Below are 127,912 nucleotides of genomic sequence, written 5' to 3' on the forward strand. Positions count from 1 at the left end.
AGTTTGACCCAATATAAAAGGTCGAAAAAGAGAGAAACCATGCAGACTAATACGATTTTTACTCGATAAACCGTTGCATGAATCCACTGCGAACGTAGTCATTTCGAACACGTTAACTGTTGAAAGAAATGTTAAGTTTCTGTTTTATCAGATTGAATGAAGCTTGGAAATATAAATTAATAATGTTACATATAAACATACATTGGATAAATTGAATATTCAATCTACCACATTAAGTGAGTATATTGCATGGCTTCGTATTAAGGTTAGAATGAGATGTCAATACTTGAAAGAGACATCATGTGCTCACTCTTCCCCCTTCCCCCCCCCCCCCTCCCGCTCCCGCTCATTCTCTCTCTCTGCAATTCAAAGTTTTTGGTAGTTCCAAAATTGAAGAAAAAGCCTGTACCAATCTGAAGAGCAGTATTCAATAGAAAATTGTCTAATATTTCTTTATGTTCATACAGTTATCCCATCACTATGCATCATTGTATATCAGACTACCACTAGATATAGTCTACGTGCTTCTGAGTTTCCTTTACCCCCTCCCCCACCCCATCCCTACCACCCCCATCCATAACTCCTTCATGTGTACTGAATACAAGGAAGTCGCAATTATAAATTTAAGCGGATACTCTCTTTGTTTTCCCCGTCCATTGTTCCATCACGGGGTTTAAAAGAATTGCAAAGTTTAAAGCTTATAGCCTATACAGGAAATAGAGGATCGCATGGATCAATTATGTATTTTTTTCCTCTCTCTCTCTTGCCCTCTCTCTTGTTTTAAGGAAAATGAGATGTTCGTGAGTGAAACATTATCATAGACTTGTAGTTATCGATTCAGTAAACATAGCGTGAGTGATGCTTGTCACAGCACAATGCAAGCTATATCTGAGTACAAATATATTTCAAAGTTACGTATTGTGCAGAAACGTGTGACCCTTAAACCGTACACAAAACAAAATTAGAAGTGCCTCTTAAATACAGATCGATCGAAATTGATTGTTTGTTGTTAACAACAGCTTAAAAGGTATTGAATTAATTGATGGCGGAAATACAAGTATCGTGGTACCTTTCATAAGATCAATAGAGAGAGAGAGGGGCTTTGCCACTGGGTTCGATGTAGCTGTTTTAGTATATGTAGAGTTAGAGAGAGAGCTAAATATATAAATAAATAAACAAATAAAAATGTATGCCCCGCCTTCTCATGTCAAATCAACCAATCCGAATTACTTTTAGCCTGCGAGGGCGGGATTATACTGGTGAATGAGTTGCTATCGTTTGATTGACGCAGAAGAATTCCCGCCTTCGAGCATCACTGAACCACAACAATCGGTTTGTATACATATTGTTTGGAAAGGCGATGAACTATTTAATGCAACAAGGGATACTATAGGTTGGCAGACGACAAAACACTATTCTGACACAAGCTCCCGGTATCTCTCTCTCTCTCTCTCTCCGAGCTGCTATAAAGTATTCTGGTTACGACAAGCGTCTCAATTCTAGGACGTGATTTTCAGCTCTTAAAGTTTCTTTTCCTCAGAAGTCTTTTCTCGGATCACTACAGATCAAAAATAAAAGAAAGAAAAAATGCGGTGTTGTTGGAATATATCGTGGATGTTATTATTGGTTCATGTTATTGATCACGTGTCTTACTGTGTTGGCGTTTACGTGGACCATGACAGAAGTAACGACTGGAGGACCGAAACAGCTGACGATGGAGACCAGCCGTTGCCATTCTCTACCCAGCCCAATACAAACCGCTACGTAGTAGAAACAGAGGAAGAACCCGATGACCCCGATAACGATCAAGGAACCGACTCGGGGTCAGCCTATAATCCTGGTAAGGAAAAAAAGTTTAATTTTCAAATTCGAAAAGTTAACATCGCTAACATTTTTTGTGTGGTTTTGTCCTAATTAATTGAAGTACATATGCATGACCTTTGACATTTCAAACTTATCCTGTGTTTAACACAGGTGTCAGTGACTCTTAAAAGTTTTCGTTTCATCGTGTTTTTTCGTATTATTCTTGATAAGGACTTCTTTCGTCTTCTGGTCCTTTTGGGCGGGGGAGAGGAGGGGGAGGAGAGGGGTGGGGGTCTGTTTGTATTCGTCCAATGTTATGTTAGCAATACCGGAGTATAATCAGGACCGAAGCCAGAAATTCTTAGATGGTGGGCACCAGCAACTTAACGGAGCGGCACCAACAATTTAAGTTTAGGGGCAAGAGTCTGATGTCACTTGCGAAGTTTTGGTAGGCCTACACATGTTGGTGGCAAAGATTGGGGGGGGGGGAGTTGACACAGATGGGGAACATTACTTATGAGGAGGCACAACCCCCCTGTACGCCGGTTCGACTACGGACATGTGTATAAACTGTCGATAAACTTTAAAACATATGGTCTAACTACAATGAATGTACATACACTGACTGTTTATGCTGATATGAATTGATTTATATTACATCTAGGGTTTTCTCAAGCATTGCAAACGAACTATCAAATTGCACCTTTTCTATTTTTGTCCTACGCCTCCCACACACTAAACAATTCAACATGACAATGCTATCGCCCATCCTTCTATAGTTTAGTAAGCTCACACGTTGATCCGTCACCCCTGACCCAGAAACGGGTAACGGTACACCCTGTCAGCTTCAGTCCTAGTATATAAATTAGCACACATATATAGACTCATTCTTCGTAAGCATGAACCCAAATCATGGAGGTGTTAACTTATCACAACTTCAGAGAACATAATTCACCGGTATGCGCGTTGCAAACCCATCCTTCTCATTCTCTCCTTAACACTTCTAGGTGACCGGTTAAATCCTTCCACAACCCCCGACCCACCCCGTCATACTAATCAGTCAAACACACAACCCCACCAGTCCCCCAACACTCATCCGTTTTTATTCTCATCAGTTCTTTTGTTACCTTCCCCAACACGTATCCCCTATCTCCCCAAAATTATCCACGAACCCCCCCCCCCCCCCACACACACCCTCTCCATTTACTCTTATTCGTTACCCTCATAACATATATCTGTTATCCATTAGCTTCCCCCAACTGTTACCCTTTGCTCTTCCCCGAAGCTTATCGAATGTCCACCGCCTCACCGCCTATCCGTTAGCCTCCCTCAAGTCACTGTATAAAGAGATGTCAAGAGATGCCCGTTTTAAAGTGGATATTAGCGTACTTATATTTAGATATCAGACTATATGTTCACACCAGCGGGGACTAGACTGGCACATGACTCACTGCATGGTTAATAGTCTAATCAATTACAAATCGATCTGAGATTACAGGGTTCCAAAGGTGAAAAGTAACGTAATCTATTACGATGAAGTTGCTATTGGGGAAGCATTGTAGCATTGATTCATTACAAATCCATGCATTTGTGATAATTTGTGTGTAAGAACAGAATTTACCCCCACCCTTTGAGCGAGCATTTGTAAGTGAATAATAAGAGGTAGGCGTGTGTACAGTTCCCCATTGATACCGTACATCTGAGAACACCAATTGGACTTATCATATAAAGGTGTAACTCCAATACCTGGCTTCACCTAAATTCTATTTGTAACCTGTTTAACCTGATGGGTGGGGAGTGATTTTATTATCTATCTTCGTCCTTAAAATTGTCTATGGCTTCAAAATCGCATTGCTCAAAAAGTGAAAAACAGTAACGAACTGACATGACCTATACAATTTACCAAAGAGGATTTAAATTGAAAGAACATTATCATTTTTCTCGGTGTTTTTATATATAGCTGATCAAAGTACATGCATGTAATCACCCTTGCTCATATGTATAGCCACAGACGAAGTCTGAAACTAACCTGCAATATTTATATTCATTCATGAATATGCATATCATATGCATATTTAGTCACTTTTTTTGTGTGCACATGAAACAAGGCAATCTGGCTTCACGAGCCTTCCTATTGAGGTATGAATTTGCTTCGTTACATCAAAGTTTCAACAGGTCATAAAAAACAAGTATTTTTGAATTGACTTCCTTCTATAAAGTTTTCAATGCCTTTCAGTATTACAATATAACAATAATGTGGTTCGTTACCTTGATCAGAGAAGCTTTTATTCAAATAATGAAGTGGCAGGGGAATATTTCCCATGGCTTTTGACATGTCGTTAATCTTCACATAGTAAATAGTGTCTGGGCGACGAAATATGGAGAACTGAATGCAATCATTAATAACTTACAAATTAAGCTATTTTGGTAAGGAAATCCCTAGCAAGAAAATGGATCAATTGTGCAACACGATTAATATTTCATAGTTTTGCAAAGAGCGGCGTCAACTAAACAAAGAGGGGGATAGCCTTGTTAAATGCAACATATCTCATATTCATTACCAATGAACTCATGTTATTAACACGGGATCGTTCATGTTTGTTGTTTTGTTTGCAGATGACCTTCAAATGGGATGCACAGAGCTTAGATCCAAGAGGTACATATCAGACGGCTTCTGTACCAGTGTGCGACCAATCACCGAAGTCGTCTGCGCCGGTGAATGTCTCCCGCTACAGTATCTTCCAAACTACGCTGCCTATCAGAAAACTTGGTCGCGTGAAAAAACCCGCGAATGGAGATGTGTTGATGACGTCATCAGATACAGAAATGTCAACCTGTTATGTCAAAATGGCGAACAAAGGAAATACAGGATTCCCACTGTGAAAGGTTGTAAGTGTAAACGGTACAACAGACGACACAACGAGTCAGATTTACCGCCAAATGACAGTCGACAGGCGATTTCGAGACCGGAACCGGTGTCCGACGATAGACGGGCGGACAGACGAGCGAGCAAAAGAAGAAACAGAAACCAGTGAGAAGAAACACAACAACTAACAACTCCCGAGGAGCTGAATTGTAACCAAGGTCTCCAGCAATGAGATCTTAAAGAAGACGCCTTGATCTGTGATAGTTTTTTATCATCCGTTTTTGCCTATTCGGTCCGTTATTTATACCATCTCATGCACAGGGCAGTTTTGACAGCATCTCATATCCTTATCGGTAAGGGATTCGCGTTTTTAGATCTATATAGGCCTAGTTGATATCTTCATGCGTGTGTGTGTGTCTGTTATTTGTATGAAGGAGGGTTCTTGTATATGACGTCATCGTTGGTTTGGCGTCAAAGGGAATCTCCCGACGACGATCTGTTCGATCGAACAAGTAGTCTAGAAAAGCCAGCATGAAAGACTGGGTCAACTCATAAAAGGGAAAAAGGTATGAAGAATGTCATTCTTGGCGTTCCATAAGACGTATTCCACGCCATTTTTTAATCTAGGGTCTTTGACGAAAATGTTGACCTAGGGTAGTGTTTTCTCCAACGAATTTAGCAAATTAGTTTATGTTTCTTTCGCACTATGCAACCGTGACTGGGGACATTTTCGACATGAACGTCAGATAGAGAACGTTCCTTAATTTTACATTATTTTTATGACAACCCACTACTTCAGGTAGGACTGATCTGTCGCACAAAATATGTCATCATTTTTATCTTGCAAAATTTATTACTTCTAACGGTGGCAGTTCTTTGCCGAACAAAATATTTCTATTATTTCTCGTCGCACAAATTTTCAACGTTTAAAGTCATATATAGAGAGAGAAGCATGTAATAGGTCCGTTTCGTATTTGTCAATTGCCTTTTAAATATAAATACAGTATACAACTTAAAGGAAAGTCCAGGTGATAACCTTGCTTTTGCCTGAAGTAAGACCTTCTGAGCATCCTAATGGAAACTGCATTCAATTCCCGCATACCGTGTTGAGAAAGCAAACATTTAAAAGTTGTCACGGATTGTACCAAATTTGAACTTTGAAGCAAACAGCTGTGCTGTCATAGGAAGCGCACTAACAAATTTGTTGCATATTTCTCCAATTTATATTTAATTACAAATTTACTTCCAACCTTTTCAAAACTTTGATAGATCAACACAAGAATACACTGCCTCCAATTGATTTATTCTTTACTTCACATCTCATTAGTTTAATATGGAAACCTATCCAAGCCAAGGTAAAAAAATAATAAGTGTAAGCAAGAGCAAAACCAAACCGTTTGCTGCGTGTCTGCAACTAACACATCACACTTGTTTGCTCCAAGTTCACTTTTGGTACAAACTGTGATACTATCAATCATCGATATCTCACAACACATTGTGTAGGTAATATACATGCAAAGTTCACCAGACTGTGTGTTAATCATTCATTAGTCAAAAAGAAATTTGTATATGGACTATACATTGAACACAATGTTATAGTCTCTACTCCTGTTTACAGAGAGATGTTAAGGCACATTACTGCAGTGCAGTATTATATACTAAAATCTACGGTGCATATTGTACGTGCATACTTACAATTTGTCCATGTGTGAAACAATTTTTACTTCGACCTTTACACACTTGTCCTCCAAAGAAGGAGAATTTACTTCGGAAATTGCCCACACACAACACAGTTGTGGAAATGTTCGACATGCATCTCCCGAACGACTTATGTTAATGTAGTATTGATCACTTGCCTTTTCACGACTAAGATAATACTTTCAAAAATTCCCCAAAAGTGAGAATTTGAGAGTGTGGGGGGGGGGGTGGGAGAGCAACATGTGAGCAATCACAATCCATTCGAGCTATTAATTTTCACTTCTTATTTCTGGAATGGAATCTTCCACTATTATTTTCATTTACATAATAAATTTCAAATTGTATTTCATTTAGAGCTTTTCTTGCATGAAGTCAACTATTTTGTTATATAAAATAAAATTTTACTCTTCGGTCGTAATCATGCACAGTCTAGACAAAAAAAGTCCTCGTTTTATGGAATTAAAAGTATAGACCTTCAGAAAAGGGCATGAATGGTTTCTCCCTGTTCCGCATCAGTATTCCCACATTTTATATATATATAATCAAAGAAGAGTCTTCATCATAAGATACAAAACAAAACAATTTTTTTTATTGTTTTTTTTTTATTTCTGTATTCTAACTATTATTTTTACTTCATTACGAAGATAATATTTAAAACATCGTTACAAAACAAAAAGTATATTTCTTGTATATAAAATAAAATCTGAAATTTCTGTGCAGATAACCATTTCTTTTGTCTCTATTGTACAAAATAAAATGTACAGACCTTTAAGGATTCAGAAGAATAATATTTTTCAATATTATTTGTGGGTGTGTGTGTGTGTTTTTAAGGAGATCTTTCTTCTGTAAAAAGTGATATTTTTGTTTGTATAAATTTAACATTACACGGTGAATTCTTTTCCTCATTTCCAAGTAGTAAGAAATAATGTTCAGCCAACACGTTGATCGTGACAGTATTATTGTCAGACTAAGTGGACACTCGTTTTTCAAGTATTTTCTAAGTTTCTTCAAGTTACTCAGAGTTTCTCTCAGTTACTCAGAGTTTCTCTCAGTTACTCAGAGTTTCTCCCAGTTACTCAGAGTTTCCACAGAGTTTCACCAAGTTTACGTATCTATTCTTTAGCTCAGCTATACATCAAGAGAGACTTATGTGCGAGAGATTACACTCGCCTGTCACTTGGTTATATCAATGTCTACAAGCAATTGATTCGAAATGAACTAAACCACTTTGTCTTGTTATTATGTATAGCTCCAGTAAGTTACATTCGCTGCGCTTTTCTAAATTGTTCTTCGCTGTCTGTTCGTCTGTATGTCTGTACTGAATGTCGATGAATACAATAACCAAATATTGTAAAGAAAAGAGTTGTTAGTCCTAATTATGTTGGCCAGCTGGGTAAATCTGAAAGCTCGTTGAACTTGCACTGTAATTCAAATAGAAGTTTGACCAAAGACCTAATTTTGTAGGTACAGAAAATACCACTAAATTGCGTACACTTTTTTTTATCTCCAAATATGTACAACTTGTGCGATTGTCGTGGGTTTCATATTTATCGATATTTGATTGATAAGGAAACAGAACAAAAAACAATGCTTTTAATAATGGAAAAATGATGTTTACAAACTATTAAAATAACTCATAAGATCGTAAGAATTGCGTGAAAACGTATCTCAGTTATGAAGTAAGGTATTCAAACTGAGGTTGAACAAGGTTCATACAATATTTGTAAAATGTGAGAACCGATCCAAACTCTATGACATTTTCACCGTGTAGAAATTGTAGTTAGTTGGAAAGACACTTTGAAGTTCTCGAGGCCACACTTTTTCAGAGCCTTCCTTGTGATTTAGGGGTGGGGTATATGAGGTATAATAGCCAAGCTTAATATATTGCCATGCATTGTATACGCATTGATGTCGTCAGCTTGATGTATATGCAGGTACAAACCTTTTAGAATTGGGCATGAAGTACCGGTAATCACTAAATGGGATAGTATATAGCCTGCCACAGAACCGTGTTATTATTTAAATGATTCAAGTTAACACCAACTCAGCTTATAGTACATATAGAAATTAATTATATATATATATATATATATATATATATATATATATATATATATATATATATATATATATATACACACACACACATCTAGCGTGCCGAGTTTTCAATACATAAATATAAACTAAAAGAGTTCATTTCGGTGACAAAAGGTTTTCACCAAGTTATAGCGTGACAGGGCTTCAATCGATGACGTCACATAGAGTAGGGTTTACCCTGATGTGACTAAGCCCTGTTGAAGATCCCATCCAGGGTATGAAGTATATTGGTCTTTACCTTGGAATCGTTCCAAAGAACCATTCAAACAATATTAATCGTTAAAATTGATGGAGTACCGAGTAAATATTGCTTTTAAATAGTCTTTTTTGATTTCTTTCACACGGTCGTGATTTTGATATAGTCAAAAGGGCTAAAGGGTAGTCCTACTTGTGGATGGGTGGGTGGGTATATAGTGTAAAGAATATACTTATAGGGACCTATTGAAAAGGATGTGAAAACGAGACAAGTGCGGTAAAAGGTGCGTGTTCGTTTACGCATCATTGATAGTTATGTTTAAGCCATGTAAACATTACCAAATCCACTGTTGTGTGGTTTGCTAGGTTTATTTCATTAACAACTGATTAAAAATTTGATATAAAAAAAATAGTAGTGATTGGTAAATTTTGTACTTTTACATATAACACTTCTTTATTTCATTAGCTGGGCTAGTCAAGTTTTCATCCAAAAAAAATGAAACCCCGTGAAAGTTGAAAGTTTTCAATTGCGTTTGGTTTGTGATTAATACTGACATAAATAAATGTCTGGGAGATTAAATTTTGTTTTCAAAAAAGTAAAAAATTAATTTAACTACTTACTCATTATTAATCTGCACTTGGTGCGGAAGTTCCCTGAGAGTGTTTTAGTTTAATTCATTACAATTGAGTTTTGAGTTTGTTTAACGACTGTTTGATGATTCACTTTCATATAAGAAAACTTCATATAAACAACTTGTTCAATTAGACAAAAAGGAAACAAAACGCATATGTTTTTAAATCTAGTTTATAAGTCACTTATTCCAGACAACGAATCCAGTCTTAAGGATGGAACTATATTTTCATTAAAATGAAATTAAAAAATACGATTTGTTCTTTGACCACGATGCAATCTTGGAATGTAGTTAGAACGTGAAAAATGGTATTGAAATCTTTCCCTATATGCTTCTGTTTCAATTCACTGAAAATAATTTTAAAATGAACTAGGAGAATGGAGAGGTTAATTGAAAAGCAATTATTGTTTTTACAGTGTGGGTTTTATTCTTTAGATGAATTGAGAGGATCGAAATGTTCAAGAAAGGGCTCATCCAAGTTACTTTACTTTGTTATAGAAATTCAGATGCACATATAACGTTGTTTTGTTTTTGGCTAATGCGACTTTTTTTCTTGGTGTATCGGGTAGGGTGAGGGACGAGGGGCTGGGGGGGGGGTGTTAATGAAAGGAAAAAATCCTACATTGCTTCATCTTGAACGGTAGATTGAGTCATAAGAAATGATCCACTAGGTGGCATTGTATATAACTATTTCTGTAGGTCTATATATATATACAGATTACGTAAATTGGATTCTGTTGCTTAATATTACGTAATAGTTAAACTTCGATATAAAAATAATATAATGTACTATTCTATTCTATTCATCCATTTATTTAAGAGCGTGACTTATTGATAGCTTTATTTGTCAATAATTTTGTAATGTAATATTAACATATAAATACATATAAGTAGTCAAGGGGTTTATGTGAAAATCAATATCCGTTACCTGTTTTCTATGCCGATGTCGGTTAACCGACATATCCAATATTCTCAACTTATGCTGCCCTTAACCCAGTCTATCAAACTGGCTTCACTGCATTTTGGCATAGGATCATGTTTAGTATGATGTTATGTCAAGACGTAACAAGTCTGCATGGATATAAGCGGACTGGGCCTGAGAGTGGACATTCAGCTTAGTTGGGTTTTCGCGGCAAGGCTCTATCTTGCTGAATTTTCTGAAAAACTATCAAACTCAGTTTCAAATTCAGTTTGAAAATAACAGACACATGTATTTTCCAGTTCCCATCTTTGTCACTTAAAAGAGCTTCAATTAATTTAAATAGTTGAGAAATAATAAAGAATTACTTTCTTACCCAACTAAAGTAAAAGTAAGACAAAAATATTTAAAACTTTGTTGTAAATTTGAAAGAGGCTTATGTATGTGCCAGAGCACAGTTTATGTACTATTAAAATATATTTCGCGCATTCCATTACTACGATCTATCCTTGTTTGTTATATATTGACGGTTTTTCGGTGTCGATTTTCCTTTGTAAATTATATTATGTTGTATCTATTGCGAAGAAAATACGCAATTAATGTAACGGTAACAACAAAAGGGTACATTGTGCGTGTGTGTGTGGGGGGGGGGTGATGAATGTAACTTAAAGGACATGGGGAATTCCCTGGATTTGGGGCGGATGGTGTACCCCTCCACTCATCTTCCGTATAGCTACTCGCCGCTATGTAAGTTTTAAAGGGGTCCAAGTCCCCCCCCCCAATGATTCGCACAGCAAGGATTTTCATGCGATCGTGATGCCAACACTGGGGTAATTTCAACACCCCTCAACATGGCTATTAACCCTCTCTCCTTCGCGAAATCTCAAACCTCTGTCAGGGTCCCCACCTTATTACCATAGTTTGGATATACCGTATAGAAAGCGCATATCCATGAACAAGAAAACACACTTCCCACGCATATATCCTTTCAAAATTAAGAACATTTTGCTACTGATAATCCCTAGGGAGGGCGTGGATAATTGGCTCATAGTATCAGCCCACAGACTGACAAAAATGGATGATATTTTGTAACAATCTGATTCAAGGTGATTCCCATAATCTCCCTTCCCACAACGTCCAATCTCCTCTCACACGTCAATTTATGTACTTCTATCTCAAACATAATTCGCACATGAAATTCCCCCTGCAAGTACTCCTCCCTCCCATTGACGTAAACCCCTGTATGCACCCTCCTCCATCTTGTCGTTGTCCTTGTGTATACGTCCGGCATTCCACCTACCAACTCACCTTTATCAATCAACTTTTTACCATCTCTTTCACTTGATTTGTAGGACACATCGCACCCCTTCACTTTTTCCTTAAACGTAGTAGATGCCTACCCTTTGCATAAGGCCGCACCAATTCGGAGGTTGTGGTTTATAGGGCACACATCATCCCCTTGTATTTTCCTTACTTTTACACATTTACTTTCCTCTTGTATAAGGCCCCATCAATTTGGATGAGAGGCATTGGGTTTTAGGACACACCTTATCCCCTTCAACTTTTGCCTTACATACCATAGTTGCCTTATATACCCTTCCACAGGGCCCCATCGATTTCGAAACCCTGATTTGTGGGATACGACAAGGGAAATTAGAAGAGAAAATATCGATCAGGGAAAATGTCACTTTTGACACGGTTTCAAAGAATCGCAAGTATATAGTACCGTATATAGCTTTATAATGTCTTTTTAACGAATCGCACAGTGATTGATTATCGCTGTTCGAGTGTCCAGTGTTTCCCAAAGTACACGCTACATGCGCTTATCGTGTACCGGATGATATGGCTTTCTGACCATGGCTTTGTTGGGGTCAGCTCTTGTAAAAAGGGGAATTTAAACCCCTTTTCTCCTTACTGCTTAGTGGCTAATTCCACTTTTTTGGTTTCTTAAGTAAAACGTTTTTTTTTTTTAAACCCATCAGTGACGGGAATGACTATTCTTTAAGTCTTAGGCCTCTCCAGATTACTAGACAGAAACGGATACGTGATTTAAAGAGTGGCACGTTCTAAAAGACATATTCGGGCCGGATTACAATCTTCACCCTTTTCAGTTTTGAAAAGCAAAGGTAAGCTTAAATTAAAGAGATCATTCAACCACCACTCTTGTATAGCGAGTCTATAGTATTTGTATGTACTTACAATGTGCGGTCGATATATACAGATGAGATGGGCCGTTTTGGCCAAAAGTACAGTCAACTCAGGATAAATAATTTAAAGGATGACACTGAGGAAACAAAATTATTTTGGGTATTTTGTGCACTGTCGAAAACACTGCTAACAGGCCAGATAGCATTACTTTACCATTGTTTGTTGTTGATATATATATATATATATAATATATATATATATATATATATATATATATATAGGAATAACCCTTTAATTAAGCATCTGGGCCTCATCAATTAAAGTGGCTGACCTGCTTAGTCTAATACACAGACCTTTAATTAGGTCACTCCTTAGAAGCAACACAAAACGCACAAGGGAAAAACGTAAGATTAACATTAACATCATCATTTAAGCTTGGACCTTTAGAATCCTACGTCTTCATCAATTTAACCTTAAAGGAGCATTATTTAGATTAAGCATATTTTAAAGCTAAACTGGAAAAACCAGAATATCTGTAGAAATATTCCCAACACTCATTTTTTCTCTCTTTTTGTTTCTTGGGCTCAATGAGACATATCAAGTCCAAATTTTTCCTGAAGTCACCCTTTAATGAATGTTGATGGAGAAGCAGAGGTAGAAATTGAATGGGGTGGATGGGAGGGAGGGGTGTTTGCTCAGTATTAATTTGTAGGTAATTTTCAATGCGACGTCCATAGTTCTTCTGGAAAGTTTTAAATACTATATCACAGCAAATGCGTATCCTTTAAACCCATTCTGCATACTGAAAGAAAGAAGACACCGTTTACTAAAGTACCACAGAACTTAATCACATAGAAGCTTGTCCCGGGTTGTCGCTTGCAGCAATTTGAAAACCAACAGCTCATCCAAAAGCGTCAACCTACACTGCTATCTCACGTAGAGTCTTAACGTTAGGCAATGAAGTGCCAAATTAATTTTACAGATTGTAAGAATTCTTAAATAAAGAAATACACATAACTGTGAGCTTAGCTTATATGTATGTGGGATGGAAAGCGTAAGGAATCTTAAGCATGTTTTTATAATAAATAAACTTGCTTCCACTAAACAGTTTATTGCTGCTCGATCTGTACTGCTCACACATAACAACACTTAACAGTACTTTCTACGGACACATACTGCACGTACGACGTTTTCAAGGTGCCAAGAAATTGAAATGTGGCCTTTAACTGCACACACATACAACTCGTAGGATGTATCCGAAGTTTCATCTATCCGGCATGAGATTACCGCTAGACTGCGTCTGTCCTTTGGTATTTCAATGGCAGTGACACAGACGGGCGATAGCCTATGGCTTGCCTAGCCTAGCTACAAGTTAACTAGTATAAGTTTAGTTATAAAGTTATCGTTGTTACTTAATATCAAAGCTGACAGTAGTAACTAGGCTTAGGCTATATCCAATTGTTAGAAGTGGAAAGATGGATTCAACTCAAGACATTGTGATAAGAAACGTAGTTGGGAATGAGCTGACCGTCTGCTCTTGCTGTTTGCATTTACCAACATTTACTTTCAATCCAACCTTGCTGCCTCATTCACCACTCTATAGTGTATATCAGTCTTTATCATTCACTGTTCATTTTTCTAGTGCGTCGTTTGAGTATTTACTCCTCCCCAGAGGTCCGATAGCCAGGCTAGGGGCACAGGGGGTGCCCCTTCCACTTTCAGACTAGTTTTTCCCAACCCCATCCCCAAATTTGTCCCACCATCATGTGAACAGAAACTTGACAAGTAATAGCACATGCATGAGTATTGCCCCCCCACTTTTCCTCAGGTTAAAAATGTGCCCTTTTTCTAAATAAAAAGTGTACTCTTGATCACCTTATTAGGTCAGCGATATTTCAGTACGAGATCTAATCCTAATTTAGAACTATTCATTAATTTCTGTGTGTATCGATTGCGTGTGCAGGGACTTGGACTTGTACTGCTTTCACCTCATTTTGTCTCGAAAGAAAACTTGTTCCTTGTTTCCCAATTTGCACATTGGACATTTCAGTGCTAGTATGCATTTTTTCGTTGAGGGCGGGGGGGGGGGGGAGGGCGTTGATGGAGTGATGTGTATACGCAAATAAGGAGTACCTGCTCCCCAGGGGCCCAAACATTTCTGTAAAGCCGTCTCCCCTACATTTAGGTCTCATCAAAATTAGCATGGTGAACAATATAGACGGCTGGGCTTTGTGTGTTAGGCCCTTTGTACGTTAGGCCCGTAACTAGTTAAGAGCCTAACGTAAGATTCTACAACATTTGGGAACATGCCAAGATCTTTTCTTCAAAAAGTAAGAACAAATGTGTAAGGCGCTGCTAAAACCCCGTAAGCTATAATTCATTTCAACTAGTACTTTTAACTATAGGCTAGCATATTTTTTTCCACAAGATTCGAGCTAATCTGGTGCATCAGATGTTTCAGTATTTCGTTGAAACCTCGTTACTATAACATAGGCACCCTTTGCGCGAGCGACCTTCAAAATCACCGCAAAGCGTAATGTTGTCAACAGGTGCGATATGGCCTCTATGTGGAAATTTCTGTGGAACAAACGCATTTTCCTATAAAAGTTCAATCAAAGTTACAAAGACCTATTGGAAACTATTTGTTTCACAGGTAGCGTAGACCTCCTATACCTATCACGTGGCTTGTATGTGAAATGAAATTAAACACAAGAAAAGAATAGAGAAAGACATACAGACTAAAAACTTCAAATCACTTTTAACATTTCTATTTCTTTGCAAATAGGTCGTACATGGATTTAACATATAGGTTAAATTCCAACCTATAAACTGTTTCACTTCGGTTCGTTAGCTCTACTCAGATGATAACAATTGGAGAAGACTCTTTCATTCAGGGCGATTTAACACTTTTTGTGCAAAGAAGTATGCACAGAACAGAAGCTTGGTATGTCTGTAATACTCAACGTGGCCTTTTGTCCGATTTTCAGGTTGTTTCATTCCAGGTTATAGAATAAAAACGTTGACGGTTAACAATGAATTCAAACAAGAAGAAAGCTTCCAACACACGACCTCCAATTCTAGAATTGTTAGCAAAAGATACACAATGTCGAATCGTTACTGATTTGTTCTGTACTGTTTCATTCATCCAGCAGAGGTGGAGAGAGTGGGAGAGGTGGAGAGAGAGGGATAGAAAAGAGAGGCCCGAAAGACGGTTGAAAGGTTTCTTTGTGAATTAATCGCAAATAATGACAGTTCCGGCAAAACGAGGGAAAGAGAAAATAGTGACGCAGATAAAGTTGAAACCTATTTGGGGAGATGTATCAATATCGTAGGTCCTGTACACAAAACTTGGCTCGAAGCGGAAGTCAATAGACCATTGTCATCTACTGTCTTCCGATAATGAAAGCGGCCGCGTGGTTAGCTGTTCTGACAAGCTTTAACCTTTGTACATGCATTTTAGTTTTGGCAATATCTCAACTTACAATGTGTGTTTTTTTGTCTCAACTTAAGTCCCTCCCCTCACCACCACACTCCAAGTGTTACATACATATATTGATTGGCAACCGCCCTCCACCCCTGCTCCCAACCGGTGGTAAATAATTTGACATTCTACACGCTAATGGTGGAATATTCCGATGACATTTAATTAATATGCTAGAAGTCAAATTATGGTCACCCATTCTCAAACTTCCACAAGCATTTGGAATTTGCAACTTTCAAAAATGCTTAAGCTCCTGTCATTGGCTCATTGAACATTCAGTGTGGGTGCGGGATCAGAAAGCAAAAGAAAAGTACAATAACAGTTTTTTTTTGCTCAAATATGATGGGCCTTAATTAAAAAAATACACAGAACGGCTGATACAAAAGTCTAATTAGGTTAAAGCGTTTCGTCCCTACAAGTTCTCAAGTTCCCAAAATCAGTTCTGCTTATTTTGTAAAGTCACGATATTATTATGGGAGTTGGTAAAAAGTACGTACCTGCATGGAAGCAGAGGAAGTGGAAGAGGGTTCAATCGACGGGGTGTGTGTGGGGGGGGGGTTGGTTCATGTGACTTTGGTTTGAGGGGGTATACCACAAAGATACCTTAAAACTTACTCAGTTCTGCTTATGTTGTATATGGTCAGTATATTATTGTGGGAGTTGGTAAAATTAAGTACCGGTATCTGGATTGGAGCAGAAGAGGCGGAAGAGGGTTCAATCGATGGGATAGGGGGAGGGGAGAGGGAGGTGGTACATGTGTCTTTGGTTTGAGGGGGTACCACAAAGTTAGCTTAAAGTTTCCGATGAAATGGATCGTCTGGGCAGTTTGTACCACAAATTGCAGCAGTTTTAATGTTTTCAACAAAATGCGTTTTTTAATTACACATTTTGCTTAATTCTTCAACAACAGGACACTTCTTAATTTAGAAATGGAAACTTTGTGACTACAAAAGTGGACAAAACTGCGTTTAATTACCAAAAATCCAAGTTAAAAAACAACTGCCTTTAGATTCACTCAATGATTTTTTGGGGGTTGGCTGTTTTTCATCAAAAAAGGTTTCCAGACGGTACTGACAGGTTTCCAGACAGACATTGAATGTAGTTTATAATTAGTACCAAAGATATACGTCAGAGGTCTAATTTCGCAAACATTGGTATAGACCGTTGGAATGTGTCATGATCTAAGATTTGAAGCGACTTTTACATTAACCTGCACATACCTTTACAAACCAAGTAATCTTAAAACTGATAGAGAACAAAAAGCATAGATTCGAATTTATCATCACTCGACAAGAAGTTTAGAATAAGATATTGACTTCTCAATTTCCTTCAAGGTGAAGTAAGAAAACGTGCATGATAACATTTTCCGATAACAACCTCTGTTTTCTCTTTCAAAAAAGGTAGCATAAACCCAACTATAGACTAGAACAATATATAAGCTCTTAATAATTACCCCCCACACCTACCCCAACCCCCCCCCCCCCCGCTCTCGTGGCAAAGAAAAAACACATCTTTACTTTTCTTTCTTCATCATTACTCAGACCAAGAGGTGAATTTTTAATTTTTCTTATATTTTATTATTTTTAATATTTCCTTCAGGAAAATGACAATAATGAGAATAACGAGTAGAAATACAAACACTAATGATTTCTTTAATGTTGGTTTTAGATTAGCTTAAGTCGTATTCGTGCATATATTCATATAGATGAATGTTATAAATAATATAAACTGCTTACAGCTGACATGTATAGGGCACATTTGCTCATCCTTACGTACATTTTATACCACAGTGGACAATGAATTATTCATAGATTTAATGTATCTTTTTTGGTTTTATGAATAGTATTAATGATATCTGGAACTGAGTTATAGCAAACACAAATATAAATTTAGACGGTTCTGAAATGAAACATTGCCGTAAGTTAAAAAGTGAGTTACCGTAATATTTTGGGCTTTCCATGGATTTTTTGGCGTTGCATTTGCTACGATCGGAGTTAGCACTATGCGTTAGGCTAGCATGCGCAGTAACAGGAAAGATGATTCCTTTACATGAGAACATAATATGCTACCTTGGACCAAAAAAAAAATCACATCAGAAAATCAGGACTTTGAGGACTATAAAACTCAAAGGTGTGAAATGAGACATTCCTTTCAATATATTTGGGGGCACAGCTTTACAAGTGAATTTCAAGAATCTGTAGGTTGATTATTCGATACCATCAGACAATATTGCGTGACAGGCCTCGTCAAGGTCACTAGAGCATAGCAACAAAAAATTTAAAACACAACCTCTCTTTTTTTTTATTGAAAAAGAGAATATATGTTATATATATCATATATATTTATTAAAACAAAAAGAGCGTTATATACCACGAGAGAGAGGTAGAGCGAGCGAGAAAAAAGAAAATCTTTTAAGCGGTTTTCATAACGTAAAAATTGTACATAAAGATAAAGCTATATATCTGTTAATAGGGAAGTTAGATTTTCTGTTAATTTGGACATTGTGTTTTAAAGCTTTGTTAAGAAAAACCACAAAGGTTTCAATAGATATAACCACAATCAAGGAAGAATAATAGTTATATTATTGGCATTGTTGATGAATTAATAACCCGCTTATATACTATCTCAAGTATGGGACAATGCATCATTATGACAATCTTTGATCATCTGTTCAAACTAAAATTATATCTTTTTCGGGGGTTAAATTGTTGTAACACAATACGCTTGTTGTAGCTCACTTGATATTGTCGCCGATAACGAAGTTCATTGATACAATTGGCAACCTGAAGGTGATCAGGAGTGGTGTTGTATATACCATTATCGTCACCATCACCCACACCACCCCCCCCCCCCCCGCTCTGTATAGCGGCATTAGACAGGCCTTCTTAGTTACCTGAACATCGTGGATTTTGTACAATGGTATTATTTCATGGAATATGGTATTCCGAACTGCATATACATATTAAGGTCCAATGTCTTCAATACGGAAGCTTCAAAGTGCCATCAACATAACAAAACTTTGCCCCAATAAATAAGCCAACATTTTTTTTCAGTAAATTGTTTAGATATCAAGAAAATATCTTATCAAAAATCAGAAAAATTTTGGATTGCTCAGTTGCTTTAACTGAGCAATTGAACATTTTTTTGCAAAATGTTTAATTGACAACTTATCATATCTCGTCAATTCAAAATTTTTCTGCAAAGTATGAAATTGTTCACTTCGTTCTAATTGAGCAATTAAACAATTTTCTGCCAATTTTATAATTGACAACTTAACGTATGTCGTCAACTCAGCATTTTCTGAAGAAACTGTTGTATTCATGCTGTTGTACTCACGGTACTCGTGCTGTTGTACTCACGGTACTCATGCTGTTGTACTCACGGTAATCATGCTGTTACTCACGGTACTCATGCTGTTGTACTCACGGTACCCATGCTGTTGTACTCATGGTACTCCTGCTGTTGTACTCACGGTACTCATGCTGTTGTACTTTCGGTACTCATGCTGTTGTATTCACGGTACTCATGCTGTTGTACTCACGGTACTCATGCTGTTGTACTAACGACACTCATGCTGTTGTACTCAGGGTACTCATGTGGTTGTACTCACGGTACTCATGCTGTTGTAACCACGGTACTCATGCTGTTGTACTCACGGTACCCATGCTGTTGTACTCACGGTACTCGTGCTGTTGTACTCACGGTACTCGTGCTGTTGTACTCACGGTACTCATGCTGTTGTACTCACGGTACTCATGCTGTTGTACTCACGGTACCCATGCTGTTGTACTCATGGTACTCATGCTGTTGTACTCACGGTACTCATGCTGTTGTACTTTCGGTACTCATGCTGTTGTATTCACGGTACTCATGCTGTTGTACTCACGGTACTCATGCTGTTGTACTAACGACACTCATGCTGTTGTACTCAGGGTACTCATGTGGTTGTACTCACGGTACTCATGCTGTTGTAACCACGGTACTCATGCTGTTGTACTCACGGTACTCATGCTGTTGTACTCACGGTACCCATGCTGTTGTACTCATGGTACTCATGCTGTTGTACTCAGTGTACTCATGCTGTTGTACTCACGGTACCCATGCTGTTGTACTCATGATATACTCATGCTGTTGTACTCATGGTACCCATGCTGTTGTACTCACGGTACCCATGATGTTGTACTCACGGTACTCATGTTGTTGTACTCACGGTACTCATGCTGTTGTACTCACGGTACTCATGCTGTTGTACTCAAGGTACTCATGCTGTTGTACTCGTCATACAAATTTGATATCCTTACAGCTTCGCGATGATAAGAGCGATTTATTTTTATCGTAATAACGATTATAACGATTTGATCAAAGCCTTTAGTTTGATTTCATAGCTATATGAGATACCGTCGAAGATTTGTTATGTAAGGCACCTGGAAAAGTGAGATATATTTATACATATTTGAAAAGGAAGATAATTGAAGGAGATCTGACTAAGCAAACGGAAAATTTCTCCAACACCTCTCATGCGTTAAATTTTACGATAAGCAGGATTAAACGATTCTTATGAAAGCTTAAGGTAACAATGTTGATATGTCCTGGTTAGTTTCAACGATTTGAGCCATTTTTGGTTAAGACTATATAGAGATTTGTATGGTGTCCGAACGTAACGTGGACACAAAACGGCTTTAACATTGTGTAGATTAACCTTTAGTGTGTATATCAGTATAGAGCTACATATGCATAACACTGCAGTAAGTGAAATTACGCTAGCCATGTTTCCAAATTCTGTTTTTTCTAAACATCATACAGTTGATACGGTTCAATTATGGAATATCGATACAACATCGAGATATTCAATTCCTCGTCAAAAATCAATATTCAATATTATCAATTAATCTGAGTTTACTGTTGCTTCTTTTAGATCGGGTTCGCGGGGAGGGTGTATGTTTGTGGGGAGGGGGTGAGTGTGGGGGGGTGCACATTACTGTATGGATGACTGTCATGTAAATAGACCAAATGGAACATTCATCGAAGAAAGCACTTGGTTCAAACCAGGACAATTTCAGGGGGGAAATATTTGTCTGTATCTCAGTACATGCAATAAATCTTTAATTACCACCAAAGACAACGATTGAAACCATGAAATTTGAAGGGACAAATAATTTAAACTTACTAAACCGGCAATAACTACCACGCCCCCAAAATAGTTGAAACCAAAAATATGTTGTAATTATTCGATTGACCGATCGTAGTGAACACACACAGACACCCAAAAATGTAAAATACCGCAGTTTTAAGAATATTCCGTTATACGTACAGAGCCGCCAGTCATGACGTTTTTTTGGTTTTTCGCAATATTTGCCATTTGATGGGCGTTCCTTTTGGTTTGGGCAGAGATAAGTTCACGGTGTCATCAACCTTTGATAATTTTTTTAACACCCCCTCCTATTGATTAAGTCAACGCGAATTTTTGGTTCGATGATAATCGTAACCTTTGTATAGTCAAGCAGGCGGATGAGTGTGTGTGTGACACATTGTTGTAAACACGATATCTCAAGAAGGGAAGTTTGGACCAATCTCATATTTCGTGTGTAGAAGTACCCACATTGAGTAAAAGAAGCTAATAAACAAGCTTCAACAAGTTGTAACCATTTTATTCCGAGTTTCGTGATAATAAAATTCATAACTTAATGACACAAGACCCCTTTCTTTCGAGTTGATCTGCAGAAAATAATCCACAATATACGATTATCTCTCATTTTGGTAAAACATTTTCGAACTGCCGAGTTGCTTAGGCTTCAATGTGCCATGCACTTACAACGGTAGGGTAAAACTGGGTTCGTTAACACAAAAACGTCATCAGTCATAATTCGCAAAATATACAACAATTAATGGAGTTTTGATACAAGTTTGCTGTTATTGCTGCTAGGTTTTTGGCAAAGATTTTCAGTCAACACCAGTTGCGAATGAAAGATAGATGCTCTTTCAACCGTAGATGATTGTTTATCGTGCCATAGTGTAATTGTACATCAAAATATTGGTTCGGGCATTTATATTGTAACAGCTATTTCTGGTTAACAAGCAGAAGTCTAGTGCAATGAAGTCATCGAAACCTCAATGCATTTTTGCATTCTGGTTTAATATTATTATTATTATTATTGCGAGGCGACAACTATGGTTTGAATATGAGGGCATGACAAGATCACCTTCTAAGTTTTTTTTCCGTGAAATTGTGACATTTTCACGATCGGGTGTAAAATTTGAGGGTAAGTAATTTTACTTGGTCTCACCGACAAACTTTATTCTAGTCACTTTATGATCGTCACCTTTTTTTATCTCTCTCTCCTCACGTCTTGTAACAGAAACTTTTGCCCTAAATCCTTGGAATTCAGGTGATACATTTAACAGAACATATGAAATATTCTATGCATACCTTAATATTAACTTATCAAAAAAGAAACCAACAGGGGGGGGGCCCTCCAATCTACACTTCACCAAGAGCCGTAAAATCTGAGGGTAAGTAATTTTACTTGGTCTCACCGACGAACTTTATTCTCATCACTTTATCATCGTCACGTTTGTTATCTCTCTCTCTCTCCTCACGTCTTGTAACAGAAACTTTCACCGCTCTAAACCCTTGGAATTCAGGTCATTTATTTAACAGAACTTATGAAATATTCTATACATACTCAAACTGTCCCTTATCAACAAAGAAACCAGCAGAGGGACCTCCAAACTACACTTCCCCTAGCACCCCACCCCCCCCCCACACCCTCACCCACCCCCACTCGAAAAGATAGAAAAGCAAAATATGGAACAGCTTACATTGTTTGAAAAGATAAATGGGAAGCAATAAGGCAAATACTCAATCAGGAGAAGAAAGGTTACTTAAACCAGGACGCATCAACGACCGAAACTTGTTCTTGATTGTTGGTGCGCAAATATTTTAAAACTCACCGTCGACCCGAACACAATTGTGACTGGTTTACAGGGGATGGAACGAAATGGTATGGATATTAAAACATGAAAAATATCAGATTCTCAGAATATGACGATTTTTGCACTAAAGGCCTTTTTTTTTACTAGATGTTCAAGATTTCTCTTTACCGTCCTTGTCTGTATTTACAGAAGGTCACGTGTTGATTGACATATATCAATATACACTGTAGGTGAAGTTAACGGTCGATCCATTTCTTTGAAGGTGTCGTCGCATTCACCGTATGTGTCAGCTAAGTCGTTTGGGGTTTGCAAACAGTTCTCGTAAACGCCCAGCCAACACAATGGCGCCCTGGCGCGTTATCTGACAGCTGGTCATGAAGTAAGTTTATACTTGTCCTCGTGGGTTCGGCAAGACGAATATTTACAAATCGCACGAACACGGTATATTGTCAGTCATGCGCGAGATAGCTTAAAATCTTGCCTTTTTCAATTGTGTACTCAACTGTGACAACGGAGTATATACCTTATCTTACCTTATGTACTTTTGAAACCCACACGAGTAATACTGTTTTGAAATAACTCTCTTTAGGTTCACATGCACTCCAATGTAAACGAAGTCCAGTTCTCGCAACAAAAAAAGTCGAAATGCGTGCCATTATAAGTGTATGCAACTATAGGCCTACATGATATAACCCTTTTTACGCAAAGGTGATAGACAGGCCACTTATTGGATCCACGCTACCACACCCAAACCCCATTTGTCATACATACGTTGTCAACGTCTGCATAGGTATTATCACTTATTCTAGTTACATGGTACCTCCGTCCCAGCCCCCCCCCCCCACACCTCTCCTTGAAGGTGAACTATTTGTAAACTATTGATGTTGATTTTTCAACTCGATTGCTCTGAACTTATGCCTCCTCTTTCCTCTCAACTTACAGTCCTGGAGTCGCATTGCTTGGGGGATTTCGACCCAGCGTATACATAGTAGGGATTATCTGACAAATATTACAGGTACCGCACCACAATTAGAGTAGTGTTCATCCGCTCGAAAGGTTAACCATTGTCAGAGAAAAGAGGTAAAAGTACCTAAGGTAATGCTTGTTTAAGCATGTTATCAGTTATGGTCATCGTTTGTATTGCCTTTATATAAAAGAGCATAATTTAAAGTACAGATGGTGTGAAAAGAGGGAGGATCGAAGGTGATATAAACCGTTTTAGAAATCTTTGGTTAAATCTTGATAATACTCCGAGCGAGCAGATGGAAGGGTGGGGGTTCAGTATGCTAAACTTGCTCATCTTCTAACTCAAAATCTAAACGGTCATGATATAGAAGTTTGCAAGTGTCATGATAGGCCAAGATCTCAGCTATCATTATAGTGGGTAGGATATACCAGTTGAAAACTTCTATCTATGCTTTGGCAGGTCTTGAATGTGACGAGTTTAGTGTGTAAGTCAATGGAACAATTAATTGTGGTGCGAGACCTACATTGCATTGTTGGAAAGCAACATCTAGGGTTGGACCCCGTAAGGCTTTGATCCCACGGTATGCTATATTATCTCAGCTCTATATAGCTCCTTCGCATATAACAAGGAAGTTCTTATATTTGAAATACGGTAGTGTTATAGCTGATATGTTTTTTTTTTCTGTTTTTTTTTATGTAATTAACACTGATTACAACGTAAAGGAATTTTTACTTTTATTGCTGAGTAATAATTTACAAAAACAAACATTAGGATGTATTATTCAATTGCAATACCCTGTATACATTTATTTTTATCGAAACAAATATGGCAATGCGATTTACCATCAAACGAAATTCACTATATACAGATGTGACTTTACCGGCAGAATTAACTTGTTCCTTATAGCCTTAGCGAATATTAGGCTGACTTTGAGAACTGTGTTTTACAACAAAACTCCTTATTCAGACGGGCTTTCTGATCAATAGAGTGTGATTGATTGATTGAAGTTACAGAACTGTACTTTTTTAAGGGTCATATGGTTGTATTGTCACGTGGCCAAACCTCAACAGCGTTCAACTCTTAATGGGTTATTGTGATAAGACACTACACAGGTATCATCGAGTCCGTCTAATAACGTTTTTTTGTCTTCAAACAATAACGCCTATCAATTCTTTTGTAGTGTAGTCGCCGGGGCATGTTAGAAGCCAGCTATACCTGAACTATTCAGCTGCTAAGTGAAGAGACACGATCGTTGTTTTACGCTATAACGTATACATAATAAAACCAGGCAGCTGAAAAGCGCACCTTTCATGCTTTAACCTATAGACGTGTGATAACATCTTTAACACAGTACAGGTAGCTTAGTTTACGAAACACTAACTTTACCCGTCCTTATATATACTTGATATCACACTTATCGAAGGCCAGACTGAACATTCCCCTCCCCACCCCCCTCCCCTTAGCAAAAAGAAATTATGTATACCACGCCGTGATACCCACGCTGCCCCTATCCCATGTATGAATCTTCATCGCGGGTAAACTGTGTGCTTATGTCAGTTCTTAACAATTATTTACGTATAGTTGATGAAATTGAAATGATATAAAGTGCCCCCCTCCCTTCCCCTCTGCAAGGCAAATGGATCGTGATAGTTGAACTCACTAAATGGAATTGAATTGCCTTCTCTTCTGTTGTCTGTAAAGGAGGAGATTTTCGTTAGGCTATTGGAATGGGTACATCCTGTGACGTCTCGCACTCACCCGAGTATTAGTATAGAATGCCTTTAACCGCATCGGGTCTGGGACATAAATTGATATTGGCCCAGGGATCCAACCGGGCGGCGCTGTGGACTTCAACCAAAAGGGACATTCGCCACCTAGGACGAATCTACCACCTTACGTGATCACGAGGAAATCGATTCCTTTGGCACATTAACCCAGCAGCGTATTATATAGGCGCATCGGCGCATCGGCGGACCCAATCCACTGGCCTTAAAAAATATCGCGGTGTATACATAACATCGTCAGAACATCGGGTATAGGCTTTTAGCAAGGAACGGGCTTTTATTCCAAATTTAGAATGACATAGCAGTTTTCTGCATTATTCGTTACATATATCGTAACAATAAATGTATGGTGTCTTGCATTTGACCCCAGAGATCTTTTGTAAGAGGTGTCAAGATACGACTATATTGTACTCTATTTACTATCAATTGGTGTTTCAGTGTACATATAGAGTATTGCATGAATATCGTGACGAAAAGCAATTCAACTTACACGGTTTGCTTATTTTCAATGTAAATAAAAAGAAATGCGCTTTTCATTGAGACTCGTAGTATTCCTGTTTGTTACTATTTTCGTATCTTGTGCTATATACTTATAACGTGATTCCCGAAGCTGAAGGAAACCCACTTTCAACCCACTCTCTTACATATAACCGTTTACCCACTCTACTACATAAGTATAGGCAGTTCAATAGTATTTGATATTTGTGGTTTCGAACCTCTGGACATACAAGCAGTGTCCATCGCCTTGTTGGTTAGGGTGTCTTTGTATGTATGTATGTCCAGAAGGTCGAAACCACAAATATCTTCATAGTAGGCTTTTTCCACCTGTATCGGACGATGCTAGTTCTCTTTTTGGTGACATATTTGCCTTGCTCTAGAGATCATTCATGCTACTAACCAACTAGAAATCATTTGTGAATCCTAAGACCGGATCTCGAAAGAGATACTTTAAGCCAGGGTTGTCCAACCTACGGCCCGCGGGCCACAGTCCGGCCCGCCGCAGGGTTGCGTCCGGCCCGCCAGAGATGCTGTACGGTGCGAAATTTTAGTGAGCAGATTTATTGATAACAATTTGAAGCTATATAATCAATCATTCGAAACTTCTGGGTAAAAAAAAATGCATACAGGTCAGTTTGTGTGACACTCTCAGCGGACGGGGGCGGCTAGACTTTATTCATCTGTTTTATCAGGAAGGAAAATAAATCAGTGCGCTACGCGCGCAATGTTCATATTTTGTTGCCTTGGGCTTCGGGCAAAAAATCGAAAAATCGAGCGTAGGGTTCATGCAGCCCCCTCCTTCATCATAATCATTCCATGTGGCCCTCCTCTGCAAAAGGTTGGACAACCCTGCTTTAAACAGACCGTTTTAAATGAAAATGGAAATATACGACCAAGGCAAATCCTGTTTGATACCGAACCTATTACTTGTTCACAGTGGGTTAAACAAGACTTCGGTCGAACTGAAGAGATATAGAGGGGGAGAAAGCGGGGGGGGGGGAGGGGGTGTAGGGTGGGGATGCAGGGTGGAGATGGACACAACCCGTCTTGTATATTACTACAGTTCATTTTATATATTTAATTTCAGGCTGCCAACCTATGGTTCCTTTTTTCTCTGAATTATCTAGAATGATGAACTGACTACTGTGTTGATGCATGTCTGTTTTGTTTTTATTGTGAATTCATTTTGGGACATTTATGACGCTGTTATTTTACTAAAACCAGCAAACCTTTTAGAATCAGTCATATGAACCGACTAATGCCTGGTTCACTATATATATATGACAAGAAATTGTTTCCTCTATAAAAAGGTGATACATGCATGTAGTTTATATTGTTTTTTAATTAAAACAAATATGTAGAGAAAGAATTGTTTTTAAATTCTTGTTCTCTTACAGAACGTATTTGAATCTTTCTTATAAACTAAGTTATATTTTTTAATTTTAATTTTTTTTAAATTATTAACTTCTTATATTTACATTTGAACCCTACTTTTGAACCCTACATTTTGAGCCCTAATATTCTTCATTTTCGTTTTTACTCTATACTAAAGGTACTAAGAAATCGTTTTTTATTAGTGGTTGGTGGCTGATATGCAAATATCGACGTATTATTTTCTCCGAGTCAAATATAAGCTATGTGAAGGCCTAAGTCCACCTCCCCGCCCCGCCCCCTCCCCCCGCCCCCCCCCCATTTTTTGATGAATTAAAACCAAACTTACAATTTGAGTTTAAATGTAGTTCATCATGATAATAATTCTTTTTCTTTTAATAAAGATCGAAACTTGTTTTGTTTTTTATCAACTAGGGTAAAAGAACAGATTGGTGTCATACCAGGTGAAACACCACGATAACATTTACAAGTGAACCCACTCATTCCATTTTCATATCTGTTTACTTTGCGTATATACGGTAAACCTATTGTCTGCGTAATAGCAATGTTGTTCCTGCGCTTTAGCTTACCGCTGTGCTCTTCATTATTCCTTAATGTATTTGATCTTCTTTCTTTATACCGAGCTAATTTAGTAAATGAATTGACATTATAAACATAAACTATATATGTGCGTGCTACAATCGTTTTCTTTCTAGTAACGGTGGGAAATCTTTTCGGTTTAACTGCCATTGTAAATTTCTAACCGGTCTTATTGTTGCTGTCTTTAGAAAAGATTTAACTTTGGTAAAATAAATTAATTATTACCATGCACCCTCCGGCTATAATAGCTACACCTGACAAAGTACCGAACACGTTACCACGGTAACATCAGAAATCACATGTATATGTCGCCTAGGGGTACTCTTAATGCCAACAAAGCATTTTAGAGTGATGGCTCTGCCATACGCCTTTTGAAGATGTGCATTGGCACTTTGAACTGTAGCGAAACATACAATAGGTGGTAAAGGCGCTTAGGCTACTCCCAATTGTACAATAGACTATAGCACCGAATATAGAAGTAATAAATACATTGATTATCAATGGGATATGCATAACGACCCTAGGGTCAACACACGACTGTCACATTGTAAAACTTGAAATGTAGGCTACCCTGGAGAGTAAACAGTAGCGTGGGAATAGCACGATAGGCTACCATCTGAGAATCATAAACGACCTTCATAGTAACATTCTAAGAAACCTTCGCTAGTTGTATACAAGTCATACACACAGTTTTAAGCCACTGGGAGGGAGGCAGTGATGGTAATGATGCTTAAAGGGACATATTATTTGCTGATAACACGGCGATGATACACATAAAACTTGACACATACAATATACAGGGGCGTCGGAAGCTATTTGGGATTGGTACGGCAGATCAATGTGTGGCCATCTATCATATTTATCGGGGGGACGTTTGGTAGGTCAAACTACGCTACGCGCCACCATGGTTGGCGCGTAGCGTAATGAAGAAAATTTGGAAAAAATGCCTCCCAGATTGCAGGAAAAGGCACTTCCAGAGCTTGAAAACAAGACCCCTGCCATGACAGAGTAGTCACATTTAGCCCGATTAAACTTCTGAAACACATTTTTGAAGTATGTTTCATTTTGGTTCTTTATTTGTTGCCATTTTTTTCTTAGTCCTACCTTTTTTTGCGCCGTGAATATTGGTCCGACGCCCCTGATATAGGCAGTGAGTAACTGAAATCAGGCATTCGAAAACCGATTCTTTAAGACTTTATCCTCATGATGTTTGTTAGCTTTAACAACCGCCGTTAAAAAAGTACTCGACAAGATTTCAGTGGACTAGTGCAACCCAAATTCTCATCGTATACGTAGAAGCTGCAGTTGCAGCACGCAGACATGTTTAGCAAGGAGAATGAACCCGGTTATGAATCACGTATATGCCTATTACACACCTTGTTATGATACGTTGCCCTACGACGATTTCTGAATATATAGTCGTATAGTAATAAAGTTAAAATTATTTGTCGCTATTTTCTTAGTCATTCGGTGAACTCTTTTTTGTACCCTCACCACGGGGGATTCCACTAGCTACCTGTTCTACCACACGGGGTAGGTTTTCACTTTTGTCCTATAAATTTTACCCCATACCTCCTCCCCCTCTTACATTTAATTCTATGATAATCATGCATTCGCAAGTTCCGTCAAAATCCCGATTCCAAATACCCGATTATCCGTCTGATCGTGACCTCTTTGCTCCTGTCATGCATATTCGGATAAATCGATTTAACTGTATAGCCTGTTTTATTTTGTTGCTGTAATTTAATTGCTTTCCTTTCTCCGTGTAACAGCTAGATGTCTATGATCGATATAAACATTATAAACCAATAACGTCAAAGCTGTTGCAGCTAGATTCGTCGATGCCAGGACAGGCCCATGGGACAAATTACGTCATCGGGCCCCTTTGCACTATTCAATTTTCCTTAATTACCACATGAAAAATGAGACTTTAGTCTCTACACATATTTTCCATGGCTCTCTCGATATTTTACCTGACCCCTTATTAACCTAGGTCCGTCGGGTTGTACCCCCCCCCCCCGGGTAACTAAAGCATTGTTGACATTTGAGAACGCAAGGAGGATCTGACCCCGTAACGGGCGCTTAAAATTGTTGTGTGCACGCTCGGGATCAGACGCCGGAATCATGATCGCCCTTTCGGGGAGCTTCCTGGCCCCTCGGGGGGAGGGGGGTCAAGCGACCCAATATATTCCGTTACTTGCCCTCTTCACTTATCCAAATGTAATATACGAACATGTAGACCAAAGCCCTAAACTGGGCATTGTAAACAATCATCGGGATATTTACGTGCGATTGCGTAATGTTCTTTCGTTCGTCGTTGATCCATCTGGCATGCAGGGCGCGTTCTCGAATGTTAACGCATCCCGGGTCAACGTTATACCCCTCCGGAGAAAAACAGGATCTTGACCCTCCTTACGTTCCCAAATGTGAACTAGGACTAAGACGAAAGCACCCAACCCCCCTATTTTGATTGTCTCTTCTCCCAGGGTGAAAAATTAATGTCTACAATTGGCTGGTTTATATAGAAATTCACGCGCTAACTCGAAAGCGCTCTTTTTCATTACACCTGTTGGCATACTGACAATATCAGGTTACGGATAGCTCTATCTTATCTGTTGAGCTTGGTAATAGTGTACCAAATTTGACTGGAATGTTGAAACAAAATTCGTTTCTTAAAATAAGCCGGTTTCAGGTGACAAGGTAGTATACGAAAGGCACGTACTGTCTTATACACGTACGTAGCTTCAAGTGGTCGATGCATGATTACACGTATGATACAGGGGACGGTCTGCTACGTAGCGGCTCATTGATCCCAAAATGGTGGCGCTGGTGCCTTGCAACAGGCGTTTTATTTTGCAGCTCGGACGAAAGAAGCACATTTCGTCGGTATATATAGGCCCATCCACCCCTGTGCATGTACCGGTATGACATGGGCGGCCCGTTTAACTGTTTAATACGTGAGTCTGTAATAAATCATTTATATGATGCTAATGATTGTGTATAATGTATTCTACAATTAGAAAAAAACGTCATGCGATTGCCGAAATAAGAATTTATGATTGTTGATATTAAACTATTAGACTTTTGGTTGAAATTTATGTGTGGCTATAGTACTAATTACGAAAAGTGTCCAGGCAATGGAAATGTTTGGCATCGAATAGAAACATGAATCACTCAACACTTCATGTTGTTTTTATTGATGAACACGTTTTAGGAGGGTGTCTCGATTTGATAAATTGCCAGGGGCAGATGCAGGATTTGAAAAAGGAGGGGTGTGGCTCTTGGGTCGTTGAAGCGAACCCCCCCCCCAAATCCTCAGAAAAATAAATGTTGCATTCCGAGGCATATTCAGTCTATAAATTGGGTGTGCACGCAAGGCTGTCCCAACAACTGCTTTGAAATATTTCTGTGGAGTCGAATAAGGGGATGTATACCACACCCCAACCCCCATCCATTTACCCACGCCCACCCTAACCACCACTGGATCCTAGTCTGATTGATCATCGTATTTTAATAGTCCTCGGTCAGATGATGTAAAATTCGTGACCAAACTGACAAAACGGATGATTTTTTTTAAGTTCAACCATAAGTAAGAACCGAGTTTGTCCCTGGTTCAATTACGTTGATGTCTGTGTGCATGACGCGTAAAGTTTGTTGGCGTGTATAACTACATTGGTGGCGTCAGTGGTCAGCAATCGCACCGTCTAACGCATTCCACAAATCGCCAGCCTGTCTGGATTGATACCGAAAGGCTGATCTCTTACTACTGCTCGGGAGTCGTTCCCTTGACTGTTTCACCATTAATCCGCTTACAACTCTGATAAGTTATTTGTAGAGCTAACATGCGGTTCGTCTGAAGAGTTTACTCCGGTCTTTAAAAGAAAGAATATTGATCCCTTTAGCACCGGTTTAAGTGTTGACTGTCTCTCCATGGTTTAGTAAGCTGGTCACATCTCTATACACAAAAGTCAACAGTCATTATTCATTTCAGCTAGAGCTCAATAAAAATGACGCCTTATTAACATCTTTTACTCGGCGTTAAAATAACGGAAACGAAATTTTTGAAATTCCTCTGTCAATTTCCTTCTCAATGATCCATCCTCGTCGTTTCTTAGAAACAGTCATCTATATGCTTGGTCGCTTTTGGGGATCTTTCTCCAAATTTGGATTGTGGCCAAAAATAGCTCAATTTTTCTTTCATTTATACCGTAAATGGCGTAATGACGTAAAGTAAGCAAATATGTATCCTGATGTATAAATGGATGACGTAAGGTAACGAAAATCGTACTAAAATTTACAATTTGAAGAATAGAGATAGAGTAAGAAATGACAGTTATGTTTCTCTACCATGTGACTTTTCGAACATCGAAGGATCGTTGTCAGTCCGTGTGCAATGGTTTGGATATTAAATGTTGCAATGAAGTTGCATTGAGATGCAAAGAAACACCTATTAAGAACTGCATTATCATCATCTCCAACTACATGCCTCTTACACAGGTAACAAGAGAAAAGGGATGAAGAAAGGGGAGGGGTAAATCTGTGTCCGATCCAAAAATTTTCGAAAGAGTTAATTCGGGAGACTAGTATCGGTATCATGGTGCATAAAAAGAAAGTTAAAGGTTTAGTCTTGTTCAAGGCCAAGGCCCTCTCACACGACTTTACAACCTAATCCGTGGTCATTGGTAACTTGTCACACGTACCCACACACAATAGTGTGCACAATTCAATAAATCTATCTTAGGGCACCACATTGCACCAAATCCACGTGTCCCATGTAGGGGGACTTCCCATAGGGTGCAGCCACAAACCGGCGCACACTTACAACTGTATTTACAAGTTACCTCGCAAGTCCCCCCATTTATACACCTGGGTGAAGAGAGGCAGTGGAGATAAAGTGCCTTGCCCAAGGACACAAAACAATGATCTGGCCAGGACTCGAACGTGCAATCCATAGATCACAAGTCCATTTGCCTTCACCACTTGACCACAACGTCCCCAAACAAACATCAGTAAAAACTAATTGATCGTCAGAGCGCGAACCTTGCTAAATATTCTCACTACGTTCCTGGTTTGAACAAAGTTACTATTGTAGCAAAAAAAAAATTAAAAGCCGAAAACATTTTTGAAGGGGAGAAGTAGGCGGACCACCCTCTTCCTTGTAAATGCATAAACGTTAAGGATTCAACGTTTCGATCCTATGGCAGAGTGACCTAGCTTACAAGGAACATAAATACGATATAATGAGAGACGGATTAACACTTATAAATACACGTTTGTTCCCTAACTGCAAGAACTAGGCCTATGCCTTTATCAATATCAGGTTAAGTTATATGATGCATATCTTCTTCATATCCGTCACGGTATATCCGGCATATCCGTCTTTTCAGTCTGGTATCGGCCACCAGAGAAACCTTCATACGCCCATGCATTACTGCACCATGAATTTATGAAGACTTCAAAACGAGGGCCTTGACATATCTAATTGTTATATGGACCTGTCTATGTATTGTACGCTTTCTGCGACAGACAGAAAGTGTTCCATGCACAAGGGGCAACTCGAGTACCTGATGTATACGGTATTGTATAACAGTTCAGGTAAATAATGCCGCCATCATTTACGTCACGCACGACGTTGGCGTGAATGAGGGGAAGGGGTGGGGTGACAAAATGACGAGTTTACATGAAGCCTCTACACACAGAGAGAATGAGATGTGATGCAATGTATGGCATGATTCAATGTTTTATGCTGTTTATTGCTTTCCTGTTTGATTTGGATGGGTAGGCCTTGGGGTAAAATATGTAGAGAGTGAGATCCAACCGCATGCCCCCCCCCCCCCCACCTTGTGACTTACCTCGTCCTGACGTTATCACAAAGTCTAATGCCATATACCGACAAGTTTCACTTCGCCACGATAATAAGCTGTAACGTGACCGTCCAACAGCTGTCGACGATAGATTAACAAGAAATCTTGATAGTTCTCATTATAAGATCAGATTATATGGAATGGATCACGTGCTCCACGAAAGCCTAATTTTGAAAGCTGTGAGACCAATAATGATGACCTTTAAGCCACGTTGATCGGTTCAAAGAAGGGATCAGCAGTCCTAATCTCATTCTTAATCCGAAACTATGTGAGGAAACTATACGTCATCAGAACTTACGACATGTGACAAAATACCTATATAATGTAAGAATTGACAACAGGATCATCGGTGAACCTGTAAAAAATTGTCTTAATAAAGTATTAAATTATCTCCTTTAACGTATGTTATTTAATTGATATTCGATCTAGTAACAATATAGCCTGATATAGCACGACATGATATCTTTTTCATTCAAAAATAAAAAAAAGGAAACTTCCAAACATGTTTAACATAGTGCAATTTGCTTCCTATGTGCAATTCATACTAAAATCAAAACAAAAGGGTCTGGGCGACCAAATTCCGTATGGACGAGCTCCTTTTGGAATGTCGTAACTATTTCTGTCGGGGGCTAAGAAAGGAGTGTTATATAGGCGGTAGGCCCAAGTTTAAGCATCGAGAGAAAAAAACAATCATGACTATTTATAGAACTAAAGAAAGTAAGAACAGATTGGAATGCACTACTGGAATTTATCCTCAACTTTTACATATTAATATCTAAGGTCAAAAGAAAAAACCTTTAAATGAAATGATGAAATTGTTGTCTAACTTGTTCACGGTAAAAACGTGACTTCTCTTTCGTCGTGGACTGCCGTTCCTAATATGTTTACTAAAAAATCTCGAGTGAGATAGACTAATGGAAGCACGCCCTCTATTCGAATGTAACACTGCAATCAAAGCAGCGTGTGTCGTACAATCACAAATAATTACTCCATGGACGAAAAGGTGAAAACGTTAGCATAGAAAATCGAGCTTCCGTTATAATGCAATTTCTTCAACGAATTTCTAAAATGTTTAAAATTACATTCAATCCTCCTAACCTTTTTCTCACTAGTTTACAATAACTGCAAACATGCAAATTATCACTTCGGGAAGTTCCTGAAGGGAATTTCCCGACATTGATTTGATATTTTGACGAATGCTCATAAGTCATATTGCGGTATGTGGTATGTTAGAAAGGATTCGAGATTATAATTTGTCTTGAACAAGAGTTTATGTCAACAACTCATATTGTCATGAAATATCCTTTTTGGCTAAGATCATGTGTAAACATTACTTATATAGATCACTAATCAACCTTTAACATGGCCATGTGCAGTATTAATTCCCTTTCTACTCATGGACTCATAATATGCTCACTAGACGTTAAAGCTTCGTCAAGATAACACGGTTACAGTCTCGAAGTAAGGGGACTGAGGTCGAGAGTGGATCAAGTTATTTGACTCTATCTTGGGTGACTTTTCTTAAATAAAAATATCCATGAACTATCCAGTCACTTTGTAATGTCCGTAAACTTTATTATGGCAGTAAACATCCGGGCATCGTCCAATCGGCGGCAAGATCGGTGTCAAGATCGGCTATATATATATATATTTATATATATATATATATATATATATATATATATATATATATATATATATATATATACAGAGATCAAACATTATTTTGTTGGAAGAAAGAAATGTAATTGTTTTATTCCTCATTCTTTACACACCATGTATTCTATGGATTATGGTAAAGGTTTGAACGACTCATCCAGTGACAAGTATTTCGTCCAAGATAATAATAATCTAATGCCAAAAAGGGTTACCGAAAAATTTGTAATTATTCATCACTGATTACAACGTGATCTGTTTCGTGTGAATTACAGGCTATGAAATGATCTGGATTGCCTTTATCTGTGAGCCATAAATGATTTGTTTTTACCTGTATGGTTGTAAATAATCTACGAATGGGAGGCCAAGCAGGTTAAATTGACATTATTCAGGCCTCTTCCAAAATCGAGGATATTCTCGGGACAGTATGTCATCTCCGGGGACATATCTGGAAGCCCTTTAAATCCGGGGACTGTGCATGATATCCGGGCACTTTCCGCGGAAATCGAGACGTTTGCTCTATTACAATAGTGAGGACTTCATGCCGGATTTGATGTTATTGAAGTCCATGGCAATGTGTCTATTTTAACTAAATAGGGCTATACAATCCCGGTATCAGCAAAACAACACTTGTGTCAATAAAAGTGAGTGATGATCTGATGATTAAAGTGAAAACATAAAATTCATAGGCAATACAGTCGTATAGTGTCAGTTCAGAATTGTTCAAATGATCCCTTTGTTGTTTTGTTTTATACGCATAGACGTTTTTGTAACTTCCAACTGCAGATATAGTGTAATCAGCTGCCTAATGAATGAATAACTAACTTCACAAACCACTTAAAGACATGAATCTCCATTCTGAATGTTCGAAAAGTGCTTGGATGTTAAACACGTGATCGATTAATCGTGTATCTCACTCAAGTTAATTGGTCATAATTTACAAAGTTATACAGACTGAAAGGAACAGTGAGATCAATTTAGTTTGTGCGTGTGTGTGATTTAGTGACGAGGGGTAGACTGGATGTGCACAACCTGACCAAAACTCAATTAGGCTTAATGGCTATATACTAAGAAGATGTTCAAGGGAAACTCCGTAGTATTATGAGCAAATATGTGGATTCAAGCCTTACTCAGGCTAAAGTCACGACTAAGAGAATAGACACAATCGGCGACTCCGAGCAGCGGTGGTCACGTGACGTATAGTGGGTACAGAATCATAACAAACCATCGCGCGACATGTGCGCAGTGTTTAAGCACGGGGGATTGTTGTAGATGGTATACTCTATTCAGTACATGATAGTTATTGTGTTGAATACATGAATTAAACTTACAATAATACTGTTTGTTCGGTGTCAACCTGGTTTTCATTTATTTACTTTGTCAAATAAATACAACTGTAGTAGACATATATACAGCTTTCTTTTTTTTAAAGCACATTTTCACATAGATCTGATAAATGGAATGGATTAAACACAGAAATCAGATTGTTTTCCACTTTCTTTATGTTGACATAGATCTGATAAATGGAATGGATTAAACACAGAAATCAGATTGTTTTCCACTTTCTTTATGTTGACATAGATCTGATAAATGGAATGGATTAAACACAGAAATCAGATTGTTTTCCACTTTCTTTATGTTGACATAGATCTGATAAATGGAATGGATTAAACACAGAAATCAGATTGTTTTCCACTTTCTTTATGTTGACATAGATCTGATAAATGGAAGAGACTTAACGTAAAAATTGTTCAATTTACTTAACAAACTATTCCAATATTCTTCATCAAACAGTATCCTTTTTACTGTCATCTCATGTGAATCACTTAAATATACAACAAAGTCACACCATGATAACCCTGAGATTGCTATTTGTCCTTAGACCTGATCGTAATAGGATCATGAGGATGATTTTTCATGAGGGAATATATGTTAGTGTGGCCTTTCTTTAAATAGAAACCTTTAGAAGATACAGCTTCCTCGAGAGAAAGTTCTTTCTGAACAAGTGGACACTTTACCTCCTACAGTCCAAAGCAATCCTCTATGGATGGATCATACACTTTGCCATCTGGTGTTGCCCCAAGATGCGGCATATCTGGATTTACAAGAAGCCCACTCTCGAAAACTCTGAAATTCTTGATTTGTTTGGCACATTCCTTTGCATACACATTCCTCGCAGTTTTCTCATTGGCTTGCCCATGTGAAACCGACTGCTGCCTAAATTTCTGCTGCAAAATACTGCTTTGAAGAAAGACTCTGTTGGCTCTTTTACTCTCTTATTTACTTTCCCAAAATTGGATGCAGTTAAACGCAGCTTGCTCTGCTCACGCCACTCAACACATTGTGATTGTTGCACCGTTCTCTTCTCTAAGCTTATGGCTTCACATAAGCTGATTTGAAGCTTATCACGCAGACTCGTCTATATCAATAAATGACACATTCCTTTGCATAGCAATAGGTAGATCTGGGAAGCGTTTACATTCATGTGGTTGTTGAACCGTTGACCAATCACCACTAAAAAACAGCTTAACTTTGGGTCTGCCGTGATCTAATAGTTGATAGGAAAGGCATGAGCCTAATGGTACGGTTCCCAAAGGAGTGTCCACTGTCATGGTTTGTTCCTGGTCACTCAGCAAGTATGAGAATGGTGGTGCGTCGTCTACATCTCTTAAATAGGATGCTTCGTCTGTAACACCCATCTAGGATGCAACACATTTCATCATTGCTGGTCTTGGATCATAGAGCTTGCAAGAAACTGGGGCCTTTTTTACTCTCCCCAAGTTTCATTCGCTCTGTTTCTGGCTTTGCAAAGTGTGTTCCCATAACAGGCAAGGACTCCACTGACTCTTGTCTCGGAATGTGCCACTCCTGTGGCCTACTGGTTTTACTAACATCAATCGGAATTTGTTGCAAATCCACCATTTGATAAAGCAATGCAAAAATGTGGTTACAAATTCCTCCACAACCTGCAATGCAGGAGCAATGTGCTGTAATAACCCGTGCTCTCCCTTCAAATGATAGAACTTTCAAATTTAATGAATGAGGAGATTCGTTCTTCTTTATGCTGCGGTGGCATCTACCATACACAATGTGTTCTCCCCAGGCCGTGGCCTACTGACGAATTGCCTTCGTCCGGTAGCGACTCCAACACTGGAGCAACAAGCACATCGTGTACATACCTCTCCTTGAAAAACTTCCAGGATTTTGTGCCACTGTTTTTAGGAGCTTTGCCAAGCCATTCCGACAAAGTTTGGCCGTTGACACTGGGCACACTTCCGATGGATTTAGAATAGTTGAAATCGTGATGTAACCATCACATGCAACAAGAATCATGACCCTTACAACAGTGGCACTCGGCTGACGCCATGTTGTTGCCATACACCGCACTTGGTTTGTTTACATTGTATACCCACTATAGGTCACGTGACGCCAGTCGCCGATTCTGTCATCACTGAAACCGAGAGAGCTGTTATAGGCGGGGGGGTCCAACCGACCAGAAATGATCTTTCGTCTGGTTGGGCGACGGCTGTCCGCAAGGGCGGCGGAAGCACTTTCAATCTGGGGGGGGGGGGGCACCAACGTCGGAAGGCACTTAGCAGAAATTCGATTGGACTGATGCAGCCTGATATTTAGTACCCTTTATAACTCTTATTGTATTATCTTATTTGCGTATACACGTCACTCCATCAACGCCACCACCCCCCCCCCCTTCAAGGAAACATTGCATATTAGCACTGCAATATCTAATGTGCAAATTGGGAAACAAGGAAAAAGACAAAATGAGGTGAAATCATTATACAGTCCAAGTCCCTGCACACGCGATCGATACATGCATGAAAGCAAATGAAATATGTGAAAATACTGAAAGAAAAATAATTTTCTATGTGTTTTTCAATGGTTAAACTGACATTATTATGATCATTGTTATTGTAACGACTTTTTGAATAATTCTAACCAATTTGGAAGGATTATAACACGGCAAATGATTGTATGTTATTGGCATGCGATGTAATAACCAATGCATGCCTATATGATATGCACATTAACATGTTGAATGCGCGCGTAGCGCGCGAAAAATTTTGGTAATATTTTTCGGGCAAGTCGTTACAGCCTCCCCAATTCAAATTGGGCTCCTACGCCTATGGTAGTAAACAATTAGAAATTCCCGAAATATTTCATTCGACGTGGGTTTCGCTTTGTTAACTCTTTTTTTATTTAGAAATTTTTTGGGTAGAAAAAGGGCACATTTTTAACCTGAGGAAAAGTGGGGGGCACGTGCCCCTGTCCCCCCCCCCCCCACGGTTCCGCCGCCCTTGGCTGTCCGAAAATGTTGCAGTTTGAACTCTTTTGTCAGTCAAATGTACATTCTCGAGTCAAAGTGATGTATAAGGCTGTCGTGTATGATGAACACCCCAGGTTTGATAGGAATTCTAAGTGTCTAACTGAGAAGATATACATCAGGGGTGGGACACAGTCAGAAAGAAATTGTAAATCCAATCACCTAAGTGTGAACCAGAAGAAAAAAAAAAGAACCGAAATATTACATTACGTACTAAAATATGAGAAAGTTTTGAAAGCATATATTGTTGATTTTTTACCTCCTATCACAAGTGGTATACTAACTTCCCAAAGTTTCATGTTTTTTCCTTTCGATCATTCAGCGAATTTCACTTGAGTCGATGTATATACGATTTGGATAAGAACATTACGGCTCTGGAGTTGTTAACCTTCGCTGCATTGGTCGCATGAAAAACTCATGGGCCGTAGAATATTGAAAAGAATGAACATCAACTAAAATATTCTATAGTGTCTTCATATAAACACTTCCGATGTTTTCGGTCTTCACCTGAGACCCATATCGGGCCCGGGGACAATCATGTTTCCATGAGGCTCAACATATATCCAACTGATATTTTCCTCGCCTCTCCATATTTCTCAGGCCCCCGAATTGAGCCAGGGCTCCGGAGCTGTGACTCCACCCTACCTCGTCTCTTGTCAGAAGCTTCCGAATAGGTGCCGATACCTTGGACGAAAAACCGGCGGGGCTGAGGACCTTCCCAGCAAACACAAAAACGTTTTAAAACGTTATTAAAACGTTTCGTCTTTTGTTTTGATAACGTTATTTGTGGTGTAATAAATATGTCATGAAAACGTTTTCAGGCTATTATTTCAAAACATTTTTTCGTTAAAACATTAATATAACATTAATATCTCATAAAAACGTTATGTCGACGTTTTTATAACACCACATTTAACGTTATAAAAAACATATTTTAGAGGCTCTTTTAAAATTGTTATGATAACGTCTTGTGTTTGCTGGATTACTCATGCAAGGAGAAAGTTTTATTTGGTATGAACGCGATGAAATAGATCGCTGAAGTCGAAATCTCAACATTTTTATCTGGAAATTTCTTCCTATCCTGGAGAAGTTTGGTGAAAGTTCATCCTTACGTTTAGCTCGCGAGACTTCGATTTTATAATCCTATTTCCTTCGCGATTTTTGTAGAAATTTCATTTTTAATCAAACTGTTTACCTTTTGTCGTAATTTCTACTTTCTGACATAGATAAGAATGATTGAAGGTAAAGGGCTTTCATTAAAGTAGGAATTCATCACTCGAGTGTTCATTGGTTCATCATACTGTGGTCAGTGAGGTGGCCGGTGTCAATCGGAAGTTGAAAAGTCGTCATTTTGGAAGCAGGCGCGTAGCCAAGGGGGGGGGGGTGCGCGAAGGGGGCGAGGCCGCCCCTCCCCCCTTGGGCATAATTGTTTTTGTATGTTTTTATGATATCGCTAGTAATTTCAAAAATGCTTAGATGCAACTTAAAAGGCCTGGGAAGTGCCATTTCCAGCGATCTGGGAGGCATTTTCGGCCAAAATTTTCTTGTACGCTTCGCGCCAATTATGGTGGCGCTACGCTTAGATAGTTTACAGAGCCGTATATTCGGCTCTGATAGTTTGCCTAGGTTCGCCCCTCCCTTGGCAAATTCCTCGCTACGCGCCTGTTTGGAAGTTAGTTTAGTTAATTTAGTTTAGTAGGGGGGGGGGCGGGGAAAGAAGGACCAAGAGGGACAATCAAGTCTCCGTTAAGGACTATATGGGAGAGGGGGAAAAACCCAAAGACACAAATACTCAGACCTGATTACAATTAGGACTGCTTTAAATTAATTGTCCAAAACATTGTTTCATTCATACTACTTGCAAGTACAACTTTCTCAGGCAAACCGTTCCCACTCATGGCTTTGTTGGGAAATACGAGAACATTTTTGTAAGGCCAACTTGGCAGCAACCCCACCCCCATATTTATAGTCATCGTATAAGCTACCAGTGTCCGGCAATATGAGCGCGGAGCTGGATGGTACTTTACCATACCAGGTAGCTTTTAATAGCTCTCTGACCTTACTAGCCATTTCACACGTATCTCGTACTTCAGAAAGGAGTTCTGATTAGGTACTTTTAAGAAAAAGTCACCCAGGAAAGAACCTGGGCATGAAAACCAAACTACCGAACGACTGATCCGCTCTCAACCCCAGTCCCCTTGCATCGGAACTGTGACTGTGTGATCATCGTCGGGTGTGTATCACCATTCCCCTTGAAAGGGAACATATACTACATATGATCTTAGCCAAAAGGCCGAGAAACGAGTTATAATATGGGTTACGATTCCTCAAACAATCCTTAAAATTCAAACTTTGAGTCACATTGTTCGCGCTCGAACTATAAAGGCAAGTGGAATGAATGTTTAAGATACCGCGCCACTAATACAAAGGCGTATGCACCTGCGCAGTATAACCAAAACACTTGTCGCTCAGTTCAGCTGTTTCTTGGGGCGTAGTAGTATGTGAATTCTAATTGGTGGTTAACGAGACAAGCTCACTAAAGTTATACAGTATTTTGTAATTATTATTGTGCATTGAGTGCGTTTCATTTTCATCAGAAATATAATATTAAAAGCTTAAACTGTAAAAAGAAAAATTAATTGTATGATTTTGCTCAAGTATGTTCACAAAATGTCATATTTTAGAGAAAGCGAAATCTACATTAGACCAATCAGATTGGTGTTTGTATCGCTTGCATCATAACAATGTTAAAACCCTCTGTCTCGCGAACTAAGTTATTGTTGTTGTCAATCTGTCCGCGAACCCGAGATCTGTTGTGAACAACAAGGGATTATGATAAAATATCCTGAGACGTTCAGAATCTTCATCCAAAATGACGAGTAGCGTGCGGAGCAAAAGCGAGGTATACAAATATTATTTTAAGATCATTACGGTGTTATGAACCTGTGGAATTAAGGTCTTATTCAATAGAAACTTCCTCGTTTACTTTAGTTACTGCGCCATTGCGTTAACGTTGAGTCGTAAGACTTGGTATATTATTAGGCCTAATGTTACCTAGACTGGTGTAGAGGTACAATTACATTGCTGTGTTGTGTGTTCAGTTATATGCATTGCCCATGAACCACGTCGTAGTTGTAGGTACTGCGGTTTTCGTGTGATGCGAAGCCCTTTGTTTGTGGTCATCGTACAGCAACATGCTCATAGTGGCTCTGTGGTCCTAAAGTTGGCACAACTTTAGCTCAATGAAATAGGCTAGGCCTTTGTTAATTTGGCTTTATAGAGGATACCCTACCCAGTTCCTAACATGTGTTACTTAAAAATGGTACTTAGTTGTACCTGACAGATATTTAATGTTTACATTTACGCTACAGCTAGCCTGGCTATATCGATAGGAAAAAGAAGGCATGCAAATCATTTTTCCGGTCAAAGTAAATGGAGGCCTAGGCCAGGCCGCCTTAAAGAAGATAATGAACATGCTTATGTTTACTGAAGTGTATTCCTTTTCGACACTGTCATAAATAAAAACAAAATACACACAGATGAATTAAATCAGTGCTACTTCATTTATTTCCAGTTTCCAAACTAACTTCACAGTGGGTGTATACATACTCTATTCGTCTTAGACACTACATCTCCCCTCATTCTTAGAATCATTCATTTTCATTTAACTGAATAACCTTGCTATTCGACTACTCACTTAAAACAATATTTTGTTTGAAAATTTTGACCAGTAAACGTTGAGGTGTGAAAACTTTAAACTTCTAATTACTGTCCAGTTTCATGCAATAATTTAGCACAATTTATTAATCATTTACTTTCTTGAATCACAAAATTGACTAACAATTCATAAAACAAATCTAGGAAAGATCATAGTCCTGTAAATATGAAGGACGTTTCCTGTTCCTTGTGGATCTTTCTCTAGTTACACTAGCTTCCCCATCACTATGAAACACACTCTTCTGAGTGGGTATTTCATACACTCCAGGATCAAAATCCTTTGGTTCATAATAGTTCTGGACATGGGTACTGTTTCGTTTGTATAGTGTACCCTCTTGAGTTTCGAATGTGCAACTGTTCCCATTCTCTCTTACAAGTTTATATGGACTTGCATTAAATGGAGTGCTCAATTGGTTTTGTTGAGACTGTTTGACTAATACAGCAACCCCCACTTTTAGGTCACTTTCCTTTGCTCCTCTTTAATCGTCAATGTAAAATTTGTTTTTGTACTTATTTTAAGCATCCTATCTCAGATACTCTCATCTAATTGATGCTCCCACCCCTGCCCCCCCCCCAAGTTTTCAATTTCTGATGATTTGGGTCTTAGCTTTACATAATTTAGTAAACATTAAAAGCGTATTCATCTCCTGAATCAGACTGAACATTTCTGACGTGCTGCTATAAATTCTCCTCCTTCGTGTTTGTAGCAGTTGGTATTGTGCCCAATGCTCCCATACTTAGTACATTTTTTTATTCATAGCTGGACAGTTCTTGTCTCTTACATGATGACCACTGTTGCCGCATGAAGAACATATTCCTGTTGATGTAGAATTACTCTTTGGGTTGTCACCAGTTTCCTTCTTCGGGAACCCTTGTGTACTTATTTTGTTTACAGATTGTGTCTTTGGCTCACTTTCAAGTGGTTCCATTTGTCGAGCCTGCTGTTCTGACATTTCAGTTGTCTGTGCAATTGTTTGTAGTTGATCAAGTGTTAGACCATGGACCTTTTCTAACAGTTTTGTATGAAGCGCATGTGACCTTCATTTTACTATCATTTGGCCACATATTTCCTCGTCAGGGTTATCAAGTGAAAAAAGCACCCTTTGTTGTCTTAACCTTGTTATGAATCGTTCCACTGATTCGTTTTCATCCTGTTTCATTTTCCTAAAATGATACCTTGCAAAGGGTATGTTCACCTTTTCTTCAAAGTGCTTATTGAGAATACTCACTGCTTATACTCATTCAGGATAGCTTGGCCTGCATTATCAGATGACTGTTCTACATTTCCACTGTTCATTTGCACCGCTTCGTTCAAGGAAAAATAAATGTCCTGAGCTTCCAGTCCTGCACAGCACTTTTAGCAACAATGCCTTTCTCTGTGCGACAGAGCCTACACCCTTGCCTACCGCAAACAATTCAAAATTGCGCACTGTAGCTAATGTTTCCACGCTTGCCCCACGTGTGAGGGATCAACATTATCATCAAATTTTTTCACCCCATTTAGGTGGATTTGTGACATATTTAATCAAATTTCTTTTTCTCATATGTGAGTAGAACGCCTTGTTTCCAGAGGAAGTGTATTCCTTTAATGCTGTCATAAATATCAATGAATATATACACTGATGATTTATGTCCAGTTTCCGAACTACAGTAGCTTCACCGTGGGTGTACTGTACATACTCCATTCTGCTTAGACACAAATGTAGTTACAATCTACAATTTTCATGAAATTACCTTCTAGAGGCCATCTCAACCAAAACAGTGACTAAAATGGTACTGTACTAAGCTTTGGTTTGAATTTGTCTGTGAGTAAGCTTAAGTGTTGGCAAAAGGTACAGGCTCTTCATGAATTGTGTGATTAGTTAGACACAACATAGTAAAGAAGGTTCTATACAGAGTCAAGATCAAATAACTGTTTCGGCTTTAGTAAAATGGATGAATAAAATAGATAAGGGTTATACTAAGGCTGCACATTTTTAAAACTGGGGGGTAAAAGTATGCCATACCCCCCCCCCAATAATACTACAGGAGAGGATGTACATTAAAGGCATTGAAGACTCGCCACAAACTGCGTGCGGCCATCTGATAAAGTTAACTTTCTGTTGCTTGCAAGTGACATTTTGTTTGTGTCACTACAAATTGCAAACAGTAATGAAACGTGATACCTTGTTATCTTTACCTGGACCTGAGATGTCCATCGCTGTATCGTTTATACACTATGCTGTGGGTATTGACCGCAGCTGTATGTACTGACTGTACACTAGTGTCTAATTACCGACCATAGCAAGCTGTGTGTGTATTTTCTGGGATCGATGGTGGTGTCTAACACTTCTGTTACACCTCATTCGAAATAAGGTCAGATTACCGGCATTAGACGTTTCTTTTTGTGCGAGTCTTCACACCCTTTAAAGCAACATTATAGATAAGATAATTTGAATAGTCTGTTTAAATTGCATTACATGTTAAATGAATATTAAAATCGGTATGGTATGGTATAAAAATATTCCAACAAAAGTTTTCAGATCTATCGAATTCAGAGTTTTCAAATTAGTTAAGTCTAACATTGCATGGTTAACTGAATATTTAACTAAAAATGGTTTTTGGAAACGCAGTTTTTAACCATATACACTACTAAGTAACCGAAAACCGACATGAAAAACTACCTGTAAAATTTGACAGAATTGCTGAAAAATGGTGACTACGGCAACTGTGTAAACAATGTGAGAATAATCAATTAACAGGCTAGACGCTGTTGATATCAGAAGCTTATTAATGAGGCCCTGAAAATAAGGCTAGCGGTACATGTTGATCCATTGAGGTGAATGATTACCATACGTCCGATCTTCCGAGACAACATTTTTCTCTCTTTTTGGGTATTCAAATTTGCCACTGAGGTCTTCCTATGGAGAATTGCTTTCATAAGATTCACACAAGAAAAGCAAATAAAGCCAAAATGTATCATTCCTAGGTCCACCATGCACATTTCTACGAAAATAAGGAGTTTCATAGATCATTGCCATGTTAAGTATTTCAGCAAAGGCGCTAATTTGAGCAGTAATAATGCATTATCAGTCATTTCCGACTTTGTACAGGCCTCAATACATCGCTAACTACAGGACTTCATGTTACAGAGATTTTATCCCAAAATGTCAGATATTCCAATGATTTGATAGGCTAATAGTCCACAACATGCTGTCTGCAAATATTTTATCATCTCCATACACATATGCACACAAAACCCTGTGCAACTGTGCAAACCACTGATTAGCCTATGCTATGGGTTAATGTGCACAATTCATAACATTAGGATGTTTTGTCACATTGTTGTCACAAAACATGGACATGACAAAAAAAATTAGTGGCCGTAAAGATTTCTTAAGATCTTGGCTCCAGAAAACGGGATGATCACATTTTGTTGATTTTCTCAGTATGACTTGTTTTAATAATTTTTTTCTCCAAATCTGGTCAATTTTGTTTCCAACTTTTTCGTCTTTGTAAATGTTCACACTCAACTTGCAAGCTGTTGCATAGTTAGCACTTGCTGTAACCATGTGCTTCAGTTGGGGAGTTTACATGCCTATTTGGGTGTGTGCGGAGCCATTGTCATGGTAACAAGTTGCGTTGAAATATGATAAACTGGGGTGAAGGATTCTGTGGCGAAATATTGTCAGCATTTCAGGGGATGAACTGCATACTGGTAGCTTAAAAGTAGAAATAATGGAATGGCTACTATAAAAAAACATACTGTAATATTGCACTAACTTTCCCACTGTCACAGTTACAGTATATATATATATATATATTGATTGTCCTCAATTGCTATGAAATATATGCTAATTGATCAGTACCATCAGGTGACATCAGGTTGTTGCCATTCACTACTTGACGAGCATCAGATGTCTTGAGTGTAAGAGCTACAAATGTTATGCATAGACAACAAACGCCTGCATCTTGAACTCAAAAGAAACTGGAAAGCCTGAAGACTTTATATGCTACTGTGTGTACAGTAATAGTTCTCATTATTTTTCGATAATTGCTTATAACATTGTATGGTAAGTTACATATAGATACGGCATTGAGCAAATGTTTAGCACAAAAAGGCCCTAGATGATGCCCTGGACATCCCACTCCTAAGTGAATGTGATGATACCTCTGGCTTATTATCTGGGTAATGACCAATTCTTTCCTTTGTTAATTATTTGACTGTACAGTATAGTAATGCGGTTGTTAAAGCTTCTAGGGGCAGTACTTGCAATAATCACTTAGGAGCACCTAAATTGTCTGCATGTTGTCATAGTAACAACTAGGCCCAGCATGGCAGTCCATTGTAAATTTCTGTAGTAGTGTTCATCAAGCCATCTTTCTTTAAGCTTGACTTTTAGCCCCTTAAAAGAGAAGTGCGAATGTATATATTTCAAGGCAGGGAACTTAATGTCCTCATTCTATTTTGAATGACCATGTACTCTATTGCCTTACTACAAACTACTGACTGACAATTAACAATCGTATTCAATAGGACAGGTTGCCATATGTTTTTGATGCCAACTGTTATGTACAATACAATACAGATTCTGGGCCTTCGTATCACTTTGCAAGTTAAAAATTGTGCTGTCCAGTGCTAAAATACTCAGTAACATGTCTCTGATTTCGGCTGTGCGAAATATGTCAACAGAGAGAAAGAGAGCCTTCTGCGGATGGAAGTTTCGTCACGGTTTCCACGGAAATGATCACAGTACACTCACTGTTGTAAATCAAGCACACTCTCACTGATTTTACAGTGCTGTATACTAGTACTGTGCAATAGAAAATGACATTGTCTAGACAGTACAGTTTTGGATATGTTCATCTTGGCACATATTAGAATGATGTATGTATGCCATTTTCAGATTAAAACATTTGTGCTGCTGGAAGTTTTGCCTAGTATATATTTATAGCTTCTCTCAAAGACTATATTTTCATTATCTTGTAAGCCTAGGAAGCCATTATACTGGCCACAGGCTATCATTGTAATTGATACACAGTGTGTGTTGTTGTTAAGGTACAGCACTACAGAGGATTAATATTTATTAAGCTGGTTGTCATGTTTACAAACTTAAAAGACACTTAATTAACAATTAATAACTGTAACCTGGCAGTACTGTAGTCTTGTATACAGTGTGTTTAATTGATTAACAATTTCAGAGGGTTTGTCATCTTGTTGAACTTACATAGTACTGAAAAAACAGACTTTTAGATGTATACATGAAGTTCCCTACAGACTATTTTGCATGTGTACAGAACTTAAGTATATGAACCATGTTTTATAGACATTGGTGTTTCATATCAGTTTAATTGCAGCACCAGAGCACCCCCCCCCTCCCAAAAATGATTAATTGGTATCACCCTCCATAACACCATTTGGAAATATTGAAATAAATACAAATTATGGTAAGTCTATGGTCCACCTAGAAAAAATCCTTAAATTTTTTTCTCTGAGCACTGTAGAGTAGGAAAAAGTTAGAGAGCTGACTTGTATTTGTTTTGTAGCATGTTCATTGAAACAGCTGTTGCAATTAGATGTTATAGTGATACTTTAAATACAATGTCTCCCTCCATGCAAACTTACCTTTGAGCACAAAATATGTCTGTGGCAGATTTTTCAAGTGGCCAATTGTTCATATTCAGTTTTGCCTACAAGTAGCCATTCCCCTCTTTTATAAAGTTTGTTTACAATATATCTTCTACTTCAATACCATCAGTATAGTTTAATTATCAATGCTTCAGCTGATGCCATTAAACCGAATGAAAGTTGCCATCAGTTGATGGTGGGCAACAAAATAGGTACCAACAGTACTATATTGGAAGATATTAGTGTTGCGCCGATAATCGTTTTCAATATCGGTATCGGCCGATATTTGCAATATCGGCAGCATATCGGTATCGGTAAAATTTTGCCTAATTGCCGATAACAGCAAGCCGATATTGAACTTTTTTTTTCACACCAGAGCTACTTATTTATACTTGCAATGATTTGTTAATCTGCCCAAGACGATCCATTTCTTTAGCGTCAGTTAAACTCTTATTCATTTTCGATTAATATCCATGGAAACCTGACCCTCCGTAACCTCTAAAACACGTCTACGGCGCGCGAATATAACCAATGACCTTCGTGAACCTTGGCCTACACACAACATTAGTGCAGCATATATACACTGTACTAACCATTCATTTTCTCGTAGGCCTCCGTGAAAACCTTGGACATGATGCAAAACTGCACAGTTCAGTACAGTTAGCTAGCTCTTCGGATCGTGTATGCATGGGGCGCGCGAAGCGGTGACTGTCAGTCACAATCTGAATATTCATTTTGAAGTTGCTTGTTACATTATCTCTGATTGGTTAGCCTTGTAAGTTGTTTGTAAATAAGCCAAGAATCTTGAATGAAGCGGATGACATATTTGAGGGAGGAGCGAGCACTGCAGCTACTGCAAGTTGTGTTATTTCAGCAGTAATAATTTTTGTCCCCCACGTAATACCAGTATCAGAGATGCGGACTGGGTAGGTCAGGGTCGACTACGGAGTTTTACTATCACAGGCGGTATACTACGGTTGCATGGCATGCGCAACATTGGGGATTGGGAAATATTTATAGACAGTCAAACGTTGTTACCCCAGTCTAAATGAAACGTTCCAACAGATTGTACTGACCAATCGCCATTCATCTTGCGTTGAAGTAGACTACGTCACACAACAGTATTTCTATACGTTTCGGGCTCGACTTTTCCACTAACCATTGTTTACCTCTGTTTGAGGTGTGTTGAAAAATGTGAGCTGTCACGTGTCCCCGAATGGCGGGTTTTCCCAGGGGCTCGCTAATAAATTCACCTGTTGTTCCAGGAATGTGCGCAATTGGTATTCCGTTGTAGAAGCGTTAATACATTACATAAAGTGTTTAGAAGAAGGATGTTGTACTTATTCTTTGAACTTGTGTGGTAGGTAGTTTCACGGTTGAATACGATGCTTCACATAGTCTTGCTGAATGTTCCAGTTTGATATTTGAAACGTAGCCTGCAACTGTCATTTTAAATTTATTATAAATTTTACATTGTGATCGACAGTTCGTAAACTAATTAATATGCAATTTGGCAAGCATACGTTAACACTGTAGCTACTTGTAAGTCTACGATGTTAAGGCTCACATTTACTGCGTCCATTTTATTATCGTGTGCAGCGCTGTTGTGAAAAAGATTCCGGTTGGGTTTCAATTACCATTCTCTTTTTCAAAACCAGGAAAAAAGTCATTCTTTTCAACTTAGGACAAAAGGAAAACAAAACACCATATTTTGTTGTTTACTTGAAGATTTATTTGTGAATGTATGCATGACTAAAAGTACGATTTTGCCTTTATTTTGTCTGTTAAAAAATATCGGTATCGGTATCGGTATCGGACCGATATTGGGATGATAATATCGGATATCGGCCAAAACCGATATTGGTAATATCGGCGCAACACTAGAAGATATTATCTTCAGCATTACTGAACACAACCAGACATTGTACCGAATGTTATTCATGATGTCGTCCAGTTGTTCAACTTTGTTCAGTTATTACAATATATGTATACATTATGCATGTTAATGTTCAACAATAATCTGTTTTCTTCCATAGGTCTCCACAGATAATCCTGCTCTTATAAATCAGAAAGTACCCAAGGAGCTTATTTTAAGGTAAGCTTAAAGGGATCGTCGAGTAGGGTTGTGCAGGCAATCGACCGCTACTGAAAAACATCGAGCAAAACATAATAAATAACATTTCATGAAGTTGCACAAGTTTGCAAGTAGAATGCACAATCTGATTGTTTTTGTTTCTAATGCTAGATATTAGATATTTGAAGGTACAGTAAGTGAGTTTTGCCAGGTAAAAAGCCCTCGTTACTCTCTCTCGGGAAGGGACCACAGTGGGTGGTCTCTGATGTCACCATGACGCAAGTACTTCCGAAGTTTCATTTCCCTGTCGTAATCTGGTTGTGTCATTTTTGTTCAGTTAAATGTGATACATCTATGGAATGTTTTACATAACTCTCAGTGTAGTGTGTATTCTAGGCACTTTTCAAATTTTCTCTTTTGTTTTGCATTTAATATACCTTTTGCGGATAAATGAATCGTATAGTTCAAGAGTATACATTTGAGCTCAGTTGCTGCTTGACAACCCAGCTAAAATTCTACTGTTCACTAAATGCAGTCATAAAATTTCATCAAACTTTAAGAACTTGATATCATTGCAATGAAACATGGTAGTTGAAATAGTTCCCTTTTTCAGACCATTTTTTACATCTTTTTAAAGATGGCTATGATGGCTTTTTAAAGCCAAGATGGCTTTTTAAAGTTGGAAAGATGGAAAAGATGGCTTTTTAAAGATGGCTTCCCTGGCTAGTTTGACCTAAGTAGTTTTTTTTTGTTCTTTGTTGTTGAACAACAGAGAGTTATTCAATCATGTCACATCAATCAGCTCTGATTATCTGTTGATATGTCAAGTATAATTAAGTAAGAACTCCCCTCCACCTCAGCCCTCCCCCAAATAATATGTTGTGTCTTATCATGTAATTTCCTGTTTTTATTATCAGATTTAACTGATAGAATTGTGTATACTTTCAAGCTGAATTTTAACAGTTTCTGTAACTGAAACTAGTGGGGTACATCATACAGAGTGATTAAAGGGGAAAGATAATATAACCTGGAAGGTTATCTGTTACTATCAAAATCATTTATTCAATTAGCCCAAAATTTTTGAAGGTTTGACAAATATTTGCATTACTGTATATATGTGGGACGATGTATTGATCAATGTTGTATTCAGGGATTAATGACTACAATAATTTGGAATGGTTGTAGCCATGTGGTCTCTTCAGTGGCGTGCATAGAATTTGAAAGGTTGGGGGAGGGGGGAGTTGGGGGAGGGAGTAATTTCAACTGAGTGAGTTGGTATAAGAGGGCCAGAGTTGAATCAAGGATTAAATTAAGGAAGGCTGTGGCCCTGGGGTCGTTGAAGCCGACTCCTATGTTGCTTGCATGAAAAGTTTTCAATTTTTGGGTATATATTAATATTACAACCGATGTTTAATCTCTTCATGACAGTCTGCTGTTTCTGCTTAGCCTACCACACATTCCTTTGCAGAGGTACCTAGCCTAGCCTTGCAAAGATCAATCAGGTTTGAAACTGTTGTTGTCAAATGTCGACTCTAGGGGTTAATTGCTGTCTATATGTGCCTGTCTGGAAGAAAAGGAAAATGGGGACCCCCCTACCCCAGGGATGAATGATATGCTGCCACCAACTAAGGGCTGGGTAGCTCAGTTGGTTTGATGATGACAGGACATGTACAGGTTCCTGATGTCACTGGTTTGAATTCTGTTCTTACTATGAAATTGCTTCTACCATTTTAAGAGAGCAAAAAGTCACATCCCTCCTACAGTAGTTACGGTATATAGAGCTCAAGTACAGTAGCTTGGGCTTATCTTGTAAAAAGTGTGGAAATAGTTATCAAAGGCAATCTACCGTAAATATTGCCCGTCAATATTTCAGATGCAACATATTATCATATTATATAGTCATCACTGTGTACAGTATTATTCCTAATCTACTTTTTCTGCAATAAGTTTGGCAGCAGAAACCCAGAAAATTGAGTTACAGTGAGATATATATATAGCAGAGATTCAAAGTACAGTACTGTACCTGTGGGTCGGGTAACACCACCAGTAAATTAGTTGACGAAGAAAATAATATTTTGATAAGGAGCTTACATTCAAAATCACTGTATGTATAGTACAGAGTATTAAAAGAATAAAACAGATTTTTACAGTGACAAACTGAGATACCTTTTAAATATGACTGTAAAAACTGCCGACTTTCATTGTGAAAATATTCATGAAGAGGAGGATGATGGGAAGGTAAAGCGATTTCATATCCACTATCGCATCATACAGTACATCGGCAAAGTGGAGCCCCCTGATGTGACTTTCAAACTTTACGGTAGGCCTATCTTTAAAAGGACAGGATTATTGTAGCTTTAAGTCCCCAAATCAGTGAGTTGGGTAACTCAAATGAACAGAGTATTACTGAATGCAATATTTTATACAAGCTCAGAAACCCAAAACCTATCACTTGCGTTGATGTTTCATCTTTCGCTTTCTTTACCATGGACAAAGTACAAAATAAATGAAATGTTGCTAGGACGGTAGCGTTTCTCTTTGAACTTTTGAATGTACAACTTGCACTTTAATGGATTCTATCTAGCTCAGTGACACAGTCTGCTCTGTCACATTGAACAAATACTGTAGTTGCATGGCAAATGCAAATTTTATTGGTAAGTACCCTAATCAAACCAATTGCTAAGTGACTTTCTCAGAATTATTTGGAAAACTGTTTGAGCTTGGTGAGTTCTGCATGTATGCAATTGCTGACGTCATTACATCGTGTAACTAGTGTTGATTACAGCAAAGCTGCCGATGCTGTGGCCGAGTGGATCAAGGCGGAGGCATTTGAAGCAATGAGGCTCAGCAATCGGGAGGTTCCGGGTTCGATACACGGCTGGGTCATAGTAAGGTGGGCTTGTCATCCCAAGAGCAATCTACAGTTTTCCCATCTGAAATGACTTTCTAAATTGAAAAGATTCCAAAAATTTGAGTCAAAATGTTGAATTGGAAGCCACCCAATGTGTAAATTGAAATCCATAAGCCCTTGCGGGTTTCTCCCACATGAGTGGTCACTTAAGCATTGTAAAATAACTGCTGATTATTATTAATATTATGATTGTGCCGTAAAGTATTCTTTACATGTAGTGTGTAAAAATCACATTCTGTACACCAGTTTGGTCATCTTCCTACTTCAGGTTATTCTCAGCATTGCGTTTTCCATCGCTACATCAAACAACCCTAATCCAATTCTTATCCTATCAACTATTTTCCACTCAAATACTGTACTGTACACTGTGTACAGTAGCTGGGTGTATTTTTTTTGTTTTGATGAATGCTAAAACATACTTCCTTTTGGCATTCAAAATACCTACAGTAGGTACAATGAGCTGCTGTTTAGCATCGCAACTGGATGATAGTAAAGAGGGCTAGCCTAAGTACTGCACGTAGTATACCTACTGTAGGCCTTAGCACTAATTTCCATGGTTACGCAGATGTGTCTTAGGCATCTAGCCTGAGTCTGTCGGTGTTTGGATTTGCTTTGAAATAAAATAATTTCTTTCTTTGAGCTGTCATAGCATCATAGGTGACTGTGAGAAAGTGTTAAACACATTGGACAGAGGGATATTGACAAAGTTGCGGAAAATTTAAGTGACTCAAACAAAGAACTGTTAGGCTTTATGTGGTACAGTGATCATTTGAATAGAGTATCGCAGATGTGACGATTAATAACGACAGCTCGCACTCTTCTCATGCATTCTTGATCAAGTATTATTAGCCGAAGGTCTTCAAGTGACAAGCCTAATCAAATACTGAGTAGTCGGTCTGTGAGACAAAGAGAAAATGAATCTACTGTAAACTAAGTCATTAGGATTGATGTGATTACAGACTTATCATCTCATAAGTAGATGTAGAATTATTGGTAGAATTAAGATATGGCCGAGGTGGTTAGATTTGGCCCAGGAGAACAAACGTTTATTGTAGGTCTAGTATATTGTATAAGGTACACTATTTACTATATATGCCAATAGTGTGACCATATGTGTTTTCCACCAAATCCCAGGGACATACAGAAATATTTATGTTGACACCCCTTATGTTGACATCAAGAATATAATTAACTACTGTACACTATATGTTTATCACAGATGGATGTAATTTTGAGGGCTTCTCAGTGTTTCGGTGGTTCATTGTTTCAAAGATGGTGGTCAACAGCCTAAATTTAGATCACCTCTTCCAGGAACAAGTTTTTTTGTGAAAGATAAAAATCCAACATTTGCCAATATACTATATTATTTGTAAATAAATTCAAAAATTGGTTTCCCATGTGAATTAATGCAGGCTATGGAATTATTTCCTTTATCTGTGATTTATGAATGAACTTTATGTTTGTAATTGGAAACACCGAACAAGTCGCATACATGTTCAAGCTGTGTCTACAAACAGAAGGCCAAACAGGTAAACTTGTATTTGTTCAGGGTCTTTTTTGAGGCAAATTTGGGGATATTCCTGAGACTGTACATAATTCCAGGGACACATTTCATCCAGAGAAAGTACAAGAAATCTGTATTACTTTGCAGTAATCATACTGTGATAGTCTGCAGTAATCATACTGTGATAGTGTGCAGTAATCATACCGTATTAGTGTGCAGTAATCATACCGTGATAATCTGCAGTAATGATAATGTGATAGTGTGCAGTAATAATACTTAAATAGTCTGCAGTAATCATACCATAATAGTATGAAGCAATGATACCGTATTAGTTTGCAGTAATGATACTGTGAGAGTCTGCAGTAATCATAAAATAATAGTATGCAGTAATCATACTGTGATAGTCTGCAGTAATCACGCTGTGATACCGTGCCAAGCCATAATAATCCATAGGGGATATGTAACAGCCCGTAGTAAGCCGTAGTGGAACCGCATCAACCCGTAAGAGAGCCATAGTAAGCCATAGCTATCCGTAAGTTATCCGCACCTATACAGAGTAGACCTGAGAAGCTATCAGTATTAACAATCCTTATCAACCCGTAACAACTTCATAGTAACCCGTACTGGACCCTTATCAGCCCATAACAACCCGTTCTGGATATGTAGCTTCAACCAACATTCGCCTTTCCATGCTGCCGGATCAACTTGCACTACGGATCGTACCAAACCCTCGCTCGATCCGGGAAAGTGTGAAAGGGGCTTAGTTCATGCTATAGTACTCGGTACTACAATAGTTTGCAGTACCATGCCTGATATACATAGTCTGCATTTCTGTTACATGAGCTAGAATAGCCTGCAATATGCATTCTGTATTTGTCTGCATATACCCTTACTTACATAATCACACTGTAACTAAGTCAATAGTGCTGTTACGGTATGTCAGCAAAATGTGCAGCCTTCATAAATACTGTGGTCTCATGACATGGGACATATTTTGTGTGGCTATATGTACAGTAGTGTACGTACGGTAAAGGGCAATTTGTTCAAAATAAGCAGCTAGTGGATGTGACTTGGTGAAGTACAGTGGGTGTGTCCTTTGAATTGATGTTATTAATATGTTAAATTTGCCTTTCGACCTTACGTTACCAATGTCAGTCATGACATGAATGCAAGTTGTTTCATTCGTTATGAATTAATGCTTATTCACGAAATGGTTGAGCGTAAAATGTTATCTCAACTGCTCAATTCCAAACTTACAATTTTGACTTAAGATAAAGATTGGTGTCTTCTTTTGAACTGTCAGTAACAGAAACACAATTTTCAATGCATCCTGTAAATAAATTTTACTTGACCTGAGTAGATTACATCGTATGTATTTTAGTCGTATTCTAATTTATTTCCTCCCCACAGTTTTACAGACTGAAATAATTTTTGCCTTTTTATTGGCCCTCCCAAACTACAGATTCCGGCATGAATCAATAAAAAACAGCCCAGAATCGAAAAGATGACTATACCGCATACGTACATAAAGGAAATGACAGTTTTACAAGTACTGTGATTTCATAACAAATCGTTTGTCTCCTCTTAGCCTGCAATCTGTAATGACTTTTATACGACTCTGAGAGTGCTGTTAAATCATCTACGTGTTTAATACTGATGTTTACATATTTCCAGGCATTGTATATTCTCTATTATGATGCGGAGACCAAAGTGCTATTAGGAAGGTGAAATATAAATTATCTCTATTCTGTGGGGAATACTTCCTGCTTTTGAGGCCATCCTTATTGACATTTGCATCACATAATCTGTACTCAAACTGTTTTGGTTTTTTAAGGATAATATACTGTTGTAAGCAAAGGTCTATTGATATATGTACACTGTACTGTTGTTGTTAGTGTTGCATATATAGTAATAACATTCTTTAGTGTTTTCTCAATTAAAAGGGAATAATTTGTTCATTAATGCATATGGCAAAATGCTCAGTAAAAATGGGCAAAGTGCTCTACAAATTCACATCAAGATGTGAATTAGCTCTGGTACGCAGGCACCGTAGTATTTTAAAAGCGTTCTAGACAAAATTCAGAGCCTCCAATCCCTGCAGTCTAAAATTTGAACGCTAAATTTTTCCTTGAAGAAGAGAGAGAGAGGGGGGGGGGGGAGTGTGAGATGAAGTAATATCCCTTTTTTTCCCCCCCACACCTTTCCTCCTTGAATCCAAATTTGCCACATTGTTGATGCTGGAAGAATTTTTGTCAAGTAAATGGCTTTAGGTCATTTTCAGACCTAGTTTTACTACAAACCAGCAGACAGACAAGCTGTACAAAGAAAGGAAACTTAAACATTAGCTGTTAAATCTCGTTTACAGCCTGTCTAGGTGAAAATTGAATATAAACAAACAAATAATACTTGGAAACCTCATTTCATGTTTTTAGCATTCCTTTTGGCAGATGCTGTGTTGATCAGGCTTATAATTATGTACAACAGTTCTAGTAATGAAGCAAAATACAGTAATATTGAACAACTGTTTACTACAGTGTATGCATTCTGAGATGATGTGTTCTAGACATAACATGTGGAGAATGAGGGTTGGTGGGGATGGGATGGGGGTCGGTGAGGATGGGGTTTGGTGGGGGTGGGGTTGGTGGGGTGTAGTTTGGCTGGGTTTGTGGAGATGGTGGTGGGGGTTGGAATGGAGGTACAGTAGCAGGGAGTAATTTATCCGGTATGGCTTACCGACAATGCTTTATAATTTAGAGAAATGGCCAAATTTGTGTTCTTAGTTACACACTCCTAAATGTTTCAGGGAATAATGCTATGCAAAACAGTCAGACTGCTAATTTGTTTTTTTTTATTCAAAGTTTTGCACAGTCACCATACTATTTTATGTGAGATAAAGTTTAGAGCCTTCAGACTGCTACAGAACACACAATTTGAACACTAAATCATTCCCTGTGCTTTGGCAGTAAATGTTAGCCTGGCTTAGAGCCTCTAGGAAAATCAGTTTAAAAGAAATGGAGAGAGGTGGAGGAGAAATCTTGCTTGTCTCCTAAATATAACCTACTTACTTTTGAGCACTTTTATAAAGTTTGCATAAATCCCTTCAAAAATATTAGTTGCTCTGATTTAAAATATGCTGTTAACTGTACATTCTGTGTTTTTTTATATGGTCAGTAGATAACATATAGCGCTATATTACACAGGGGTACAGTACCCTAGTGGTACATCATGAATTGGACAGAGATGTCTCTAAAACTCTTGTGATTTAAACTATTTTATCACGGTAAATTTCAAACAAAAGATACGGATGCCATAGTGAGAATAGTTTCCAGAGTAGGAATTCATATTTAATCAATCACAGATTTTAAGATTTGCTGATTCGTTGCCGTTTAAGTGCATCATCATACAGTACTGTCTGTACATACAATACCATGTTATCGTATGCTACCCGTACCTTGCCGAGACAAAAGTTTGTTTCTCTCTGTATGAGTAATTAACGCCCTGTCGCACTCACTGCACAGTTAGTATTTAACTGTCACGTACTGACTGAGCCCAGTACAGACTTTGTTTCTCATTATTCTGTTCATGTGGCTTTTACTGTACATTTTAGGCTGCAATGTGTTCTGTAGCCTAATTATGCAATGCTTGAGGGGAAAACAATTTCTAAAGTGCAGGTGTTGATTAAGTATGATCAAGAAAAATGGTCTATCATTGTTTCAGAATCATTTTTTTTTGGCAGGTAGGCTGAAACCAAATGGCAAAGTCTACTGTTCATGTAAACATACTGTTCTCTACTGTACTGTAGAATCTTAAGGATGGAAAAAAGTGTTAGAATCACCATACTTACTGTATAGCGCACAAGGTTAAAAGTACTACTTGTACATAAAGTATACTGTAGTGCAGCCTAAGAAAAACACATTTACTTTTCTCCTCGCTTACCTGTCTCCCACAACCTTAGCACTCTTGAACTACCGTGCCTAGAATGAACTGGTAACCTTTTTTAATCTGTGCGCTCTCTATGACCGGCCCCTCTGGTCAATGCCCTTCTCATTCTACCACCCAAAGTGCCTACATCGTCTTTTATTGCTTTATTATACACAAACATGTATATTACGGATAAAATCTTGTCTTAATTTCTCGTTCTTTTCCTATCAAATTGTGCACTGTATGTACAGTATACACTTTATTGAGTCAGGTCCTCCATGTTCTTATGATGGAAAGCTATTGTACCGTCATTAACATGACTTTATATTTAAGTATTTCATTTATGCCTTACCTGTCCCCTCACAACAATTGCACTCTTGTCATCTTTGGTCATTGGTCACTTCCAGTCAACCAACCTCTTGTGTTGTTTTACTAGCCGAAGTGTCTAACCGAGACTGTCGAGCATGACAGAGAGTTCTCACAATCTCTGTCTCAATAATTGGTAAATCACCAAATCCTTTTCTAGTGGCTTCCTAAGTCCGCCATAGAACTGCTCATGAACCTTCTGATGTAAGTTTTTATTTTGTGGTCGGCATTTTTGTCAGGCTGATTGTTGCTGTTTTCATGCATCTACACTTGTGTGTGTGACCCAGTTCTGTGAGAATGGTCTGGTTGGTTGCTCCTTTCATCCCTTACCTATGTGACTTGTTGACCTTTTTCCTGTTTGTTTTTGTTTTTCGCTTTTGTTTTCATTTCTGTGGTTGTTTTAGCATTTGTTAAATTTAATAAGTTTTATAAAGTTGTTTTCAAATAGATCTCTCTCCACCTTTGTCGTTCAGAATTTTCTCGTACCTTGATGTTGTGAGTCTTTGCAGATGTGCCCAGGTATCAAGGGTGAGTTAAAAGTTATAAAATAAGAAAGTTGGTATTTGTTTGTAACTTTACATGTTGAACTTTACATAATGCTTCAAATTTCACTTAAGCTTAGTATTACAGCCAGAGAAGAATAACTCCAGAGAAGAATAAACTCCACAATACTTAAATACCTACTGCTGGATATTGTGTATATTTACTACCCTTCATTCCTCTCCTCTACACACCCACTACGATGTACCCTTGCCACAGAACTGGTAACATTCTCGTACAGTGCCCCTCCCCCCATGACCCTCTCTAAGGTCATCACCCTCTTTGGAATCTACAGTACTATTCAGAAGCCTGACAGACACATATTTTAGCATGACTTAAATATTTTGAGTCACGCCTGGTATTACATTCTCTGTAGATTTTCGAAACCAGAGTCAAATCAACTAATTACCCTTTCATCTACATACTATGCAGTATTTTGTTTTATACTATTTACTTAGCTCCTCGCTAATCTGTCTCCTCACAACCTTAGCACCTTGTTCTACCGTGCCTAGAATGTCCTGGTAACCTTTCAACACTGGGGTTAACCTCGAATATCTCAGCTTTCTTGTATTACTGTGTAAACCCAGAACTGTTGTAAATGGACCATCTGTCCACTTCCTTACATACATGCTACTGTATCATGAAACATAGTAGAATCAGGAATTTCGTATGTGAAAGAAGTATTTTTACAAGCGTGAAGTATTTGACATGTTCTCCTTCATACTGATGAAAGGATATATATATGATGAAACTTTGATGTATTATTTGTTATTTCAGACATGGAATGTGCTAGCCCTGGACGGCAGTAACTGGCAGAGGGTTAATTTATTTGATTTTCAAACAGATATCGAGGTATGGCGGTTTAATTCTTGTTTCAATTTCTTCTACTCCTGTCGTGCTGACCTACATACCCTCATTAATATGACATGTCAGAATATTACTGATTGTTAGATTATTCCATGACCGTTATCTGTTTTCAATTGAATGAACATTCATTCCAGGGATCATTTGGCCTTGTCCAATTAATTAATCTGCACAAGGAAAGCTGACTGTGATGTCGATATTAAACTCTTGCTTGATATTTCATTACAAAAGGCTTTTTACAATATGTGCAAATTTCTGCAAAAAAGTGAAAAGATGTATAGTTTGTTTTGTAAACAGAAATGAAGCATTTTATGATAAAACAAGATGTATAAATTGGTCAGTTTTTAAAAGAAAATGTGAATGCTGAGTTATTACATGCACTTTTGAAAGGAGCAATTCTGGATGTTTACCGTTGGATTCAAGTTCTTGGGAGAAGTAGCCAGTGTAGAATTGTTTATCTTTAGTGCGTGTGTGGGTGTGTGTGCGTGTGTTGATCATTCCTTCTGTCAGTATCCCCTTACTTACAAGATTGTTTCATCTATCATCAAAACCAAAAGTAAAGAAAGAATCATTCTTAAGACATGTTGACATTGGGAAGTTTCTCCATACAGCAAATAAGACCATATGACTCCACACAGAGACTATGTCACTGGGTATACATTAATCAAATTACCATTATGTCCTTCATAGTATCATGGATGGCTCCAAGCAGTGTGTATGGCATGTTCTTGTTTTCCTCCCATAAATAGAAGCACAGAATATCTTGCTGACTATTAGCAGGCAGTATATTGTACATTCATGTGTCAGAGTATAGGACTCAAGGAATATTTTAAGTGTGGTACAACATAATGTGATTTATACAGAATTATACCACTGCCATATATTGCAAGGACGTATGTACAGTAGCACATGTGGTACATAGAACTATGTAGTTGTTAGTTCTCTATGAAATATCGAGATCAGTAACCTCTCCACGTACAGTAGCACATGTGGTACATAGAACTATGTAGTTGTTAGTTCTCTATGAAATATCGAGATCAGTAACCTCGCCACAATGCTATGATTCAATCTGTAAACACAAAATTAGCTGACTCACTGTGCATCCATTGCAATAGAATATTGGTGGTATAAAGGTTTATAGTTTTAGAGTGTAAATGGTGTTTAATTATGGTTCTTTGTAAATAGTTTTTGTCATTGTCTTTATTTTTATTTCTCGTTATTCTTTCTTTCGTCGTTTTTATTGACAGGGTCCGGTCGTCGCGAACATCTCAAAAAGGTGTGGTGGTTTTCTCAAAGTGCTCAGTCTGAGAGGATGTAAAAGTGTCACGGACGATGCCTTAAAGTGAGTGGTAGTTCCCACTGAATGCAATAGTGATGAACAGATTAGCAGTTTGTATGTCTGCCTGTTGCGGTATCTGTCTGTCTGTAGGGGAGATCTGAAACATCAAACACTTTAACTTGTATACATCTGTCAAATCAGTACTGGGCAATATCGTATTTGACGTTTGCAAACCCATGAGCCAAATTGACTTGAATTACCAAAATAGTGAAGAAAATTATGGACACTATTTTTTTCCTGCTAATTCCATTTTCCCTTGCTGTGAATTAAACATTAATCCTTCAAAGTTAGACTTTGCACCTGTTTGGCTACTGCTATTAACAAGATGCTGTTATTGAATGGAAAACTATTTATGGTTGTGTAAGTTGGGACAGCTTTTTGGCAAAGCATATGTCCCCTCCTCATGGGGGCATTTGTTAATTCCATAAAGTAAAATTACATGCCAAAAGATGTTATCTGAAAGTGACATGTTTGTATGCTTCTCCATAAGCAGACAACATTTCTATCTTAATGTAGTCTGATATTCTTGTGTTGTGTTATGTTAAAAATAATAAAAATGTTATGACAATACTTTTTCTTTACTGTTATGATTTTACATTACTTAAAAAGCACTCTTAAACACAAACAACTTGCATTGGCCTATAGCCAACAGATATAAAAGAAGAAGAAGAAGATATTCTCGAAAATAGCTTGAAAAGCTTCTTTTTTTCTTTCTTTTTTTTGGGTGGCATATTCGCTTGAAACGATGTTCAGAGCAAGATAACTAATGCACAAGATAGGAGTTTGCTGATCATGTCTAAATCAATCGTTTTAATACTTCATGGTTCGGTAAACTCCACACAAATCAAGTGGCAGGTCGAAATTACCCATGTCTTGATTTTAGTTGTTGAAATGTTGCATGGAGTTAATCAATAACTCTCAAGTCATGGGAGTATAAAGTAGTGGAAAGGGTCACAGTGTATTTATGTTATTACTATATACAGAACATTGATAGCCAGACAGTATTGGTCCTTACCCACTCACTCATATGATAGAGGTCCTTGTGAAGAAAAGCTCCCCCAAACAGCTAAGAGAAATCTAGCTCTGTTTGGGAGAATCCTAATCTATATAAGTAGCTTCTGGGAGCTGTCAGTTTGTAAATCTGTGATGTCAAAGTTTTACAAGGTTCTGAAATCTTTACTTTCTCTGTGGTCTTCTTTTCATATTTTCAAGGTAAAACGTTCACAGTGTTGACGTAGAAACCATTGCCATCATGTTGAGAGGTTACATATATTAGATTCAGCATTTTGCAAAATTGTAATAAATAGAGAAAAATGTTAAACAATTGAAGCGCTTGTGGTTTGATGATATCAGATGTTGGACTTCATCAGTCTGAAGTTCTTGTGTTTGAAAGAACATTAAATCTGTCATATCTCCCAAAATTGAATAAGATTTTCTTAACGGTTTGGGGAAGTTGTTTATAACGATTACAGTCTATCACAGAGATTAATAAAGATGGTTAGGTTTGTGTCTCCTTTGATATCTTTACATGATTATTTTTTGTCTTCGTTCCAGAACCTTCGCTGAGAATTGTAGGAACATAGAAGAGCTGAATCTGGATGACTGTAAGAGTATCACGGACAGTACTGCAAACAGCCTCAGTAAATACAGCAAGAAACTAATGATATTAGATTTGGCGTCGTGCACAGCCATCAGTGACCAGACGCTAAAATCCATCAGGTATCCCAAACACTCTGTCTGAAGCATAAATATATTAGAGTCAGTAAATAGTTCAATGTTCGTACTAAGGCATGCTTGCACATGGTCGTCACACACCAGTGAGATTCATATCGCTTGCAGCTATGAAATGCCAATGTGTGAATAATTTGTTAAGGAACTAATATTAAACTGAAATCAAAAAAGGAGTTATTTTTGTTGGGTAGCTAGTCTGAGGCCAACATTGTCAACAGAGGTCATTGTCTAAAAATCTTGTAGACAGACCAAAGGTAAAGCTTGGGTAAAGATCATACTCAGTAGGTGTATCCGTCTTTTGAAGTACAAGAACTATAACCTTTTCACTGAAGGTCAAAGGTCATGTACCATCAGCACAGGTCAAAGTCTGACAACCATGTAAATGCAATAAAACTCCAGAAGTAGAACTTGTATCACGTTCAAACATGTGGCATGTAGATGTTTAGGTCGAAGGGTAGTTAGGTTAACGAAGGTGAAAGTCTTGAAGCTGTAAATAAACGAACTCATAAACTTCAGCATAGTTAAGCTTAATCCTTGGTTTGTATTTCCTCCTTGGTCAGCAAAGTTTGTATTAGTGCAAGTACCTTGCTGGTCATTTGAGGTCAGTACTCATTAACACAACAACAAAAAATCGGCAACGAATCAGTTAGCTAGTTGCCTATTTGGTTTAAGTTTAACACTCATGAATGTCTGGAAGTAATTGGAAGGGTCAGAACAACCCCAAAAGTTTAGCATTTGCAACATCTTGAAATGAAGAGGCAAATGCAAATAACCTCTGATAATATAACTGCATAGTACAAATGAATAAATGAAAGATTTTTTTGTCTCAATGCTGATATTTATATTTTTTGGTGTGTGTAGTCCTTGGCAAAGTGAACAATTTTGGTACCTTATTATAGATGCATGACTTGTAACATGCAAACATGAAGAGAAGGTTAATGGTACCATTTTTAGGATTTAGTTCAGATTGTTGATGTCACTGTACTACATGTATGTAAAAGTCACAAGGTATTCGTTACTTAAACTGAATTTCTTGCGTACTTTGCTATATACAGAAAATTTACTCAAAATTTGTTTCTCTTTAAAATGCAATGCAATCAAATTCACAGTTCGATCCATTTCTTGTCGACAGTACTTTATGTTTACTTTAAGTTTACTTTACGTTTACCTTACTTTACGTTTACCTTACATTTACCGTATGTTTATATTATGTTTACCGTACGTTTACTGTACGTTTACTTTACGTTTACCGTACGTTTACCATACGTTACTTTACATTTACCTTACGTTTAGTTTACAATTAGTTTACGTTTACCATACGTTTAGTTTACGTTTACTGTACGTTTACCGTACATTTACCGTATGTTTACTTAATGTTTTTTGCTCCACAGTGATGGTTGTCCATTGTTATCACAACTGAACATTTCCTGGTGCAACCAGATAAGTGATAACGGTGTGGAAGCTTTAGCTCGCGGATGCAAAGATCTGAAAGTACTACGATGTAAAGGCTGCGTAATGGTAAGCAGTTAAGCTTCAAAGAGCAGGTTAGCTTTTAAAATTGCACTTCCCAGCAAGACTCACTCCACGTGTGGTAATCCCAATGTCGGCGTAAATATTAGTCAGGACTTTGCAATCCTCTACGTCAGGCCTAGAATCACACAATGTTAGCCACTGCCAGTACTAAGAAAGTGAAATGGCAAAAAGTCAAGTTCTCACAGGCATTTTCCAGAGTGGCAACACACATCAGTACAGGCTTTTGAGAGCAGCCCAATATTATTTGCTGATTCTAAGCAAGTAATACAGGGCTTATGTTAGGTATGGAAACCATGCCGATTATCTTTGAGTGAAGATTGTTAACCAACTTACCATGTGTTGAAGCTCTTAATGTCTACCAGCAGAAAATTGCTGGCATTCAGACAGGATATAGCCCAAATGTCAATTACTGATAACCGGTGATTAATCTGAATCGAATCTGTGGATAATTCCTGGAAAATGGTATCAGATAAGAGCAAAAGGGGAAAAGAATATATTTATGAAAATTTGACATAAAGCCACCATTAGAGAAGTGTGTTTTCTGCTCATGATACTGAAATCCATGGCATTAGGGGTTCTAATGCAGAGCAAACATGGCCATCCCCTAGTGCCGCACTTAGCCTTGGACTGGTGAAAGAAAGGTCAGAGAAATTGCTAAGAATCTGTCAGCAATCTGATGCTGTTTGTTGAGACTATTTTCGGTAGTTTTGGGGTTTTGTGTTAGTTGGGGGAAAGGGGGTAGGGAGGCTGCTGGGAAGTGCCTGACAGCCACCTTGACCAATAGCAACTATGGCCATTCTTCCACAGTTGATAATCTATTTTACTTGATACATCATTTTGTTGATTATCATCTGTGGCCAGTAATAATTTCAAGTCACTAATGTGCACACAGTCCATACTTGTTAAACTTGTTTCATGTGAGAGTAATGTACCCTTAGTACGAGCGCGAAGGATACACGACAATTTCGTGATTTTGTACGAAAACCTGCGTATGACCATGCATAAATTTTATTTCTTACTGTTTCTTTAGAGTACTATGAACTCTAAAGGTAAATGGTTTCCTAGCAACAATGTTCCTTGTACTGACTGACTGTGTACTATCTTCATTGCATATCTCATAGCAGAGAGAGCCTTTGTCATAGACACTGCCTTTTTGATCCATTGAGAAGGTCTCATAATTTTCTCATCTAGGATCTAGGGCATATTTATTAATTAATTATTTAATTAATTAATTTGTTAACAAAACAGCCTGTAATTCCTGCAATTGGCAAAAGTGTGTATGTATATATTATCCTTCGTAATTCAACTGCTGAATGAATTATACAAGTGATAAGATTAGAATTGGCTACTGCAGCCTCCTGCTGCCTCTATTATAAGACATAAAAAACCATTTGTTTTATCATATTGAGGACTATTCATCTGTCCTTCTACCTCGTACTTTTGCAGACATGGCAATGCATTAATTTAAAAACAGGTTTGAGGGCATTTTATGACAAGTGTGCAAGTTATGCCATTGAGTATTAAAGCTTGTGGAGATATTTACTGAAGTCACAGCAAATCAGAATATAAAAGTTTAAAACATCTAAAAAAAATTTAAAACGTGTAGACGACAAAAGGGAACGATTAAAGCAAAGTTTGATTGATGTTCTTTCTGCAGATAACAGACGACAGCCTACTTCATTTAGGTTTACACAGCCCTAAATTAACCACTCTTAATTTACATAATTGTGTGGTAAGTACAATAAGCAATAAACATACATCTCGTTTCTTTTCCTTCTTTGTCTTTTTTGGGTTTTTTTAAATTCCAAATTCATCATGCGGATTCTTTCTTACATAGGACTGACTATACAGACCAACCGGGTTATTAACACAGGCTTAATTGTCTTAATTGGTAAAACCTTAAAGTTACGGTGACGAAAAAAAAAAATTGGGTTTGCTCATGTAGTAACTTTTACGTGAAAAATGTTGTGTACTGCGTTATAAAACTCCTGCATGAGCTGACCTATGAGAGGTTGATGCAGTATGATAATTAACACTCAAGCTGTGTCCGTAGTCACATTATGTAGTCATATTATGTGCAAAAGTCCTAGAAAAATGTCGGAAAATTACCCAAAAGGAGAGAAGAAATGGAAGTCAAAATCATGGCATATTTCTGCATTTGATAGGCTAAAATAACAACTTTGACAAGAATCTTCCACTCTGTCAGTACACTATGTCATGAACTTACCTTCAATTCTGTCACATCAAAGGCCAAAGTCAGGCTGATAAATATTATATATAAATATATATATATATATCTAAGAGATTCGTCCTATCAAATTGTGGGGAATGTCACCCCAATATTGGAATGTAAGAAGTTAGTGGAAGGACATTTTGTGATAAAACATCAAAGAATTGCCAACTGAATATTTCAGCGACCAGCCGCAAGTGTCGACAAGCTAAAGACAACCATGCATTGCAGGGTTTCATCGGTCTTCCATCTATTAAAGAACCACTTTGAACTGGCCGGGCACATCACAACTGTAAACATTCAGTAGACATGACATTTTGAGGGACGACATTTATCCTTGAAAAAGAAAAGAATGGAATGATGTGCTGTGATCTGCTGGAACTTTGATATCATCAGGTGCTATTTTGTTTCCGTCCATTTATTTCTGCAGAACATTAGCGATGATGGCATGCAGGATATGGCGAGAGGCTGTACAAACTTGAAATCACTGTGCTTGTCCGGGTGTCTGCACCTGACTGACAAATCTCTTATATCGCTTAGCAACTACTGCCATAGTCTAAGGTCAGATTTTCTGTACAACTTAAAAAGTAACTGTGCTGTGTGCTTTTGATATTTAAGCTTTGTCTGCTGATCATGTAACTCGTTAATCTGTTGCATTGGTCCCTCAACGGATCATTAAAGCAGGGTTTCCATTGAATGTTAAATTTGTTGATGAATCTAATCGAACTTCCAAAGTGTAATCGCGTCTATTGGTGATTAATCAATTACGACTATCAGCACTAATACAATACCATTAGATGTACCTATTGGCTGAGCCTAACTGTTTGTGAGATTTTGAGAGCATTGGTATCTTCATCAAGTGATTAGCTTAATTACTACCTTTTTGGGGGAGACTAAATGGGCTTTATAACATCGATAAGGAAAAATTCACAGCTATTTTGGTTACTTAACTGAAACATCGCTCAATCTGTTACCAAACGGGCGAGTTCTGTATGAAATCAGTTATGAAAGGCAACCTAATTGCCTCTGCATTTTACAAAGTAGGCTCACTGGTTAGTAAAATACTTTCCTTTGAGCCTAGGTTTACTGCAAGCTCTGCAGAGCGGTGACTAACAATGGTATTATTAAGTTAAACTTAATTAGTTGGAGGAGTTGGCTGTCATCCTACTTATGTTTCCATGGCAACAATTCAATACGACTGAAAAATATTATGAAGTCTAAGTTCTCTTCTCGGAGCGTATGTGTCATCATATGTAGGCTCGATCTTACGAGCGAAACCGCAAGGTATGTTGCAAATTTATTCTGCTTGGTTTGCAGATGGAAAAACAGTCAAATAAAGGTGGACGAAAGTAAGAGACATGGATATCATTATGAAGTCTGAATTTTCTTCATGAATGGTTTTTGGAAACGTAATCTTTCAGACTAGGCTTAGTGCAGACTGTTCGCATCATAGAACATCAAGTGTTATTATTAAGTTACATAGTCTGAAGAATGTGCTGCTCCTATTTAAGTTTCCATGGCAACTATCAAGTAAAGACAGTTTATTCTTACAAAGTCTGAATTGTGCTCCTCCAATTAGTCAAGGGTTAATAGAAGATTTTTTTAAATTTCAGTATAATAAAATTTGTGAAATGACAAAATTTGTGAAAATGATAAGTGGGTACAGCAGTCTGCAGACACACCTCAACACTGTTTACTATAATGTTTTAGGTCTCTATTTCGTAGGTCAATTTCTGTACTAATTTTCTAATTAGTTCTCATGACTGTGCTGGGGTCTTAATTTTCAAATTACCTTAATTTTCTTCTCCTGTATAATCCTTTACCAAGAGAGCTTACAGCAAGCATCACCTCAAAGATGTTTTATCTACAGTCAGTGATAATACTTGAAAACACAAAGGCAATTGCTTATAGCAGCTGGTTGCTTTTCGTCACTAAATTGATACAGCCCTAGTCCATTTTGTAACAGTTTAAGTAATGTTTTCTGTTGGAATAGCAGTCATAGCAGTGAACTCTTCCATGACGATGCCATGACCTATTAAGTCTCCCCCTCTCCCCCCCCCCCCAAACAAAAAGGTGGTATTTAAGTTAATCCCTTGATGAAGATACCATTGCACTCCTACATCTTACACACAGTTAGGCTCAGCCTAGGTATTACACCACTAACATCACGCAATAAACACAGAGGTCGCAGAATTTCTCACGTCATCAATGGAGAATGAAATGACATAATTTCCTTTGGTCAGTGGCAATAGTAACATGGAAACTTGGGCTTAGGGGACAGTTTTTGTGCTCCTTTAGCATATATGAGTGAGGCAGTTATGTGACACAAAAGAGTTACGTTGGGGAATGTAAGCTTATATTGATAGTGCTAGACATTACCGTGCATCACGATCAGTGTAACAGACATGCAGCATGCCATTGCGTGATGATAATGTAAACCATATTGTAAAAACTGAACTATGTACTTGAATCACAATTGAAAGTCTAATTCCTATTGTATGAGTTCCAAAATAAAGAAGTTGCCAAACCCATAGAATGGCACGTACTGAGACCTTATCTGTCAGCTTAACGAACTGAAATATTTTGATAACATTTTCACTGTTTTTAGCTAATCTCTTTTTTTTTCTTTGATTTCAGAACACTTGAAGTCTCTGGTTGTTGTCAGTTTTCTGATAGTGGATTCCAAGCCCTTGCCAGGGTTAGTTTCAGAATTTGAAAGCAATTCTTTGGCTCGCTTGTAATATATGTTTCATTATTGAGCTTCCTTGTTATATTTGCTGTTCTGTGACTCTCTCTTTGTCGGTTAGCTTCTGTCAGGTCAACTCTGTGCGAATGAAAATAGCCAGCTTCTGCGTATTGGTTGGTTTATTGTGCTGTTATGTGTCTGTATGTCTGTCTGTCTGGCTGTTTATCTGTCTCTTTGTCAGTTACTTATGGTCAACTCTCTATGGATGAAGACTACTGGCTTCTGTGTATGGATTGGTATATTTAGTGTGTGGCATATTTAATATAGACAAATTTAAAGTGTCAGGTTAAATTGGCAAGAATATTTTTATGAATATTCTTTGGGAAGGGTCAATAATCAGGACCCTATTTGGAGTGTCCATCTAGTGGGATGAACTATTATCCCTTAAAATATTAATCTATTTTTCAAGGATTTCCCTCTGCAGGGATGTTTTTCTCTGTGTGTAACTAATTTTTTTATTCTTTTTTCTTTGCAAATCCGTAAGACCTGCTCAGAGTTAAGAAAGATGGACCTTGAAGAGTGTGTGCTGGTAAGAAATATTTCAGATTTTCTTTGCATCGTAACAACTTTCCAGTCATCACAATTTGCTCTACACGAGGTGTGTCGTGCCATTCCACCTCAAAATTGTGTCAGTATCGCCCCAATATATGACAGAAAGAAAAGAAATGTTCACTTCAGTCAAAGCTTTTTATCCAAGCTTGCCCTACATGCACAATTGTCTGAAGGAAGAGGACAAGAAAATTGTGAGGTTCAAAATCTCCATAAAAGCACTTCATGGAAATGATTAGCAATTCTAACAGGCTGAAATTTGGGGCCAACTTCAGAGATGTCCGTTTAAAAAATTCAAATTGTAGTAGCTGGAAAGGTTAAGTCACTATCATTAAAAGTGCTTTCTTTTGGGTAATATTCCTATTTATTTTCTCGGACAATGGAGAATGTCGTGTGCCGTCAGTAGAAATAGAAGCTAGGGCTAAGTGGACAGGTTTAGATCCTGTCAGGACATACGATGTTTCATGAATCTTTGATGTTGTTTTGTGATGAATTGACAGTTTTTCCCTCAATATGTATGTATGTATGTATTTTAGATCCTCCTGCAAGCAGGAACTCGTAAAGAAGCCATCATTGGCTTATCAAAGCCGCAAGCTGACCGAAGTCAGTCTCTTAGATTCATATTTAACGTCCATGATTATGAATTGTCAACAACTCTGTAACTGGACGACATACATTAATCTGGGAGTGACTCAAACTCGGGACCTTATGATTGAAAGGTATCGGCGTTTACCACTGACCTTACACTCCTACTGATATAGCTTGCTCAAGCCTGTGATATTTGATTTGATTGATGATTGAATTAAAACAACTAATGATTGATTGGTTAGATTGATAGTTAAATGAAAACAGGTCATTTAAAGCTTTAATGTGGAAAAGTTATGACAATACAAAAGCACCAAGTAATGAGTATAACAAAAAATACTCATTTTTGGTCTGAGAGTGTTTTCCAAACTTTGCATCTCTGTTCATTTTATGTTTGACAATCATTTGCTAACAGTTGGTGCATTTTATGGTACTATTTGATAAATTTGTGTTGACAACTTTATTACTTTACAGTAATCATTTATCCCATTGCACTTGCTATAACTTGACGATCTAACTTTAAGATAAATCATAAAAATGATTTATCTTTTACCAGAGAAGTTTGTAACACATCACATCGAGAGGCTCAGACACTCCAAAAGGGGGTCTAATCTCTCCAATGTCATTTAAACAGGTCACTCCCATTATGTCAATTCTGTAACTATAAAGCCAATCACAGTGTGTCATTTAGTTGACACACCTTCTCAATAGAAAGCCAAGGTCACGTCTAGACAGTGTACCAACGAGAATGATTAGTTAGATTGTTGACTTAGATCTGTAAACACCAAAGCACTTTATCTTTGAGTTAAATACACTAGGTTAGTTTAGATACATGAGACAATTTATTTTTTTATTTTTTATATGTTAAAAAGACATGTAAATTACCAAACTTACAAAGTTCGTAGGAACCACTATTTTATGTGGAATGCCGTACGTGACAAAATGTTAAGCTAATATGAATGTTTAGGGTAATTTGAATGTATTGTTATTGTGTTGATATTCTGTAGCAGTATTTCATTTCATCATATTACAGATGTATGTGTTGCCAAAGTCAGAAGAGACATAAAAACATCAATTCACCTGTTTAGGCCAATAATAATAATATTATGTCTTTACAGGACGTTGTTGTACTTTGTAGTGTTAAGTTTCCCTTTGGGCAGAACTTTGAGCGCAAAGTGTATTGTTAGATTACAACAGTTGTTTCGTATCTCTCAAGAGAGATATCGGTTACTATGTGTCAAAGATTAGTCTTTCTTTGCAGTATTTAATCATCACTTAGCCTACAATACATTCACAGTACATGTACCTGAGCCTAGCCGAATTTGCATATTACGTATCATTGAAATATTGTTAGCCTGCACACATTTACTGTGTGTCAGGTTATGGAGTTCCAGATGTTGTCAAAACTTTTCAAATTTTTTCAGTGGCTTTGTTTTTTACTTTGACCATTTGAATATGTGTGAGCTTGTTTTTGGAGGATTAAAACTTTTCCTTTTTGCTCATGACAGATCATGAAGTGATAAAAACAATATAAGTTTTGGTAAATTTTAGTAGTTCCCAGAAAAAAACTTGTTTATAGTATATTGCACACGACCCCATTGTTTATTTCTATTTCAATTGGGGTGTATTAGCCTTCTGTTGATATGGTTAGTATATGTAGCTGGTGTATCCCCCCCCCCTTTTCTTACATGTTACATCAATACTTTGTTCCAACTAACTGTTAACTGATATCATTTCTATAGTTGAGGTTACTACTTATATTAAGGGGTCCCTGTATTAACATTCCCCTCAAGATCATAGCTGAGCACTGTCTCCTAAATCGACTAAAGCAAGTCTTGATTTCATGCGACCTACTGAATGGGCTGTTAGTGAGTGATTTCTGTGGCATACAGTTATTAAACTCAATGGAGAAGTCCCATTGACTTACTGTGTAAAAGTAAAAAGATTGTTGAAGTTCATGCGAAGGGCAAATCAACACAAGAACTATCTCACCAAGATTTATGTTTGTGGTTAGATGGTAGATACTTTGTTAATATATACACATGTCAGCTGAAACTCAGGGGAAGTGTAAAGATCGCCGAATCCGGCAACGGCATTGCGAAGGACGAATCAAACAAAATCTCCCCAAGAATTGTGGGATAACCAAATTTTCATATGACCTGCCATTGAAATATTGTTTTAGTTTGTCAATGATTAGGTTAATAAAGGGTTGATTGTACCTCAGGCTAACCATATATGCATATGACCTTCCATTGAAATATTGTTTTAGCTTTAATGATTAGATGAACTGTTGATTGTCCTTTTATTTTTAACCAAAATGAATTACTTCATAGCTGTTGTGAAGAGTATACAGTATATAGTAGTTACAAAGATTAAGATATGATTGGGTCTTGTTCAAAAATAGATAAAAGTTTGTACCCATTGAATCATGGAACTAGAAGAATCAACAGTTATTTTGCATGTCACATTGTGATTACTGAAGCAGAAATTTACCTGCGTAGAAAACATTTTTTGTTATATTTGCCTTGCCAGATATTTGTGTCTTTATAAAACTTAATAAACTTGTTATTTTGCTTTTGCATTTTTCTTACTTTTAGATTTCAGATGCATCTCTGATTCACTTAGCTATCGGCTGTCCAAATATAGAAACCCTGGTGAGATTCGCTTTCTTAATTAACCCCTGCCCTCCCCCCCCCCCTCTACAGAAAACCTCCCAACCTTCTCCCAACAGCTGAAGGCTCATTAACCTTTGCAATCGTGCTGGCGTGGGTGTAGGTTTGCGTGATTGAGACGGCTAATTTGTAAACAGGGGATCTCAAGAAGCACAAGTTGAGTCACTGTCATACTTGGTAGGTACATGCCCCAGGATGTGTAGGTGTGCCCTATTGTTTGTGGTGCCCATCTCATGAATATTAATGAATGGGCCGGGCTGGACATAAAATTCTTAAAGTGTCAATATCTCTTCAACAGTATGTCCGACTTAGTTCATACATGGTGTGGTGATGTAACTACATAGTAAGTATAAGATCTTTGCAAAAACAACTTTTGACTCCTGAAATATTCATGAGTTGGTGGGGCTTAAAGTCTCAATACGTGTTTGCTGATGAATTTCGGAAAACAAACTTCCGAAGCAGATTCAATGTTTCTTATTCTAATTCCATCTATTTTTAAATATGCTGTCTGTTGTCTTTCTTGAACGAGTCCTGTTGACCAGTTTATGAAATCATTCATCCTTGCAGACATTATCCCATTGTGAGCTCATCACAGATGAGGGTATACGCCACATTGGTACCAGTGCATGTGCAACAGAAGTACTCAAAGTCATAGAACTAGACAACTGTCCTCTGATAACCGACGCCTCCCTTGAACATCTGATGGGTTGCCATGGGTTACAGAGAATTGAGCTCTACGACTGTCAGCTCATAACGAAGGCTGGCATCAGAAGACTAGAGGTGAGTTTGAGTAGAGGAAAGAGAAGCCATTTGCCAGTCACTTCAGACCGCATGAAAGAACAGTGTACATCGCTCTTTTAAAAGTGATCAGTTTCGACCTGAAATGTGCCGAGAAAGTCAAATCATGAACGCTTAAAATTCAACTAGCAGTTTACCACCACCCTCAGTGTTAGTTTCCCCACCACCGAGACATTGAATTTTCTAATTTAACACTTCTCAATGTCTAGAAATACTTTGGAGATTCAGAACCTCCACGAAATTACTCAGAATCTTCTAGCGATTTTTTGGTGAGCTAAAATTTTGGGCCGACACTGGTGAACTTGAAAGTTTAAGTGGGCTGTGCTCTGAGAAAGAAACCAAAGGAACGGGCAGTGATCATCAGTTACCTTAATACCGTACGGAAGAACAAAATGTTCATTACTCTGTAGAGGGTTATAGTGCGGTGCGTTCAATAGGCAGCTTTCATATCAGATGGTTGGCAGCAACTACCGGTTAGCGGTACTTCGGGATATTTCTTTTACTGGATTCAGTAATATCTTTAGATGAATATCGGATTCAAATACGTCAAACAGTTTTGCCGAGTTTCACAGATGTAAATTTGAAAGTCTCATGTAAAGATGGGACAGTTGGGGTCAAACTGTGTCAAACACCAAATCTAAGTGTGTGAGGATGGCTGGCTCTCTACAGACAAAATCACGCCAATCATTCTTAAGAGATGGACATAAAACGACCATTTTCCCGCCTTTTATTCATGGAATTAATTTACTTCTGCAGTCCATCATATATCTGAATAATATTGTGACGACTAAGACATGTCTTTTGGAAGATAAAACCAAAAAATAAAAGAAATTAAAAAATTTTTTTTTTTTTAAATAATTTAAAAAAATTAAAATAAAAAATAAAATTTTTTAGACCAAAGACTACAGTAGTAAAGTTATATGAAAGGATAATACACCACTAATAATATTTTGTTTCATTACAGGCACAACTCCCAAATGTTAACGTCCACGCTTACTTTGCACCTCCAACTCCACCCAACACGGACGGTCGTCAGAGGCCCAGATACTGCAGATGTTGTTCGATCTTGTAACGGCCCTCCCGAACGCCCCCGTCACGGGGCAAGTGGTCACACCGTCTGCTGGTCTGTTGTGTTAGAAACCGCCAGTTGAAACTGTGTCGATATATTTCTTATCTTTGGGCTAGTTTGATAGCAGTTTTATTGGCACAGTCTGCAGCCTGTTGTTAGAAGCATGGGGAACGGTCTGTGACTGATGTCAGATAAATCAAAGGCTGAGCAAAACCCATTGGGCATTTTATTGGAACAGGTTCTGCAATCTCTATTCGTTGTTGGTGGCAGCTGCATGAATGGACAATCATTAAACTTGATATCTCTTTTCTTGTGGGAGGATAACAAAGTGGAGCAGGCTGCTAATTACGCTAATAATTTTCATTACAAAAGTCTGTTTTGAAGAAGCAGTTTGGAAAACTATTTGTGCTTTGGGTGGAAGCTTTTTGTGTCATGAATTTGAACCGCTGTGGGCAGAGGCTTCCATCGTCGCTAGACAACACTCTTCCAAAGATTTCAAACAACCCGGGTCGCAGGATGTAGTCTGTCAGCGAGCTGGTTTTGGTCTCTCGCTCCTGCTCACATTGGTCAATCAAAAATTCTTGTGTAATAGTGAGAACTTTTATTTGAAAGATTCCAGACAAGAACAGTTTTTTTTTTCTTTTTTTTTTTAATTTAAATTTTGGTCATGGCTGGTACTGAGCGTTACTATCAGCTTGAAAGTGCAATGTTATTTGATATTCAGTTTGTCAGTTTTTTAATTTTATAAGCGCAGGGTTAAAAAGTGATTTTACACTTTGGTTTGCACTGTCATGTATTGTTGAAAAGTCTTATCAATTGGTTACCCTAGGCTAAAGGAACAGTCATAGCATTAGCTCCTCAATAGTATGTTACAGTAATCTGCTTGTGTGATTAAGTATTGATACTTTTCAAAAGCATTTGTTACACAATGATCCTAGACCAGTCCTGTTACAAGTCTGTGAGTTGTAACAAGTCTGTGAGATGTAACAAGTCACTTTACCATGATGCCGAGTCGAGTGAATTTACTGTGAGGTCGATTGAGTCACTTTACTCTAGAGGTAGAGTCGAGTCACTTTACTCGGAGGTCGAGTTGAGTCACTTTACTCGGAGGTAGAGTCGAGTCACTTTACTCGGACGTCGAGTCGAGTCATTTTACTCGGAGGTAGAGTCAAGTCACTTTACTCGTAGGTCGAGTCACTTTACTCGGAGGTAGAGTCAAGTCACTTTACTCTGAGGTAGAGTCGAGTCACTTTATTCTGAGGTAGAGTCACTTTACTCGGAGGTAGAGTTGAGTCACTTTACTTGGAGGTAGAGTCGAGTCACTTTATTCTGAGATAGAGTCAAGTCACTTTACTCTGAGGTAGAGTCACTTTACTCTGAGGTAGAGCCACTTTTCTCTGAGGTAGAGTCGAGTCACTTTATTCTGAGGTAGAATCGAGTCACTTTACTCTGAGGTGGAATCCAGTCACCTTACTCTGAGGTCAAGTCACTTTAATCTGAGGTGGAGTCGCTTTACTCTGAGGTCGAGTCGCTTCACTCTTAGGTTGAGTTGAGTCACTACCACTCATTTTCCCCAACTTGAGCCGAGCCAGTGACTGGAGTTGATGTACAATCTCGAAGGGGAAGTAATGTCACAAATCGTTTCAATCTTCTCACCTTGGAGAATGAGTGACTATAGTCATTACTCGTCACACGTTGTCCCGATCAGTTGAGCATTTAGATATATACATGTCTCTTTTTAATAGTCAGATGAAATTTTATTTTGAGTAATGCTCGGGAGATTTTAAAATGTTGCCAAAAGTTGTTAAACCAAGGGCTGTCAACTCCTTTAAAATTGCTGCATAGCTGTGCAAGGTGACTGCTTCGAACTTGTTGTTCCCAGACACTCGTAAGGCTTAGTTTTGCAGAAATCAATCCCTCAGTGGGTGAACAGAATCGAGATGATAAATATCAGGGAAAAATAGTTGGCATATATGTATGTGACTGACTCTGAACATTTGGAGCATATTTTACAGGAATTGCTGCACATTTTAAATGTACAAACAAAAGCGATTGTACAATGCCAGAAGCACTGCAGTCTAGTGGTGGTTTATTCCTTCATTGCTAGAACACTCTCCCAATGCATATAACATAGGAATGAAATTATTTACAATGTCTCTCCTGGAACTTTTGAGTTTTATGAAATCAAGGAAAATGGAAGTGAGAGGAGACCTCTCCATTTTTATATGATTTTAGGTATGCAGCAGTGCATGTAATATTGCATGAATTTAGTTCAGTGTACCCCAAGGGTGCAGCTTAACTAAAAGCACATTTTGAAACCCCAACCTATGTCATGTTAAAAGACAAAATAGTCCTTAAACAAGTCTGCCATTTTCAGTGAAGCATTCAACAGGTTGCCTTAGTATGGAACTTGTACAGGTAAATGTGCAGTTGACATGGAATTGCTATCTTATATGGAGGTCATCTCCTTTAGATCGCAAGTTAGGATGTTTGGTATTAGGCCAGATCATCTGACCCTCTTAATGGCAGTGGCCAGATGTTCGCCATTAGACCAGACAGCCATGCAGGTCACTACACTGGTCTCTGACCCTCTCACTGGATGTGGCCAGATGTTCGCCATTAGGCCAGACAGCCATGCAGGTCCCTACACTGGTCTCTGACCCTCTCACTGGATGTGGCCAGATGTTCGCCATTAGGCCAGACAGCCATGCAAGTCACTACACTGGTCTCTGACCCTCTCACTGGAAGTGGCCAGATGTTCGACAGTAGGCCAGACAGCCATGCAAGTCACTACACTGGTCTCTGACCCTCTCACTGGAAGTGGCCAGATGTTTGGCATGAGGCCAGACAGCCATGCAAGTCACTACACTGGTCTCTGACCCTCTCACTGGAAGTGGCCAGATGTTCGACAGTAGGCCAGACAGCCATGCAAGTCACTACACTGGTCTCTGACCCTCCCACATGAAGTGGCCAGATGTTTGGCATAAGGCCAGACAGCCATGCAAGTCACTACACTGGTCTCTGACCCTCTCACTGGAAGTGGCCAGATGTTTGGCATTAGGCCAGACAGCCATGCATGTCACTATACTGGTCTCTGAACCTCTCACTGGATGTGGCCAGATGTTAGGCATTAGGCCAGACAGCCATGCAGGTCACTACACTGGTCTCTGACCCTCTCACTGGATGTGGCCAGATGTTCGGCATTAGGCCAGACAGCCATGCAAGTCACTACACTGGTCTCTAACATCTTCCCAGGATATATTAATGTCCTGTATTTCTAAAAAAGAGTTTTGAAACAAAGGTAACCAATTAGGTTTCATATAAGAAAAACTGTTCTGTACTGGCTTTATATATATATAAATGTAGGCTTACATATACACATGCATTTTGCCACTGTACAAACAGCCAGCCAGTATACCTCTTATTTTTTTTTAAACAAATTTCTAAGTACTAACGTAATGAAATATATAACCTACAGCGTTTCTTCTAAAGCTTTAAAGTGGTTAATGACAAGTAGCCTGTGTGGTCTTGGATCTCCTCGAATGGTTGATGTATCCGTTTGACACAACAGAGATTTCAAAATCCATCAATGATTATGTGATGTATCTATCTAATCAGAGATATGCAATAGAAGACATTTCAGTCATGCATTTTGCATTGACATATATATGTGACATGCAAAACAGCCTTTCCAGAAATGGAAGTAGGGTAAGAAGAACTATGTGATGAATGGTTTCTCCATTCATGTAAAATATAGGATGTGATTTTATTATTACCCATATTATTCATTTCAAGTCTTGCAATTTTTATATAACATGGCCTGCTTTGTCTAAAAGTACAGTACTGACCTGCTTGAAGAACCCAATCGGCAAGACTCAAGTATTTAAGAAAGTTGCAAGTAACGTAGAACCCGCAAAATCTCATCTGATTAAGGATTGCCTTCAGGTTACGTGTAGCGGTAATGTTTGGACATCAGTTACAATCAAATTTGACCAAAGCCAGAAGTTTGCATTATGTATTACTAAAGCTGAAGTAAGGTTCAAAACTGAATTCCCACAGAATAAATAAGTAAGTGTTAGTAACTTTATGGCATACATGTTGGTCTTTGCTTTCATAAAGTTTTGAAAACATGTAATCATGTTGGAGTAACTTGCATTCTCATTGTAGATGGGCATGCATGGACATTTCAATCACGGTAGTCACGTTAATGCTTCAAGCTTTGATGTTAAGTATTGGAAAAGGGAAATTATCGCAATATATTGTTTTTAGTGATTGTTCTTACTTTTTCTTATTACTTATGGCAATATCCCTGCAGGTGATATCCTTCTTTTTTATCGTTTTTATCAGAACAAATTTTGCATTTGTTAGCGTTGATTATTGGTCAGATATCATGGACTAATTATTTCCGATAGTGATTGTTATAATTCATGGGTGTTAAAATGATGTCATTTGCAAGTATATGCTAAAAGTAATTATTTTCATTCACAATCCCCATAATACCTCATAAGCATGCCGTTTTTTTCAAGGGTTGGGGGAAGGTGGACAATAATACTATGTAATGGTGACCAGTTGTTGCAACATATGCAAGCCAGTGTTTAATTAATTCAATATCTTGCTCAACTCTTCAGGCATATGATATTTCTCTGGTAAAACTGCCAAAATTGGTTATGTAACTGTCTGTGTAATTAAGTTACTGAATATTCATAATGTATTACTGGAGAAATGCTCTTAGATTATAACATTCATTTGTAGTATCCAGGAGTGACTGCTCTTGTAATACCAGCTAAATATGCAGATATGATTTGGGAATGTACATATAGTGTACGACATTCTACACTGTACATTGCATCCTACACTGTACATTGTGTATAGCATTCTCCACTGTACATTGTGTATAGCATCCTACACTGTACATTGTGTATAGCATCCTACACTGTACATTGTGTATAGCATCCTACACTGTACATTGTGTATAGCATTTTACACTGTACATTGTGTGTAGCATTCTACACTGTACATTGTGTGGAGCATTCTACACTGTGTATAGCATTCTACAGTGTACATTGTGTATTGCATTCTACACTCTATTCTACAGTGTGTATGGCATTCTACACCGTACATAGTGTATTGTATTCTACAATGTACATTGTGTAAAGCATTCTACAGTGTACATTGTATTCTACAGAGTACATTGTGTATTGCTTTCTACACTGTACATTGTGTATAGCATTCTACATTGCTTTCTACAGAGTACATTGTGTATTGCATTCTACAGTGTACATTGTGTTTAGCATTCTACACTACATTGTGTATGACATTCTACACTTAATAGATTACGGTATGTTTACTCCTATACCCCCTCAGCACACATAACTTGCCAGTCTGTGGTATCTTTCTTTTTTATTGAGACTTTATTTACTATCTGTCAGATATACATTGTTGTGGGAACATTTATGTCAACTGTACTTGACCGCAGCAGGCAAACAATTTTTAGGGACTCTTATCGTCTTTCACAAAATGCACTTCGTCCTGACATAACATTTTCAGTTATGTTTGATTTATAGGTTTTATTTGGGGTTTTGTTTATGATTAAATAGAAGTAAAACATTGAATGGTGAATAATTTTGACATTCAAAGGAGCAAGTTGTCAAATGACATCACAGATAGAGCCACTTGTGTTTCTGTGCGTCTTTACTGTGCTTTAAATTCTTTGTTACCTATGTCCTTTACTGTCATCAAAGCAACCTTGTAATTGTACACCTATCCCATTAACAGATTTGAAGGTTGTCACAGTTCCAAAAGATATAATCAGTTTGTAATTAGCCTGCATACTTGATGACACTAACACTTAAATTTTAACATGCAAATTATTGAATAAAGCAATGGTACCTGCTGTGAATATGTCGAGAACCTGACGGTTGTATACTGTAAAACATGAAAATGTCTAATCAAACATAACATTTAGCTTACTGAAGATATTAAACATGTGTTTTGGTCTAGATATGACACAAATGCAAGAGACCTAATGTTATATATTGTACTCTTTTAATTATTTGCTTGGATGGAAATTGGAAATAATGAAAACATAGCCAGCTTGACTGCAACCAATGAAAACACAGCCAGTTTGACTGGAACCAATGAAAACACAGACAGCTTGTTTCCATAGAAACATCTGTTACAATAATACAAGGCAGCCTGAATTGTATATTTCTGTAGATTGTCACAACAATGATTCACCATCATGGTCTTTGTGATTTTGTTAATCAGTTTATCAGTCAATTTATTTACTATACCATGTTGCTATATATAGCCTTGTTTGCATCCATGTTCTGGCATCCAGCAACAAGTGTTTCATTTTGGGTCTGCACAGCTGGTACTATGCTTCAACCATAATCATTTCAGCAGGTAATTCCTTTCTTTTGGGACAATTCTTCATAAATAACCTAAATAATTTATTGCTGTGTCAAATAGTCAAAACCCTGGTTATCTCAAAATATCCCTGTAGAAATTTTCCCCAGCCTCTATTTTCACTGTTGGACGTTACCATGGTATTTCAGATATGAAAAGCAAGGAGTTTCTAAATAAAGTAACCCTGGGGAAAAAAAGGTCAAAGATTGAAGAAGCTTTGACCTGACTCTGCAATGCATATCATTTAGAGCCCTCATGAGGTTGTGAAGTCAATCTACAACTTAAAAGACAGTCATTTTGTCATAAACATTGAAGAAAATGCACATGGGAAGCACCCATGGGAAGCACCCAAGTCATTTATCATTGTGTATAAGTAAGTATATGTAAAAGCCAGCATGTGGGGTGGGCAGTGTTTTGTGATATGGAATGTTGCACTCTGTGGTACAAAGTTTGGTATGAATACTTATATTCAAGCAAAAAACAAGCCTGGTAAGATTAATAAAGTAAGGATCAATAGCAAGCTTTCAAGTTCACACTGTTTATTGAAATCTGTCATAGTACAAACTGCATGTATAGTATAAATGGCCAGGGCTTTCAAGTCCTATCCTTTGTTTATGATGTTTTGGATTCGGAAAGCTAATAAGAAGAAAAAAACATGGTGGCCATTTTTATCAATTCAAACATGTTGTTAATGGCTGTAAAAAGAATAAATAGTGGTATAAACGAAAACAGTTTCTGTTTTGATCAATTCTTCTTTTTTTCTTTTCTCTTTTTTTCTTGCAAATAAGACTGTCCTCTCTAAATGCTATTCTGTAATTTACAGCATGAAAAGTCTTTATTATTCAGGTTCACAAATTCTGGGTGAAATTTAACTTCCATTCTTACATGACCTTTATCTTTTTCAAGATTCAATCAATTAGTTGGCTTGTTTGGTACCCACAGTGAACTTGAAGCAAACAGGTGTGATGTCAGAGATGCACACTGAGAAATTTTGAAATGCATTTTCTTGTACATGTACAGTTTATGCAAACTGTTTTTTTTTTTTTTTAATTTACATTCACTTTGGTACTTCAAAATTGGTCAAAAATGAAGCAACCAGCATTTTGCTATCATTGTGCAACCATGGCATCACACCTGTTTGCTTTAAGTTCACTTATGGTACCCCCTAACAAGTTCAACTATCAATATCTTGTGATGCTATGTAGAAATTGCATTAACATTTTCCTTTCCTTTGAGACCACCATTGCATTTTTAAGACATATGGCTTTTAATGAACACTCAGAATAGTATCTTGTAATGCTATGTAGAAATGTAGAAATTGCATAAACATTTTTCCTTTGAGACAACCATTGCATTTTCAAGACATCTGGCTTTTAATGAACACTTAGAATAATATTACAAACGTATAACAAAGAGCGTAAGTTACCGGAAGGAAGGTCCACTAAAAAGAGAGAGGATAAGATTTGCTTGGCTACTTTGATAAATCAAGTTGTATAAACATTCATGATATCTTTGAAAAAAAACATCTGCAAAATTGAGTATCTGTTCAGAAACATTGTTCCTAACTTACCAGGGACATCAGATCACACATATGTTTTGATATGCATATTATGGAATCGAGAACATCTAAAGATATTTGCATGCATATATGTTACTAAATGTATACTGTAGTTTCAATGGCCTAGGTCAAAGGAATGATACATTGCATAGATATATTTTTGTGCATTTTGCCCTTGTTTTTTATAACCCTATTTACCACACTCTACTGGAATGTTTACCACACAATACAAGAATGTCACAGTCTTAATATTTCTACACTGTACCTTCCATTACATGAAACATACTGTAACTGTACAAAAGTCCAGGGAACACCATCACCATCCACATAGTAACAAAAGAATCCTGATTTAGAACTTAATAATTTGAGCATACAATAAGTGCAGGTTCTTACAAAACACTATGGGTTAACCAGGTCTCCCGAGAGTTGATCAATTAAAGAATGGGGGCAGAGAACCAGGTCTCCCGAGAGTTGATCAATTAAAGAATGGGGGCAGAGGATACTGTAAACTGCATTAAAGTAGATACCCTACACCAAGAACATCAACATCATAGCTAATATTCAGTCGGCCCACAGCTAACATATTCTTAGCATGTTCAATCATGTGCCTAGCACAACACCCTATTTTTTCAAAAATATAATTTTCTCTTTCACTAAAAAAGCCAAGGAAAATTAAAGTGAAGCAACAGGTTTCCAACAACTTTCATTCTCCAGCCCTCCCCTAGTGGCACTAAATCAGCCCTCCCCTGGTGGCACTAAATCAGCCTTCCCTATGGGCACTAAATCAGCCCTCCCATATTGGCACTAAATCAGCCCTCCCATATTGGCACTACATCAGCCCTCCCATAGTGGCACTAAATCAGCCCTCCCATATTGGCACTACATCAGCACACCATGGCAGCTGCTTGGCTGAGCTTCTTCTGGAGTTCCAAGCATTTGTCATATGATGTAATCATATTTTATGTACATAGAGGGGACATGGCATTAATCCTTGGGGAGAGAGGAATGGGGACCGGGTGGATGGGGTAACCTGTCTAAACAGTACTTTCAAACAGTACAGTAAATTAAGTAACAAAATAATGTCACAAGAACATGGAAAAGCCAAGTTCACCCTTGAAAACTACTAATAAACGTAGCCCCTCTCCTCCACCCCCCCCCCTTCCCCCTCTCTCTCCCCTCTCTCCTATTCCAGTCACATATTTTGGAAGCCACATTTTTTTTACCTCCTTCAGTTTGTCCCAGTCGATCCAAATCCTCCGGCACCCCTGTCAGTCTCGGAAAGTTCCTTTAAAATTGAAACACAAAACATGAAAGGTTAGAAATTGAAAGTTTCCATACCAGAAAATTGAAAGAACACCCTGATACCAGGATAATTGCAGCCCGGACAACAGCATTTTGCAGTGAAATGTATCATTCACTATTCTCGACATTTGAGTCAGCTTACTTTAACAGGACAATCAGCAGATCTGTTTTGCTTGCAGCATTTATATTTTTCATCTTTCTTTCTTTTCCTTTTTAGCCTAGATTTTCTTAAAAGATGCAGATTCTTTCAAAAGACAAAGTCAAAAATTTTGAAAGAAAAAAAAATTTACTATTACATGTGGCCAACAAAATTATGAGGATCGAATCAAATTCATGGTACATTCACGATTACTTGTGACCTCAAATTACATTGAGTTAAATGAAAAAGAGAATGGATTAGTTTTATAAAGTTTATTGCAATCTTACTTAAAACAGTACTGATATGTTTGGAAAGATTTCAGACCAAACTAAAAATCTGCTTTCATTGTTCCTAACAATATTCCAAGAATCTAACTTTTTAGCGTACTGCACTCTGCCCATGCGATATCCATGTGGCCGGATGTGATTAAAGGGAGGAAAACCATGGACTTGCTAGTACTGTAGCTGTGGAGATCGTGAGTAGAGAGAAGAAAGTGTGTAAGAGCAACTTTGGGAGTGTACTGTAACAGCATACTTTGGCAATTTGCAAGCTGTTCCACAAGATTGTTCAACTTGATTTGGTATTAGGTGGTTTGTGCATTTACTATCATAATTTTTTTCGCTATTTCGGCTGTAGATCTTCCGGTGTACCCCTTTGAGTCATGGTTGACCCTGACTGTTTAGGATTTGAGAGAAAACGAAAAACGACCCATGACCGCCATCCCATTTGGCTCCGCGAGATGAAGAGGTGTATCAAAGGTCCCACTGATTGATCGGTTGAGATCACATGGAGTGGATAGACATACACCACGGTGAACAGTTTAAAAATAGATCACTTTGCATCACATGATAAAATGACAGGAAGAAAGGAAATCCCAGGATGTTTACTTCCATTGTAATACTGTCAGTACAAAGTTGAGAGGGCTGCTGAACCACAAGACCATCATCATGTGTAAACAATGTTGGGATGTGGTTGAGGAAAAACAAACTTATGTTAAATGATGTTAAAACGGAACTTATTATTTTTTCACCTAAAACCCAATTGAAAGACGATGTAACTCCGCACAAAACAGTTGGGACCAATACCATTTATTCTGCATCTATTGTTAAGAATTTAGGAGTTTACTTTGACTCTCATCTTACCATGGAGACCCAAGTTAATCATATTATCAAGTCTTGCTATTTCCATATTTGTAATATAGGTAGAATAAGAGATTTCATTTCAACTGATGCATGTAAAATACTGGTTCAATCCCTCGTTACCTCTCGCTTCGATTATTGCAATTCTTTACTATTTGGTATATCAGTCTCTAACAAACCGCCTACAACGCACACAAAATTGTACAGCTCGCCTTATATCTAGAACTCCTCGTCGCAACCATATATCTCCTGTACTGTATGAACTACATTGGTTACCTATACGATTTAGATCAAAATTTAAAATTTTTTACTTACCTTTAAGGCTCTTAATCACTTGACCCCTAGTTACATCACCAATGAGACCATACCTTATATTCCGCCTAGATCCTTACGCTCAATGAATAAAAATTTACTTAGTGTGCCTTCTACCCGATCATCAACATATGAATTTAAACGTTTTGATTATACTGCTGCCACATTATGGAATAACTTACCCCAGGACATACTGTATGCAATATTAATATAGACTTAACGCAATTCAAGAAATTACTTAAAACACTGTTTTTCAGAGCTGCCAACACAGATTAATGTACTTATTATTATACTTGCTGTACATACTTAATTCAGGTGTTATTATTGTATTTTAGTCATAATTTTTCTTATTATTTTTTTACATTTCTATCATTTATTTTTCTATACAATCTTATCTTTTATAACCTTTTTAACTGTTATACTTTTAACAAATTTTTATCTTTTGTTGTAAAGCGCTTTAGAGCAATTTTTTAATTGAATAAGGCGCTATATAAATTTTGTGTAATAATAATAATAATGGAGTGGATAGACATACACCACGGTGAACAGTTTAAAAATAGGTCACTTTGCATCACATGATACAATGACAGGAAGAAAGGAAGTCCCAGGATGTTTACTTCCATTGTAATACTGTCAGTACAAAGTTGAGAGGGCTGCAGAACCACAAGCCAATCATCCTAATTCTTTCAAGAGGTTGAGGGATGCACTAACATCTTAACAATTCTGCCACCCACCAACACCCCCCCCCCCCCCCCCGAGTCTTCTGTCACAATTAATGTGTATGTTTTATGGGAACAGCCTCAATCTCAATCCAGGTAAATTCAAATCAAAGTTTCTAAGCTGGCTGCTACATAAATCACCCCACAGGATACTGTACAAGTAATAACATTTTTCTTTATATGAGAAGATACTAAGTGAAGTCATCTATCCAGCAAGTCAGCAATATATCAGACAATCTCAATAACTTCTTCTCTATTGTGCCCTAGTCAGAAAGTACAGTTACTACTCTTGCTGGTAAATGTCTGTGCAGACTATTCCATTGTTACCCAGATTAATCATGAACTTTGCTCCATCTTTTACTTCCAAGTTCAAACATTATTTGTATAATAATAGGGTTGTTGGCCCACTTCTCAATGAAAAGGTCAAAACCAGTTCCATGCGACAGCATGACACCGTGCGAAACTGACATACTACAGTAAGTTGGTTGTTCAATTGTAGTTATTTCTGGTTGGGTGAAAAATGCAGATCATTTATGGGATAGTCTCAGGGTTGACAATGTAACTTGCTTTCATGAGGGCAAAAATTTTCTACATTGTCAAGTATATAGTCCACAACATGGGCTATGTTCAAGACTAAATGTTACCTATTATGATAGGCTTACAAACATATGAAACAATTTCCATGCAGGGAAAGTTTGTATGGACTTTTTTTTTTTTTTGGTTGTCCCTCGCACAGCCAGGTCTAACCTTTTGGCTGTCAGAAGTTCAGAGCAGTAAATTTGGTTGTTCTAAAATCAAAATGTAGCAAACTCCCCCCCCCCCCAACAAAAAAAACAATAATGACCAAGATGTGCACTGTAGGTTTTAGAACATAAGCTTTGCACCAGTGATGCTCCCCTGTGGTTGGATCAAAGGCCTGCCACTGTGGTTAGTTTTGTTCTATTTCAGTTATCACCAAAGTGACAGGGGGTAAAGCCAGTTTATCATTTGACCTATTACCTATTTGGGAGGTATTCGGTTACAATTTAATCTGGGATTGTTGTACAGTAAGTGACTAGTTGTCTAACAGACGGACCAACCGAAGCTGATTTTGGATGTCCAAACAGACTTGGACTATTGGATTACTGTTAAAATATGCCCTGACATGAGTGTAGATACAGTAGCCTGCAGTTTGCACACATGTTGAATATCGAGAGAATTTGTTTTGCTCTATAACACTGAAGGTAACCTTGGTGGACTACCTAAGGGGACAAACTAAAACGAATGACAGCGAATGACCGAATGACAATTGACTTTGTACAGGGTTAATTATCATTTGCGAATGACAGCGAATGACAGCGTATGACAACGAATGACAACAAAGGACAGTGTTGAGTGGAGATGTCTGTGCTGTCATTACTGTCATTCGTTTTAGTCAACGCAATTTTTTAGTGTGTAAAACATATTGTCATTCGTTATGTGTAACGCAATTGTCATTCGTTTTAGTAACACCCTACCTAAGTGAGGGTTGCTGTAGTACCATATATCATTTATGCAAGGCAGCACAAATTTAAGGGCAAAGTACTGGATATCTGCAGATCTGCTGTATTGTAATCATTAATTCTATTGACACTGTCAATATTAGCAGAGGAGTACCAACCCTGGAGGTCAGAGGTCATTGATAGCAGATTAATTCGAATATCAACTCAAGATTCAACGTTTTAACAAAAAAACTAATCAAATTCGCCAGGATATTGCAATATGCAAACATCCCGAATGGCTAGGTTCCTGGTCACAACATTTCCATGACTTTAAAATGGCATTATGCAGAAAATTGGTTATTAGTGTATGTACACTTTTTCTTAACCTAGATGAGACAATGCTTCCATTGTAACATTACTGGTTTTATAAAATACTCTAGGGGTTGTGCTGGTGGAGGTGGTGATAAGGTTTGAGGGTTTTTATTCTCCTAATGATTCTTACCTCAACTTCTTTGATCTCTGGAATGGAGATTTTCTCGCATATCAACTGTGCAATTCTATCGCCTTTCTTAACTGTATGAGAAACAGGACGTTGTTTCATTATTTATTTGAAGTTTGTGATGGATAGCACGATAATGTTTGATTGCTTGACAACACTGAATAAATCAAACAGGTCTTGCATGGCTACATAAATATTTGAATAATTGACTCACTTTGTACATTCAATGCACTGATCTTATCAGCGGAACCTCAACCTACAAAATCAGTCAACCTTAAGCAGTTTACCCCATAATTCCCACATTTGGGATACCACCAAAATTTCCGAATCTACTGTTCAGAAAGCAACCTACATGTTTTACAACATATCAGTTAGTGTACATACTGAATAAGGCAAATTGAAGCCATAGAGAATCGCTCCTATTGATCAACTGTAAAAGCCTAACCTGAGTTGTATATTTAAGAATATTGTTCTCGAGGCCGAGAATGACAATAAAAAAATAGACAGGAAAATTTTCTCTTGCTCTCTGTATTAGCTTTTATTGATTAATTCCTTCCTCTGTGAAGGTCTCTTTACTACTGCTAGTCACACCCTAAAATCTCCAAAATAAAAGATTGCCTATTTCTACTGTACTTACTTCCCCAGTAATTCCAACCTCTAACCCATGGCTAGACAAAACCCTCATCTCACTTGACCCCCATGACCCCACCTGCCAGGCTTCAGTACACACCTGTAGCACTACTCCAGCTATACCCTCAAGATAAGCCCAAAGTGGAATATATCTATTCACCAATTCCCACACACAAAACTGGTTCACTTTTAAAGGTTAAAACTGTATACTGTATAAGAGTCCCTTGCCCGGAGGCCTGCAAAGGGGTTACAAAAAATGATTGTAAGATTATACTTACTTATTTTTAAGATTTTAAATAACTCCACCTGTCCAAATATGGCTAGTCACTAGCCATCCTTAGTTTTGGAACTTAATTTTAACCAGTTAATTGAAGCTTTTGGGACAAGGAGAAGAAATTTCAGGTAATTTCTTAAAGACAACTTGAGAGAAACTATAATAAGTCTAGGCTTGCTGATGTTTTGTTCACAGGGATTTCTCGTGATTTCAAAACTTTTGCGACATTATGCGACAATCTTATATGTACATTGTATAGTAGTTTCTATCCAAGTGTACTTACAGTATCGTGGAGGAAAATTAAACATGAAAAACATGCAACTCATGATCAGAAATGATAGAAAACACAGAACGAACATTTCTCTACAGAAATAGCAGAACTGGTACTTACCGTGGTAGTCTACACGATTAAAGTTAAAGAGGAGAACTTTAACTTCCCCTCTGTAGTCTTGATCGATAACACCGGCTGTCAGAGAAGGTCAGAATGGAGACTATTTACATGATTTCAGCAAGAAATTATGGAATATATGATTTAACAAAAACTGTATTTGTAATGTAACCAAGTAACCATTTTGAATCTTCTAGCATATTTGCAGTAGTACAGTTAAATCACAGGAATACTTGGTTTAATCCATTTACCATTGTTTAAGATAGTTTGCTTACTGCACAGGAAACACAATGATCAGTGTTTGTAATTTAAAGTGAACAATTGACTACATAGTAGAAAGTACCGTAGAAGCTTTCATTGAAAAATAATGGTGCTCAATAAAACCACATAACCAAACGAGGGATACTAATTACGTAGGAAATAATTTATCCAGTATCACATCGCAATATGCTATCATTGCTATGCAAAATGGTCACAATGATATACACAAGTGCCAAGATGTATAATCTAGCAGGTTTTTTTTGTTACACAGGAACAAAAGGGACAAAATGCAGAGCATTCACAAAGTTCTGCGAGACAAAGTTTGAATACTTAATTAATATTCCCTTGCTAATGAACTTAGAAATTGAGCCGTACAAAGTGATCACATTAATATGCAGGGAATAATAAACGGTACCATGAGGTCCAGGATCTTACCTCTATTCCTCCTGACCACACTACAAATATTGTTGGTTCTCTAATGTACAATGGGTGGGTGTGGGAGGGTGTATCTTTGTACATCTTTAAATTTTGTGCAATATACCCATTGTGTACATCGTATTTTGCTATGCCATACCATATAAATTATTCTGAATTACAGTAGGTTTAATTTGCACCAGCAGCTTTTCTCGACTCTCTTTAATATAGTCTTTAGGTCAATTATGAATTGCAATACAGTTTAATAACACACGAGGAATGATGACAAATATGCTTTGACCATTGGTTCTCAATTTCTGATGAGCTTGACAAACCTTCAGAAAATTACAGTACTTACTTAAAAGAAGATTTCAAATGTCTTATTCTAGATCAATGGTTCTCAAAATGGTCCCTGCCGTCCCCTGGGGGGCGTTGGGAAGTCTCAGGGGGGTGCTACAGGGTACACGGGGAGTAGGGGGCGTTGGCACTGATTTTGGGGGTCCCTGGCGATTACGACACATCACTGCTGCAATTTAGGGCACAATAAGGCATCCAAGGGGGTCTGGGAACAAAAAATAAAATTTGTGACCCATATAATAACCATCCTAACTCCACCCTAGGTCCAATTTCTTTTGCATTTGGATTATATTGTAGCAGAGACATCTCTTGTAACTTATAAGCGCATAGCGCCACCATTTTAGCCTGTTATTTGGGGTATTCCCTGAGCTGGTCACTGATTGCTAAGTCTAGGGGAGGGGGTAGGGGGGCATTGCGACAGTTCAAGACGGTCGAAGGGGGCGGTCGACTAAAACAATGTTTGAGAACCACTGTCTGGACTATGTCACCGAGCTAGATTTCTCCACCACATAATTAAGAATGTAACAATTAATTAATGATTCCTTAGAGTTCAAGTTTAATTGTCATCAAAACAAGACACTGTCATCAAGACACTTTATTGTATGAATTATTATTATCGTATACCAACCACAACAACAAGTTTTGTTGAAATTACCAAATTAAAAACCAGAATGCCAAAAGGCTTAAAGATTCCTTGCCAGTAGGAAATATTTCTGAAGTATATACTGTGGTTTCAAATCGACATACAGTATAGATCCTTCTGCCATCGTCAAGGGTCACAAATATATAAAGGATGACTTAAAGGTACAAAATTAATTTTGTCCAGGTTGTATACATTTTCTATTCCAATTTTAATGTTTTGAGAAATGACCCAATTAAACTATGAGTTTCTCATCAATTTAAGTGACTGGACAATTTATTCTAAAATCGACACACCAGGAGGTGGACAGCTCCTCAGATGCAACACAAAACTCAACTTGGAAACATATTAACAACATACAACATTCAATATACAGTATTACAAATTTGTCAAGGCAAAATAGTGCTTAGTGTTATCCAAGGGTTCTCTGTTGTTTAAATAAAGATAAAAATTAAAAAAATGTTTTACTTGAGTTCTTAGAATTTCTAAAACAATGGGTCGGCTCTCAGGAGCGGATGTCAACGTGTCTGTGGCCTCCTAGGACCATTCCAGACATTCAGCATATTTTAAAGGTGAATAACTTGAAAAGCTGAATAACTTACAATTAACTTACAATCAATTTTTCTATTTTCTTGGATTATCACATGGCTAAAATATACATACCACCAACATCGACGAAGTGTTTTGACGATAGCCCTGATCTTGGAGCAACCCTCCCATAACATCCATCTGGAAGAGCAATTGATAAGCCTGTCTTTACGAGGAATTTTCCCAAAGCAGGGATCCATGCTTCCTCAGAGCTGAAGGAGGAAAAAACCAATAAATAAAGTATATTTTACAAGAAACTCCAGTTTGAAGTGCATAAATTTGAAACTCAGACAGAAGACTGTGGAAAATCTTCCACAGGACTCTGGAGCTCTTTTGAAAACCACCCAGTAACCTCACTCTTACAGAAGCAGGAAATGTTCATTTGTGAAAATATGTTGAAAATCATCAGATCATTTATTTCTTGATTTCCTTCCATTTTGTTTCTTGTGGTCAGTAGGTTGATAAAACAAACCTTTGTTTTTTTCTAGTATCCATCATATACATGTACTTTATACTTATATTTCTATACCAGACACATGGAGTTCCTCCTCTTTAATTTTAATCGTGTAGACTACCATCATAAGTACCAGTTCTGCTATTTCTGTAGAGAAATGTTTATTCTCTGTTTTCTATTTCTGACAATGATTTGCATCTGTTTGCATACTGTGTGTTAACTTTTGTGCACATGTGAGAACTAAACTGGAATTGAATTGAAGCAGCCTGTGATCAATTTCCACAACAAAAAAGGTAGTAACTAAGTAAAAGAAGCTAAAGAACGTTAAGTTTGTATTTTGTGTAAGACAGTTGACCTTGATTTCATGAAGTACTCTATCATGGATAGAAGACATAGAAGATTTAGTTTTTTATTTCTACCGGCAGTTTAGAAAAATAAGCACACGTCTGTGATATCCTTTCACAAAGAAACTGTATAATTCTTACTTCTAGGAAAATTATACAGTTTCATTTGGAAAAAAAACTTGTCATATTATTGTAAGAGTTGCGGGATACAAGGTTCTTGACAGCAGCTAGCTGTCCAACAGGATTATTGGGAATCCCCCTAGTGGTCACGATGTGTGGGGACAACTGACCACTGTATTACAAATACAACAGGCTAAAAACAAGAATAAGACTGGCTGTTAGGTATATAAGTAGCTATATTTGCTCGGTCACACACATGAAAGTATGCAACATAAAGAATCTTGGTAAAGTACTCTTTAGTGTTACACAATTACACTTGTATCAACAATGAAAACTAGAGATATTGATATAAACAACTAGGTGTGTCAAGTGGCCACAAGACTAATACATGTATGTGCAAATTAATAAAAAAAAAGAGATAAAGCTTATCTGGCGGGCGGGTCTGTATAGTCCAGCAGCACGGCACAGCAATGTAGTTGACTGGTAGGCACGGTGATGAAAGGTTTAATAAATGATGAATGTCCGATAACAGGAAATTACGAAATAGAAGGTGAGTAGTAAGAGTTCTGTGAATATACTCCAGTGAAAATAGATATGAGTGAGAGTTCCAGGAATACTCCAATAAAATATATATGGGTGAGAGTTCCACGAATATACTCCAATAAATAATATATATGTTCAAAGAAATGTTCTTCCCAAGGAGAGTAGGTTAAGTCCAGGTACAAGATACAGTAGGTAGAAGACTAGGTGACGTCCAGGTAAAAGAGTAGGTGAAGTCCCGGTAAAAGATAGGTTAAAGAGTAGGTGAAGTCCCAGTAAAAGATAAGTAAATACAAAATGGCAACTAGCAGGACACAGCTCTCAGTTCCATATAATCCATTAAAACGATGAAATAATGTTTACAAACGTACAGCAAATCAATTATAGACAATTAATTCCTTGGACAGCAAAAGTCATATGAATGTAGATAAATTCTTTTAGCACAAGATCCTGTAGACAACTTATTAATAATTTATATGTATACTGTAGTGTACAGACTACATTATTATGTAAAGCGAGGCTAATATATACACATGCCCTGTTGACTGGCTGACAACCAAACTGCCTCTCTCTCCTAAGACACCTTGGAGGAAGCACCTAAACCACAGGGTAACAACATGTGACCCTCTTAACACCTCTGATTGGCTATACACACCCTAGATACCAAGAGTAACACTCAGAACCAATCAGAGCTAATTACACAGACTAATCTGCATACAAATGCTTACACTAAAACTGAAACAACTAAGACAAGGCATCCCTTATCTAAGAAAAGAAAGTAAGAAGAGAAGATGTTTATTGCAACCAGCAACTTTGGCAGAACAAAGAAAGTACTGTTGCCACTGGCTCACTACTAAATATACAGGGGAATATGAGCACAGGTTGTGGAAGAGTATAGGCATACCTATTACATAACCACTAGGATGGGAGAGAAGAAGAAACAGAAATAGAGCTATTTACATTATCAGACAATTTGAAGTCTTAAAACAAAATATTTCAAACTCAAAATCGACCATACTTTTTTTAAAGAAATATTTCACAATTGTATCTAGTTCTGTCTGGAAGTTTATTCTTAATAAATTCTTGCACTAACAACAAGATAACATTCAAGATACAATTCAGAAATCTCACTTCCACCCAATTATAGAATTTGTATTTATTGGGTTTGCTTTAGCTGGTGATTTATTAACTAAATGCCTGTGGATCTCAGTTTGCTATTAATTTAAAAAAAAAATGGAACTTGCAGTATTCTGTCAGCAGACATTATTTAAGAACATAGCCCCCCTTGGAAGTTAGGTAATAATTATCTGTCAGAAAAAAAATCTGATTTCTGTACCTACTGTACAGTAGCATGAGCAGCATATTACTGTAACTAGAAGTTACTGATATACTTGCAATTTAGGAAAATGCCAGTAGAAACTTGATTATGCTTTTCAAGCATTTTCCACCAAATGGCTAATATTGGAACCTGAAATAATTGATGTATTATCCTGTATTAACATCAACCACGTTGCCCCAAGATTGTAGCCCCACAGGTCAGCCCACACCCACCCCCCACCCCCTCCCTTTCTCCCTCATCAGAGTCCCAGAAAGAAACAGAAGAAAGGTATCAAGGTCTAATGATAGGCCTACAATTACAGAATAGACACAAGAAATTTGGTCATTCCATATCAAATCATCAAATTTTGGAGTATGTAATATGTACTAGTTCAACCTCTTTTAAAAGTTACCAAATTATTGCATGCTTGGAACATCATGAAATGAGCATATCCTGAAAATTTCAGTGGCATTGCTTCAAAATTGGACGATAAATGACCCTTTGAAATTCCACAATTTGCCGCCACCGTGACTTTTTCTTGATTTTTGAGGTCTGATTTCTTAGCAATTAAACATCCTAGTACCTTTCCATTACAGAAGCCTACAGAATCTTTCCCATAGAGTGGAAATTATAAAAATAGGCTATAAAAGCATTGTCTATTTACCCAAATTGAATATTTTGGCATTATTTTAAATTGACCTAGGCTAGGCCTTGGCCTAATTCCACAAGACAATGCTTTAAATGCCTATTTTCTTTTATTTTCCATGAAGCAATGCAACCATTTTTTTTAGAATATACATATTTCATGGTGCTCTTATCATGCAAGAAGGATGTTTTTTGTACATTGTAGAGGGTCCAGCAACAGCCATCCATGATTTGACACGAAACGACCCACTTATAGTTCAATTAGCTCAAATCGAAATTGTGGTGTGTAGTATAAATATTTACAGCAATTGCTAGAAGAAAAAAAATCCTTGCATCTTAGCCTACAAAGTTTGAAAACGTCTAGGCCTAGTGCCACTACTAAGTACTATTTAGTACTAGGCCTACTTGACCTAGCCTACAGTAGGCTAGTACTAACTTATCAGAAGTTTAGGCCAAGCCCACTGACATTCTATATCTACCTAGCCTATGCATGTGACCACGGCTACGCTTAGGCCAGTCTGGAAATGGGATAAAGGACTAATGGAGAGAAAATATAAGCTTAAATCACCTGTACAAATCTAGACCCGCGGATTGTGCAGATCCCCTCGTTGGGATGATTGCATCCTGGGTCAATTTTGCGATCTGCAAGACCGATTTGTTCGTAGGCACAGGCATTGTCGTGTGTAAATGCGATTCTCCTGGCATGTTATATCGAATGCGCTTCGACGGTGGAGAATATGTGAGACTGTTTGGCATCATACAATGCAAGTACACAAACTTGGAACTATTTTTGGAAAAGGTTGCGAACTTTGAATGATATGCAAACATTACATTCACAAAGACAATGTTTCACTCGAGAATTGCTGGTGCCTGGATACTAGGCTAGTTAGTAATTAGATTGCATGCATGCTGTGAACCTCTAAATTTTGGCGCTATATAAAATCAGCGCCACAAAAGTATGGAACGCCAATCCAGCCAAAATTTATTGATGCCAAAAGGAGCAAACGTTGGCGTTGCTACTAAACAGGCGGTGCTATACTACCCCAAACAGGAGATGCTACCAACCTTAACAGGAGGTGCTACTACCCTAAGCAGGAGGTGCTATGCTCTAAACAGAAGGTGCTACTACACCTTAGTGACGATGCCAAAAGACCGAGAAGCCAAGTCAGATCATGTGTAGTATCTGTTCCCTTTCGAGGGGAATGGTGATGCACACCTGACGATGATCACACAGTCACAGTCCCGATGCAAGGGGACTGGGGTTAGAAGCGGATCAGTCGTTCAGTAGTTTGGTTTTCGTGCCCAGGTTCTTTCCTGGGCGACTTTTTCTTAAAAAGTACCTTAGTGACAATGCTGCGGTAAAAAGGTGGCGCTACTACTCTAAATAGGCCAGAGCCGTATATAGAGATAGGCCAAAGCCGTATATACGGCTCTGAAATAGGCGATGCTTTTACTACCACAGGCGGCGATGCTGCTGTAAATAAGTGGCGCTACTACTCCAAACTGGAGTCACTAGACTCGCTATTACCGTTAAGAGGGGTCGCTACTACTCCGTAACCAGGCCATGTTTCCAAAACAATATGCACATGGGGTCAACGATAGTTACTCCCTGCAGTTTTCATACAAATACATATACATGTTCATGTGATGTGTATAGGTGCGTAACTTTAGGTCCACTCTTTCCGAAGGCTGTGGTATGCGACCCAAAGATGGATCGCCGAGCGATAACGGTGCCATTACAAAAACCGGGTGGCAACGAGAAAAAGAGAGAAACAAAAGAAATAAATGATTTCAAAGTTTCACACGTAGATTTGTTTTCCAATCTTTGATAAAGTACCAACCGGTTTGTGTGCACTGCTTCAGATAACGTGAAATCAATCACCGGGGGGGGGGGGGGTAGCATTGGATGATCCAATATGTTTCTTTTTTGTTGGGCTAGTGTGTTAAGTGGAAGCACATGTAATACGAACATTAGCATAGATATATTATGTTAGGTTATATGCTAGACTAGGCTTTTAACGTACTTCAGGGTTCAGTGTTGATTCGGTTTGAAACGCAACGGATTCTCGTCAAGTATTTCACATGATCTGTTGGAAAGCACTTGCATCGAGTAATATATAATTGATACATGTTACAGTATTATTTAAATTTGTGTGTTAATTTAACGGGACACGTACGGAATGCAATCCTTTCCAGGGGCGTATCCAGGATTTTCTAACCCGGGAGGGGGGGGGGGCGCGAATTACTATCTAAGCGGAGCACCACCATGGGTTGGCGTGCTACGTACAAGAAAATTTCTGGTTTTGATACCACCCAGATCACCGGAAATGGCACTTCTCGGGCTTGAAAATGACCAACCAGATGTACACTTTTGCCTGAGAACCAAGTATTTCCCAATAGTTTTTTTTTTTCATCCATAAACTTTTTGAAGATTTTCTTCAGTAACAAATCATGTTCGACCTCATCGCATGTCCCGTGGATCATTGCTTTTGTAGGTGATTCTACGTCGCGGCCCACAATACCCGACAGCCCCACTTTTCAAGGTTTTCAGCCCATTATTTGTTCAGAATTTGAAAATTCACTTCAAAATATACCCATAATGTTGCAAAAAAAGTCATCTATGGACAACCAATATAGAAAAACCTCCTACAACCCCTAACAGACCGGTCAAAATTACACCAGTGGTGGGAAGTATGATGTTGGTCAGGAAATTTTCGAAAATAATTTATTGGTGTACAAATATTAAACCCTCTTATAACGGCTATCATAAAACTTGGTTGAAGGAAATGAAAAAATACCAGATATTTCCGAAACCGAACACTACACACATAGGCGTAGGAGGTGGGGGGGGGGGGGGCTCCTACTAAAGAAAAATAAATTGCAATGATGTAGCTAAAGGAAATGAATCTCCTTGACAATTAAAATAAAGTTCTTAGCTTGGCCGACTAATTCGCCATTACCATGGAGGTAAAAACAGACCATTACTAATGTAAAAACATGGAGGGAAAACAGATGGTAAAACAGAGAATTTGACATAATTTGACCTCCATGCTTTTACTACATCTACATATGACATTTCAGCCCAAAGGCAAACTATCAGAGCCGTATATATATACGGCTCTGCAAACTATCTAAGCGTAGCGCCACCACAGGTTGGCGCGAAGCGTACAAGAACATTTTCGCCGAAAATGCCTCCCAGATCGCTGGAAATGGCACTTCCCTTGCCTTGTGAGTTGCATCTAAGCATTTTCTATTTTGAAATTACTAGCGATATCATAAAAAAAATATGTACTCGGGGGGGGGGGGGGTCGTCCCCTTCCCGAAATGCGCCATGTTCCCCGACGACTCGGTCGAGTTCGAGACCAGCCACAGACTCCGCCTCCTCCTCCTCCTCCTCCTCCTCCTCCTCCTCCTCCTCTTTTTTCCCTTTTTTCTTCTTTTTTTCTCTCCTCTTTTCTTACCCGGGGGGCGCGCGCCCCCAACGCCCCCCTGGATACGCGCCTGACAATGGCTGACAACTTCAAGATGCGGCGAGTTATTCTCACAGTGGTTGGATGGCGTGTATGCGGAAGCAACGCTAACGATAGCTTGAGGCTGAAGGAGATAGTGCTCCACATCAAAACAATAGTGACCACTGTTTTAGTGAGTGAAAATATTACAGATAAACGATAGAGTCCACTGTGCAACTTGCGTAGATCATGGAGCTATCTGTTTATAGCTCCATGCGTAGATACCACTGATCTAGATCAGTGTAGATCAGTGGTAGATACAGGCAAATTGTCGGGTCAAAGGTCAGAAAAGTTGTTACAGGGAGAGTTGGATGAATGTTGATAACGCCACCTTCCTTCACATTCGTATTCCAAAAAGTGGCATATTTTCCCATCGATTTTGGGCGGCGCCAAATGTTTCATGTCGCAGTCCTGCATTGAATACTTTATTGCATGAATTTCACCCATAGATATATTGTGATGTCACTGCGGGCGCGGCACGGCATTCAGGTGATTAACTTTCACTTTCAGGAAGAAGAAATACCATTATTCCACGTAGTACCAGGTACTTTGTCACTTCAATTCTACCACTACGACGTTGTCACAGAGTGTTAGCACCAATCAAAATAGATCTCAGAAAAGATTTAGGGTTTCAGCCAATCGCAGGCATTTCCTGGATAAACAACATGTCTGCGCCCTTGTGTAAACTTATGCCGATCCCGGTTTCAGTAGTGTACATGGAATTACGTACTAATAGCCAAGGCCTATACTAGTTACAGTCACTTTATTAGGCTGAACAACCAAAGTGAAGGCTTCAGTTCCTATTTTTGATATGAACGCAATGCATGTGTGCCCGGTGACTGTGCTGAGGACTAGCAGGTAAAAGTGGTCGGATTTTCACAAAATAACGTTATTGCGTTACTTGACAAATTGACAATTCGTCCATATGAGTCAGTTACACACTGAGACGTGAGACTGGAGTAGGCTAGGCCCTAATAATTAAATAGGCAAAGGCCTAACGTTTACAGCTCGTATGGCACCTGTACCTATTTATCTGAAAACCAAACTCATGATGAGGGACGTGTTGAAGATTCATGTGGATCTTCCAGGCAGGTAGGTCTAGGCCAGGGTTGTCCAACCTTTTGCAGAGGAGGGCCACATGGAATGATTATGATGAAGGAGGGGGCCGCATGAACCCTAGCCTACGCTCGATTTTTTGCCCGAAGCCCAAGGCAACAAAATGTGAGCACTGCGAGCAGATCGCACTGATTATACAGTTGTTATTCTGCCGATTCGAAGTAAGCTTTCACATTCATATGGTATGGATTCTAAAGTCAGGCCCTAATGGTACTGATTTATTTTCCGTCCTGATAAAACGGATGAATAAAGTTCAGCCGCCCGCCCCTCCCCCCTCCTCCACTGAGAGAGTGTCACAAAAACTGACCTGTATGCAGTTTTTTGGATGCAGAAGGTTTGGATGATGATTATATAGCTTCAAATTGTTATCAATATATCTGCTCACTAAAATTTCGCACCGTAGATAATCTCTGGCGGGCCGGATGCAGCCTTGAGGCCGGTCGGACTGTGGCCAGCGGGCCGTAGGTTGGACAACCCTGGTCTAGGCTATATAATGTTTCTTCTCCAGTCCTACATTTGTTCAAACAAGAAGATATTATTCCTACTTCCCCATGATATTTCAGAAATATGATAGATTTGAAGACAAACAAAGGTCTGATTGAGATATTGAAATGCAATGGTCTCCAACTGTGTAAACTCATTGAACTTCAATAGGCCTGTACATGTTATGATATTCGTTGTAAATTGATTGTGCCATTAATAACATTGTCTGCAAAAAAAAACATTTTTACAGGTTGCACAAGATTATTCTTCCCCTGATGAAGTCTTCTCAAAATAGGTGGGCTGTGTGGAATGCAATGTATTTTCCATATAGTGGAGACTTACTCCACATCCATGACTTACTCCACATTCATCATATTCATACATTCTTCTGCTGATGGTTCTCCAAAGTTTCATTCCCTACAGTATGTGTGGCAATTGTATTGAGGTATGATTTGTTCTTTGACATTCAACTCCAAAATTGGACTTCAGTTTTAAAGTTCCAGGTGCTAGAAACAGACCAAATTGATTTTTTTCTTTTTGGAACTTGTTAGGCCATTATATAATCTGTTCTGGTGATGCAGAATTCTTTCAGCAGATGGTTCAATTCCATCAACAGATATCATACAGCCATACAGTTTCAAAAAAGAAGGTCAAGTATTCGGCACCATCATGAGACTTGTAACAAAAGGAATTACAGGATTTTTCAATCGCAAAGCTCTCGTTGAATTTCCTCACATTGTCTACATAGGAATTTTCTTTGTGATACAGTAATCTAGCTTTCTAGTGTCAATCACTCTACATAGCAAATGCGAACAGTAGGGGTTATTTAAAGTTATCATGACTTCATTATAGACCATCCACTGGTGTTCCAATGAAAGGCTCAAAATGAGTTGTTAGCTCGGCAGCTAACTTCAGATTAAACAACAACAAAAACTGTTTAAAGAAAATGTGTTTGGATGGTACCATCTCAGACTTTGGAACTACTGGAACAGATAGCTATTATAGAGAAGAACAGCTTTCAGCAAACTGGTTATCCACCATAAGCCATGTGTATGGAAATGTCTGTAGTTAGTGGACCTGAAGTTTCCCACCGGGATGCTCTGTAGGCTAGTGTAGGCCCATATGTTTAAACAAAAGAAATTTTTATTACACACATAGGCATACATTTCTCATCAGCGAAACAAATTGTTGAACTATGCAAATATTACAGCATGTTGGCATGGCTGAGCTAACATTGGATGATTTTGAGCACCTCTTGTAAAGCCAATGTGTTCATAAGCACCATTAGATGACTGGAAAAAAAACCGATATTTTCACTTGTATGTAATCCATTTGTGCTTAACTTTGCACCTAACCACCCCAGATAAAGTTATCATGAACAATGTTCATCTTGTATAGTGTTCTCCATAAATTCTCCCTTCGTATTTGCTATTCTGTGTTCCCCAGTTTTCCATTAAGGACATGCATTAGTCACTGAATCACATATATTATCTGTCTAGTTTTTGTCCATTTTAGGGCACTGTACCACCCCAGAAGTGTTTAATACTGAAACTGGTAAATGGAAAGTGGTGGACACAGCATACATAAGCCTATGGAGAATTGGGGACAGCATAATGAACACATAAATTGGTGTCACTGTTCCTGTGGCTATGTAAAGGTCTCTTGTAATTTCTTTATATTCTTGCAAGGAAAAAGTTAATGAGTAAAATGTTTTGTGCAGTATAGAGGCCCGGTAAAGAAGGTAGATATGCATTGAGAGTGTTTCAAGTAAATCACTAATTCCAGGTGGGGTTCCTCTTAAAGGGGTACTTTATTGGCTAACTATGCTAGATATTCAAATATGGTCACCTTTGGTCAATATTCTTAAACTTTTTTTTATTACAAACTTTGAGGAAAATTCCTAACTGGGACATTTAGTCATCTTGTGTGTTCCTTAAAATTTCTGAGAACAGTTTGTATAGTAAAGACCTCCAGGAAAGTACTTTTGAAAACTTCTAGCAGTTATAGCATGCTAGAATTTGGGGCCTATACTGACTACCTTTAAAGCCAAAAGTTTGACTAATCTCTGTTCCAAAATACCCCCAAAAGTATGAACAAGTATTGTTATTCTATAGTGGCTGACACTGGGAACCACCACCTGCCAGTAAGCACTTTGTAGTACTTTAGGGTGGAGGTTGAGGGGCTGGAGGTATCTGACTAAAACTGAGAGGTGTTGCCAGTTAGAAGCATAAACACAGTATGTCTTCTGGGAAACAATATTCTTGATAGGATTACAAGCAAATCACTTATAACAAAGAAGAAATGGAAAAATAGAGGCTTAACTTTAAACATGAAGGTAACCTATGGGTTTTCTCTCCTGACCAATGCAGTAAGTACAAGGCACCTTTCAGTATGTGAAATGATTGTGTTTATCCTATGGTTTTAATTTGTTCTATACTTCTAGAAATAATTAAAAATTCATTGAATTCAATGCATCATACTCATGGTTTCGTGGGCAATGACTTTGTTTAATACCCTGTAATAACAAGGACACCTTGAAGCAGGAGCCACGACAAAGCAAAAACATGAGAAATGATCTGCAGAAAGTTATGAACAGTTGTTGATTTTGTTTTCTTAACTTCCTGAAATCTACGAAATATATTGTATTGCTTCCTAACTATTCGTTTATTTTACTACATTTTATTCATAAAGGCACCAATTCAATGCAAAGTGTGTTACTTGAGATGCCTCGACGATGGAAACAGTTGCTGACAACATCTGAAGTACGGTGGTTTGGAGCACTCAATGTTTCTGTGGTCCAAGCATGTTGCAGCATTTGTTGAGTGAAATAGTGAACCATGATAACTTGCACCCATCCATTAAGAAAAGCGGAGGGGTGAGGTGGGGGAGGGTGGGCGGGTCGAGAGTTTCAGGTACACCAATCCATGGGCAACTTAATGTATAAATGCCTTTTATTATTATTATTCATCGTCATTCTTATTGTTGTTATTATTATTATTGTTGTTGTTTTTACTATTATTACTTTTATTATGATTATCGTCATTGTCATCCTCATCATTCTTATTGCTATTATTATTTTTGTTGTTGTTGTTACTATGATTACTATTGTTATCTTTATCATCATCATTCTTATTATTATTTTGTTGTTACTATTATTATCGTCATTATCATCATTATCATCATTATTTCTATTATAAGTCTTCGGAGGGGGTGGAGTGGTATAGGTAACTGGGATTGTAATGACTTTTACAGTACATTTCAATCAAGTTTATTTCAAGCTCCTTATCACATCTTTTCTCTTACCCTATATTTTCATATTTTGTGTACCTCGTGTATTTTTACATTTATACTATATTTTTGGTTTGAAATAAAAAGAATAAAATAGAAAAGTCTGAGTCATTGTATTTCAGTTGCTGTAGTTCTCTGGGGCATTATATCCAGAAAGAGGCTTCTTTTGATTCCTTGCCAAAGACTGAAGAAATCAATGCGATGGTGATTGTGTGGGTTAGTGCGTGTGCGCGCGTGCGTGGGTGCAGGCGCGGCGGAACGGAAAAATTATTGGGGGGGCTAATGTGTGGAGACTATCTAAGCGGAGCGCCACCATCGGTTGGCGCGGAGCGTACAAGAAAATTTTGGGTTATTTCAAACCCCCAGATGGCCGGACACGGCACTTCCCGTGTGTTTTATGCTGCGAATACCTAGCCCTAAAATATGGGTCTCAAGTCTGCAATTTCTCAGATTGCACGTAAAAGTCTGTAAAAGCATTGTAATTTGTATATTCGATGGTGTTTTAAGAGAGTAGCTATTATACTCGTAGTGTACTCGCAAAGACGTTTTTGAGTGTAGTAAGGACAGTGGCGGAGCTAGGGGTATTGGTCGGGGGGGGGGCAAGAATGGTCTGTAGGGGCGCTCTCGACACTATCTAAGCGGAGCGCCACCACAGGTTGGCGCGGAGCGTACAGAAAAATTTTGAGTAAAGATACTCCCTAGATTGCAGGAAATGACCCTTTCCGGGCCTTGCTAATTTGCAGATAAACGGAGAATAAATAGGTGTCGTCGCCATTTTGTCGGAAAATTACACCAACAGAATATGACAAATGTCAATAGGTATATGAGAGCGCAATAAAATAGTCAATAATAGCGAATAAGTAAAAAGTATAGTGAAAAGCTGAAAAGGGCGCCAGCAGTCCATTTGAGTCTGTCAGGGGGGGGGGGGGGGCATCCGCCCCCTGACTGTATATATGGACGCTCCGGCACTAAGTAAGGTGATGTTGGAGAACTGGCTGAAATGAGGCAAGTCATTGGCCTAAGACGAAGTTGTGTTACGCTTACTGGTACTCACACTCACTGCTTCCACTTTTCACGGGGCGTGATGACGCGGTTGGGGTGACAATGTGGTCTATAGCCAGGGGACGGGCCGAGGGTCCCCCAGCAATTACTAAACTTATTACACCTATATAGTGTGCATCGGACAGATCGACAAGTATGCATTGGAAAATGGGCAGATGCACGTTTCGGAGCCTTGGTAAATATTGGGGGGGCTTATCATGCATTTGCCCCCTCAACTTTTTTATTGGGGGGGCTGAGCCCCCCCAAGCCCCCCCGGTTCCGCCGCCACTGCGTGGGTGTGTGTGTGTGTGTGTATGAGACACTTTCTTGTAAACACGATATCTCAACAATTGAAGCTTGTATGTAACTCATACTCTTCATATGGGTAACCCATATTAGGAAAAAGACTACTATTGTTTTTGGTGGAGGTCAAAGGTCATTTGAGGTCACCAGAGGTCAAACTAAAAAACCTCTTAAACTGCTTGTTAACACAATATCTTGTAGGAAGGGGTAACTTGGAAGGATTGCATACTTAGTATGTAGATGGCCCATATTGTGTAGGAGATCCCTATTATATTGGACGTGGGTCAACAGTCATGTGAGGTCAGCAGATCTGAGGTGAAAGTCTGAAAATCTTGTGAGAAATTACTCTAAAAGTGAAATTGCGTTAATGTACAAACAAAGCACGTAGATTGCCTTTGGTGAGAACAAAATCGCTGTGGAATTTCATGCGTGTCAAATTTCCTTTGAGGTCAAGAGAAGCAGTTTTCAGAAAACCCAATCTACGGTACCCAACATCGACCATACTGTCATCACATACATGTTTCTGCATTACGATCATGATGCACAAGCTTATATCATTTCGTCGTCCGGATCAGGCATCCGTACAAAACTGTCGCAACGAAACCGGTGTACGAGCTGCATTTCGCGTAAGTTGCTGAGTTCCTGTAGGTTCTCTCTGGCCAGTATCTTTGTAGTAAGCAATAAGATTTTGATATGTACTTGGTATGTCGATGATCCATATCAATTAAATAACCCTATTGTTTTGGTGAAGGTCAATACAGCCCAAACTGTGAATAACCTACAAACATGGTATATCCAAATCTCTAGTTGAAATCAAAGCCCTAACAAAATTTCTCCTATGGGCCCGGCAAGGAATCACTAAATCTTTGACTTTCTGGTTTCTTATTTGTTCATTACTAGGCTGCTCATTGCCCTTTTGTAAATGATGTTCTTATCCTTTAAGAAAAGTGAATAATAAAGAAAAATACCACAGCAGCACGGCTAATAAATGAGCAGTGATGTAAGATGTTTGAATAGCTAACCACCGGACCAAAGTTCAGCAGGCTGATTCGAAATATACCAATAACAGATGAGAACAATTTGCGGAAGGAAGGAGTGCTTCTAAATAAACCTTCACATGATCAGCTATACGTACACAATAATGCACATGTTTTGTAGCATATATAGTCCAATACACCTGTTTTCTCAAAGGTATTCCGTAAGAGTGGGGGGGGGGGTCTTTAAAGGGGTGGGGGTCCGATCGATCTTCTAATTGTATGGCTTAGTGGGTCACTAGTTCCCAAACATATTCGAGACGGATGCTCATACCATTTCTGGTTTAGAAGGTTAAAGTGCTAAACTGGCCATATTTTCAAACTGAGGCTAAAAATCGAAGGAAACTTGCAGAACTAATAGTTTCTATGGAAAACTTCCCCACCCTCCAAACGAGTGTGATAACGTCACAGAATCACAGGAGAATGGCATGTCCAAAATATTAAAGTCTTAAGAAAGTCAAAATCTTGGTTGGAACTAAAATTTACTTGTGCGGCATTCAGTGGAAAGGATTTCGACTTCGAAAAGAATTTTCGAAACAATTATGGCGTTAACCCACACCCTATAGGTTTACCATTAGGATGAGCCTGATTAATTATGGTGTCTAAATGAATTTGGTCTATAGGAAGCTGAACCTCCGAATGCATATTATGGCAGACCGATGCTTTCACGTGATATCCATGTATAAGCTCATTGGAAGTTGCTCTCCATGTGAGGGCGCTTCATAAGAATACTTTCTAAGGCAAACCCCACAGCACTGGAAAGATCTGTGAACTTGAAACATAATTACCTTGAAAGCTAATTGGAAAGGTACGTTTTGTCAATTAAATCCCGATTTTCCCGTCTTTTAACTCCAAGCGGATGTGACGTAGTCGTGTACGTCAATAAGTCGGAAATGCAACATTCAATGGCATGATAATTTTTGGCGTATATACAGCATGACATTTTCTCTTACTTCTTAAGTTTCACATCTTTTCTTATACTTGAATAAAAGGCGGCATGTTAAAAAAGACATACAAAAATTTAAAAAATATAATAAAAAATTTACCAGAGGTCGGAGGCAATCGATATGACATTGCAAAACTGAGCTTTGTCTTCATTTCAAGCCAGTCGGGCAAAGTTTACATTGGCGCAAAATACCGCTCCACAATATAACGTCATAAAAATCGATAAAAATACTGTTTGTGATAGAATTGGACTCGCTGGGTCCACTGATGCAATGATCAGGACGATCAAATGCATTATTGTAGGGATTGAGAGGAGAATGAAAGGGTATATAATTATGATATCACTCCGAGTCTATACAGCTAGGGGAGGCCAGTGGCGTAGCCAGAGGGAGCCAGGTTTTTTTTCTTCAAATTTGCTTTGTGCTACAGTCTTGCCCCCCCCCCCCCCAAATGAGATCCAGTGATGTATTCAAAATTATACTTTTTTAAAAATTTCTTCGAGTTCTGATCACAAGTATTCATACCTCAGGGCTCATGTTCATACTTCATGTAAGGTCAGAACTTGGTAATCAAACCGAAATATTATACATTTTGGGCCTTCATCATACCCACATACGGAGACCGTTGATCAATATCGTCCTACAGAATAATCGCCAATAATTTGGCCAGTTGTATAACCGTTACAAACTAACGCTAGCAACCCATGTTTATTTTCAGCAACCAATGATGCCACTTGTGGAGAATAGGCCTAGTGAAACTTGTTTCTGTGGGAATCTGGGAATGTTGTGAATTAGAGTAGCAAATTTATTCACTGTATCCTTTTCATATTGTGCGGAATTATGCAGAAACCAAGACGACTGTCTCCGCTATAGAGGTAAATTAAGTGAAAGTGTGTCATGTTCCACTGAACCATTAGATGTGTATTTGTGCAGACGAGGTGCCCGTTAATACATATATTTCTTGGTAATTCCTACCATCAACCCCTCTTAAGAAAAATCTTGCCCCCTAACAATTGAATGTTGGCTACGCCACAGTGGGAGGCCACGTTGACTTAGAACTTATGTTGTTGGTACAAGACCACAGATGGGACTCACTATTGTTTATAGTCTTGCCCGATTTAAAATGTCCCGTGATTAAAATGGCATGCAAATGTGGCCAAGGAACAAATAAATATTAGTAGAGGGCGCTCTTGTTAGCTTACATTTAGAGCTAATTTATGTTCTACTTACATTCAGAGCCATGTATACCTTTTTGTTTACATTAATGTAAGATACATAACCTGTCATATTTCAAAGCTATAAGCCTTAAAGTGTTGAGATTCTTCATCCTATCAGACCAACCTATGAGAGGTTATTGATCCCCCCCCCCCCACTCCCCTCGGCAGTAGTATACTGCATGATGTTGGTGCGAAGAAGAGTTTTGCCTGACCATTGCCTTTTCCAAACTTAAATGATCAGGCTTTTGTTAGCATTATAGGAGTGCTGTTGTAGGTGCAACTTTCCGAGTTTTCCCTACGAAAACACTTGGGTATGGGGGAGGGGGCAAAGTGGAAATGTTATAAATAAATCAGCCTCCCTAGAGAGTCATGTTTTTTGTGGTAACATTAAACATGGACCCTCACACTTGCAAAGTCATTCACATCCAGTGTGAGGGTATGACAGATAGGTGGGGGGGGCAGGGGAGACACACCCAAAATGTTCTGCTCAGTATCCCCAGGGTAGACACACCCAAAATGTTCTGCTCAGTATCCCCAGGGGAGACACACCCAAAATGTTCTGCTCAGTATGTGCTGTAGACATGCTGACGGAGTTAGTGTGAAGGCTGGTTGCATGTGAGATAGTTGTCACAACATCAAATGATGTAGCATCACAGGCAATTGGGTTCATCTAATAATTTTAAATTATTTTATGCTAGAGAGCACCTTGACAAGATTTCAGTCCCTTCCGTAATAATAAAAATGTCAAGAATGTGGATTTTTATCCATCTGTCAATAATAGTTAATGAAATAAACAACCAAATACCATTATCAATTGAGACTTGAGTTTATTGAAATCACCAAGTACAGTCCTCTTGTTGCAATGTCACCAGATTAAAGTATTGCCTTTATTCACCACAAATATGCTTTGATATCACTTGAATAACAAAACAAATCACTGCTTTTTTCCAGCAACTAGATCCTAAGTAGAAATAAGCAAGCACAAAGCACACATACTAATTTACATATGAAACACAACCAGCTATGGTATTTCCAAGATACATTTGGCATAGCAAGGTACTGTCAACCAGAATGAAAACATTTCATGGTTCCTGCTGCTGCTCATTGATTAACAGGGAACACTCCAATTATGTAATTATGAAGAAAGATCAATAATTGCCTTACAAAGCCACACCTCCTCATAAATACACACGTTATCAATGGTAACACACATCACCATGTGTAAGCTACCTATCAATAACACACTCACTTTTGATGGGACTGTGACTTATGGTTGTCTACTGTAGGTTTAACCCTGTGACCTCATTAATATTCATGATATGAGCACCAAAATCAATATTTTTATCAACAAGTTATGGACCACCCACCCACCAAATATAGCATTGATCAATCATAGCCCTTGTTGAGTTATCGTGCATAAAAACTTAAGTGTCACACACATACACATATACACACACACACCGACCTGATTACAAAGGTTCCTTTGCTTTCAGCAAGGAACCAAAACTACAAAATGCAGTACACAAAATGCACATAAATTTAAGTTAACTGTTGTTTTTGATCCAGGCACAATGCAACATGATATGTCTTGTTAATTAAACAAAGAGGTAATTGCATACTACCTTGACAGCAAGGAAATTTTAATTGACTGAAAAGACTGACTGAAACCACAGAATGCTTAACATACAATGGGAGGGTTCATTTACTGCAATGTTCAGAAAATAACATAATATGAACCCTGCTGAAGGATAACTATTTCATGCCACAAAAAATACCTTTTCACAGTGAAAAGAACCTTTTTAGACTAAATAGATCTGTCAATAAAGGAACAGAACATATATCACCTGTGATTTGCAAAGGGCATATTTCTATAGCGTTTTAATGTTGAGAATTGTTATTTATTTTAACATTGCTTACTAATTATTGGTCACTAGTATAAAATTCTTCTTGATTAACTGTATGATTAGGTGGCAGAAATATGATAATTATGATAGTAACTTGAGAAAACATTCCTACAAACCTTTTCTGCCACACCCCCTTTTTTATCATCACTGAACAACCATTCTAATTGTTATTCTGCTTGCATACAGTGCTTTCTCAATTGACTTGAATTGTGATCAGTCATAGTTATTTGGATCATTTGCTTGATCCTATGAAGTTTTACAGTACCTAAATGAGTAAACATCTAAGAATGTCTGCAAAGGTAAAATACTAACTGTATCCAGGGACAGTATTTAACTTATCACAATATGAGGTTCAACTGCATTATACCATACTCCAGCTTTAAACAACTACATACACATAAACCTGCAAAACCAAGAAATATGCATCCTCCCAACCCATTGCCTTTTCGGGTATGCACAGTATGCCTTCATTATTAGCAATCATGGCTGGTGAAAGACATAAAAATTGATAAAACTAGTAGAACATATAATTTTCAGTTATGTCCAGCCAAATCAGTCTCTATGTGATTACTGTCATTTCTTTCTGCTACTACTGCACTCATGAACCTTTCTCTATGAGGCTTCTTATGCCCTTCAGCATGTCTCTTGACATAAATAGAATGAAAAGATAAAAAGTTTCAACACAATATGCATGAAAATATGAGTGTGATGTCTTGTATTTTGTGTGGAGTATTTGCCAGTTTTGCCCACTTTTGGCAAAAGTTTTGCAAACTGCCATAGGTGAAATTATTGAATTTCTTCTCATTCAATGTCTGAAAATTTTGCCAACAGATGATTGAACGAACACCGGCTCAGTGACTAACCTGAGAGGATGAACATTTCTAGTTGCCAGAGGAATGCTTGTGGTTGCAATTGTGACATTGCAGAGGAAATTGCATCCAACTTTCACAAAAATCCATCACAAAAAGAGTTTCCAGAGCACTTAAACAACCATAGATAAATGTAATACCACACTCAAGTTGTGAAATTTTAACCCTAAATTTATATAGCTTTTTTAATACTACTGATAAGTTACCAAGTGCTGTAAACTGGACATATATACCAAAAGATTGATTGATTTGCAAACCCTGAAACTGGCATGTTGTATGATATGCTGCAGATTTCCTGTAAACAAGGCTCTACTTGATTCATAAATAAGTACTCGACCACATCGTGTGTCAACCTGAAAGAAATAGACATAATTTTTATAGAATTCCTAAATACAAACTGTAAATGATGACTCCTGGGCTGCTAGCACAGATACATGTATGGTGAACAAAATTACCACCTTGATGGTTATCTATTACATGTTAACACAACTAGGAAGCTAATTGTATTTTGCCAATTTTGAGCTGTCTACATAAACTTAATAGTTCAATCTTTTGTCAAGCAATCCCATTTGCTCAAACACAAGACTGCACAGTTTAAAGTTGGTAAAGGATGGCTAAGCCAAAGGCTGTCATACAGTCCCAGTGCTATGAGGGGCTTTCACACCACCCATTCAGTAGTTACTTCAAAAAGGTACTATAGAAAGATGAATAACAGATGGATAACAGCTAGATAGATTGACAGAGTGAAGATTCTGAGTCACAATAGTTCAAGTGGCATAGCTTGTTCGAGCTAAAAGTAACATTCCAATATGGGGGAGTATTTCGAATATCCAGTTGCTCAGACTTACACCAGTATTTTACATACACTGTGCTTGATCTCCATTAACCAGGTGCCACTCCATTAAATATGGAATAACAACATTTTGCTCCAGAGTCTCCGTTCATACAATACCATGATGGCAACTTCCATAGACCAGTCATGGAACCATGCAAAATGTTTTGTGTGTCTTTGAGTGCAGCTTAACTTTCCTTTCCAATGTTTTTTGGTTGTGCTTCTATACTGCTAGTACTATCTTTTTTATCAGCATGTTAACGATCATTGACATCTTCTGCCAGGGTGTGTTGTCAGTAAACCATCTTTTGAAATTAAGGCCAGACTGTATAGTCATGCTTTTGAATGACATATCAAGTTCTCTTGGATCTCATGCTGATCACCTGTCACAATTTTATTAAAATAGCTCAACACCTTGTCCAAACAAGGATCTCAATCACTGTAGTTTACAAAGTCATTACAAACTGAGGGCTTCCAATTTCATCCACAAAATACGTACAGTATAGCCTAGTGCTGAAGAACATGTGGAGTGAGTACTTGGTAATAATATTATATTTTTCAAAATTGCAGACAATACGCTGCACATTGTTATACAGTGTACAAAGGACAAACAATGGGGCATTAGACATATTGTGAATCGCCTTTGGGAAAGCACGACACCCCTCCCCTTGGATCCACCAGTACAAAGCTAAGTATTGATCCTAGGCCCTAGGGTACTAATAATTATTAAAATACCAGAGTGAATTGCCGTGCATGACACTGGCAGTACAGTTTGCAGGCCTAAGTAAGGCTAACACAGTTACATTCCTAAAATACAGTTACGCCTAGTAGTAGTAGGCTAGTACTAGTAGTAACTACAGTAGTTAATACTATGCCTACTACTAGTTATGGGTAGGCTATATCGAAATTCGGACTTCTCCATCACTTCCAAAGCGCCCGAATCGACCGCTCGCCATTTCTCTATTTCTATGCTCCTTCACCTTGACTATACACGCTTGAAGCACTGATCTGTACAGATCAGTGGCTTGAAGTCGGGCTGGAAGTCGCCATTCTTCTCGTATACGCTTTGCACTTTGTTTACATCTATGGGCGCAGACATCTTGATTTGGGGTGCTTAGCAGCGATTGGCTGAAACCCCAAACCTTCTTTAAGATCTATTTTGATTGGTGCTAACATACTGTGACACCGTCACCCTCCTACTGCCTATCGAACTGAAAATGTGGGTACAGCATGCATTGCCTAGGCTGAACCGAGAACAGGAGTAGCCTACTGTAGTACTGGTGTTGGTAAGGTGTACACCTTTGCAGTTTGGATAAAAAAAAAACTACCAACATACTGTGAAGACGAATTTCGGTCAGATATCTTAGTTTTATTTCTATGATTCCTAATTATAGATGATGGATGGACTTCAGGAAGGGAAAGTTCAGATATAACAGCCTATTTTATACTACTGTATAGTCAAGGCTTCATAATTGACGCACCCCGTAGTTTACGCACCTTCAATTATTACTAGCAAAGATCCAGCAGGCCACCTAAACTTTTTGCAGTCAAGCAGAATTACATATTTTATGAGTTGGATTCAACTGCAGCTATTTGCTGACCAAATTGTTTTTTTTTTAAGCTTTTAACACCCTTCCCCAGTTTTGCACGTTTTTTTGGACATTTGGAAATCTTACTCCCTAAAAATAACCAAAATTACCTCAATATAATACCACTTCTCTCTGGGGCCTGACCTGTCTGAGCTTAGAGGTTCAGAGCATAGCAAACAGCATCCAAAGTCAATGGATGTATACTTAGGCCTACACTACAGTTAGTTAATCGACGAATGTGTCAATTTAGGGGTATGAAAGACCTTGACACAGCAGACATTTTGTGGCCAAATTCTGCTCAATTGTACGGTGCATAAGCACAGAGCCTTAAATCTTTTGAGATCATAACATTTCTGAGGAACTACACGTATGAAAAACACATACAGTTGAGTGATTTTGAGTTTTCCTTGATAGACATCGTTGATCAAATCCTTAAGTGCGTCAATTATGAGCCCACCATGCTACTAGTATAGTCAGTATTGCGAAGTTCGGCATACTGCGAAAGTTCGGACACCCTAAGAAATACACGATTTCACCATGAAAATCTACAGGAAGAGTCAAATTTCACCAAAAAGTACGAAGCTACAGTTATTTTCTCTCCAAAATGACCCGTGTGCAAGAAATTACTTACATATTTGTCAATAAAATGACGAAGATCTATGAAGTCTGTTATAATTACTGAAAAAGCAACTGCGCCACCAATTTTATCACCAGCGCCACACTGTGGGTTGCGTGTCCGAACTTCGCAATACTCTAGCAAGAAATACCAGTTCCACAATCACGAAGAATCTTCTTGGAAAACAACGTGAAAACAGTTTGCAGGAAAGAAAGTTTGGCCGTGTATCGTACTATAACAAAATTCTCCCACCATATGAAGTATATTTTCAAATGATTTATACCAGAAGATTTAGTTTTGGGGTGTTTTAAGTCTTAAGTGGCCGAACTTCGAAGTCACCATTTATTAGTGGGGTAGCCTAGGCATATATTTCAATGTTGTTTTTTATGTTTTGTTTGTTTTATACAAAAAAATATTCTACCTTGTAAATGAATTACCTACCGTAGAAAAAGTTACTGAGTAGGCCCTAATAATGATCTGAATCTACTCTTGCAAAATCAGGTCTTGCAAAATCAGGGTCTTTGACTCCACTTTTGTTAAACCACATGCACTGAGGGAAATCCCACTCCAGCACAGTTTAATTCGAGCTTAGTTTTCATGGCTAAAGGATTAAATTTGACCACTTTTGTAAGGTGGTGCTGTGACAAAGTGAATATTTAAACATATATGCAGTATTATGCACCCAGTTGGGTACTTTTTATGTCATGCTTCATTGCACTATAATCAGCCTCGACTGACAGTATTTAAGCATCAAAATAAAACAAAACTGTTAGCAAACTGCTTATCCACCATAGAGCCCGTGTAAGTGAATGTGTACAAGTAAGTATAGTTGCAAAGATGGAAAGAATTAAACGCTGGGATTTCTGCATCAATTTTTTGAGCTTCTGAAACAAAAGAAAATGGTGAGTACATTGTGAAAACAGCGATGAGTAAATGACAAAAAGAAAATGAAAAACTGAAACACAAAAAGTTGTCCAAATACAAAGTCCAAATACAAAGTAGATAAGGATGATCATCCGAAGGGACACAGTAAGAGAGCAGCTGAAAATCAAAACAAAACTGTCAGCAAACCCCACCATCGCCTACAGACGCCCACCCAACCTATGGGACAGGTCTTCTTGTGCATGCTGCTGTTCCACCTCTAACATCTACAGTAACTCTACACCCATTCAGCATGGTACATTCAAATATGATCGCGTACTTCGAGATGCGTCATCTGCAGCCACCACTTTGTTGAATCCAATTCCATCACCAGCCACAGCACATAACTCACACGCAAGACTAATTAGGGTAACATCACTTGTACACAGCATGTAATGCATGTATTTACTTGTAACTTTGTTATTTCCACATGCAGGCCAAGCAAGGACTTTCTTTGCATAGCACTGAGAAAGGCTCAAAGGGTTCTGCAATTTAACAAAATCTCCTACAGGAGCAATTTCATACAAGTACTGCAGTTGGTGAGTGCTAAATGATCACAAGTGTTAATTGGCATTTTTTCGGTTTCTTTCATTAATTTATGCAATATGTGTATGTAGCCTTTTGAAGGCACTGCAGATGCAAAGAAGTGTAAATTAAAGAATGGCGAAAGAAAACCGAATACGGAACATCTTATTTAACATATGCCTAAAAGAATTTTGGAAGTATTTTTGTAATCATGTAGGAGAAGTTCATATATAATTTTTATACCAATTTTTTGTTTTCACAATAGAGAGAGAATGTTATTTATCTGAAGAAAAGATTTTATTTTGGTGTTAAAATAATTGAGATTAATATTTATCAGGAGTATGTTTCAAATTACACCCTGGTATCGTATGATAAGTTACTGTAATACTTATACACTAAGGTATATTGTAGAGGTTTCCCATCGCTAAATCCCATGTTAAGGGCATATCATAATGCATTGTGTATTACTGTAAGTGACTCAAACAATTTGACCTTAAAAAGCATTTACTTTCATTTCATGCAGAAGACAATTTTGGAATCTATGTAGTTGTGGATACGTTGATATGCACATAGGTGACAACCCTTGCAAACAAAGTGGAGCTTTACCAAACTTCATATTTGTTAGATTAGCGTTGGTAGATCCAACTTGGTGAGTACAAGAACTATATTGGAATTCATTGTTTGCCATGGAGGTCAAATGTCATATGAGGTCAGCGCAGGTGAAAATCTAAAATGAAAACCTTGTAAAAGCAATAAAGTTTCCAAAGGCAAACCTTGGTGAAATGCATTGGGAATGTTTTGATGCACCTTAATAAGTGCTAGACTCTATAAATGGAGATGTGCAGTCTGGTAGATTTCCCTTGATAATTAAATACAAGGAGTTATTGAAGAGTGGAAAACTGCTAGGTCTCCATTCTGTGCGCTACATCCTTCTGAGAAGTTACAGTTTTACTGTAAAACTTGTTCCAAACTGATCTGTAGAGATTGTACAATCGTTTTACATTCCAAGCCACAACATGAGTATACAGAAGCCACAAGTCAATTTAATGACAGTAAACAAGAACTTAATAGTTTATTAGAAAACAGTGTTCCTCAACTGGAGAAAGCAGTCTGCTACAATAAAGACGGGAATATGAGTGTGGTAGCACTTAATAAGTCTAAGGAAGAGATAGAAATAGAAATTACAAACCATTGCAAAGAAATGATCAAAGAAATCAGAAAGATCTATGAAAAGCAAAAACAAGACATGCTAGAAGAGATTACTGCAAGAATTGAACCTATCGAGTCCCGAGTCCAGTCAGCTGATGATTGGATTAAGAGAATGCAAACCACACAAGAAATAACACGTAAAATCATAAGAGAAAATAACCCATGGGAGCTGATGTCTTTGTCATCCGATCTTACAAATGCTTTTGAAACTCTAAGAGTTGATAGTTTAGCATTTAAATGGAGTAAATCTCAATCACAGCATGAAATTGCCTTCTCTCCTGATAAAGTACCCGACAAACACATTGGGATCCAGTATCGTCAGTGTAAAGTGGCAGTCTCTGACCAAAAAGGTGTAATTTACTTGTGTACTTTTGAGGAACGCAATAAATATTTGTACATCGCTAAGGTTATGATTAATACCGGGAAAGTCGAACAACTCAGACCTTATAAATGGAATGATGAGGTATTGGACGGTGCTAGGTTAATGGGATCCATGGGACAGAACAGTTTGTTTATCGGACTTGGAACATATGTCGTTGAGTTTAAATGTGCCTCATTATGCAAAGGATATAGGTATGGTTCACTCACAGAACACATTATAACTGGTATGGGATTCGTCTCATGTAGAAGTGAATTGTTAATACTCACAAAAGAACCTTTGAAGGGCGACAAGAACATGTATTGTAATACAGATATCAATGTTTTTGAGATACCACCTTCCAGAAACCTACAAAGAAAAACCATAAACTTCTGTGCTGACTCGTTAGTAGTTTCCATATGTGTTTGTTCTCTAGACCTATTTTATATACTGAATGGGGGATTAAGACAAAACCACTACGATAAAAATCGGAAAACCGTCAATATTCTAAAAGATATCCTACATGATGTAGCTCCACCGAAAGAACTGTTGAATATTACCCAAACTGACATTTTACATTGCAAGAATATGGCTAGTAGTAGCTACTGCTATCCAGAGACTGATAGCGATGTGAACGTTTTTATATTGTGGAAGGGGAGCATGATCAAAGCTGGTAAAAATGCTGAAGTAACAGCGTGGATCCTAAAAGAATACAACACAAGAGACAAGAAGGTGTACGGTGAATTAAAATATGTCAACGGTAATGCTCCCAAGGCACCCTTAGCTCTCCACTGCGAGCAGACAGGTAATGGTTGCTTCGAAATACATCTTTGTGATGACCTTGGGAATATAACCACCTACAGCAGAGGGCCTTACTATCATCAAGTATTACACTATAGCATGATTTAAATATACATGTAGGCCTTACAGTGGGTTAATTGATGCATATGTTAGGCTACTAGCATGGGCGTGATATGATTCTCATAAAGTTTACTCCCTCAGTATTGATACCTACTATAAACATGGGACAAGATTTCTTAAAGTAAGTTAACTTTGCTTCCGTAATTGACACTTCTAGTCAAAAGTTCTGTGTGTTGCCGGTTGGCACTAGCTTGTCGGCCTAAAAACACAGCATCTCCATTAAGACCACTGAGATAGGAGATACTGAAAAGTACCTACCTTTAAGTACTTTTAAGTATTTAGGTTTCTTTTGTCGTTAATTTTCACAGGTTTATTAAAGTTTATACGGTTCCATGAAAACCATTTCAGTGTGAGATCAACTTTAAATCCCTGGAGACTGGCACAATTTTGCATATCCTCCCCTTATATAGAAACCAAAGTTTCTTACCCCTCCCGTTAGGCCCCTCCCATTAGACCACTCTCATTTATCTGTACATGTTTACTAACTTGAATTCCCTGGCTTTTCAAATGGAGGAATATTGGCTCTGCTCACCTTACAATTTCTCCTTTCCGTTCTTCCATTCTTTTTGTCATGTAAATATCGCACAAAAATGCTGTCATATTCAAAACACTGTTGTCATAATGCAAAATGCGCTTTAATTGTATTCATCGAAAAACGTAGAACTGTCATGTCATGATGACGAGTTACCAAGCAGTTGAAAGTAAATGCATCCCTCTTTTATAATGGTTTAAACCAGTTGAGTCATTAGTAACTGTACATCAAGTCAAACCGTAGTTTAGTTCCATTTCATTCATAGCTTGGCAGACCTGTTTACAAAATTCTCCGAGAAAGATTGCCATGTACAATGGAACATATCGTCAATCTATAATAAATTTTTTTGTCATTTATTTTACTTAATAATTTCTATTATGTTTTGCTTAAAAGAAAATCATTCCACAGGGCGATTGTATTTTGATATGCAAAGTTGATAAGCATCTATAGCGTGTATAACATTTATTACATGTTAGGAAATTGTGTATATCGTGTAATATTTCTGGACTACTGTAGGTAGTTTACTGTATGTTATATAATTTGTAACATATTTATACAAAAACTTTCATTTCGTTAGTTTTGACCGCAAATTGTTCCGTGAATAAGACTGATACCCAGTTATATCCAACTATATACATTTTCTAGTATGCTCAGTTAGTGCTTGCTTGTATATATCAGAGCCTTATATAAGGCTCTGGTATATATATGCAGACAGCTCCCTCAGTTTACAAGAGAGAGAATGAATAAATGGTGAACATGAGAACTAGCCATTCTCCGCAGTGACATTATAACTAGCCCAACTATACACATTTTCTAGTATGTTTGGTGAGTGTTTGCTTGTATATAAAGGGGATATTGTGTATCATCATTCATTAACAAGGTATTATACTCTTCTAGAACGATTAAAATCTCGCTCATTTCCTTTCAAGTACGGTACGTAAATACAGGAATATACTCTCAAAAGACACAACTTTGCATAAACGTGTAATTGTTATTAGCTTTCGGTTATACCAACGCGATGAGTATTTGAAGCATCTGTCTTCATATATTTGGGATGCACTTATACGTATTTGTTGCAAACTAATACTTTATGGTATACCTATAAGGGAACTTTCACATATTAAGTTTGATATCGATTCAAGCGTAACGAGGACTATTTGCGAGATATTGACTTGAAACCCTATATAGTAATATACTGGTTCATGATTTTCCAAGTACTAAGAAAATATTTACATATGAATTTTAGTGTAAAGATAACACTATTTGGTAAACAGTTAATGAAAGGTCAACAAGAAGGATGTGTTATATAATTCAGTAAAAAAGATACTCCTTATTTGTCAATTATGAGTCATATCTTATTTCTCTGTTTTTGTCTAATAATTATATTAATGATATAAATACATATATTTATATATATATATATTTATATATATATATATATATATATATATATAAGTATATATATATATAAGTATATATATATATATATGTGTGTGTGTGAATATATATAAGTATATATGTACAGTTTCCTTTTGTGTTTGAGCACTTCTGTGAACTAACTCTTGGTGCATGGGCGTCCGCAGTTGGGGTGGGAAGTATGGGGCGGGCAGGAGTGGTTGAAATTGTACACAAATAATAGTTAAGAAAACCTTATTCTCCTAAGCTTGAAGTAGGATGAACGATATTTATTATCCGGGGCGAATCCATGATTTTCTAACCCGGGGGGCGCAAATTACTATCTAAGCGGAGCGCCACCATTGGTTGGCGCGCAGCGTACAAGAAAATTTCTGGTTTTGATACCACCCAGATCACCGGAAATGGCACTTCTTGGGCTTGAAAATGACCAACCAGATGTACACTTTTGCCTGAGAACCAAGTTTTTCCCAATAGTTTTTTTTTTCATCCATAAACTTTTTGAAGATTTTTTTCAGTAACAAATCATGTTCGACCTCATCGCATGTCCTGTGGATCATTGCTTTTGTAGGTGATTCTACGTCGCGGCCCACAATACCCGACAGCCCGACTTTTCAAGGTTTTCAGCCCATTATTTGTTCAGAATTTGAAAATTCACTTCAAAATATACCCATAATGTTGCAAAAAAGTCATCTATGGACAACCAATATAGAAAAACCTCCTTCAACCCCTTACAGACCGGTCAAAATTACACGAGAGGGAAGTATGATGAAGAATGTTGGTAAGGAAATTTTCGAAAATTCAGACACAGTTAACTTATTGGTGTACAAATATTAAACCCTCTTATAACGGCTAATATAAAACTTGGTTGACGGAAATGAAATAATACCAGATATTTCCGACCGAACACTACACACATAGGCGTGGGAGGCGGGGTGGGGGGTTCCTACTGAAAGAAAAATAAATTGCAATGATGTATAGCTAAAGGAAATGAAAAAATATCTCCTTGATAATTAAAATAAACTTCTAAGCTTGGTCGACTAATTCGCCACTACTAATGTAAAAGAGAATTTGACATAATTGGACCTCCATGCTTTTTCTCCATCTACATAAGACATTTCGTTGTTTACATTAGCATCCCGCGGTATACTGCGCAATTTCCACGGACCGTATACGATACACGATGATATGCGATGTAATAACCGATGCTTGCTTATATGATATTGACATTAAGTTGTTGAACGCGCGCGGAGCGCGCGAAAAAAAAATAGGTTATATTTATCGGGCAAGTCGTTACAGCCCCCCAAATCAAATTGGTTTCCTATGAATACACACATCGACAGTTTTGAGGCTGTTCATCCTGGAACCGCCATTTTCATGCTCACTGATATGATGTGATATCTGCTGTTTGCTTTACAAATTCGAACAGGTGCGCAGCGAATAATTTGCCAAGGGAGCAGTGGCGTAGCTAGGATTTTTTGAGTGGGGGGGCCAGTTCTTTCTTGTGGGGGGGCCGGGTTACTGTCTGAGCGGAACGCCACCTTGGTTGGCGCGGAGCGTACAGAGAAAATTTGAGATTTCAGCACCCCCCAGATCGCAGGAGATGGCACCTGTGAGGCAAAATAGCAACCAAAAAGATGTGCAACTTTGGTGACAGAAATGAAAAAAAAAAAAAAATTCTCTTTCATGCTGACTGGCCTTGCCAACTCAGCCAGACTTTTAACTTGAGTGAAGTTGACATCAAAGGCGTACGGGACCATTTCAGTTTGGGGGGGCAGAACTTTTTGTGCCCGAAAGTTCCCGTGACACTATCTAAGCGGAGCGCCACCATCGGTTGGCGCGTAGCGAACAAGAAAATTTTTCGCACACAATGCCTCTCAGATTGCCGGAAACGGCACTTCTGAGGCCTTGCAAGTTGCATCTAAACATTCTTTATTTTATAATCTCACGTTTTAGAAATTTACAGTTCCCCAAAAATTTGGTAAATTAGAAGAAGAAAAAATGGTAACATCACTTTAAAGGGGGAAAATGGGACAGTATATTTTTTAAGCTGCTATATTTAGTTACCTTATTTATTATTTTAACACAGTACTCAGCTACCTCCAGAAAAAACATTGTTCAACGACACGTAGGCGGGATAATGTTGCTGTGTCGGGTTAGACTGCAATTTGTCTCACAAAAAAGTATAAAATATAACAAAGAATATGATAAACCTGTACTTCTAGGCTTGTAGACACTCCCCCCCCCCCACCATCCATGAAAAAGAAAATGTTTCTTTTATACACTCATGTCGGGGATATCCAGGTCAAGGGCGGCGGAAGCACTTTCAATCTGGGGGGGGGGGCACCGACATCAAAGGGCACTTTGCAGAAATTCGATTGGAATGATGCAGCGTTATATTCAGTACCCTTTATAACTCTTATTGTATTATCTTATTTGTGTATACACATCACTCCATCAACGTCCCCCCCCCCTCAAGGAAAATATGCATACTAAATGCATACTATATGAGAAAAAATATATATATATATATATATATTTTTTCTCCTCTTAGGCTGCCCGAATTTTTCAGGACTTTTGCCCGAATTTCTTGTCCTCTGGAAATTTAGGGGGCTGTCTCCCCCCCCCCCCCTGCACCCCCCGCCTCGTACGCCTATGTTTGGCATCATTTGTTGTTTCAAGGTGTCAAGGCCTTTCTCTCAACTCAAACCCCTGTGGGCTACCGGTAGGTTTGCAGGAAATGCCCACATGTGGACTTAAATAGCATTAGAGGAAGGGGATGGAAGACTAACACGCATCGATGTTTCGGTAATGGTCCACATTGGTGGCTCGGTGCTAATTAGGCCATTTATTGGGTTTCTTGAGGCAGCTGTCATCAGAATCTGGGTTTTTGTGCCAATCGATGACCGATAACATGTATTGGTAGATATCGATATCGCGCAGCACATGCACAAGGTTCGTGGTGTATGGTCGCAACCGTCGCATCGACCATTGCCATGCCATGCTGTATGACCATTCTCATGATTACTACAGATATTGTATTATTCTTATTCTGCCAGATGCAAACGAGAAAATTGTGTAACTCTATTTCCCAAATTATTGAACAAAAAATATTAGTGAATCCCACTGATGAGTTTTTTTTTACCAATTTTTTTTTTACAATTTTTCTTACCCCATTCCCAGTGGGGGGGCCAGTGGGGGGGCAGCCGATTTCATGGGGGGCACCGGCCCCCCCAGGCCCCCCCGTAGCTACGCCACTGCAAGGGAGGGGCGAAGCCTGTAGGCAAACTATCTAAGCATAGCGCCACCACGAGTTAGCGCGAAGCGTACAAGAAAATTTTGGCCGAAAATGCCTCCCAGATCACTGGAAACGACACTTCCCATGCCTTGTTAGTTGCATCTAAGCATTTTCTATTTTGAAATTACTAGCGATATCATAAAAAAAAATATGCTCGGGGGGGGGGCGGTCGCCCCCTTCCCGAAATGCGTCATGTTCCCCGACGACTCGGTCGAGTTCAAGACCAGCCACAGTTGGTTTCATAGCACAATTGTTTAAGGCGTCCATACACACACAGGCGTTATGATAGACCATATATAGTATTTATATAGATACATTAGTGAGAGAGGAAAAATGGAAACGTCAAAATGGAGTTGTCGCTGTAAGAGGTAGGGTGAGGCGCACGCCCCTTCCGAAGTCCTCGATCCGTCACTGGCTACCCGGCCATGTGTATATAATAGGGATCAGCGCTGTAATGATGTCACTGTTCCTCTTTCTCTTCCCGGTGTCTTGGCAGTTTTCTTTTACTCCCTCCTTTTCTCCGTTTTCTCCCTTTCTTCTTTTTCTTTTCCCTTCCTTCCTCTCCTCCTCCTCTTTTCCCCCTCTTTTTTCCCTTTTTCTTCTCTTTTTTTCTCTCTCCTCTTTTTCTTACCCGGGGGGCGCGCGCCCCCAACGCCCCCCTGGATACGCGCCTGCATATTGTAATTGCTTTAAATAAGCAATACAGTACTGCAGGGTCTGGGTTTTTGAAGCTTTGCGGTTTTCATCATTTCCAAACTTACTAGTATCCGCTAAAAAGCAGGCTTCTAAATTGGTGGTATAGCCATACGTAAATTTTAGTCAGTAGAAAGTCAAAGAGTTGTGTATCTTCCTGTCTATATTATTTTGGACTTGGTACATTTCATTTGAGGGGCACCTAGGCCAAGCACCGAACATTTTTATTTTTTAGTGTGTGTGTGTATAGGGGGAAGGGGGAAGGTGGGTAGGCAGAACCACTATACGCTATGACTTAGAACTTATCGTTTAGAACCTTCTAATTTCACTAAAATACTAAGATTTTACCTCATTTTCACCTATAAACCATGATTTAATATCCTGTGTCATAATTGGAGGTATTTCCCATTCAAAAGAATTTAGACTGCCTCTATGTACCAGAAAAAAAAATAATAACAAAAGATTATAAAATTCCCTCGGTATTGATGTAAAACTCGATATGATTGGACCGTCCTTTTACTGTCCACTGAAAACCCTTGTAGGACTCGCACAATCTCGAATTACGTACCTTTTTCGTTTCCAGTGCAATGTCAACAATTATATTGGCAAGTCGACGCACAACGGGTTTCAAGCTGCCCTCTAACTATGAGTATTCAACCCAACTAAAACAATGACAATACAGAATAATTAAAAATAAATTGAAATTTCTATGTATATTTTGTTACAAAATAATTTTCCTTTTGGGACAACAGCAATTTTTTTTCGGAGTTTGGTTGCAGTTCAGCACAGTCAATGTGAGTTATGAAGGGGATCACTGCATACCACTGTAGTTCATAATGGTCCAACATCATATATTATATTATGTCAAGTAAATGTGAAATTGTGATTTATTTATTGATTAAATAGAGCAGTCAATAACAGTTTGTGCAGATTCACTTTTTGTGCACTTCATTCGAGTTTTCACTTTACACTGAGCCTCATGCAGCAACACAAAACCCATAAAGAAACATTGGAATAACCCAGTCACATGTTTACCTTAATCCCGAAAATTGCTTATCGGAACGTGACTTAATCTATATACATGGAGCTATAAAAAAAGGGCGTTTTGGGAGGTGAAAGAATTCAAATATGCCCGTCTAGCCTACCTCCCTAATCCGCATGCATTAATAGTATCAATTGCATAGCATGCGTTAACACACCTACCTCCCTTGTCTTCTTTTCTTACAAATCTTACCTTTACTTCTTTTATGGACAAATAAAGAAGTTCAACTAGCCTACTGTGACAAACCAGTCGTTTCATATTTTACAACTTTCCTTTCAGTTTCCTCTGCACTGATAATGGCGCACTTTTAACAAATCACGCTCTTATTGACATAATCCAGCAAGTTATACGTAAGTTATGTGGCGCTATACCATTTCTGTGGTTCTGCCCAGAGCCTCATAAGGATCTGGTTCAGCCTATACATGGCTACCCAGTATACTCGACTGTTTTGATGGATCCATTTACGCCACCGAAGTAGCAAAGATACTAAAACTATGGATTGACGAATAAAAGAAAACCAATTAAGTCGCCATTAAGATGAAAGTTACCAAAATATGGTGTCCAATCGCACTTTCGACACTTCATCATTACCTTCATGTGCAGATAAATAGATGATTGGATGGACGAAGGGATCGATAGATAGATGGATGGACGAACGGATGGATGGATAGATGTCGATAGATAAATAGATAGCTATAGATATATGGATGAATAGACCTAAAACACTAATTACTTTCACCCTCATGCTTATTATAAGGTTTGGAGCACTAAAATATTTGTAGCGATCTCTACAGCAATCTGTTTGATCTAAAGTTTAGTCACCTTTACATACATGACCAAAGTGCAATGTTGACTTTACCATTGTTCTAATCTTGATGTCTAATTATTCATTCATAATGGGAAGTTCCACTGTACAGAAATAGTGTAGTTGTTAGTTATATTTAGATACGCTAAATAGACATTACATTATGTGACAACAAGTGTAATTACAGACTACTATATAAAATGGCTGATATCAAATGGGTTACTTTTCTCTTGGTCTGTACAGTGACATTTCTCGCACAAGGTAAAGTGTATCCCTTTAATCTTCATAATGTGTAAAATTGAATCTTTCAATGAAATTATAGAACTTAAACCT

The 127,912-nt window shown here is 38.1% G+C and overlaps 4 protein-coding genes and 2 long non-coding RNA genes across 13 annotated transcripts in view; 5 read left to right on the forward strand and 1 right to left on the reverse strand.

Annotated features, from left to right (window-relative positions):
* The first annotated feature begins 1,349 nt into the window (after positions 1 to 1,349).
* On the forward strand, positions 1,350 to 10,706 carry LOC139966258 (uncharacterized). The gene is made up of 2 exons (XM_071969108.1): positions 1,350 to 1,840; positions 4,420 to 10,706. The coding sequence occupies exons 1-2, from the start codon at positions 1,588 to 1,590 to the stop codon at positions 4,836 to 4,838; spliced, it is 672 nt and encodes a 223-aa protein (XP_071825209.1). The 5' UTR covers positions 1,350 to 1,587; the 3' UTR covers positions 4,839 to 10,706.
* A 12,325-nt stretch (positions 10,707 to 23,031) lies between these two features.
* Positions 23,032 to 26,986, forward strand: LOC139967129 (uncharacterized). The gene is made up of 3 exons (XR_011792902.1): positions 23,032 to 23,151; positions 23,715 to 23,852; positions 25,441 to 26,986. It is a non-coding gene; the product is annotated as an uncharacterized lncRNA (long non-coding RNA).
* Positions 26,987 to 42,595: 15,609 nt separating this feature from the next.
* LOC139966259 (uncharacterized) lies at positions 42,596 to 85,246 on the forward strand. Of its 3 annotated transcripts, none has more exons than XR_011792521.1 (15): positions 42,596 to 42,753; positions 51,213 to 51,271; positions 60,426 to 60,480; positions 61,270 to 61,344; positions 62,604 to 62,698; positions 64,250 to 64,414; positions 65,818 to 65,944; positions 67,617 to 67,691; positions 68,620 to 68,750; positions 70,827 to 70,887; positions 71,420 to 71,464; positions 74,667 to 74,723; positions 75,309 to 75,521; positions 76,504 to 84,988; positions 85,034 to 85,246. XR_011792521.1 is itself a non-coding variant. In XM_071969109.1 (14 exons), exons 1-14 carry the CDS (start codon positions 42,724 to 42,726, stop codon positions 76,609 to 76,611), a joined length of 1,296 nt encoding a protein of 431 aa, XP_071825210.1. In that variant the 5' UTR covers positions 42,596 to 42,723; the 3' UTR covers positions 76,612 to 85,246. The 3 variants fall into 3 exon arrangements, 1 of the variants encoding a protein (XP_071825210.1); XR_011792520.1 differs by having other exon boundaries at positions 76,504 to 77,697; positions 77,870 to 85,246; XM_071969109.1 differs by having other exon boundaries at positions 76,504 to 85,246.
* Positions 83,539 to 98,048, reverse strand: LOC139966260 (uncharacterized). 4 transcript variants are annotated; one of them, XM_071969112.1, is made up of 6 exons: positions 97,686 to 98,047; positions 93,772 to 93,908; positions 91,440 to 91,514; positions 90,148 to 90,218; positions 85,798 to 85,859; positions 83,539 to 83,652 (listed from the first exon to the last, which is right to left on the reverse strand). In XM_071969112.1, exons 1-5 carry the CDS (start codon positions 97,943 to 97,945, stop codon positions 85,803 to 85,805), a joined length of 600 nt encoding a protein of 199 aa, XP_071825213.1. In that variant the 5' UTR covers positions 97,946 to 98,047; the 3' UTR covers positions 83,539 to 83,652; positions 85,798 to 85,802. The 4 variants fall into 4 exon arrangements, with proteins under 4 accessions (XP_071825213.1, XP_071825215.1, XP_071825211.1 ...); XM_071969114.1 differs by lacking the exon at positions 90,148 to 90,218 and having other exon boundaries at positions 97,686 to 98,048; XM_071969110.1 differs by having other exon boundaries at positions 83,539 to 85,859; positions 97,686 to 98,046.
* Positions 98,049 to 100,839: 2,791 nt separating this feature from the next.
* LOC139966261 (uncharacterized) lies at positions 100,840 to 118,191 on the forward strand. Of its 2 annotated transcripts, none has more exons than XR_011792523.1 (3): positions 100,840 to 101,115; positions 117,220 to 117,322; positions 117,832 to 118,191. It is a non-coding gene; the product is annotated as an uncharacterized lncRNA (long non-coding RNA). The 2 variants fall into 2 exon arrangements; XR_011792522.1 differs by having other exon boundaries at positions 100,841 to 101,170.
* A 9,486-nt stretch (positions 118,192 to 127,677) lies between these two features.
* Positions 127,678 to 127,912, forward strand: part of LOC139966272 (uncharacterized) — a 4,386-nt gene continuing 4,151 nt past the window's right edge. For both annotated transcript variants that reach the window (XR_011792527.1, XM_071969126.1), the window contains exon 1: positions 127,678 to 127,840. Coding sequence is in view for 1 of the 2 variants with exons in the window: in XM_071969126.1 (XP_071825227.1) it covers positions 127,780 to 127,840 (61 nt within the window). In the remaining variant the exon portion in view is untranslated. The remainder of the gene's footprint in view (positions 127,841 to 127,912) is intronic.

This window comes from Apostichopus japonicus, chromosome 4 (assembly GCF_037975245.1).
Source record: "Apostichopus japonicus isolate 1M-3 chromosome 4, ASM3797524v1, whole genome shotgun sequence".
NCBI lineage: Eukaryota > Metazoa > Echinodermata > Holothuroidea > Aspidochirotida > Stichopodidae > Apostichopus > Apostichopus japonicus.

Bases quoted from the DNA above. Each gene is read 5' to 3' on its own strand.
- LOC139966258 (XM_071969108.1), top strand. From the start codon at position 1,588: ATGCGGTGTTGTTGGAATATATCGTGGATGTTATTATTGGTTCATGTT. The intron at 1,841-4,419 runs GTAAGGAAAAAA...TTTTGTTTGCAG, and splicing joins GGGGTCAGCCTATAATCCTG to ATGACCTTCAAATGGGATGC.
- LOC139966259 (XM_071969109.1), top strand. From the start codon at position 42,724: ATGACGAGTAGCGTGCGGAGCAAAAGCGAG. The intron at 60,481-61,269 runs GTGAGTTAAAAG...TTGTTATTTCAG, and splicing joins GATGTGCCCAGGTATCAAGG to ACATGGAATGTGCTAGCCCT. The intron at 70,888-71,419 runs GTTAGTTTCAGA...CAAATCCGTAAG, and splicing joins GATTCCAAGCCCTTGCCAGG to ACCTGCTCAGAGTTAAGAAA.
- LOC139966260 (XM_071969112.1), bottom strand. From the start codon at position 97,945: ATGTTTGCATATCATTCAAAGTTCGCAACCTTTTCCAAAAATAGTTCC. The intron at 93,909-97,685 runs GTGATTTAAGCT...TTCCTCCTTCAG, and splicing joins GCGGGTCTAGATTTGTACAG to CTCTGAGGAAGCATGGATCC. The intron at 85,860-90,147 runs GTAAGAATCATT...TCAATTTTAAAG, and splicing joins CAGAGATCAAAGAAGTTGAG to GAACTTTCCGAGACTGACAG.